General features: G+C 39.7%; 7 protein-coding genes and 1 non-coding gene across 13 annotated transcripts; 6 read left to right on the top strand and 2 right to left on the bottom strand.

Moving 5' to 3' along the window:
* Window positions 1–42,229: 42,229 nt before the first annotated feature.
* On the bottom strand, window positions 42,230–49,999 carry NiPp1 (nuclear inhibitor of protein phosphatase 1). The gene is made up of 9 exons (XM_028310350.1): window positions 49,846–49,999; window positions 49,371–49,585; window positions 48,962–49,070; window positions 48,118–48,220; window positions 47,304–47,387; window positions 46,414–46,624; window positions 44,393–44,495; window positions 43,854–43,945; window positions 42,230–42,661 (listed from the first exon to the last, which is right to left on the bottom strand). The coding sequence occupies exons 1-9, from the start codon at window positions 49,872–49,874 to the stop codon at window positions 42,564–42,566; spliced, it is 1,044 nt and encodes a 347-aa protein (XP_028166151.1). The 5' UTR covers window positions 49,875–49,999; the 3' UTR covers window positions 42,230–42,563.
* Window positions 50,000–50,198: 199 nt separating this feature from the next.
* MrgBP (MRG/MORF4L binding protein) lies at window positions 50,199–52,540 on the top strand. 2 transcript variants are annotated; one of them, XM_028310351.1, is made up of 5 exons: window positions 50,199–50,662; window positions 50,733–50,813; window positions 51,155–51,265; window positions 51,572–51,688; window positions 52,234–52,540. In XM_028310351.1, exons 1-5 carry the CDS (start codon window positions 50,311–50,313, stop codon window positions 52,341–52,343), a joined length of 771 nt encoding a protein of 256 aa, XP_028166152.1. In that variant the 5' UTR covers window positions 50,199–50,310; the 3' UTR covers window positions 52,344–52,540. The 2 variants fall into 2 exon arrangements, with proteins under 2 accessions (XP_028166152.1, XP_028166153.1); XM_028310352.1 differs by having other exon boundaries at window positions 50,199–50,629.
* A 700-nt stretch (window positions 52,541–53,240) lies between these two features.
* On the top strand, window positions 53,241–54,389 carry Pex10 (peroxisomal biogenesis factor 10). Its single transcript, XM_028310348.1, has one exon. It carries the CDS (start codon window positions 53,336–53,338, stop codon window positions 54,152–54,154), a length of 819 nt encoding a protein of 272 aa, XP_028166149.1. The 5' UTR covers window positions 53,241–53,335; the 3' UTR covers window positions 54,155–54,389.
* LOC114356949 (12 kDa FK506-binding protein) lies at window positions 54,330–55,829 on the bottom strand. The gene is made up of 3 exons (XM_028310349.1): window positions 55,678–55,829; window positions 55,436–55,596; window positions 54,330–55,038 (listed from the first exon to the last, which is right to left on the bottom strand). Exons 1-3 carry the CDS (start codon window positions 55,712–55,714, stop codon window positions 54,910–54,912), a joined length of 327 nt encoding a protein of 108 aa, XP_028166150.1. The 5' UTR covers window positions 55,715–55,829; the 3' UTR covers window positions 54,330–54,909.
* A 95-nt stretch (window positions 55,830–55,924) lies between these two features.
* On the top strand, window positions 55,925–71,600 carry LOC114356963 (uncharacterized). Its single transcript, XM_028310363.1, has 22 exons — window positions 55,925–56,360; window positions 56,448–56,629; window positions 56,762–56,840; window positions 56,962–57,192; window positions 58,155–58,294; window positions 59,132–59,258; window positions 59,686–59,794; window positions 60,215–60,331; window positions 61,155–61,258; window positions 61,454–61,570; window positions 62,287–62,412; window positions 62,945–63,052; window positions 64,015–64,205; window positions 64,295–64,406; window positions 64,552–64,854; window positions 65,480–65,575; window positions 65,963–66,069; window positions 66,896–67,043; window positions 67,563–67,664; window positions 69,191–69,322; window positions 70,508–70,672; window positions 71,325–71,600. Exons 1-21 carry the CDS (start codon window positions 56,217–56,219, stop codon window positions 70,649–70,651), a joined length of 2,919 nt encoding a protein of 972 aa, XP_028166164.1. The 5' UTR covers window positions 55,925–56,216; the 3' UTR covers window positions 70,652–70,672; window positions 71,325–71,600.
* TRNAG-GCC (transfer RNA glycine (anticodon GCC)) lies at window positions 66,212–66,282 on the top strand. The gene has a single exon. It is a non-coding gene; the product is annotated as a tRNA-Gly (tRNA).
* Window positions 71,601–73,260: 1,660 nt separating the features above from the next.
* Window positions 73,261–100,593, top strand: spn-E (tudor domain containing 9 protein spindle E). Its single transcript, XM_028310334.1, has 27 exons — window positions 73,261–73,467; window positions 74,367–74,588; window positions 74,682–74,757; window positions 74,897–75,189; window positions 76,493–76,710; window positions 77,896–78,074; window positions 79,137–79,300; window positions 80,082–80,249; window positions 80,573–80,735; window positions 81,213–81,340; window positions 81,703–81,912; window positions 82,334–82,444; window positions 83,335–83,453; window positions 84,263–84,323; window positions 84,415–84,506; window positions 85,186–85,309; window positions 86,276–86,491; window positions 87,928–88,143; window positions 89,376–89,501; window positions 90,313–90,470; window positions 90,861–90,980; window positions 91,815–91,937; window positions 94,690–94,837; window positions 97,357–97,478; window positions 98,062–98,209; window positions 99,043–99,119; window positions 99,336–100,593. The coding sequence occupies exons 1-27, from the start codon at window positions 73,387–73,389 to the stop codon at window positions 99,472–99,474; spliced, it is 4,002 nt and encodes a 1,333-aa protein (XP_028166135.1). The 5' UTR covers window positions 73,261–73,386; the 3' UTR covers window positions 99,475–100,593.
* A 743-nt stretch (window positions 100,594–101,336) lies between these two features.
* On the top strand, window positions 101,337–120,512 carry pug (pug C-1-tetrahydrofolate synthase, cytoplasmic). 5 transcript variants are annotated; one of them, XM_028310339.1, is made up of 16 exons: window positions 103,504–103,605; window positions 104,448–104,646; window positions 105,854–105,990; window positions 106,428–106,662; window positions 107,607–107,712; window positions 109,123–109,342; window positions 112,207–112,380; window positions 112,746–112,911; window positions 114,115–114,418; window positions 114,740–114,957; window positions 115,506–115,613; window positions 115,798–115,900; window positions 116,198–116,346; window positions 117,785–117,888; window positions 119,231–119,516; window positions 119,981–120,512. In XM_028310339.1, exons 1-16 carry the CDS (start codon window positions 103,568–103,570, stop codon window positions 120,221–120,223), a joined length of 2,790 nt encoding a protein of 929 aa, XP_028166140.1. In that variant the 5' UTR covers window positions 103,504–103,567; the 3' UTR covers window positions 120,224–120,512. The 5 variants fall into 5 exon arrangements, with proteins under 5 accessions (XP_028166138.1, XP_028166140.1, XP_028166137.1 ...); XM_028310336.1 differs by lacking the exon at window positions 115,798–115,900 and adding an exon at window positions 110,393–110,528 and having other exon boundaries at window positions 109,123–109,206; window positions 115,506–115,716; XM_028310337.1 differs by lacking the exons at window positions 103,504–103,605; window positions 115,798–115,900 and adding an exon at window positions 101,337–101,561 and having other exon boundaries at window positions 115,506–115,716.
* The last annotated feature ends 1,384 nt before the right edge of the window (window positions 120,513–121,896 follow it).

Here is a 121,896-nt window from a genome sequence, read left to right on the forward strand (position 1 = left end):
CTTTAATTAATCTATGAGCTAGAGTAAGTTCATTGTAAATTTGAATATTTTTGTTTCTTTCTCAGAAATATTTATTATTATTATAGAGTTATGTAGTGTANGATGTACAACAGTACACCTCACACAGTTACAGGAAAAACACCTGCGGAACTGTTCTTTAGACGACAATTTAGAGACAAGCTGCCTATGATTCAAGACATGACGCATTCCTCGGCGGACCTTGAAATGAGGGATAGAGATAAAGAACTAAAAGAAAAAGGGAAGGAATATGCGGACATGAAGAGGAGAGCTACTGGTTGTGAATTGGAAGTTGGAGATAAGGTATATGTCAAAAATATGACTAAACAAAACAAGTTGAGCTTGAACTACGAACCCGAGACACATACCGTCGAAGAGAACAAAGGAGGAGACGTAAGTCTCCGGAACGATGAAACTGGTCAGCGGATCAGACGAAACGTCGTACACCTAAAACGTGTGGAAGGACAATGGAAGGTGTTAGATGAGGAGAATAATGCCAGTGATGCTCAGACAAATGATAGTGGCGATGTAAATCAATCACAACTCGGGTGGATAAACTGAGGGATGATAATGAGGAATAATTGGAGATTAAATATAATTGGAATAAGGACTTTCTGATTGTACTTGGTAATGATGATGATGCATAGATACTTATGGAAAATGAAAATGTTCATCTAATGACAATACAGTTTGGTGATTATTATGAATGTATTTCATTTGTACGTTAACCTTATCCCTGGCCCTTAACTTGTCATTTTCATTAGGTATAATTATTTTATGAAAAACAATAACAAGGGAGGGATGTAGTGTANAGTCCAGCAGTTGTCAGGTAGGTACACAGCATTGCTTAATGTAAATCCAATCAACATATTTTTATTGCATAGAAGAACACTGTAGTGTATAGACATTTATAGTTGTGAATAAGTATGCTATGACCTTAACTCTGTCGTCTCGAGAAGCACGCGCGCGGGGTCGCGGGGCGGGAGGGAGCTGTCAGGCAGACCTACCGACCGCCGTAAGGGAAGACGCGTTGTTGCTTGCTGCGAGCCGATATCCGTGTTATCAGTGTTGCTTGGTGTTATTGGTTCGACTTACCAATTCAACATAACATACAATAGTGTACACTACATATGGCGACGAGGTAAACTGTGAGTTTTAAGGATTTTTTATACATTTAATAACAAAACAAAATGGAGGAAAAAGTTTTACAAATAAACAAATTTAACTAGGAACACGATTTTAATCGTTGGTAAAGCAAAGTTATTACTAAGTAAGTAACTAGGTACCCTTTGGGTTTCGTCACAAATCTTATTTCGTAGTTAAATACCGTGACCGGCGAGTAACCGGCGTAACCTACAAGTTAACTTGTGCCTACCTACTTGAGTTCGAGTCTCAGTAATTACTAAACATAAACATGAAATTTTGCGGATTTCTAGCTGCCTTGTTTTATGTGACCGGTTATTGGCAGTCTGCGGGGATTATTTGATCCCCAAATACCAATAAATAAAATACATAACCTATAACTGCAAAAGAAAGTTAATAAGTAAAACGAATCTCAAGAGATTCACGAATTACCTACCTAGGTAATTTAGATTCCTATAAAATTTTTACTCTGCTACTAGGAAGGTTAATTTCAGTGTAATGTAAATATGTGATGAAATATACAAAGTTAAAACTGTAACAAATTATTTAATTTGAATTTTAAATTTTTGTCTAAGCCTATAATAATAGTAATAATTTATTAGTCTTCAGTCAAAGAATGAAGTCACAAGAAGAAATATTTTTTATAATGGAATTATTGATGTTCAATTGCCGGATGTCAATAGAATCAGTTCAAATAGTAGGTATAGCCTGACCAGGAACATAAAAACCCTGACATAGAGGCGCGTCAATTGCATTTGATAGTGCAACACTGAGTACAGTCGTACCTGTGTTAAATTAATAGGCTAACTTTATGTATCAGGATTCAGCCCCCTTAGACAAAACGCACTTTTTGATCGAATCGAAAATCGAATCCGTCAAAACTCCATACAAAAAAGGGGCTTTTCGACCACTTTTCGACTGGTTTGCGATTGTAATTTGCACTTTGTCTAGACCCACAGGATTACGGGCTAATTTGATATTTTCTTAAATTAACGAAAAAATATTATTATAGGTAACCTGGTTTAAATAAATTAAATGAAACCATCAATCGAGCTAGTAGGATTTATTTTATTATTCATCTATAATCAAATTCAGAACTTGAATATTCAACTGCAATGTCTGCTCATGAACGCTTCAAACTCGGTACTTCTTTCCCAATTCCATAAAATTCAACACTTAGAAAGTGACAAAAAACTTTAAAATAGGTAGTTGAAACAAACCACAGCAAATTTTCATAGTGGACTGTACTATACGATAAACATGTCAGTCAATTTNGTACCTAATGTTATGTAAGTACGCTACTTTGAAAATCATGAGTCTTCAATTCTCTAAGGGAAACTGCAAGGTCTGATGATGAAGCTGGAATGTGGTCATAGGAATAGGCTAGTTTCTTTAAAAAAGACTTTTGGTCCTTCAATTTTACATTATCAAAAAATATTGGACACATGATATTTTTATTTGTCAATTAAACAAGTAATTACGAAGATATGATGCGATGAAATTCCGCGTGACGACACAAATCGCTACATTTTTAAGCATGCCTTGACGTCATGTGCCTCATCTTCTGAACTTTGGTGCGCTTCATCTCTTTAAAATTTCATAAGTTTAAAAAAGTGAAAAATACATTTAGAGTTTTTTTTTGGTACGTTCACCGACGGACTAATTCAAACTCTTGCTACTTTCTTGCTTTATCCACGAAACATCCCTATTCTTCGAAATTATTACGATCTACAAACGGAAAAGATTTTTTTTAAAACAAGCTCTTGTATGCTAATAATTTTGGTTTCATGACATGCTCCTAAAATTCATCACCTTATAAGAGGATTTCAGTTTTTATCTGCGAAACTTTTTAATAACNGACATTAGTGAAAACTTCCTATTTGTTTGCGATGGCATTTTGACTAGACCCACTTGTATGTATTTGAGACCACCATTCAATTGACAGAAAAGTGTCAATGTTATGAGCTGTCAAAACGCAATTCTTGTCATGAGACGTCACTGTCACTAGTTTGCCAACTCAACTACGAGTATGGTATTGGTGATTTCAAAGCAAGTTAAATCTCATTTTACAGTTAATTGAGAACTAATTGGGTTTGCAGAGCTAAGGAGTGTTGCTAGAGAACTAAATGATTGTACCCTGTAATTATTGGTTCATGGTATAAAGAACCTAATTTAATATAAGGATAATAAATAAGGTATACCTTCTTCTGATCTTCGATTTATAACATAGATTTAAGTTTTTCATGTAGTAATTGTTTTAGTACCTAATAAATAAAATAAATAATCTATCTTACTTTCCATTTTTAAGTAACTATTTGATAGAGCTTTTTAGAAAACATTTACTTGGGCTGGGTTACACCGTCTTACTTTGATTTTGACAAACGTCAAAAGTCTGTTAAGCTTCATACAAAGAAAACCGGTTGTCGTTATAGTTACGGTCAAAGTTAGGTGGTGCTACTCAGCCTAAGGTTCTTAAGCATGTATTTATTTAAATACCTTCAAAAATAAATATCTCGCACCATTTCAGTTATTCAGAATTTCAAATAAATTTTCCTTGTCCCGTTTTTGGAATGTCCTATCTCCGGTATTCTAAAAGATGGCTTCCTGGTGATAGGACCACATAAACTTTGCCATTTAAACTTTATTTATTAATTTCCAAGTTATTATGATTATCAGTTACATTTTGCGTAGAGGTAGGACACCAAGATGAACAATTTTCATCTTGCTTACTTATTGGTTTAAAGAAAAATATGCTTAATAATTATGTCGAGTATACATAGATTTTTTTACGCCTCACAAATCAGGTATTTGACTGGAAGAATACCTGATGTAAAGTCAGATATAGTCGACAAAGACAGCAGCAGACTGTGAAGTCCAGTCCCTAGCTAAGTACTTACCTATGTTCGTATTATAAAAGTTAGATCAGTATCTGTTTTGAATTTTGACAACGCTGCAGACAATGTAGGTATTTTATTTTAGCAAATATTGCTGTAATATTAATGAAACATTGTTTGTGCTGTCGACAGCACAATTTTTATTTTTTGGTCACAAAATAGCTCTTAGTACGACAGTAATAAGATGCCAGTCTTTATATTGATGTGCTGTCTGTACCTCAAAAAAGAAAAATCAAAACACCCCAGAGAGGCCTGTCCAAACACCTCCAATCATCAAACAAAGTGAGATGTTGATTTACCTAAAAATACTAAATGAAAATTTCGACCGTGAAGCCTTGATGAAGCAGGATTGTTAGCTCAATTTAGTATCACAAATTTTGAGCTAGGGAAAACTATTTTATATGACAATCGAGTAGGCAGAAAATCAAATAACTACCTAAATACAAATACTTCTTGCTTGTAGTTTAATTTTAATTTAATTACTTGGTACTAAATAAACATTTCTTCTTTCTTTATTTTAAATTTGTATCGAGCTAGGTTTTAATTAATTGAAAATTCGAGTAGGTAGGTAGAAAATCAAATACTTGTTGCTTGGTATTTAGAGTCTGTTTTATTTGAATCATAACGATTTGTGGAAAAGAATCATTAAATTAAACGTTTCTTTATTATTTTCTTTTGTTTGCTATTTAACTTAGCTCTAAGTCCTAAGCCAGTGAGCCATTATACATTTAATTTAATTATGAACTGTTTTATTTTCATAAAATATTGCAAAAAAGTCAAATTTCAACGGCTGCTAGGTTTCAATCCAGAATGTAATCAAATTAAATTTAAAATCTTTATTGAAAGCAAAATGTTGTGTAGAGCAAAAAACCAATTTCAAAAACAGATACGAAACAATACAAATAAACTGAAAATGATGTAGCTCTACGAATATTTTAATTGAGAATTCTTATAACTAGCTTCATAATATAGCAAAACAAAAGCCTTCCTACTAAGTTATTACTATTCCCTTACGAAGAATCGAGGTTCCATAACAGAAATGGTCGTACAGCCTTATTTATACTACCCACCGTTATAATGATCTGAAACGAGCCATCTCGCACAATATTACAAATTGGTGCCCCACAGCGAAAAACAACCGATCGATAGATAACACTCACAGATAATACACGTGTTCCAAAACCACATATTAAAACCATGATGATAATAGGATGTTCCATGCAAATTCTGTAGAACCAAACGCCTGCACAGCCAAAATATTAGCGCAACAGGTCTCCAAAACAATGGAGTTTTATTAAAAATTGACTTACCATGGATTATTATGTTAAACGCAACACTATAATCACTATAAAGGTGGTTATAAACAATGTTTTCACACAAGTATTTTTGTTGCACTGTCAGAGAGAGAGACACGACCGCCTCGCACGCGGGTCCCGGGGCGACTGAGCTTTCAGACGCTTTCAGGGAATTCAGTGGGAAATAGAATCCTTTCAGGTTGTGCTGTAACGGCCATTGCAGGCCGAGCTTTTGTGACTTTTGAGCTTAAGAGCCTGTCGATGGGTAAGTGCCACGCATAGAGATGGCAGTTTTATAGAGTTAGGCTTTTTATGATTAATATGATAGGTATTTTAATTTGATTAATAAGTAAGTCAAATCTTAAGTTTTTTCAGTATACGTTTTGGGAAATAACATTACGTTAGTTAGGTGAAATCTACGCTTAAAACGATAAGCGTATTAATTTGTGGGTTTTTGGCGTGAATTTTTTAATTTAACGCTTTGTAATTCTATGGCTGGTCGTTAAAAACAAAAAGATTAGGTAGGTACAATCTATTAATTACAAACTTATGATAAGTTAATATTATCGAAGTAGTAAAAACTTAAATTTTCAGTTCAGGCCAAACCCTTAAACTATTCTTGAGTAAAGAATAAACTAAGTATACCTTTCACAATAAGGCAGGTCAACCGTGGAAGCTAAAATGGAATTCAGATAAATAGGACGCGAATTGTGTGGAATTCCTACATTCCCCTACATACGGCACATTAAGCTATCCACTTTTGTTGCAAAATCGCCCTTATCACAACGACATAAGATACCAAAATGTCAAGCTTAATGTGCTCTACTTGTTTAATAGACGTCTGTTTTTGAACATCAAACGGGTTCGTAATGAATTAAAGCTAGTCGGGAACTAGACAATGAGACAAACGTATTAAGGTGGGTAGACGGGTATTTGAACGCTTTTTAGGGTTCCGTACATCAAAAAGAAAAGAATCCTTAGTGTTCCGTACTTCAAAAAGAAGTTCCTTTCTTTTTGAAGTACGAAACTCTAAGGATTCTTTCTTTTCTTTTTGGATTACTCAATTGTTCTTGAGAAATAATTATTTATTGCAGAATAAATTCAGGGTTCCGTACTTCAAAAAGAAGGGAACCTTTATTATGATCACTCTATTGTTCTTCCGACATTTACTTATTGCCGAATTTAGAAAATACATATTTTATTAACCAATTTTAATGTATAAATACTTTAGTAATATAATTAATTTGTTTGTTTTTTAGAAAAAAATTATCTACACTACATAAATTTTGTCGTAAATTTTAACCTCTCTAAGTAAACTAAAATAGAAGCTTGTAGCTATAAATATTTAAAAACCTTAAATTTAGGCCAGTTATTAATTTCGTTACTTCATAATTAATTTTATCTAGGTAATCTCGTTATAATTGGAGTGCCTAATTTATAAAAGACGATAATTAGAAATAGGTAATTAGGTAGGTATTAATGTTTGTGAATAATATTTTGTATTATACTGGCTGATAAATTTTCTCTCATTAAATAAAAATCATTAAATTAAAAATGTAGTCAAATAATTCTGTTCGATTTCCCTACCACGTGTAATTAATTGGTTTTAATCAAATCACAGTGTAATTAATACACCTAGTATACTAATTAAATTATTCGAATCGTATCAGATATTTAAAGCTTCTTATATTATTGAAACTCATAGGCCACTATTACAGACAGCTAACCATGATAAAGTGGACCGACGATCTAGTAAAGGTCGCGGGAAGAGCCTGGATGCGGGCAGGGCAGGACCGTTCATTGTGGAAAACCTTGGGGGAGGCCTTTGTCCAGCAGTGGACGTCATTTGGCTGAAACGAACGAACGAACGAACCATGGTAAGACTGGTACAACAATCATCATCATCATCATCTCAGCCACAGGACGTCCACTGCTGAACATAGGCCTCCCCCAATGACTTCCACATCGCACGATTGGTTGGTAGCGGCCTGTATCCAGCGCCTTCCTGCTACCTTTATCAGGTCGTCGGTCCACCTTGTAGGTGAACGTCCCACGCACAACAATAATCTTCATCAATGGATCCTGATGAATATATCTTCAACCTAGCTTTATGAAACAAAACATACGAGAAAAATTACGCATTCATATTTATTTATTAAAAACCAAAGGCTTGTATTAATTTAGTTTGTACTTCATAAAGTTAGGGCAGGTACTTTTGAAGACATTGAAGATTTTCTAACCGATCCTTTTTCTTTGCGGTCCAGGAGTAATAATAAGAACAATAATAAATTTCACATACAACTCGCGTATTATTAAACCATCTTCGAAATGAAATAAGAATTTGCATAATAATTTCCATTTCATGATAACCCTTTACAGCGAATACGCCAAGGTTGTACCTGAGAAAATTGTAAAATTAAGAGAAAATGCGTTACGGGAGTGTATTTCATACGTTTGCTATGCGTTTAGAAAGAATAATAGTTTATTTAATTCAAAATCATCAGAAAACCGATAGGTTTACACGACATTTTGGTTTAACACATAATTACTAGCTAAATGACGTCACGGTTAATATTTGGTGAATGACCAAGCAAAGACAACTAGTTTAAAAGGGGTATTGTAAATCGACAATGGCTATTAGCCATAAAAGCTCGTCGTAGGATTAACTTGTAATTTTCAAATTGGAAAAGCCTGTGGAAATTTGTCACACATCTATGTTTATTAGGTTTTAGGTTTTTTGATTAATTGAAGCTTATTTATGACCGATTTACTTTTTTCTACGAAACTCGCAAAAGTGTGACGAATTAACTTTTTAGCCCATCAAACCCTAATCAGATGCATGAGGCCGCGGTACTTCTACCAAAACACTAAATGCGTCGGAAACGCCCGCAACACCAGTCCGTGTGTTTCCAAGCCATTCCGTCTGGAGTAAATTAAATTTGCAAACTTATCTCGAGTCTCCTCGCGGACGCAGATTGACCGCTGATAAGCGTTATTGTAATTACGGAATTATTCATTAGTGACGTCACCTGCCGTGCTATTTAAAGAATACAGGGTGACATGGCCCAAATTAGGTAGACCGACGATCAACGTCGCGGGAAGTACCTGGATGAGGACAGCGCAGGACCGATCGTTCCTTATGGAAATCCTTGGAGGCCTTTGTCCAGCAGTGGACGTCATTTGGCTGAAACGAACGAAGGATGACAGAGAAACTCGACCTATTCCTTACAGGGGTTTAACTAGAGGTCATCAGCAACAAATTTAAGTCTCGTAAACTCGTTAGAGCTCAAAAATTTATAGTTACAAAGTTGTAACAGTTCTTAGATTTTTTAGAATTTAATTGGGAATAAACTTCTCTACTCTAAAAATTGAATTGATACTTTTCAAAGCTGAAAAGATTGTGATCATTTAAAAAAATGCGTTCCTAAAACTTACATAATCTCAGCAACAAAAGGTATTATTAGACAAAAAGTAATTTTAATTTTCTTTAAGTTTTTATTCGAAAGTTTTTCCTACTAGAGGTACAGATTTTAATGGAAACTATGACGATAAATTCGTATGGAGTTTGACAGATTTTTGAAGTTTGTCAAAGTAAAAGTAAGATGGTGCAATCCAGCCTTAGTTTCTCTCAGATTGTTAAAGGCATTGCATGTTTAAATAAAGGCACATTCACATTAATAAGTGCGGAATTTGTAAGCGAGAGCGACAAACGCGCCGGCTGAAAGCGTACTTACTGTTTCTAATTCTTGTCTTGGAATAATTCACTTTCAATTAAAATCTTCAAAAAAACAACACAAAAATGAAAATAAAAAAACAAAACAATATCAAACGCAACCTAAAACTAAATAAAAAAAATATTTGAGCGTGTCACTGAAATAGCATCCACTCAGCATCATGCCGAGGTGTCACACACAAGGGACTTTTTTCATAAACTTGATAGAGCTTTAATATAAGCATTGATATTATACTCTTAATTTCGTTTTTTGATACGCAAACTCAATTTTTGAACTAAAAATAAAAAATAAACCAGCAAAGAACCGTCACACAAAGGCGGGAGGTGAGTTAACCTCTTTGATGCCAAGCGGGCAGCGCGCGGCCCTGACGGGACCGTTGACGTGCTGGTGACACTTTTCAATTGTGTTTTTCGCTAGAAAATAAATAAAATACTGTTTATTAACTGTAGCACGGCGCAAACATGGTGGGTCGCTATTAAAGTCTACTTTTTAAAATTGTTCGTTCGAATCAGCCAAATGACGTCCACTGCTGGACAAAGGCCTCCCCCAAGCATTGAAGTAATATTACTACGTAGTACATTATAACTCAATGCCCCCAAGGTTTTCCACAATGAACGGTCCTGCGCTGCCCGCATCCAGGTTCTTCCCGCGACCTTTACCAGATCGTCGGTCCACCTAGCAGAAAGTCTGCCCACGCTACGTATTCCAGCCCATGATCGCCACTAGAGAACTTTTCTGCCCCAACGGCCATCGTCTCTACGAGCTATGTGCTCCGCCCACATTTTAAAATTGTACTTTATGAGATTCATTTTGATTGACCTTGCCTAAGATTGGCATTAATTACAAAAGAAAACTTTTATAAATCCTAAAATCTTAATCGCTAATCCATTATGTCGATTTTAAATGATTAATGAGACGCGCCACGCAAAACTTGGTAACATCAATCTAACTGTACTCTAGATTCACTATAAATTCTAAAGTAAGTTTTAAAAGACGGGTCTAACTTAGCAACCGTGCTTTATTAGCCGAGAATTTATTGAGAAAGGTCAATAATGTAGCACTGATTTAATAATAAATTGAATTATTAGCTATGATTGATTTAATGCAAAAGTGACTGACTCCATACAAAAATTAATCACGTGCGATTACACGAACATCTATCAGTGAAGGTATGATCGGGATTATATCACATTTGCATGCACGCGTAATGATAAATAAATAAAGGTGTATTCACACCACGAGACAGGGCGTGCGTGGGACTTCTCTTGCAAAGGTTTAAGTTTGTTTTCTTTGAAGAAGTGTATTATGGCACAGAAACTGCGTGCGTGTAAGGTCTGTTTAATGAAATTACCATCAAAAATCTAGGTTAAAAAATCCGTGCGATGCCCCGCGTATGCCCCGTCGTAGTACTGTGAATATACCTTTATTTACGGTAATAGGTCCGTGGGTGTTGCTGGATATTTCGCGCTGCTTACTCTCACGTCTGGATGACTTCTTCGGCGGTACTGCCACTACACGTGCAAACTTATTGGGTTTTAAATAATGAATTATGGGTTCTAGAAACTAAGGTCTGCAATGAAATGATAATCTTGATCTTAGAAATAGATTGAAGTATGAGATTCGTTTCATTCGGACTAAAAAGAGGCTTTGAAATGTGTAATTTTATAATACACTAGCTGACCCGACGAACTTTGTTCCGCCTTAATGGCAATAAATAAGAAGACTTTTTTTTATTTCGAACCGGATAAAAAGTATCCTATATCCTTCTCCTGGCTCTAAACTACCTCCCTGACAATTTTCAGCTAAATCGGTTCAGCCGTTCTTGAGTTATAGGTGGAGTAACTAACACGACTTTCTTTTATATATATAGATGTAAGTAGAATATTATTTCTTTCACGCATCATGCCCCGCGTATGCCCCGTCGTAGTACTGTGAACATACCTTTATTTACGGTAATAGGTCCGTGGGTGTTGGATGTTTAGCGTTGTTCACTCCCACGTGTGGATGACCTCTCCGACGGTGTTGGCATACACGTGCTGATACTTATTGGGTTTTTAATTAATGAATTATGGGTTCTAGAAACTAAGGCTGAGTTGCACCACCTAACTTTAACGGTAACTATGACAATAACCGGTGCTTTTTGTATGGAGTTTGACAGATTTTTAACGTTTGCCAAAGTTAAAGTAAGATGGTGCAACCCACCCTAAGAGTTGACAATCAAGTAATCTTTGAAATAGATTGGTTTCATTTAGACCAAGAAGGGGCTTGAGTGCAGGCGTGCAATTTTGTAAAAGGTGTAGAGCATTGTTTCCAAATACATATAGATTTAAAATATCAAGAACTATTTTCTATCTCGCTTTCGATACTCGTAATATTGTAACCAACCATGCATATTGCATAATGCATATGCATCCACACAGCTTATGACCGCAATCTGTGGAGGAACACTGTATCATCATATACTCACTCATCAATGAGGGGCCGAGGAAGAAGAAGAATGCATAGTACGTCGTCACATTATCTCGGTTATGACGTTAGAAAGAGCGCTTTCTATGACAAACTTCATGCTTACCTAATTATCATTTTTCAACTACTTAAATGGGCTTACAAAACACTGTGTCATTTTTGTCCGCGCCTATAATAACATTGGCAATCTTGCATACTAATAAACCGTACTTTCTGTGCGCCCAGAAACCCGTTGATTGCAAAATAATGTGACTCTGTTGAAAGAAAGAAAGATACATACATTACAATGGACATCACACAAATACAGGCAATTAAATAGACATGACAGTGACACATAATAATGGAAGAAGAAAATATAAAAAAGAGTAAACTGAGCAATGCCACCCATTCACCAACAAGATGCCCACTGCAACGGGACCCCACTCAGCATATGCTCTGGCCCACGGTGACGAAGGCCACGGCGCTAGTTTTCAGTGTACTCCATGCCGAGTGAGGGTCACGGACCATTGGTAAAATAAATAAAATAGTAAGCTGCATAAAATTGTCTTGATAAACATACCTACATACATGTTGATTAATTGATGTAGGTATATCTATCGCAGGTGTACAAAATTTCCAAACTCCGTGACGCGGTAAGCGCTAAAGATTGTAATTAGTTTTCGGATTTCCGAGTAACTTGTGAAGTGACTCGTAAAGTAAAACTTTTAAGGGAACTTAATTTACTTTTTTCCGTCGTTTGCCACAGGCCCGAAGTTGGCGACAAATAAAATACGACTTTCATTAGGAAAAATCGACCAATATGGAACTTGCAAAAGGCTGAGGTCACACTTCATCAACTTCTTTTTCAGATAGATAAATGCAAAATTGGATAGGTTTTAGACACCCTGCTGACTACAGAGTTTTTTCAGTTGATACTTTCGTGCTATGCACATTAAACCGATTTGGTATCGACCGATTCCTCATAATAATTGGGAGCCAAATAAACTATAGGCCGACTAAAAGTTTGTATAGTTTGAACTACGAGTAACTTTAACGTATGTGATACTCAATACGAAAAACACCGGTTGTTGTTAAAGTTACTGTTAGAGTAAGATGGTGGATTTAACATAAAAATAGAAGTGCTAAAATTAATGCATCAAGAACGTAATCCCAAAAAGTTTCGTTTGCTCTTAGAACTAAAGTAGAGTCTCAGATCTCTCAAGATGCATTTATTATTTAGCAAATGAGTAGACACGTATTGTGATGGCTCCCACTATTTTTACGCTTTAAGTCTTAAATAATAGAGGTATTTTCAAAATAAATAAAAACACGATAACTTACTTGTTTCCAGAGTATATTGTGTATCACACACTTACAGAACAATACACACACGGTAAGTATAACACTTTCTACTATATCACTCTGACCGCATCAAGAGCACTGCTAGGCACAACCGACCACTTCAACGACCAACAGAGAACTGAGCAACTGCCTACTTTTCGGTAAAATGACAACTGTCACCCCCACCAAAAGAGTGGTGGCGCCATCTAAAACGTCAGTTCGCTCTTAGTCAATTGAGATACTTTTAATTGTAAAATGAAGCGGAAATAACCAAAATAATAGGCGTTTGTATTATAAATTAGTGATAATAATTAATAATTATAACAAATTGATGACAGTCGGCCATCCTTAATGTCGTATGACCTCGTACGTTTACAAAAAGAAAACTAAACTAAATNGTATATTATACATACAAAGTAATAACAGCCACTCCATATTTGGGGGCCATTTGGTCCATAATGCTAAAAATACATTCAGAAAAAACATTGAAAATAACCTTCTATCTCATCAAATTGGTTAGGTATGGCTATCATCGACATTCAAGACATGAAATATAAACCAAAAAATAATATCTACATTATAGTAAGTAAAGTATTATGTGCAGGCACTAAACTACACGGTTCTATCAGTACTATTATAGTTGTTGCAATTATTCAAGAAGGCACGAAGGCGAGTGAGCTTCACATGACGTGTGGTGGCACGCTACTGTTCGTTTTTCAAAAGTTTTGATAGACATTACACTATCGTTATATGCATGTACACGTACACACACAAGTAAAGCTCACTCGCATTCATGAGTTACAAGAACATTTAACATTACACTATCGTTATGTGCATGTACACGTACACACACAAGTAACACGCCTTCGTGAGTTACAAGAACATAAACTTTCCATAGTCCACTATGAGTGTATAAGTAGGAAGATTACTTTGTTCTCATTCACCATAGATCTCCGCTTCTATGACGTTATCAGACGGCTGAAAAAGCAGCAACACAGTAGGTTGCCCTCACAATAACCTCAACTATAGCTACTGTACTGTAATGTAAATTCGATCCCAACCCCGACGTATGTAATCTACCTGCACAATCTGGGATAGGCATCACAGTATAAACATAGCAGTACCTACTGTAAACTAATTCTAAACTCGAAAAATTCAAGCCCGCCCGAACGGACGACGCCGCGAACCCCCAGTCTGCTTGTGACCACGGCTGCAGCATCGCAGCCGAAACGTCAAGCCGTGAGTACATAATGTAACTCATTAATAAACGTCGCGTTAAGACCCGTATCTTACTATTTTAATCGAAAAATTAAAGTCCTTCATACGGAAATTGCACTCATGAGCTTAACTGAGCGACGACTGAGCTAGAGATATTTTTAATTGTAGCTAATGTGTGTTTTACCTACGCTGTGAGCAATTTGTGGATTCAATTTTCACGTGCGCTCTACGCAGTCAATCTATTTATGTTTCTGAATTAGTTTTACCTTAAATTTAGCATTATGCTTAAATCTTAATGATTACCTGTAGAAGTATAGCAGAATTGCATTCTAAGTAAGTCATAAAGAACGGCTACGGCCTAAGTATAAGGTGCCATAGTCGTACAAAATTGTACTACTGTTTTACAACTTGTACTATGGTCACACCACAACCTTGCTATAATATGGAAGTCTAAAAGGTTGGGCAACAGGTCCCTACAGTCCGTCATTTGAAATCTTACTCAAAACCTTACACTGTAAAGTCCAAAATAACAAAAAGTTTAAGGATTAAGCAGTTTCTTACAGCTGGAAGTCTATTGAGTCGCAAGATATACTGTGTAAACGTTTGTTTTGCTAATTGTACGGGGAATTGAGGCTATTTTACCCAACATAGTTTTAACTGTAGTTTGTTTGTAGATCTGCAGTCAAATATAGAGCTTTTTGACAGCGAATTCGTAAGTACAGATGATTCATAAGATAAGCATTGTCGCATCATGTTGTGGGTGTTCATTTGCAACAAAAATATACAAGAGATGATAGATATAAGCAGTAAGTAAGCAGTTTTTGTGAATTGTATCATTTCAGCTATAAGACGTCCACTGCTGAACATTGGCATCTCCCAATGACTTCCATATTGCCCTGTAAGTAGCGACCTGCACACAGCGCCTTCCTGCTACTATTATCATTAATCTGTGACTGAAACATCTTAATTTAAGGATCAATACCAACATCAGCAATACCGTGCATAGTGTTTAGTTTCACTTGATGTGCTGGAGTAGGTACATTGTCCATGACCCCATTTTTCTTACCACGGTGAGAAAAATAAAGATAACACGTTAAATAAAGACTCTTATAACCTTCACGAAGAATAATAAAGTCACTCTAATAAAGCCTCGCATCGTTCATGGATTGACGTGTATTGTGAGAGGATTTGCATAACATTATGACGCCGCGTTGCTTGCTTATGACGGCACTGAGCTCGGTAGCAGAGTAAATACAAATGAGTAGGTTCGTTTCAGCCAAATGACGTCCACTGCTGGACAAAGGCCTCCCCCAAGGTTTTCCACAATGAACGGTCCTGCGCTGCCCGCATCCAGGCTCTTCCCGCGACCTTTACCAGATCGTCGGTCCACCTAGTAGGAGGCCTGCCCACGCTACGTCTTCCAGCCCGTGGTCGCCACTCGAGAACTTTCCTGCCCCAACGGCCATCGTCTCTACGAGCTATGTGTCCCGCCCACTGCCACTTGATTTTAGCAATTCTTCGGGAAGCTTCGCCATATACTCACGTCCAAAATACCGCAGTGTCTCAAGTCGAAAGTATTTGACCAATGCGTGTTGCCAGTGATGGTATACGGATCTGAGACGTGGTCGCTTACTATGGGCCTCATAAGAAGGCTCAAGGTCACCCAAATGAGTAGGTTATCTTCATAGAAACGCACCGAGCGCAGTTTGTATGTGACTGGCTTCCCGATAATAATCCACGATAAATTTTGTCAGTGTGTGCGTGCGCGCCGCATACGTATTGGCGCGCTCACATACCAACCGCGCTCGGTGTGTTTCTATGAAGATAACCTACTCATTTGTATTTACCCAGAGTAAATACAAATGAGAATAAGAATAAGGATGAGAATAAGGGCTGTGAGGGTGTGAGAAAACAAAGGTAGTCTGTCTGTACTAACGATGAAAGGTTAGAAGGTTCGCGAGACTTATGCCTGGTTTCCAGGAAAATAGAAAATAACTAAGAAAAGTTATTATGTATACAATGTATAGATTGCTGTACCCAACCGAGTGTGCACTGTGCATAGTACTAAGTTACTTGGACTAGTTTTTTTGTTTCTTAATGTATAATGTTTTTGATTGCAATAAATAAATAAATAAAACGAATACCTACTTAGTAAAGATGAGAGGAAAAGCTCCACTTTGGTGGAGACTTGAACTAACTCAAGAAATATCTGGTTAGTGCAACGGTGTGGTTTTACAGCTAACCAGAAGTTTTAATAAACAGTTTGTTCCGTATTAAAGTTTATTCTACTTTTTTAATATTAATTTTAAAAACAACCCGTTGCAGCAAGCTCACAAACCGAACTAAACTTTACAGTGGGGCTCTCGGTGCTCTCAAGTTTAGAACCTTATTCTCTACAAAGACCGGGTGTAACAGTTCGTATTGTGTATTTCAGTTCTGTTGTAATTTCTAAGTTGTTATATGACATAAGTACAAAAAATACTTTTATCAAATTATTAATATTCACACAATATTACGGGATAATCTTAGTTACGAGGCAACCTGTTCAGAATGATAATTGTGGGTACATACATTAGGTATGTACCTACATCGCGGACGTGTGTCGGTTGCAAATTAACTGAAATTCACGTTAGCAACAACAGCGAGGCGTACCTAATTGTTGACAGTTTTATTAATCTCATCAAACGATTTTTTTTAGATACATGAGCCTCTTCCTTGGGCCTCTCCTCTCACTCGGTCATGATTAAATCAACTAGGTACTTAATGAATTTTTTAAACATGTTCCAAATTAGTGAGCAATGTCACTATTCAGCACAGCAATTTAGTACATTACATAGAATCATTGATTTCAAACAGCTGAAACTGAAAACTCCATACCAGCTTTTCACACCGAGTTCCGCGCTTAATAAACAAGTTAGGGCGATCAAATAAAAAAATAAAACACATTCCTCATAATTTCGCAATAAAAGGTCTGACATTTAGAAATGATCGTGCCCTTTTTATCAGGCGAAAAGTTATTTTCGGTCCCATTGCCCACCTGCGACAAAATTATCAATTACCATAGGTCTGTCGAAAGGGCAGGACTATCATTCAATGGGATCGACACGGAGTCGTATTGTCGGAGAATCGAGACGCTCGTCTCGATCTATCGATATAATAACGAGTCAGGGTTGTCACAGGTTGGCTCAGACCAAGAATAACATGTTGGGGATTTTCAGTGATTTTTTTAATCGATTTAAAGTGAATTGTATTGTCACTTGAGAATCGAGACGATCTATCGATATGGACATTTAATTTTGTAATCTATACTGATATTATAATTGCGAAAGTAACTCTGTCTGTCTGTCTCACTTTCACGCCTAAACCACTGAACCGATTTTGATGAAATTTGGCATAGAGATAGTTTGAGTCCCGGGAAAGTACATAGGATAGTTTTTATCCCGGTTTTTGAAACAGGGACGCGCGCGATAAAGTTTTTCTGTGACAGACAAAATTCCACGCGGGTGAAGCCGCGGTCAAAAGCTAGTGACTCATAAAGCCCCATGGTTTTTCACACATACGAGTAGCTTATACTTACTTTATTTACTGACCGTCCGATACTTCCAGGGACGACTAGGGAAGGGACAAAGTCTCTCAAGCCTAACATAGTCATTTAGATTTCAGATTTTTTTATCCACTCTCGAAAATGGCAACCCTAGAGTTAGGTCTCTAGAGATGAAGGTATTTTTTACGATGGAGACAGACTTTAACGATAAAGACATAAACTAAGGCTTCGTTTAGATCGACGTATGAAAAAGAAAATTTTCACACGTTATTGGATGATTTTAGACATATTTATAATCTTAGTTTCTACAAGGTAAGGTTTTAACCGTTACTATTCCCATTTTCAGTCCACTAAAGAAGCTGGAGTGGAGGTTACATACCAGAAAGCGCAGCGTGGGACGTCCACCCACATGGTGGAAAAACGATCTCATAAAAGTAGCAGGAAGGCGTTGGATGCAGGCCGCTACCAATCGATCAATTTTTAAATCATTAGGGTAGCCCTATGTTCATTGTTCAACTGTGGACGTCCTGTGGATGAAATGATGGTGATGATGAAAAGAAATTTTCTTGTCATCGGATATGATAGCCTTAAATGTTTAATCGTAAACGTAACAAAGAAACTATCAGAAAAACACGCGAATTTATTTTTATAAGTAAGTACACGCGAATATCGAAGTACCTTTATGCTTAATGAAGGTAGGTACCTATTGAGGTACTTTTCGAACTTAGGTAACTAAAGAATCTTTAGCTAACTAGTCTGGACAAACTTCGTCGAATGCCTAACTTCTTTTTAGTTCTGATTCAATTTGTTGCGGTTTTCAGGATTTTAGTTCTCCCAAAGGACCTCGAGTCGAGTTTATTTGTCGCGTGACTTGGTACAGTCAACGGTAGATCAGACTATTTTTTTGTTGAAAAATAGAACCTCTTTTAACTACACAAGTTTTCAGCTTGAGTTTCATTGATAGGTACAATGTTTCTTTTTTCACGGGAACTATCTCGTTTGATTCCCAGTGTGGACAATATGACCAGTGGAGTTAATGACCACCCAATAGGGGCGTGAGATTATTTCATATCTCACTTTTCTTCGAAAACATCGATATAGAAGCTACAGTTTTCCCTTGAATAAGCTTGTACACGCCTAGGTACGTCTGATAAAATTCTAGACATCAGATAGACATTACAACACTCCATTTTGGTCCTTGTTTACCTCATAATAAGGAAAAACCTGGTTCCCAAAGCTATTGTTCCCGAACAACGGTTTGGTGAGCCATGGCTGCCATGATTTATCGCGTGTCAGCCGTTTTGTGGTGGCCCATAAATTAACTAATGTACCCACGCAATATCACAGAAATTGATGCAGTAGGTCTGAATCTGAGTCTGGTAGGAGAATACATGAGTTTAGCGTAGCGTTCTCATACAAAGTGACATACGCCAGTATTCACAAACATTACTATGAGGTCTCACAGTGCGCGTAGACGCATAAGGTCACACACGAACTAATCACAGAGCTCTATTCAACGCTGTTCGATTTGATGCTTCACTTAAGCAAGTATCATTGGGAATACGGTTTTAAGTAAGTATCATTGGGAATTTGAGGTGATCAAGCATCGGTATGTACCTTGTAAAGCTTGTATTCAAAACCTATTAAATGGAGTCAAAACGCTTGCATGAACAAGAAGCCGTAGCACCAACCAGTAAGCGCTGAAGCGGCAGTTCTATCGCAATAACACTCACAGCTCACTCACCATGGCGTAGTCGAGTACAATCATCATCATCATCATCATTTCAGCCACAGGACGTCCACTGCTGAACATAGGCCTCCCCCAATGACTTCCACATCGCACGGTTGGTAGCGAGTACAATACCCGGCGATAAATATTGCACATCGACCTTTAGAAAGAGACAATCGGCTAATTTCGGTTTCGTAGAGCGTTATCACTGTCGCACTTGAACAATGACTGACAATGACGTTTTGTCAAAGTGTAAACAAAATTTATTTTAAATGTGTGCAATTGATTTTGCGAATTAAATTGCTAAAAACTTTTGATAGTCGTGAAAGAAAAGTGGTTTACAATGTGTTAAAATATTTGTCGAAGAGAAATACTAAGAGTTCGGACAATATTTTCATTGAATAATGTTTTGTCAATGACGTTTTGTCAATCGCGTAGGTAGTGTGCGACAGAGATAACGCTCTACGAGCCGAAATTAATCGATTCTCTTTCCAAAGGGCGATGTGCAATATTTATTGCCGAGTACTGTACTAAATAAATAAATAGGCATCATTGGCTACACAGCCGGGTCTACTGTTTCCATCTCTGTTGTTGCACCCACCAATGAAAGGGAAGGGATCAAAGACATGCCCCAAATTATTATCGCCAAATACCTATGTAGGTATAGTTGGTCGATTAATACAGTGTTTGGTTGTGAACTTGAAAGCTTTACAGTTATGCTTCTGAAAGGCTTTTTGACGTGACGTGACGTACTCGTACCTCAGAGAGTTCGTTCATCTCAGCCAAATAACGTTCACTGCTGAACAAAGGCCTCCCCCAGGGATTTCTAACAATGACCGGTCCTCCGCTGCCTGCCAGGTTCTTCTCGTGACCTTCACCATATCGTCAGTTCACCTATTGGAACACACTTACACTACGTCTTCCGGCTCGTGGTCGCCGCTCGAGAAATTTTCTGCCCGGCGGCCATCAGCTCTACAAGCTATGTCCCCCGACTACTATGCACTGGGAGTAAAAACAATCAACGGAAACTCTCCTAGGTTTTGTTGGTTCACACTATCGCATACCAAAATACAAGCTTTTGGTTGTAAGTTCATTTCGTAATTAATACCCATAGGGTTACGCAGGCCGCTACCAATCGATCAACGTGGAAAGCATTAGGGGAGGCCTATGTTCAGCAGTAGACGTCCTATGGCTGAAATTATGATGATGACCCATAGGGTTGCAGAGAAGAAGAAGAATTTTCTTCTAGAAGAACTTTGACTATTAAGTGACAATAGAGCGTTATAGTTGTTGCAATTTACGAAGGCGAGTGATCTTTACATGTGTGGTGGCTCGCTACTGTTTGTTTTTCAAAAGTTTTGATAGACATTACACTATCGTTATGTGCATGTACACGTACACACACAAGTAAAGCTCACTCGCCTTCGTGAGTTGCAAGATCTTTTAAAGTTATAATAGTAATATAATAAGTTTATAAGGTACCTACTAAGGTTTGTTTTCTTATCTCAACATAAATAATGGCCACATATTGTCATGTCACACTATTGCCCTCTCACGGCCACTAACGAAACTAATACTGACTTGAGCACATCGTAAAGCGCTAAGAGGCTATCACCTGCTCCACCATCAATACAGGCTATTGTGGCTTGTAGGGTGACCGTAAACTGGTTGTTATTATATCTGTCATCATTGCACTGGAGGGAAGTCGAAACTTCGAACTCCTCCTATGTTCTTCTGTACAATTTCGTTGCGGGTCCAATGACAGTTTAACCTTCTCCGGGACAAACTTGATTTTCACTAGTTGGGTTGTTATTGGCGGTCAAGCTGTAGGTCCTGGCTACACAGGAGTTGCAGCGGTGGGAACGAGAGGTGGGAATAGTCCTGGGGTTATTTTATTACAAGACCCTCATTTCATGGAACAGGGATGATTCTTGGCTAAAGAAAAACAATAACTTTAATCATTTGATCAATTAGGTTATGATGATAAAGTACCTAGGTACCCAACACATACTATTTTTTGCTGAATCAAATTAATGAAAATTGACAGAGTGGGGCAGTGGAACTCAAATGTGGGAGCTAGTTTGGTCACTATTTAGTAAACAGGTTAGCACGGTTTGACGTCACGCGGATCTTCAACGTATATCTCCGTTATTTTTTTATTGATTGTCAATTCATTTTTCCATCAAAATAGGGCTCATTGATAATATGACAGCCATTGTACCGATCTACAATTTCCCTATAGGCTTTCTTGTCTGTCTCAAAACTCTCCCATATCCTCTCAAAGTACCTAATCCTTGTCAACCTCGCGTGGGCGTGTTATGGCTTCGTAAACAGGTGCACCCAACGAGATAAATCTGTATTCAATAAGCCCGTGAACCGCTAATATTTCCCTCCCATCATCCCTAAATTCCCTAATGTCATTTTTAGGCACGTGATTTGAAACATTTTGAGTTGAAACGATTTGGTTGACAACAGTTTATGAAAGTATATTTTTTTGTTGCAAAATCGCACGTAATACAATTTGAAAAGGTGCTATAATCATGGATTAATATACCCTATAAAATGTATTCACAGAAATAGCCCTTATAAAATGTATCCTAAAGGTAAAAAGGTGATCACCCCGAGTTTCATCGAGTCACGTTTTGAACTAATTGTTTTTTCATGAACTGAAAATTTTCAAATTAAATCAAATCAAAATAATGTCTTTGTCTATGTAGGCTTTATAAATTAGTACTTACAAATCGTCATTTTTTCTTCATTGTGTTTATTGAACGCCGCTAATATTTCTCTCTCATCATTCCCTAATGTCATTTTTAGGCACGTGATTTGAAATATTTTCAGTGGAATCGATTTGGTTGACAACAGCACATTAGAGATAGAAAATATTGTTGCAAAAATGCTCCTTTTACAATAAAATTGAAAGACAATAGCCCCTGCAATATTAGAAATATCTCCTAATAAAAAATATCTTTATAGCTAAAGCTCAAAATAACCCTCCTTTGGCGCAGTCGGGTAAAAAGGCGATGACGCCGAGTTTTGCTCGTATAGTGTTAGTAACAAATTGAATTCCATTTTGTTTCATACGCTGAACATTTTCAATCAAATCAAAATTTTCTTTGTGGATTTAATGAATGAGGGTTCTCGCGATTGAAAAATCCGCCAGATGGCAATACGTAGACGCGAGGTCCAAATGCTGCATGATTGATTATTTTTGACATGACATTGACAGATATGTCAAAATCCACCAATCACGCAGCATTTGGACCTCGCGTCTACGTATTGCCATCTGGCGGATTTTCCAATCGCGAAAACCCTCATTGGTACCTACTTACAAAATGACAAAGTTTTCATTGTTGTAAGTAAGTACTACGTTTTAGGAATGAAACAGCTTAGAGCCCAAGAGAAAAATGTATTAAAAAGTTTCCAAAAAAGCCGCTTGGTGTTTTTCTCAAGGTAAAAATGGCAAAGTCCAAAGTGAAAGTGCTGTCATAAGTATTCAGAATAACGAAACCATTCAACTTTATTAATAAGACCTTTCATTACAAAATGAATCTGACTTATTAAGGGAAGTGGAAATGAAAGATCAGGCCGTAGTTAGCTCTGTAATTCTCCCTGAATAATTCATACCGAATAATATTACAAGATGTTAGAGAAGTTTTACCTTATTCGTCGTATAAATCTAAAGAATCTGGACGCTTTTTAGGCAACTTTTTTTTGTGGGCTAAAATTGTAATTTTGCAGTAATATTTCTTTAGGTACTTACTTACCTACAGCTGTTAAAGAGTCTAATGCCCGTTTTCACCATCAATCTCTAATTTTTAGGTGACCCCTATGAAAACAAAATTCCTGATATGTGTTACCATCGTTCGTTTCAGCCGAAAGACATCCACTGCTGGACAAAGGCCTCCCACAAGGATTTCGCATCCAGACACCTCCCGCGACCTTCACCAGATCGTCAGTCCACCTAGTGGGAGGCCTGCCCACGCTACGTCTTCCGGCTCGTGGTCGCCACTCAAGAACTTTCCTGCCCCAGCGTATGTGTTACCATAAGGGTCACTTAAAAATTAGAGATTAAGGTAAGTGCCCCCTACTTCGGTATATTAAGGCTCTTACGACTTTAACATTTTATTTAAAAATAACCAAGCATGATATCAGTATGAAAGCTTNCACCGGTCGACAAAAAAAAATTTTTTTTTTGCGCATGGATTTTACTTATTATATTCTGATTATATAAGCAAATTTATATAAAAAAGTGCGATTACAAATCGAAAATATTTGCTTTTTAAGAAGTTATAGCGATTTGAATTTTCCATCTTCATAGTAGAATGTCTCTAAAGATGCACGTCCCATTCTCATTGAGATATATTTATAGATAATTATGGGGGCTTATTCGCAAGAACAAGGGGCACGCTTTCATCAAAATATAGTGGGATTTGAGAAACGACGTTACCAAGGCCAGTATACTGAAAGCATGATAGGGTTAGATTTTTATGAGAAAAATCTTCTATGGAACATGACAGGAAATTAGAACTTTTCATTTTTAATAAATATTTGGACTCTATTTTGAATTTTCTCTTGTGAGAATGAATCTTAAATGGATATTTGGTATGTTTTAATAAATAGAAAGAATGAAAGAAAGAAAGAAAAAAATATATTTGGCAACAAATTGAATCATCTCTATGTTCATGTTTCATACATTCATTGATATGAATTTTTCAATCTTTTACACATAAAAGCAAATTCAGAACATTTTTTTGTTGTTATTATTATTTCTAGGTTACAAAGCAATAAAAATAAGCTAAGCATAACCCGTGCGCAAAAATGCTGTAGACAGTTGTAATTCATAAAACCTCTCTAAAACAATTCGATATTCCTAATAATTGAGTTGGCTTTCAATTTCAATTGAAATTCAAATAAATAACTTACTTACCTCCCCGAATCAACTGGTAATTTAAAAAATGAAAATTCGGTATTTAATGATGAGTTTAAGCAACCAAATACCGAACAATTATAATACGACTTTTTCTGTTCACTCATTTTCGTCAATTTCGCAAAACAAAATAATATCACAGGCGGTTGACCGGCGCGTGACTNCAACGACACTACGTAGTTCGCACGGTTGTCAATAGATGGCGCTGTTCGTAGTTAGCTCGCGGTATCATTTGATTTTTTCCTGTCCTTAAGTAGTCAGGGCTAACCACAAATTCCTTTCCCCTTGCAAAATGGTATAAATAACATTGGTATGCACGCAAGATTATTTTGTGTTTATATCTGATCCTTATGAAATAACGCTAGCTTTGGCCACAAAATATAACAGAAGGTAAACTCATGTATGTACCTCGCTTTGCATACCTCTCTCGCTCGCACGCTCGGCCGTCTTGCTTCGTGCCGAATTTCAAGATTCTGAGTTCACAGGAAGTACCTTGTAGGTTTTGATTCCCTAGCGTGTGACGGAAATTCGTCTAAGGTGTCGGTATAAACTGCTGTATCTTTTGATCGCGTTAACTTAGAAGTTTGATTTTTTTACTTCTTAAAGGGACAATAGATCTAGGTATTTGGTATAAATTTCAATTTGATACCTTTATTCGTTCGTGAGAAATAAGGTAGTAAGTTTCATTTTATTAAAATATTTTTATTATATTATATAACTAAAAAAATTTAATTTTCGCAATTTTTCCTATATTTGCATTATATGACAATGCTTTATGCCAAATTTCAAGATTCTGAGTTTACGGGAAGTATCCTGTAGGTTTTGATTCCTTTGCGAGTGTCGAAAATTTGTTGAAAATATCGACATAATCGGCTGTATCTTTTGATTGGCTTGGCTTAGAAGTTTGATATTTTCACAGCTTAAAGGGACAATAGACCTGAGTATTTCATGTGAATTTCAGCTTGATACCTTCACGCGTTCTTGAGATAAAGGGTCTTGACAGAAGGACGGACGGACAACAAAGTGATCCTATAAGGGTTCCGTTTTTTCCTTTTGAGGTACGGAACCCTAAAAATATCGCATCTGTATTATCGCTACAAACGCGCGTCGAAGGCGCACGCTTAAAAACGCCGTGTGCAATGTGCATAGGCTAAATCAGAACGGCTAAGTATATTTGGCAAATTATTTCTACAAACATAAAACATAAATTAAAACTAAGACCTTGATATTTCCTCTTCTATTCTCTGAATAAGCCTGAAATATAAACGAAATTCCTTCTACCATTTTCCCATTGACCGATTAAATCTCGGGATTTATATTACAAGTTACAACGTGCTTATTAAATACATTTTGATGAAACTCTTTGCACGGACGGTTTGACACATTAATAATTACTTTCCTTGTTTGTAATATTGCGTTCCTTTCAAAGCAAGGTTTTGTATTAATCCTAGAGCTTTACACGTGGACGGCTAGCTTGAAATTAAAGAGCTCTATTCATAGGAAAAAGCTTGCTTGTAAATCCTTTGTTACGTAAAAGCAGTGGACTAGAAAAATGGTTTTTAGTACGTTTGTTTCTGAATTTAATCACGTATGGACTCGTACAGACAGATTTAGTTTAATACTAGCGGCCGCCCGTGACTTCGTACGCGTGGATCCCGTTTTACCCCCTTCATCTATCTTACGCGGTTTAGATTTTTTCATACAAATGTTTTTTCCCGCTAACTCCCGTTCCCGTTGGAATTTCGCAATATCCTGTTGTAACTAAGCTTTAAGTTTACTGAGGGACTTGCATGCCAAATTTCAAGCGTCTAACTTAAGCGGTTTAGATTTTTCATACAAAAGGATTTTCCCGNGCTGAGAACATATGCAAAGCCTGTAAAGGATGCATCTTGGTCTCTGCACCCAGCGCCCCAAATCCATTAAAAAGGAGAGACTTACCTTCCGAACCATGGGTTGACATAGCAATTGCCCCTTGCCTAGTGGAGACTATATCCTGGTTGTTGTGGATTATTACACCCGATATAAAGAGGTAAAAACATGCAGAACCATAACAAGCTCTGAAATAATCGGAATGCTTAAAGATATTTTTAGCAGGCTTGGCAATCCGGTCTCCCTTAGAAAATTGTCTCCCGTTGTCTGCACAACGGGAGACAATTTTCCAGCGAAGACTTTAAGAGGTTCTGTGCAGAGAGGAACATACGGCTTTATAATACCATTCCCTACTGGCCACAACAGAATATCCTGTTGTAACTAAGCTTTAAATTTACTAAGGTACCTGCATGCCAAATTTCAAGCGTCTATCTTAAGTGGCTTAGATTTTTTCATAAAAATGTTTTTTCTCGCTAATTCCCGTTCCCGTAGGAATTTTGCAATATCCTGTTATAACTAAGCTTTAAGTTTACTAAGGTACCTGCTTGCCTAATTTCAAGCGTCTAACTTAAGCGGTTTAGATTTTTCATACAAAAGGATTTTCCCGCTAATGCTCGTTCCCGTGGGAATTCCTAAGTATCCTATAACCTGCCCAGGAGTATGAAGAATAATTGTACCAAGTTTCGTTAAAATCCGTCGAGTAGTTTTTGTTTCTATAAGGAACATACATACAGACAGACAGACAGACAAAAATTTTACTGATTGCATTTTTGGCATCAGTATCGATCACTAATCAATCACCCCCTGATAGTTATTTTGAAAATACATATATTTCATGTACAGAATTGACCTCTCTAAACAGATTTATTATAAGTATAGATATAGATAGATGTTTCATTTGTTTTACTGTTTCATACATCCAAGCTATCAAATCTGGGAAAGGTACATTTTACTTTGATGAATGTAGAATAAAGATATGTAGTAATTTAGTGTAGGTAAGTAAATAGGCACCTACATGATGCTTGTTAAATTTAGGATGCTCGCATTTTGTTAAAGAACAATGGGACAAAACGTCCCCAGAACTGTAGCACTTTAATACCTACCTTATATGATATAACTTTTTTCTGAGACATATCAGACTTGAGCTGTCATATAATAAAATTATAGTATTAGCATGTACTATCATATAAGGTAGGTATTAAAGTGATACAGTTCTGGGGATGGAGTTCATACAAAATGTCCTATTGTTCTTTCAATAATTGAAACTGAAACCTTTCTTGACTGTAATTAGAATTCTGCTGTTTCAGGTTAATAATCTTAAAGTAATTTAAGTACATTATATTGTGAATATTGAAGCTCTCTATACAATGAAAATTACTCGCGTACGAAATTGATACAGTTAGTATTAGATGTAGGAACTCGTACCTAAATAATTGGTAATTGTGATGCGCTTGAGTCACAGCTGCTTTGCCAAGTTGGAAACTGCTTGCCCTATTAACAAACCTTACTTGAAGGTATAGCTTTGCCTCAGTTTAATTCTCTTCCTAAAGCTTTCGTAAACTTATGATAGAGATGTGTACCTACTTACACATTATGTGCTTGACACTAGGCCACGTTAAAGTTATTTTCTTGCCACAAGACAAGGTTGTACATGGGTCTAAGATAGGTACGAATTTACCAGTCTTTTTATGCGAAAAATTGGTCTCTATTAGGGCATGCAAACCGGTTAACCGGATAACCAAAAAACCGGATAACCGACACAATTTGGAACTCGGTTTTTGTCAGTTATAAAACCGGGTTTTTCGGTTATTTCGGTTTTTCTTCTACGATTTTAGATAATTTAATAACTCATACAAGAACATGCTTCTTTAGTCATATCAATAAAAACAATTATTGTAATGCAATGTGAATGAGTAGAGTATAGTCTATGACTATGGTATTGAACTAAAGTACCATGTATCTTCTAGCTAAAGCTACACTTGCGAGCAAAAGTATGGAATCACTTACATGAAGTTGTTTCCACGCGATCTTGTGTACTAACCAATTTGTTAGTAACAAAAAAAGTAGCACCATTTTAAAGATTAAACTTTTAACTTTAAATTGATACCAAATTCATTTAAATCACACCAGTATTTAAAAAGATATCCCGGCTGATGTGAAGAAATAAGGAAAAAGACATGTATCAACTGTTTGATTCGTCGCGAGTTGCGGCCTATTTACCCCCCATAAAAGCAAGTGTTATCGGATTTTTGCTTTCAAACGTTGATCCATACACATCTCCGCTTCTTTTGACACTTTACCTGGGATTCTACACCTTCAGAAGCAGCACAAATCGTTGCACTATTGCAAGAAGGGCTCAGCCAGCGGGCTGTCGCACGTCAGCTCCACATAAGCCAGTCCTGGGTTTCGAAAGTTTTAAGACGCTTTTGGGAGACTTGTGGCTTTATCCCGAGACCAAGTTCTGAACATTGCCGGTGCACATCGCAGAGGGAAAACCGTTTTTTCATGTCAACTTCTCTACGAAATCGTCATTTGCCTGGTATCGACGTCCAGCAAGAGCTCAGAAATGTTCGTAGGATAGCTGTTAGCAAGTGGACAGTTCGTCTAAGATATTATAAACAATAGAATTTGACTCCAAAAAGGCCTGCCAGAGGCTTGAAATTGACGGCAGGTCACCGATAAGCACACTTTCAATCAGCTCGCACTCGGAATTCTTGTAAGTGATTCCATACTTTTGCTCGCGAGTGTATAAGCGCGCGGGCGCAAAATGGAACGCGCTTTGTATTTGACCATTGCCGCCATTATTTTTGCTTTGCTAGTCTCTGTCAGTGTCAACTTACATATTATTTAATTAAGCATAACTATTACCAAATGTTCTTCTTCTTTTTTGATGATGTTGGCAATACACGTCGAGGTCGACTTGATTTGTGCCATTTTCCAGTATATAAGTGATACGAGTTACAAAATGAGATCAAGTAATGATATAATGAAGGATGATAGATGATACCCTTTCCCACCCTTTGAGTCTCAGTAAAGTTGTGGTGCTTTACTGAGACCTCCTATGGACAACTTGAGAGAACCAGAAGAATCACGATGCACTGTTTTGCTTCACTTGCCCACACCCATGGACGTTCACGAACACTCAATGGTTAATAATCCACCATTATTACACATAAATAGTCGCCCACACACGAATTTGAGAAAATAAAACAAAATCTTGTCAAACTAGAATATAAAAGAAATAAAATGATTTTTATTATAATTTGCAGCATTTTTATTTACTTACAAACAGTCGCCCCAAAAAACCCGAAAAACCCGAAAAAACCGGTTTAGTTCGGTTTTTAAAAATAAAAACCGAAAAAACCGGTTTTTCCAAACCGCTCGGTTTTTGCATGCCCTAGTCTCTATCTATAGCAAATTTTTCATTTTATTATTTCGTCTTGCTATAAAACAAGGCTCTGTATATATTAATAGGTAGGTACGTGTTTACCAGTCTCTTTCTGTATCGATGCGAAAAATTTATCTCCATCTGCAGCGAATTTTCCGTTTCATTTTCTCGTCTTGCTACATTTCATTTCCATTTATTTTTCTTGTCTTACTACAAGACAAGAGGTGGAATTGTGTAAATCAATCGTAATCGTTTGACGGTTCATATCGTACGATAAAGTCAGTTAAACAAAGCGTTTGACAGAACAATCGTACGATATGAACTGTCAAACGATTACGATTGCTTTACACAATTCCACCTAAGGTTTTGTTTAAGAGTACGAGATTACCAGTCTCTTTCTGTATTAAACAAACAATCGATTACAATCTATCTACAGTGAATCTTCTATGTCTTATTTAGCGAGAAAAATAAATCTGTTTAGATAAGTACCTACATTACAGTCATATTGGAGTAGGTACTGGTTTCGTAGGGGGGTAGGTATGAAACCTGTACTCCCACAAAAGTGATTTTTCTTTTTCTTTTTCTTGTCTTGCCACAAGACAAGGTTCTGTATATTAGTACGACTTTAAGTCAGTTAAATGCACCAACAGGTGTCCTCCCAGCCGGTGTCACTCCTCGGAGGGTGGCGGGTGTTGCTCTCTTTTTGTTGTCTGGCTTTTGACTGGGGAGAGAAGACGTTAATGTTAATGAGAAAATTTTACATTTACGACTGTTTCTTGTGGGTATCTGAAAGATATTGTAATTATAATAAAATCTGGTATTTAATTAAAATTACACGAACGAGCAAATCGAACGCACAGCGTTGAATAGAGCTTTGTGATTGGTTCGTGTGTCACCCTGTGCGTCCACGCGCACTGTGAGACCTCATAGTAATGTTTGTGAATACGGGCGTAAGCTTCCAACTCTCGTTCTCTAACAGCAGTAAAAGCTTGGCCACCTGACGATTTGATTATTTAATTTGTCGAATTGTAGGTTCTTTATAATTTCAATGTGAACTTTGAATAAACTATGTATAGGTAGGTACGTAGATAACTTTTTGGTTTTGATTTTCGATTTCGAAGCCATTGCACGCAAGATAAGTATGCTTTGGACAAAAATGCGGATGACACAGTAGTTAAATAAAAGTTTCACATACCTAAATGTATATTAAGTAGTAGTAACACTATTTAATAAAGAGTACCTATTACGAGTGAAATAAATTACCTAAGTAACGACCTATTTCAAAATTAGGTCTTAGAACAATATCCCACTAACGCAATGCTCGCAGTAAACAATTCTTTTGTGTTTTTATATATAGAAAAGAAAACTCAACTTAAAAACATTTCTCTTAAGAACTCCTCCTTATAATTATACCTACAGCATATCAGACTATACATTTTTATTGCAAATTCGCCTCTATTGCTTAGCACATAAGAGCCACTGTGTTTAGCTTGACGTGCCGGTCTGTAGAAGGCAAGCTTCTCGGAAATTAGTTTAGTTGCAGCCGCAAACGGAATGTTATAAAGCTCTAAATAATTACAGCGCTTCTGGCGAATATTAGAAATAGTGTTGTGAAGTCGGCGATAATTTCGATATCGATAACTATTTATAATACAGTGTTTTTCGCAGTGATCTTTCAAAAATATAAGTACACCAAAGATAATTTTAATTGTCATAGGGTTATTTTAGGACTCTACTATGTCTAGATTATTGCCCGTTGCCCGTTAACCTCTCCAAGTATTACTGTGTGTGTTGACTCTAGGATCTCGATTATATCTTGAAATATCCAAGTATATCAGTGTGTGTCCAATTCCATTGGTTGACGAGGATCGAACTCATAACTTCTCGCACCGCTGGGCTATTCTGCCTCTAGCGTTGACTTAAGTTTTGCTATATCCCCACATTAACTTCAAGCAAGTGTTATTACAACCCCAAAGGAATGAGAACTACATAGATACAAAAAAAATGAGTACTACCGACATATCGATATCGAAACGTGTGCTATTTAACCTCACTATTAAAGCTCACCGAGCTCATTTCGCCGGCCCACTAAATAAAACTAAATTATGACAGTATGAAATACAGTGGTCATACTCGTATTAAAGGTTCCTTAATATTTTGCAACCTAGGTTGTTAAATTCGTGTTGTCTACGCCTTATTGAAGTAAGTACTACCTAAACAAAATAGGTAAGTGATAATAAATGGGATTAAGGCAGTATCTAACGGCAAGGCACCGATTTTAAACCCAAGTGACATCGAAATTAACAGCCTGATGTTCTTCATATACGTACAGTCAGCGTCAAATAGTTCGTGACATTCAAAGTGACCATTAGGTTATTATAACACAACCTTAATCCAATAAAATTGTAACAAAGACGTATTGCGAACTTTTTAACTGCTTTGGGTGTGAAGTGTGAACTATTTGACGCTGACTATACCACATTACTGACTAAGCAAAAATGTGACCCTGTATTTCAACATTATAATATTGTTGAAGCGGCAGTTGGCTTAAATTCACATTCTTTAACATACTCAAAATAAATGTATTTCCGAAATATTATTAAGATCGTATTTCCGACATAAGTCGTCGTAATTTATCCTACATTTTATTATTTCCAAAAAATTAGGACTTATTACCTCCTAATCCTGCTTCAATAGAAAGTGTTTTCGTTTTGTAGAAATTGGAATTCGTTAGAAATTTATTGCTGTCGTTCTTCGAATATCCTCTTCAAGGTTTCGTAGCTACTAACGCCCGTATTCACAAACATCACTATGAGGTCTCACAGTGCGCGTAGACGCACAGAGTGACACACGAACCAATCACAGAGCTCTATTCAACGTTGTGCGTTCGATTTGCTGGCATCGTTTGTGAATAAGTACGGGCGTAAGTGATGTTTGAAAAATTGAGGGAATAAATAAGTTAGTGCAGAGTGCAGTATTGCTGGTGATATTGCAAATTCGCCCCTATTTAAAGTGCTTAAGATTAGTATCAAATCGATAGGGAAGATCTTGGGTTGGATGCGGGTAGATCATGACCGGTTGGAAATCTCTCAGGGCAAGTTGGACCGTAGACCAAAATACATCTTCCGTTTGAAAAGAAGATTGTATCATGTTACTGTACTACTCTACTTTACTGGTATGAAAAATGTGATTAATCAATGTGCTCAAACGTGTCTACGATACTATTCCCACCTAGGGTTGCCAGGCGTCCGGATAAAGCCGGACATAGTTAGGCTTTTTGATTGCGTGTCTGGCCAAAATAACTGGTGTCCGGCTTTTGTTAGGCTTTTTATTAGACTGCCGCGCCAGGCATGAAGCGCACGCATCAGGACCTTGGGCAACCGATGATGATACTTACTCGTGAGCTCACTAATAGGGATGTTTCCTGGGTCAAAAAGCAAGAGTTTTGATTAACTTATCAAAAAATACTCTACCTACACGTATTTTTCACTTTTTCAAACTAATGAAAATTTAAAGAGATAAAGCGCACCAAAGTTCATAAGAAGAGGCCCGTGACGTCAATGAGTGCTTAAAAGTGCCGCACTTTGTGACGTCGCGCGGAACTTCAACTCACCATAACTATGTAATTGTTTGTTAGATTCACAAATAATATATGTGTCCAATATTTTTTGATATCAAACATAACGGACTAAAAAAATTTTTTTAGGTAACTAGCCTATTATGGAGAAAGTCACGGGCAAAAGCTAATAGTTATGACGGCTCTGTTTACTTTGCTTTGCTTTGTAATTAAGATATTTCAATTAATCTAGAATCCATAATTATGAAGAAAATATAGGTATGAATTCAGCACGGAATTGTAATTCGCACTTGGGCAGTTTTTATTTCGCATTCGCCCGTTTCCATTACCAGCGATTACTAATCACTGTTAATGGCCGCCGCAAATCAGCGGCGTTTTACGTACTGTCACGTGACAGTCATATCACGAAGTAAAGCCTAGTACACACGGTCGTGAGTAGTTGAACGGAAAGCATGGATTTGATAATGGTCTTAATTTATTATTTATTGCACTTAAGAGTACAAATCTGGTGTTATTTTATATTTTAAAATGCAGTGAAGTGATAAATATATTATTATAAACATTAAAACACTTCGAATTTTAATGTTTATAATAATATATTATAAACATTAAAATTCGAACATAATAAAACATAATAAAACCCATCATTCCTCTTATAGCTCCTTCGGGAAAGACATCAGCAGGCAGCGAATTCCAGTCCCTAGCTGTTCGCATTATAAAAGAGTTATCGAAACGCTTAGTGCGAGCGGTGTGTAATGTCAACAGTATAGGGATGTACGCTAACCTATGCATCTTGAATCTCTATGAATAATATCATCATCAGGTCATTGTCGGCCGTTTGGTGTAGTGGTTCAGAACGGACTACTATGCCGAGAGGTCCCGGGTTCGATTCCCGGCCGGGCAGAAATTGAAATGATGAATTTTAATTTCTGTGACGGGTCTGGGTGTTTTCTATGTATAATATGTATGTATTTACAAAAAAAAAAGTATATAACTAAGTATGTTTATCCCGTCGTCTAGTACCCATAGTACAAGCTTTGCTTAGTTTGGGACTAGAGGCGCAGTGTAAAATGTCCAAGGATATTTATTTATTTATTTATTTATTTATTTATTTATTTAATCGTAGTCTCCAATGCAGGAGCACGACTCTCCTAGACTAAAACATCTGATGATTTACAAATGGATTCACGCTGACCAGACGGATTGGGAAGGGCTGATTTTCGCAAGATTTCTCCTTCAATCGTCTCTCATAATCCACGAGAAGAGTGTAGGTATTCTACTCTGCCATAATCTACCATCTATCAAAGAAAGGAAGAAAGATTTCTTACAATGGACCTCACACAGAAAGGTACACAAGAGTGAAGTACTCAGTCAGTTAACTGACTTCTTCGTGAACCTCAGTCCCCTCTTTCGCACTGGGCACTCTGGGCACGTGCCCAGGGCCCCACGATCGAGGACGCCCCCGTCTGTTGTCATAAAAGATCTTTTTCCAGATGAGAAGGGCCTCGCTTGATCCTTATCTGCCGAGGGCCCCTAGTAGGTTATTACTTACGGCCCTGGTGAACCTTCTCGCAAACGCGATTCCCACTGCAACGGAACGCCACTCAGCATAATATGCCGTGACGCACAGTGAAGAAGGCCACAGCGATGTTTTACAGTGTGCTCCGTGTAACACGAACAACATCACAAAATTATCTTAATCAATTTGATTTTGATACCACAAAAGAATTCCCCTAATTCGTCCTAACGAACCGTGTTCACCACCGCGCATTTTTCACATTAATACCTACAACCTACATGGCATAAATTTACGGAACCCTTTCGCTTTGAAGCCCTTTGGCACCCACCTCACGTCCGCACTCGCCGATCGGACCAAAGCACCTAATATTGGGCCATTCATTCGCTAAAAGCTTCAGCTAGAAAGCCCATAGTAACTTTTTAATGTTTACTGTAGGTCACTTTAACGGATTTTATTTAGGCCTTCCTTTGGTCGGTCGAAGGGATTTTTAAAGCATTATTATCGTAACTTTTATTAAAACGACAACCTGCCTATTTATGCCGTATCTAATGTAGAGGTGAACACGTATAGACGACCGGATACTATTTATATTAGTAAATCATTTCTTGACTATTTGAGTATTTCTAAAAAAAAGTGTACATTTTGAAAAAAAAAAGTGTGCTTTGAAACAGTTATAAAGTTTTATATTTATAAATCATCACACAAAAAAAACACACACACAATTTTGAAGGATGAATATTAATCTTTAAGATAACGAAGAATTATAGCTATAATCCTACTTATTACCAAATATTTAGATATTTTAAAAATAGTCCTTTTTTACCTTTCATACAAAAACCTGTTTGCCACCCTAGCTTTTTCATGTATTTTTGTTTCATAAAATGCGATACGTAACTTAATTATTGTAAATTTCTTTGTATTATCGTTCTACAGTAATCGCAGTTTCTGTATCAAATTGATTTTCTATGGGGTGTCATAATGAATTGGCAATTTAAAGCAAAAAAACAAAATGAGTCGCTCTCATTTACTATTTCGTTATTTACTCTTTAGTTACGATTTATTTCTACTTTCCCATGGTTTCTGAACAATTCCGTATTTATTTTACACGGACAACAATAGCTGCACTCTGAATGGCTGTTGGCCTGACGTCTCCGCCATAACATCTATCGCGAAAATTAGTGAAAACGTGTGTGTTTTGTGGGATTACTTTTTCGTAACAGGCAGTAAAATCAGCGATTTTATATAGAACGGTAAGTCTTCATTTAACCATTTTTTGTAATACGTGTGGTACGAACATTTAGTAAGCTTTTATATTTGCTGTAACAAATTTTATCAAAAAAATACTTGTTTCTGATCTCATTTTGTCTAATATTTCGTTACGTTTTTTACGAATTTCGTTACGTTACGAAAAAGTACAACATAATGCTGAGTGTATACTGTTATTACCTGACTAAGCATAGTAATATTCACTACTTAATTTATTTCAAAAAATATAGAGCGTTAATAACAAAAGGATTGGATACTATCTGCTTTACAGAAGTGCCACCAGCAAAAAATTATCAAATCATTTAGATTACGTTTTTATGTGATTACTTCTTTTGTTTTTTTAGGAATGCCGCCAAAAACCAATGCCGAAAGGCAAAAAGCTTACAGAGAACGACTCAAAATGGATAAACATGATGAAACAAAAATAATTTTATTAAAATAGTATGAATGATTACTAACTTATTTTATTTCTAACCCCTTAATATTACCCCGTATTTGGGTGCATACTTACAAATATTTCGAATTGAATAAATGAAGAGCATTCACAATATTTCGCCAATGTATAACAAGCCTTATGGCCTTACTATTTCGTTACTACCGTTTCGTTACGTACATTTTTTTTGAGAAATACTCATTTAACGTTGATTTTAATATTCAAAAGAAACTTTCGATTTGATTTCCAATTAAATATTGATTTCTACTAACATTCAGGTCAGTCGACTTTGAAGAAAACAAACCAGAAACAGAAGTAATTTCCATGCAAAGTGAAAGACTTCAAAGTTGCAAAATATAAGTAAAATAATTAAGTCAATCAGCAGTCATACACCCAATCCCTTGGACTATTTTCACCTTACAATAAACGTGACTTCTGTTGGTGTATCTTCAGTCTTCACTACATACTTAGTATAAAACAAAGTCGATTTCCGCTGTAAGTCCCTATGTAAGTAAGTATGCTTAGATCTTTAGAACTACGCAACGGATTTTGATGCTGTTTTTTATACATAGAGGGACTCAAGAGGAAGGTTTATGGGTATAAAACATGCATATTATATAGAAGAGAAAGCCGGGAAATTCCATTGCAACCGTGCGATGCCGGGGCGGGCCGTTATTTCTCAATAAATAAAAAGTAAATAAAAGCTTGTAAATATCAACAGATCGCTGGCACTGCCACCATGCCCCATGCTTCATTAATGCATGCTAACAGCAGTGTTGCGGGTCAACAGAGTGCCATCAATTTGCCATGAGAGCCGCCTGTTTGGGCCCCATCGAGTGTCCAGTAATTGAGCTGAGTGTACCGACATTTGGACATGGTTTTTGAATGGGTATGATAGATGCTCACAGATGCTGTTTAGTTTAGTGGAGTTCGATTCTCGAGGGGAGCTTTTTAAACATGATTTAGCTACATAGTAAAATCCGACTGATGGACCACGACCTCAGATCATAGAAAGAGATAATATGATCTGAGTGGACGACATACCCAAGTACTCTTATACCCAATTTACTAACTTTTAACGTAAATAAGTAGGTACTTATTAGTCCGAAAGGACAAGTTTAATAAGCTTTTTCTCAATGATCTGCGCCAATAAGTCTTCCAATTTAGGCAGTCATAATTTGGTAGTTCACTAGTAATAACATCTAACTTCTAACTAAGCAATAACAGCAATAACTAGGTCCCTAATCGTACTTACCTTATTATTAGGGGACAAAACTTCCCGATTTCCTACAAAAATCGGTATTCAGGTACCTACTTAGGTAGTTAAGTATTCCAAATTCCCACAAAAATCGGTCTTCAGGTAAAGAAGATTCCCGTTCCCTACCCATAAGATATGAGCCCTCAGGACTCTCAGAGCTCTCACACATAATGAGCCGTTTATGCACTTAACTAAACGCGAAAGTTAAATTAAGACGTCCCAACTTGTAGCCAATTTCCACCTGTATTTCTTAGGCGAGTGGGGCGGTTTTGGTACGCGGTTTCGGCGAAGAAGAAATATGGGCATTGTATGTACTGAGGCACAATAGAAATTAATTCAGTAGTCAGCTTTAGAAACAGTATATTTTAAAGGTACACAAAAGAGCGTAATAAAATGGATGCCAAAAACTTGCGTTCAAGACACACAGGTATGCAAGCTCCCTCCAATCCCTCCATCATAAATCGCATCTCATGCATTTTTCGTTAAGAATACCTACTTTGTCATAATTTTTCGATCTTTAAGTAAGTCTCTGTAGAAAACAACTTGTACAAAAATAGGATTTACAAGTTTTACAACATGAGTCGTCAAATAAACTTGTAACATTCACTTGCTTTCTGTTACAAATAAACCTTCTGTATAAAGTTCTGCTGTATCACAGAACACACGGAAGCCTTTTCGCGAACCGTCGCTCTGGGACACACGGTGTAACAAAGAGCTTAAGTAAATATTAATGCGCGTGTTCGCAAAATTAATGCGTGTAGGCAGGGTTGCCATCTCTTACACTTGGCAATCAGAATAAGACGCGTGAAAACCCCGTATTTTGAAGCCCAGAACCCGGATATGTCAACAGTTTTTAAAAAACTTAGTCACGTCACCCGGCATTGGCCTGAGACTTACCCCCTTACTAATAAAAAGTTACACGGTTGTTGATCACTGCTTGAAAATTACATTTCCATACTAAACGTCACTTTAAAACACTGATCAACGAGCGTGTAATTTTTATTAGTAAGGGGGTTAATTTTTTTAAACCTGGACAACAAAAACCCCGCCCGGACGCCTTCTCAACTAGGAAAATCCGGGGAAACCCGGACTGATGGCAGCCCTACGTGTAGCCAAGACTCGTTTGTTACTAGTGGGTTTATTGTTCTATAGGGCAGTTCATTTTGGGCTGGATTATTCGAATGTTAGTTAAAAACGCCTACGAATACCGTAATGAGGTAGGCGTAGAAATTAGATAGAATTAGTAGGGATTTATTAATTAAATTAACTAGCTTTTGCACGCGGCTTCACACAGAGAAATTTTGTTAGGTGACAAAATTTTTATGAAATGCGTCCTTCGTTCTTTTTCATTAAAAAAATAACACATTTCGATATTATCCCAAATTCCAAAAAAATAGGACGTCCACTGCTGGAAGTAGGCCTCCCCCAATGCTTCCCATGTTGATCGATTGGTAGCGGCCTGCGTCCAGCGCTTCCCTGCTACCTTTATGATTTTGTCGTCGGTCCACCTTGTAGGTGGACGTCCCACGCTGCGTTTTCCGGTACGCAGCGTCCATTCCAGTAGGTATATTAGTAAAAGGTGATATTTTCAAAGCTTTTTGCATCTCAAACTAAATTTTAAACAACTTGAAAAAATCGAATTACACCCTAAGAACCTGACTTTATTTCATCTTCATTTCAATACATTTCAGTAATATCCTAATCAAAGGATGCCAAATTAAAATTGAAACAGACAGTATCACGCATTCTCCATTATATCTGTAGCATATGGAAGGGATATTAAAATACGCGTAGACTTTGCTTAAATATATTACGCTTTTCATTTCACGAATTACAAAGCCCATATGTCTGGCTCCAACAAATCCAGTTTTAATCTATGTTATTCCTTCAAAAGAATACGGTGTATTTTGTTCGCAATCCTTTTATTAATCCATGCGTATGTGCTGGTATTATCTACTTATGATGTAATACGAGAACGAGTATTATCTACTTATGATGTAATACCTTACCTAATTCATACTAGCTTTTTCGTTTATTTTTGGCAGGGATGTTATGGATATCCGTAACCGTAACCGAAACTTTCGGATATTTATAGGCTAGTTTCCTAAAAAAATTTTTTTAGTACGTCATGTTTAATATCAAAAAATATTGGACACATATATTTTTATTTGTCAATCTAACAAATAATTACATAGTTATGGTGCGTTGAAGTTCCGCACGTCACAACGTGCGGCACTTTTATGCAAGCATTGACGTCACGGGCCTCTTCTTATGAACTTTGGCGCGCTTTATCTCTTTAAATTTTCATTAGTTTGAAAAAGTAAAAAATACGTGTAGAGTATTTTTTGATAAGTTAACTGACGGACTAATTAAAACTCTTGCTTTTTGACCCAGGAAACATCCCTATTATAAAATATCCGTAACCGTAACCGATTCAAAAGTTTCGGATAGTTTCGTTTCGTTTTCATATTTTTTGCATAGCATTATAAGGGTCATAATCGTTTGATTTACCTTTATAATGCCATCTAGTATATTTTTAATTGTTTTGTTACTTTTATCACTTTTATTCGATGTAAAGTGGCGGCCATGAATGAACCTACCGTAAGACCGCGGTTATAGTTACTTATTATTTTAGACTGTTGCCCCACCCTGTGCCCAAGCCTGGCTACGCCCACGAGTGAGAAAGTGTTTTTAGTTTAAGTATGTTTTTAAATAAAATCACTCATATAAATTCATAATCCATAGTTTATTTTACAAATATCTATTCACAGCTCGTGATATTGACCGCCCTAGAATATTCTTTACAAATGTACAAATATTCCATACTAGCCTTATACATAGTACGAGGCACATTTCATTAAGTATCACTACTTAACTATCGATGTACAGTCAAAATACGACTTAAACTTTAAACTAGTATAGTTTTTATTGATTTTGAACCTTATTTACATACGAATAAAGTTCAAAATGAGTTGTCCACAAATCAGCGAAAGAATTAAATTACAGACAGTGCCACAACATTACAATAAATAAATTGATTTTCATTCATACCAATTACCTAGTCCCTAACTAAGTTATCAGCCGGGCCAGACGCGCCGTGATAAAATCTTATCCATGATTTAGACGACAAACCTATGGGCTTATCGCGTAAAATCGATAAAGTGGCACAAATCCTACGCGCATTTTTGTTGCAGAATAGAATCTAATTACAACTGCATAAGACCACGGGATTTATCTTGATGTGCCGTCGTCTAAACTATGTATAAAGTCCGGTCGCCGAGCACATGGAATTTCGTCCAATGACCCCAAGCTACCCATCCTTATCAATATTATATTGCTGTCGCGCAATATAATTACGCGTGAGCGATAAGAATGGGTAGCCTGGGGTCATTGGACGAAATTCTATCTGCTCGGCGACCAGACTTTAGATATTGATAAACATACAAAATACTAATATACAAATAGTTCGTGTCATCTAATGTCGCCAAAAAGTTGATAACACAAACTTATTCTAAGTAATAAACACGTATTGCGGACTTATTGGCTGCTTTGGGTGACACGAACTATTTGACGCTGACTGTACAATAAACAGAATAGTAATTAACATAGCATTTCGGCTAATGTCTTAGTTTTTTCAAGAAGAGTTAGAAGAAATAGGTACATTAGAATTATTTAGAATGCTGTAAAAATCTTAGGTCCTTTTTAACTAGATCTATTAAAATACAAATACATAAATGTGTGGCACTGTACTTAGAACATAGTTTCCTAGTTTTATTATATGGATTACTAAATATATAGGAAGGGGAAGGAAATGGTCCAACAATACTTAATTATTTATTTACATTCAGCATTCGACACAACCTACAACAAGTAACGATTGTCTCATTAACAAATTTTTTCTAGTTTTTCAATAATGTATTTTACTATTATTCCCTAATTTTGTACTGTTCTGATTAACTATTATTTTACTATTATTATTTGTTTATTAATCAAATAAATCATCAATAACAAAATGATGGAATACCATGCAAATAAAAATTATTAGCCATAGGTCGTCATCTCATGCATACCACAAAATGTAAAACTTTGATGTCATAAGGATAGAGTTTAAATGCATTGAAGAAAAACATTTATTGGTAAGTTATTTATTAGCTAGTGATTGTATAAAAATAACTACAGAGCGTGCCAAAGAAATATAATACTAAATACATACAAACAGTAAAAAACATAACCCTCCTTCTAGCGCAGTCGGGTAAAAAGCAGAAACAAATCTTAATCTATGACTTCACGTAAGAAATAATATTGTATTAATTAATTATGTCAACATTTCAATATAGTACTGACGACTGCACTTCAAGCTAAATGCTATGATATCTTATTTAGTTGTCATAAGAGCTATTTTGCAGTAAAAATGTACAGTTTGGTGTGCTGTCGACTGTACAATGTAAATACTTTCAGAATAATAAGCAATAACTTAAAACGCTATTCCTACTACTACCGAGTAAATAATATAGGGAGGGTGTGTTCATACAGTTTAATATATGTACATTAAACTGTATAGTAACGCATTTAAAAAAATATTGTGCCATATTTGGCACGCGATACTTCAAAAACGAAAACTTGTGTTCAAATGTGTATATAATATTGCTACCGAGTGTATTGTAAATTGTAATGCACTTGAAAAAAATATTGTACCATAATTGGTACGCGATGTTGTTGTGTACACTAAAACTTGTGTTCACATGTGTACACTATATTGCTACCGTTGTATTTAAAAACGAAAACGTGTTCACTATATTGCAATAGCTTATATTGTAATGCACTTACACAAAAATTGTGCCATATTTGGCACGAGACGCTTGAAAAATTCCAAAACGTTGATATAACGTCCATTTCCGCTTGCAAAGCGGTGTAGGCTTAGCACAGGCGCCGTGGGCCCGGGGGCTAAGCCTGTGGGTGCCCTCAGACACCCTGTATGAGCCCGGGTTTCCGTCCCGGCCAGGCTTCTTTTGCGTATTTCTTCTTTTTCGGCTCGCTGGAGGCACTCGCTTCTTCGGGGGCTGGTGGGAAAAGAATAATCATCAACATCAGGTCATTCAGTCTCCAATGCAAGAAGACACAAACTAATTTACCAGAGGCAAATGGGGGATTTAGCCAACACTCGAAACAATACATAGTCATAGATGAGATCATGGAACTCACATTGGAATCGAACCCAAGACACCCGAAATCTACTTAGTAGAGCAGTTAACGAAAAAAAGTGTAAGCTTGTAAGGATGGATAGATGAAACTTCGAAAAGTTAATAATAAAACAGAGTAGACTGATAGACTATATTCAATTAATTAATTTTGATATTCAATTAATTAAAGGACAGTGCCAGGGTCTGGACCAAGTGCTGCCCAGAATGAAACCATAGTGCATTTTGTTCCTCAGGTCAATACTAATTTATAAACCGGAGCGCACTGAAATCTATCCCTGGAGTTAAGAGAAAAAAAGAGTTTTGTTTTGAATTATTTACATACAAAATATCATCGATGTATACGTACTACGCATAAGATTTCGCAATTTTGGCATTAAATAACACTCGCTTTGTTGAACTTAACCATACTGCATCCGTACACCTTACTTTAGTGCGATTTAGACATTCTTTATAAACGATCTAGCGCTGTTTTAATTGTTTGGTAAGTTGATAGAAATTCATTATTTCCAAAAAAGAAGCAAGAAGTTTTAGTTCTATATCATTGCAAAAATTCAATTTATTGGTGTATTACAATCGATTATTGGAGTTATTAAGCTAAAACTTCTTGCTCCATTTTGGAAATACATAATTAATTTCTGTCAAGTAACCAAACTACTGCAATAGCGCTTGATCGCTTATAGAGAATGTCGAAGTCGTACTAAAGTAAGGTTTACGGATGCAGTATGGTTAAGTTCAACATATCGCGTGTTATTTAATGCCACAATCGTGAAATCTTATGCGTAGTACGTATACATCGATGATATTTTGTATGTAAATAATTCAAAACAAAACTCTTTTTTTCTCTTAACTCCAGGGATAGATTTCAGTGCGCTCCGGTTTATAAATTAGTATTGGCCTGAGGAACAAAATGCACTATGGTTTCATACTGGGCAGCAGTTGGTCCAACTTCCATACATGGATTGGCACTGTCCTTTAGTTAGTAAACTATGTAATCGAAAACCACTCGTAAGAAGACGCGGGCGGAAGCTAGTTAAACAGTAAAATAGTTTACCCGAGTGCGGTAAAGGTGGCTGTATGTTGAGATGTGGCTCCGGACCCTCCAATTCCACGTCTGGTGCTGGATTCGGGAGTAACAAGCCGAGTCTGAAACAACACATACACATTATAATTTGATTTACAGACTTGACTTATGGTCCTAATGTCCCCTAGATGGGACAGAGGGCGACCACAACAGTCCTCCACCGCATTTGGTCTTAAGCTTCGCGTTTGATCTCGCTCCAATTCTTACAGTGCGCCGCCAAGTTTGCTTGGGGCGAATTTGGTATAGGTATCAGTGTATGTATAGGTAAAATCTGATAAAAGTTGCAAATAATCTATAATATAAAAATGAATCAAAATGTGATGGTAAGCGCATAAAAAAACATCACCTGGAACAATTTTACAATTTTTTTTTTAAATAAAGGATGGTTTTTTTACGGCAAGAAAAATTCGAATGATTTCCGAGCAAAATTCAACCCCAAGGGGATAAAACGGGGTCTATGCGTAAGAAGTCGCGGGCGGCCGCTAGTAATAAAATAACTATTATTATACCTGGCTCCAATGAGGCTGAGATGCGAGCTGGGCGCTGGCAGGTCTGAGTACAATGCATTCCCGCGCGATATCTCCTGCAGGCGCAGAGAATGGTGGTGTTGGCCTGGGACGATAACAAAATGTATGTTAAATGGGCTTGGATTTCCACTTTGTAAACCAATTATTGAAACAAATTCTTTGAAAAAATAAAAAATCTGTTTGGGTCATTCCACAAAAATATGTCAACTCTTAGTCCGCGCCACATTTCACATGAAATATTTGTTAATATTTTATTCCAAAATTGTTAAATAATAGCTCGCAATGTGCTTTATTCATCACCCATTTATATTTTTTGAAACTATTTTTAAAACATCTTAAATTCCTTTTGAATGACCCAAAACGTCATTCCCTAGGCATGTCCGTACTCCAAAAGTTTGTGTTTTGGGACCCACATTTATAAAAACATCAACTTTATCCTTTGTTTTAATTAACGAATAATCGATTTAAATGTATATTACACCAAATTCTATTAATATTTTGCGGTTTCAATAAACAATAATTTGATTTTCTTTAGTTGAAAAAGAGTCTACAGTTTTTAGCGTCATTCCCTCGCCACGCACTGATTTTATAATTTTGCGCTTTAATATGTATTTAGAGTGAATGACATTTAGTTGAGTTTAAAGTACGATACGAAGTTATCCTCAGACCATACTGGCTTTGCGGTAGCCGTTTTTTGAATAAGTGCAAACGTGCCAGTTGTTGCGGAAACATGTGTTAATCCAGTCACTTCGTCAGTCCCTAGTTGAGTAGCTTTATTGATTATAATAGGAAATTGTATATAATTTAATAGTATTTACGTGTGGTTTTTTGGCTATTTTCGGCACATCGTATTAAGCATCTTATAATTTAAAGTTAATCTGCATTTGTGTTAAGTTTTACTCCAAATCGTCAGTCCCTAGAGCGTCAGGCCCTAGCTTTAAACGGCACTTGGGACTAAATTACTAGTTAGGGAATGATGTTTTTTATATAGTGATAATAACAAAACAACTACATTATGTGTATTAACTTATCTATAATGTTAAGGTTATAAGTTTTATACTTTATTAGAAGTCATATTGGAGTAATGTAGTATGAAAAAATTGAAAATTATAATTTCTCCTAAAATAAAGCATAAAGTGACTGGCCCTTTTAGACATAACATAATTAATTAATAAACAATAATTTACACTAATAAAGTATTCAAAAGCATCTTAAAAAAGTTACGGACAAAATGACGTCGAAAATAATACAGATTTTTATGGAATGACCCGTTTAACCCCTATATTATTGGGGAAATAAGGCCGAGCCCGCACTACGGATAAACCGCCGCAGTTTTTAACCGCGTGATTTTATAACAAGTAAAATTAATGCAAGCGTCCGCAGTCCACATTGCGGCTTTTTCCCGCGGTTTGGCGGTTTAACGCTTGCGGGAAAAAACCGTAGTGCGGACTCAGCCTAAGAGTAGGCGCACACCGTTGATTTTTAGTTGGCCGATAGTTGTGCCCGATTTTAAATTGTATGAAGAATCGGCCAAATCGAATCGGCGTAATGTGCGCACTCCCATACATGCCCATACTGATCAACTGCCCGACTAAACTATCGGCGGACGAAAAATCAACGGTGTGCGCCTACTTTAATTTTATTATTGAAGGGAGTTTTCATGGGAGTGTTCCGTTTTGATATATCATAAAAAGTATGTCAATTTATTGGTGGTATCTACTACTCTATTCAAAAATACATCTATCTTTGCACGTTTCTGTACCCTCTAAATAAAATAGTCTGCTTTAAGATTTTTAAATACATCAGAGAAATACTTTGCTCTCAAAACCTTAACAAAAAAGTCGTAGTTATAAATCAACTAAACCTAAACCTTGCAGTTGAAAGACTTGCTCCCCAATTTAGACAGTGAATATTAGCATATTATACATTTATTTTAAGACCTTACTACAGTGCGTATGATAGATAATAAGAATACAATATAAGTCTACTGTTAAAAAACTTACTATCATCAGCACTCTGCAATTTCAGCTTCCTCGGAGGAGCATTAGCGTTCGGCACTATAGTAGACTTGACTAAGTTCCTGAACCGGCCGATGGTGGGGTCAATGTCCTCTGGGTTGATGATGTCCACCTCTTCGTTGAAGGAGACGTTTCGTTTCTGCTTCTTTGGGATCCCACCTGGCATGGTTGCGGAACGCTTCGTGCCTGTGGCTGGCTGTAAAGAAATAAACATAAGTGTAATACACGGCACCACAACCACACACAACACAACACAGCCACAAGACCACCACAAGACTGAAAAGATGGCAAATACTATAGTTGGACCAAAGATGCTAGTGGCTTGGACAGAATATTGAAAGGCTGGACTAGATTGCTACGTGAATGAGTGAAGACCGAGGGAGAGAATTTACTGAAATACCCCTCCTTAAGAAGACAAAAAAGAGCAAGACAAAACATCTGATTATGACCCAAGTCGATTGCAGATATAAAAAGGAAAAAAAAAGTGTAATGCAGGAAGCTCAAAAGTCATTCAATTTCAAGCGTAACAGGACTTTTGATTTGTTAAATATCAATTTTTGGTCCTCACAGAGCAGAGTGTATGATTGAATTGAATAGAGTTTATTTGTAATTGAATACTAACTAAATTGAGGATCATGAAGCGGGTTGCAGACCAAGAGATAGGTAGTTTAGTTATGTGCGGACTGCAAACCATGTAAACACTATGGAAAACTACATCAGCGATGTGAGGTAAGCTAAAGTAACATAGTTTAAATTTTAAATATCTCTTGCATTAGTCTTGATTTGTGGTGAAGTAGTCATACTAGGGCAAATGCCGATCGATGCAATTAAAATTACTACAGTCATCTATACTTAACTAAGATCATTTAACAAACCTTAATAACATCACTGCCATCATCAGTAGATATGCCCAGCATAGAAATTCTTCTGTTGTGTGCCGTGTTGAATTCAGTTAAATTCTGAAAAATACAAAGAATATTGTTTTTATAAAATATCTCTCTACAAAATTAGTATAGGAATAACAAAATGGTATTTTTTTTTACATTAGACAGTCTACAATCAGAAACCAACCCAATCAGTTATCAACTCAAATATCAAATGAATTGAATTGAATGAATTTATTACTTACTAGCTTGCCCGCGGCTTTACCCGCGTGAAATTTAGTGTGTCACAGATCGTCATAAAGTATAGCCTAAATGTTATTCTGGGTTATAAACAATAATATTGTAAAGTTTTAACAAAATCCGTTCAGTAGCTCTTACGTGAAAGAGTAACAAACATCCAGACAGCCAGACATCCAAACTTTCGCATTTATAATATTAGTAGGAAATAGGATCTAATAAAATATTTATTATTAAATACTATCAGAGTAAATACAAATGAGTAGTTCATCTTTGTCCAGCAGTGGACGTCATTTGGCTGAAAAGAAGAGAGAAGAAGAAGTTCATCTTCATAGAAACGCACAGGCGCGGTTTGTATGTGAGCGCGCCAACAGGTATGCGGCGCGCACGCACACACTGTGAAAATTTAGTGGGATTAGTGGGGAGCCAGTCGTGGTTGCGCCGAATCTGTCAGTGTGTGCGTGCGCGCCGCATACGTATATTGGCGCGCTCACATACAAACCGCGCTTGGTGCGTTTCTATGAAGATGACCTACTCATTTGTATTTACTCTGATACTATTAACTCACATCTAATTCTGTCTGTGTCTCAGGAAGCCCCAACAATGCACCCTCTTGTTCTGTGTTGGGCAAGTCCTCCATTATGCCCCGAGAATTACCCGTTGGTCGTTCTCTGTGTACAAAAGTATGCCATCATAAATTATTATGAAAATTTTAAAAGTAACTTTTCTTGTGTACATTATTAAAGCCTTAGGCCAAACCACCTAACCTTTAACCAGTTCAAATCGGTTTCGAACTAGTCGCGTCATGTGTGGTCTCTCAACGGACGCTATGGCAAAACTTAGATGCAACTCAAAAGTAACTAGAAGTTGCAGTTTCGTTGCAGTTGCGTTTCACTGTGTTCTGGGCCTTAGTAGTTTTTAAATTTAATGAAAGAGCTTTTATAAAGTGGAAGATGTATAAAATGTAACAGCCTGGCTCATAATGATTACTTTAAATATATTATGATATGAAAAAGAAACTGATAAAGTGAATTCATGTGCTGTTTCTTATCAGAACTGGCCTACATTATTATCCTGATGCAAGTATAGTTAATATTATATTGCAATTTGTATTGCTTTTATGTTAAAGATCTAGACTCTTTTGTGTCCCAAATGGGAATTGAACTTTCTACTCAAATGAAATATTTGAAATAAAGAAATGTTTCTACTCTTTGAAAGAATTGTATGAACTCAAGAATTAATTACAATTTGTACTTACATTTATTGAAATAATTTAGATTAAGCTTAACATTATGTATAATGGGCCTCACAGGGCTAGTTCTGGGACTGTTTTATTTTTATACCTTGTTTGTACCACATGAAGCAATAAAGATAATATTATGATCACAAGTTAAGAGTATCACACAACTTACCTTATAATATAATTTCTTGTGGAAGCACCAAAGTGGAAGGTAGAGTCAATAGGCAACTGCGTTGGCTTGTTTGACTCCAAACGCATTTTGCCAATGAAGGTCCCGTGTGCTGCAAAAATATTGAAAATGACAATAATAATCTAATGTATAAAAGTGAAAGGTCACTGAATCACTCACTCATCACGGAATCTCAGAAACTACAAGTGCTAGGAGTCTCAAATTTTGCATAGGGGTTCCTTTTAGAAGATAGGTGCTCACTAAGAAGAGAATTTGCAAAATTCAACCTCTAAGCGGGTAAAACGGGACCCACGCGTACAAAGTCGCGGGCGGCTGCTAGCAGTAAGTTTACTTTTGTTTTTCACTTCAAAATTACAGTATGAATAAAAATGTTTACAAAAATGATACTTACTGCTGCCCAAATCAACTAAAAATGCTCTATTCAAGTCTTTATGGTAAACGAAAGCGGCATGCACTCTGGAACAGCTGGCGTGATCTATGCAGAAGTCATTCATCTGGGGGTTCCGTCCGAACAGATAGCATTTCTTCTCGTCAATCATCAACTTTTGTATCAACTTGTCCCCTTTTAGGACGTCCAGGTGGAGGCCTGTCGGCGGCTTGCCAGCCCTAGAAATAAACAAGGCGTATTACCATACCAATTTGTAGAGAATGTCATACTAAAAACCAGTGTCGGAATTTTTCTAATCTGACTAGGGAATTACGAGTTTGGTGAATCAAATGGGTTCTATATTTGATAACAGTGTTCAGTTATGGATATTTTTGGTATATTATCTATAAGTTCAGCACAAATTAACAAATAAAACTGTAAGCCATGTCAACACATTGCGGGAGGCTTGTAATCAAACTTGCGAATGGCGATATCTTACCAACTAGGCACCTCGTAGTGATTAGCCATATTTTTATTTGACGAACACGAATATATCTGCAGATCACAATCACATTAAAGTGTTAATTTTAAATATTCATTTTAAAATTAAATTAAAAAGCCGTGAAATACAGATTCAGCGGCACCACACTGATTTTGACAGTTGTTTGACAGATAACCATAGACAAACTATTTTTTTTTTAATCACTCGTTATTTTTTATGAGCAATGGCATTAACCGGTTTTGTTATGACTCAACCGAACAAGCTATAATCGTATGTATAGCCATAACATTACGAACCTATTGAGGCGTTAAAATAAACCACTTCCAATAGTCGTCATTTGTTTTTTCTGCCTGTCACTTTATCTGTCAAAAAAAACCCAAAATGTTTGTTGTGGTGGTATTTTTGTTGTTGTGTGATTTTAATTAGTTTTCACTGTAGATTTACTAAAAAGACCACACCAAGATGGTTTCTAGTGAAGAGGAGTCTGATGTGAAACCTGGCGATACAGTGGAATGGGACGTCGACATGGAAATCCAATTATTTTACGCAATGGCGAACCACAAACCTGTTGGCATCAACAAGCATTTTCACATGGCTTGTATTTGGGAAAAACTGTCTAATTCAATCACAAAAGAGATTTCCACGCAAGATATATGGAAGCACTTGGAGTCTTTGTACGATTTATCCATGTTAGACGACACTGAACGCATTCCTTTCCCGAATCATGAAATGAATTTTAGCCTCCCGGATAGCGAGTTTGGTCCTTTGATAAAGCAGAAATGTAAGGATATTATATTACCTGACGAGAGTGAAGGTACTTGTTAGATTGTTCTAACATGTGTGCATGAGACTAGAGCTTGTATTTAATGTAGTTTTGCCTTTAGATCGCCGGAGCGCGTCGCCGATGCCATCTACGCCTAGGAGCGGTTCTAAGGGCCTTGCATCCAAAGATAGCACACCTAAAGGTAGCAATCTATTTATTAGCAAATTTCTTTAATTACAACTTTGACAGCACATTAGGCTACAATTTATGCTATAGCGTTTAGCTTTATGAACTAGATATTCTAAGCTCATTTTTTTATATTATTTTGAACACCATTTTTTTTTTAAATCTTCAATACTGGTGCTTTGCTATGTTCCAAGTTATCACGTCACCATAATTTTTTGTCATTAAAGGCACAGTGCTTGGCGCTCTTTGCCTTGTATTGTCTTGTCGACTAAGCATAAACATTATACTATCAAAAGTCGTACAAGCACCTAAAATTGTATTCTCAAATTCTGTCTTAACAATTTTAATTCCCAACAGGCTCCAGTCGGAAGGATAGTGTGAGCGCTCTCGCTACAAAGTCCCGTAAAGAAAGTGGTAGCTCACACGCATCAACTGACACGCCTAGCATCAAATCTGAGAAAGATTATGGTAACAATTTACGTATTAACTTGTATAGATTACTAGCTGTGCCCACAACTTCGTACGTGTGAAAACCCATTTTGGAATCATTTTTCATTTTTTCTCTGCACCTATTACTCGTAGCATGATGGTATATAGCCTATAGCCTTCCTCGATAAATGGGCTATCTAACACTGAAATAATTTTTCAAATCGGACCGGTAGTTCCTGAGATTAGCGCGTTCAAGTAAACAAACAAACAAACTCTTCAGCTTTATAATATTAGTATAGATTAGTATGATAAATAGCTAACACTAATGATATCATTATGGTTTAGATCGCAGAAGAGATTCGCGAGATTCCAACGCATCAGGCACAAGGGACAGTTCTACAAGTCGAAAATCAACGTCTCAGAGGGAAAAGGTGTCAAAATCTAAAGTCAGCACTTCTTCAGGTGAGCAATGAAAAATATTTTTACTAAACTTTTTACTTGTCACTTAATGCCGTGTGGCAAATGGCAATCTCTACCATCCATATTTTCTTTACCTGATGTAATTTAAATAAAGTGAACTACAGACATAGTACAGATCTGAAAATGTTCTGACTAGTGGAGTGATGCCTGAAGGTACATTTTGCTATGTCAAAAATCACTCCCTTTCCATTACCCACTGCAGGAATCTACTAAGCTACATTTTATGACTTTACAAGTCTACTGTCCAAAACGAACAATGTAGTAATTAATAGTGAAATAGTGATACTTCAGCATTCTTCGTTTTGAACAGCGGTATCACTTAAGGTTCGGCCAAACCAACGCGTTCACTCGCGATCAGCCGGCGTGCAGCGATGGCGATCAATGCATTGTCTGGTCGCACTCGCTGCACGCCGGCTGATCGCGTGTGATCGCGTTGGTTTGGCCGAACCTTTATTGCAATCCTTGTTTAGACGGCAGAAGTGTCACATTTCTAACTGCATTCTTTTTCATTAAACCAATCTCCACAGCCTGGGATTCCCCGCTCATCGACGAGGACGGTAGTTCCCGCCGCGGGCGCCGGCGAGCCAACACGTCTACGCCCCCGGCGACCACTCCAGCCAAGCGTCGGCGTACCTGACACACGCACGCGCACTCCTACCACCACTTCTTCTGACAACGTCAGCCTGGTGGGAGTGGGATTCGCGGCGCGAGCGCTAGAGATGCTAACACGCTGGAGCGAACTTATCCTAACTACTTTAAGGCGTATGTGAGACTTACTAAGATGGTTATGTGATTCGATATGGTGAATCTTTATTAAAGTATATTCTAGACTTATGTTTGGTGTTTTCTTGAAAACCTAGATAGAAGCAGTTTACGGTCGCCAGTTCTCTTGGTGAGCTATACATACGTAGTCCTACAAAATTTAGATAGGTAGGTACTAGTGGATGCGGGCGGTGAGGAACCGTTGTTGTGGAAATCCTTGGGGCCTAGGTTTTTGTCCAGCTGTGGGTGTGGACGCCATTTGGCTGAAACAAGAACTTTGCATGTACGATATGTAAACAACTACCTCATCAGAGCATAGTAAGTAACAAAGCACAAAAAGCAGTACGGTCATACGGTGCGGTGCCCGATGCAAAATGCATGCACAGCGCACAGTCACAGAAATTATTTTGGATCTGGATTAATGCATAGTTTCCCAGGGCCAAGCATAAAGTTAATATTCCTTCGGAAGAATATTAACTTTATGGGGCCAAGACAGAGTGCGTAATTGGCCATGTGGATCCATACGCAAAGCCTTAAAACTTCTATGAAAAAAAAATATTAAAAAGATAAATATAGATGACCCACGCTGAACTGTCCCGCCAAACTCAATGACAGGGGGGCGCTACCATCGTTCAACTATATGGTTTCCAACATGGCAAAAATCGGAACCAGCGATCCGGTATTGACGGTGGCGCCCCACTGTCAATGTCATCGACAGGACAGTCCAGTATTTTGGAACTATACTGTCAGTGAGTCAGTGTCAAAATAATGTCAAAAACAGCTGGTTGTGTTGTTGTGATAAATTTTTCAGGAAAAATAATTTTAATGCATTAAATAGTCGTATTATAACATTATCCTACTTCTAAAATGGCACTACCAGCAGCACAACCTGCCGAAGTACTCCGAGCATTCCAAAAGGACGACCTGTACGAGAAACAATTAGCCGAGCAACTTTCTAGGATTTTGCCTTCACGGCATGCTTCTAAGGCTATTCCAGTGTCCTCTATCTTGTATAAGTCATTCACGACTCTCAAGGACCTCCAGACGTTAGGAGAAGAGTACTCTGGCATAGTTCAAGTCGACGACAGCTATCACAAGTTACCTTCATTCTGCAGTCGGCTAACAAGCATTCTTTTATCGACTCTCGGTGAATCTTTGACAAGGAAACTTCTGAGACAAGCAGAGAAGGGTGTGGAACGAAATGCAGCTCTAAAACCTGCAGCACAGAACACTTTTATCATTATTTTGAGAGCTGTAAACTCTATGGTGCCACAGATTGAGAGCATTCACCGTGCGCTCAGTTACATAAATGGTGGTCCTTTGCAAATTGGAAAGACGGTGACGGGCATAGATTATGTACATGTGAGACCTGCAGCAGCTGCTTATTATGCCCATTTACGGTTATTAGGGATAGTGACACTACTGCACGCTTTTATATCATGTGGGCAAAGCTTATATCTAGCTAAAAAGCATATGGACCAATTAAATGACCTGCCGAATGAAGTGGACAACAGTAAATCGTGTGTAGCGTGCCTGGAGGAGATCCTCCAGCCTTGTGTGCTGCCCTGTGGCCATATTTTTTGCATGAACTGCTCATACGGAGCTTTAGAAACATGTGCTCTTTGTAGGTCACCTTTTACAAAGAATACTGTTGTTCCTCTTATGAATTACAGTCCTGGCAGTTGATATCATAGAAAAAAAACTATTTTATGTTATGGGTTGGTTACCAAAGAAGACATTATGGTGATGGTGCTATAGCTATAATGAAATAAATAAAACAATTTATACACAAAGCTTTTTTATTAAGATTAATATTTTGAGGTCAGAAAATTAAGTTTTTTTAACATAACTTTATGTTAGCTAGCCCAGCTGTAGCAGATAAAGATTTTCCACAACCTTATAAATAATTATGATAACATTTAAACAACACATTGAATTAAAAATAAGATGTCAAATGCAATAGAATTCAGACAGTATCCCAAAAGTAACAAATCTAGTTATATTATTTGTGTAATCACAACTATAAAATTTGTAGCATTAGCATAAATGCATGTATAATAATAGTAATATAATATTTCATCATCAGATAAATAACCAATATAAGATTTTTCTGAGAACACTTATTCTAGAAAAGGCAAGATTATTCTCCAAATGCATTTAACTTCGTACACCTATGTTTCATGTAAAAATACATAATAATGCATAAAGCACTCCAACTAAAATATTTTATCAGGAGGAGACAGCCTATAAGACACTTCAGTGTATTTTGTCAACAATTACCTTAAAATTTATAAATAAGCATTACCAATTAATCCAATTGTCTAAATTACAATAATACTAAATACTGATGTGAACAATACAATGTAAGTGCTCATACTCTATGAGAAAAATATGTAAACATAACAATGATATAAACATACAAATTATGGCAAGAGATTAAGTTATTCCACACGTAGAAGTTCAACGTCGAAGATTAGAGTAGAATTGGGAGGGATGACTCCGGGGTGGCCTCTCGAGCCGTAAGCGAAGTCAGGGGAGCATGTCAGTCTAGCCCTTTCTCCTACAGACATCTGAAATAAGATACCAGTAAATCTTTTGTTAAAAAAATTAGGTGAAATGTAGTTTTTTTAACTAATAAAAATAAAGCTCTTGTCATGGTTACAATTGTGCTGGATGTAAAGTTTGCAACAACTATAGTAACCAACACGGTGGCGACGCATTCTATTACTCATCTTGGAAAGTGGATAATAGTGACTGCGGTTCATTAGTTTCAGCCGAAAGACGTCACTGCTGGACAAAAGCCTCCCCCAAGGATTTCCACGAAGACCGGTCCTGCGCCGCGTCTGTGTATTTGACTATATTTGTTGCTCAAAGGACTATGGCCGCATTACAATGCAAAGTTGTGGATCCGCGTGTCAAGATGTGGAGTTGTATACTATTTTTATAATTACACTACATGTTATTTACCTTAGCGAGTCCTTGGTCCCAACCCTTGATAACATCACCCTTCCCAAGAGTGAATTTGAAGGGCTGTCCACGATCCCTTGAGGAGTCAAACTTCTTCCCATTCTGCAACGTGCCTGTGTAATGAACTACTACTGTCTGACCAGGTTTAGGGTACGTAGAACCTGGAAAGCGAACGAAAGCCTTGTAAAAAAATATTTTTAGGTTATGACAGCATTGAAGAGGATATCAAAAAAACAACGCACCATTGCCAGGAGAAAGGGTTTCTATATCAACTCCCATTGTTTAAAGTATAAATGCAATTATAATTAAAAGATAACAGGACTTTTTAGTTCCGTTTGGCGGAGCTGAGAAATCGTGTGAAAAATGGAATGGAAAATGAAAATGTCAAACATTTTTTTTTTAATGACATCTGTCAACTAATCATATTCATAGACAATTGTTTTTGTTTCACATTTTTTTAGTCGTACACATAACCGTGACCTTATGCCTACCACAGAGTTGCCTACTAGAAATTAGTTCTTTATCTGTAAACTTTGATGGACCAATAGGAATTGAGTATTTTATAAACAATAAAAATGGCCGCGCGTCAAATTCTTTGACAGAGAAAACAGTTGAAATTAAAACTTTGAAACGGGATTATTTTAATTTTTTGAGAATTTTTGTACATATTTGTGGCTTATTCAAATAACCTTTCACATCAATAATTTAGTATTCAGCTTTACAGTGGTATTATTTCAAGTTGCTAGAAGAAATTGAAGAAAATACGATACAACGCGTGACAATGGAAGTGGATAGTGTAGAAACCTGGAATAATCCTCCAGACGGAGGAAAATTTGCCAATTTGAAAGCGTTTGTGACTGCTGCTCGTGAGTTTGAGGCAACTCATAGTGAATCTGCTGTTAATATGATGAACCGGTACTTGGGTGTAAGTTTGCCGACTGTAACTTCCTTGAATGGAAAACCCTGGATTTTGAGCTCAGAAGGTGAAGTTAATGTGTTTTATTTGTTGTAGCTCATCGCCTCATCATGTGACCTGACAATATTCTCTCCTGGGCGGTCGGAAGTGTGTGCTTTCTTTAGTTCCTTGTGGCGAGTAATGTGCGATAGCAGATGCCCACATTGGGCTGGTGTGGCTGTGTTGTCTCGTGCTGCAATAGAGCCGAGCGCTAGACATGCGTTGACGCACACTTACAAGTAAGTTTTATAATTTAATATCTTTCTTACTTCAACTTCTTGAAATAGTTTGTGAAGCTTTTCTAGCACTCTGCTAGTAAGTAAATAATTTCTGAATGAATCTCTAGAATTTATCTTATTATTTTTTTACAGATTTATGCCAATTCTATCCAGACTGTTATCAGATACAATATCAAATGACAAGAAAATCAAACTTCTGTCAGTAATGCAGGTAAATGGCTTTTTCAAATTAATTAGGTATAATACATTTTTTGAGCTACTTTTCATAACACTTAGTAGGGTTACACACATGACTATGATATTCTTAATTTTTTTTGTCCTTTTTATTTCAGGAAATATCATATGGCATTAAAATAAGCTGGCAGGAGTCATACTTGTCAAGTTTGATGAAACAGCTGACGGACTGGATCACCCAGCCCATGACGGAGCCTCAGGAACGCACAATTGGGCACAAATCGCTCACTGTACTCGTAAATGTGTGCTACGGAAACTTGCCAGCGATATACGCTCTTATGAGGACTGTGGACACTAAGGATTTTGTTGTGCATCTTATTAGCTTGAAGGTATAAGCACAGAATAATAATAAGTACTACGTACAGAAGTTTTACTTCGCGAAGGTATTTAAAAAATGTATGCTCAATGTCATTAACAATATGGTGTAATTTAGCCTGTCTCAAGAGTCAAGCACCATTTTGTTGACAAACGTCACTGCGCCGAAGCTATAGGGCTGACTTCGGTAAAATGATGTGACGTGAGGTGCCAAACTACGGAAAATGGCGGAGGAAATACATGATTTAGCATGAATTATCATGAATAATATTAACTACTTATTTACCTCTCAGTGTCTTGAGGCAACTTAAAAAAGTACATTCTGTGTTTTTATTATTATTTAGGCAGTAAATACTGCACAGTATTTATTACACCATTTTCTTTATTTTCTTCCATCATACACAAGAATACGCGTGCGTGAGTCAATGTTCGCTCGTATGTGAGGCCTTGTCGAATAGTATCCTGTAGGTGGGCCATCGTGCGTGTTTTGTTTTCGATGTAAACTCGCGGAGATGAACAGGCTTACGGGCCTGGTATAAGCTAGAGCTAGTCTATTTTTATTATGATAGTCTATAGTGTAGGCAAATTGGGAAACCAAACTCAGAACAGGCCATAAGTTTTGCTAAATAAGAAATCTGATAGATATGATGTACTTATTGTGGTAGAAATTTAAAAAAAAGCTTGTTGTGCTGTCTTTTTCCTTATAGCTACATCCTTGTGGTCAAACTGATAGGAACTGAACTGACTGAACTGAACCTTACCAAACCAAATTTAACAAAAGAATGAACCTACACTACATTTTATAAGCTTGCAATAATGTTACTAAAAAGTCAAAAGGGAGAATGCTCCCTTCCAACTTTAATTTCTTTTAAACAACTGTTCTTTTCTAGGTTTTCTGTATATATTTTTAAACTGTCAGTCTTGTTAGTATTTGCATGGTGTCCTTATATCTACTATATTCTACTAATATCTTCAGGACGGTGGTTACGGCGGCGTAGAAGTATGCAGACTCCTGCTGTGCTTATCTGGAGCAACGCGTGGCGCGGCCGCGACTCGCCAGCCCGACGTGCATAGCTATCTGAACTGCACCATGCGGACCTTCAATAAGGCTATTGTGTAAGTTCATTCTTAGCTGAAGATGTCCACTGCTGGACTAAGATCTCCTTGAAGGGCTTGGTTTGATTACGACAGCCAGAAGTTCTAAATCTGGATCTGATTTCCACATCAATACTGCATCCAGGAGCTTCCCGCGACCTTCGCCAGGTCACCGGTCTATCAAGTGAATGCTTACAATGGGGATGTTGCCTGGGTCAAAAAGCAAGAGTTTTAATTAGTCCGTCAGTTAACTTATCAAAAAATACTCTACACGTATTTTTCACTTTTTCAAACTAATGAAAATTTAAAGAGATAAAGCGCCCCAAAGTTCATAAGAAGAGGCCCGTGACGTCAACGCTTGCTTAAAAATGCCGCACGTTGTGACGTCGTGCGCAACTTCAACGCATCATAACTATGTAATTATTTGTTAGATTGACAAATAAAAATATATGTGTCCAATATTTTTTGATATTAAACATTACGGACTAAAAAAATTTTTTTAGGCAACTAGCCTTCGCCACTCATCATATTATTATGCTGCAACAGTATTGTTCTTGATGTGTCATTGTCTATACTAGGTATACTTATTTGTAATAAAAAATGTATCTGTTGGCTTGACACGGTAACGCTTTTAGTATTTAGAATTGTAGACTAAAAAGCATTTTCTCAGTCATGCTCAATATTTTCAGTGTTTATTTTCACATCTGTCTCCTTATCAACATTGACTGTAAAACCTAGCTTTAGAAACTATAGGCCATGATGTGTAACCCACTTAATTTTAAGCTGCATGACGCATGTATCAAATAAGGATGTCTACACCAAATAACTACCTATATTACACTCGTTTCTATGTTCCAGCGAGCAAGACGCAACGCAGCTTCTGCACGCGTACACTTTCATCAACGATCTGTGCAGCGATAGCAACTTGCGCGGCTTCGTGCTTACCTACTCGCACTTCTCGCAAGCCTTGAACGATGGCGTGAAGGTATTAAGATGAATGAAATAATCGAGAAATTAGAATCATACCAAGAAAAACTTTATTTCATTATTGTACTGTTTCGACAGTTCTCAAGTAAGTTTGAATGCTAGCGCATTAAGCCGGATTTATGTATATTTAATTTTGTCGTGACACATGAAAACGGAATCGGCTTCAAACATTAAAGTGGAGTGTCGTTTAAGGTGTGAAAACACAACACAACAGGTCAGAAAAAAATAAATCCGGCTTCATGGGCAAAGAAGTTATCAACTTCATTAAAGTTTTGTGTGCTAAGGCGCATATTTTTGCGCCAATGCATAGTTGTAATCACGTGTTACTTAGCTCTTTAAAATGACCTCCATAATGCACCATAGATATTGCAGGTAATATATGAAACTACTATGGTTATTATTGACTTTGTATTCTTTTACTTCAGGATGTGGACAGCCTGTGCAAGATAAACCCAGACGATGCGCCGGAGCCGGAACAGTTGATCAACTGCGTCAGAAACGCGCTGAAATTCCTTACAGTTATTGTTAGTTTAGGTAATATTAATGTTTTTACTCACCTTTTATTACACTACTAGATTTTTACCAGACATGCCTTGTCGGTGATAATGATAAAATCTTATCAATGATTTTAGGCGACAAATATGCTTAAAATCGATTAAATGCATCGATTTATTATCATGGTTGACATGGTACGCATCCTAGGCCTACTAGCAACCATTTATATCTTACATAAAGCATGTATTTTTTATGAAAAAATAAGTTTCAAAAGACGTTAATTTTCTCAAATACAACTTTTTGTATAAAATTGGAAAAAATTACACCAGATTGGCCCCCTTTTGGATTGAACTGGGCTTTTTACACATTATACTTTTATAAGAGCAATTTCTAATGGTTCTTACAGGCTGATTCGTCGCGAAAACGGAGAAAAATATACAACTTTATTCTATTTTCTAGATTTATATTCGCTGCGGTGTCACCACAGCCAGCTGGTTTGCCTGTGTATGAAGGCGAGCCGCATTTGTTTGCCCGAGGCGTTGGAGCTCTTTGCCGCCATTATTTTACAATACAGAGGTAATCAATAATTTATAATAATAATTACTAATAAACGAAGATGTGCGGTTATCTTAGAAGAAGAAGCGAATAACTATTTTCAATTATTTCTCGCAAAAACGTACGGTGTAGATGTTGCCTGCCTGCTGCTGTCTTTCCCGAAAACTATAATCCGGGCCTCTTCAAGGCGAGAGTGAATAGGCACTTACAGGGCAGATATGTACCATCCTAGACTGCATCCCACTTAACATCAGGTGCGATTGTGGTCAAATACCTGCCTTGTGCATAAAAAAGAAAAAGAAAAAAGATTCCATGCACATAAATAAATACATAACCAAAAAGTTTATCGCGGCAAGCAAGAACTATCAAATACGTATGTATCATATTTGCTGATGCTACTTCATCGAGTGTGAGTTTATATCAAACGTATTCGATATGGATTGCGTAAAAAAATACATCAAATGTATGACGGATTGTACAGCGTCTCTAGCGAATACTTTCAAGAACTAAAATATTTTCATAGATTTTTTCGACACACTCGCTAGCGACGACGCACTAAGCCCACTGCCAACATTTATGTCAATGTATGCGGGCTAAGCTATAGTCTGGTCCGTGAGCACGTAGAATTTTGTCCAATGACCCCAAGCTACCCATCCTTATCGCTCGCGCGTAATTATGTTGCTGTCGCGCTCGCACACTCACTGCGGGCGCCCGTCGCACAGTCGCGACAGCAATATAATTACGCGCGAGCGATAAGGATGGGTAGCTTGGGGTCATTGGACAAAATTCTACGTGCTCACGGACCGGGCTTTAGTAATGTTTAAGGAAATGAAATATCTTTCAGACGAAGGCCGGGTTCCGCATGAGCTGATACTGGTCATAAGCGACGGGCTCCCAGGCTTGCTGGTGTCGCCGGCCTTGGAGCCTGGCAAAGCGGGCGTGCAGTGGGTACGTTGAACTCTCCGGTTTGTCTATGTTCCGAATATTAGAATAACTATAAAAAAAAGGAAAATTTATAAAAAAAGACAAACATTTGCCATAAAAAAATTCATGGGTTTTGAAATTTTTGTTGAATACCTTTATCTCCCCGTTGCGACGCCGAGGCGGCCCGCTAGTGTACTAAATAAAAACTTAATATTTCAGTTGCAAGTAGTGGGAGCGCTGTGCGAATCAACAGAAACGCAAGAGCGCGTGCTCCAAGAAGTCACTCCAGACAACTTCGAAGATATGTTGTATAGTGTGTTGCAGTATACGTCACAAGTTAGTATAATACAATATTATCTTAGTATAGTTATACAGTCTTCTTGGACAGTCCATATTTCCAACAGATGGGGATAAAATTAAAAAGTCCCATTTGGAAATCGAACTCAATAAGTTCTCCCGCATTTCTAGACTACTAAATTCATATCAACTCCCATGGCTAATAGTCTTATTATACCATTGCTTTGTTACCTTATTTTTTGTTTTTACAAAGTTCAAAATATTTTAGCAACAATAGGGGATCGGACACTTCACAAATAATTTGATGAAACTGATGAATAATTCAATTTTCAATTATTCATTAAAAAATTGTTATACTTTTGCTTATTTGAGATAATTGATAGTGCCGTTAACGGCTTGTAGTGCCTTACAAAAGTATGTCATTGATTAGGGAAAAACAGTAAAATTATTAGTTTGTGTTGTCCTACAAATTCTAGGGGTATATTTTTTCAGCTTTAACGTGGTGTGTTATGTATAGTCTGGTCCGGGAGCACGTAGAATTTTGTCCAATGACCCCAAGCTACCCATCCTTATCGCTCGCGCGTAATTATATTACTGTCGCGACTGTGGGACGGGCGCCCGCAGTGAGTGTGCGAGCATGACAGGAACATAATTAGGCGCGAGCGATAAGGATGGGTAGCTTGGGGTCATTGGACAAAATTCTACGTGCTCCCAGACCAGACTATACAATAGGTTTGCGCTTTTGTTCGTTCCAGAACGGCCAAGTAGGACAGGAGTCAGCCCAGCAATCGGTAGTGGTGGGCTGCAGAACAGCTTTAGCGCTCGCGCCTTTATCCAGGGATTGGGAGGCCGCGCTCAACAGGCTACTGGCCCATCATCAGGTAATAATACACTAAAGCCTTTTTCAATCGTCTGATAACATTTAATTTAAAAATAAACTTGTCATTTTGACATATCTAGATACGCAGCAGTGTGTCAAGCCAAGTTCAAGAAAAGAAACTGGGTAGCCAGCGCCGAGTGTAATATCACACGAACCATTTAGTGCCATTTATCATACTGAAACAATGTTAGCACGTCACACTGACACCGGGACTTGATGGGCCTATAAGACGCATCGAATAAGTGTAATTATGTCCATTTTAAAAATAACTAAAATTGGTCATATCTCAAAATTCGTGAAATTAGAGAAGTGTTTTTAATAACCAATCAGATTTCCTGGTTTCCTGAATAATGACAATGATGGTTATTGAAAACATTTTTGGAAACCGCGCCTTACGCCCAAGTCCGCCCAACTTTAAGACACCCTGTACATATCAACCATGTCCATAATAATTTATAGAAAAAAAGCTAACTTCAGTTCGTATTAATTTTTCTTGTCGCCTCGTATAAATCATGTTCTTGTAATTCAATCAGGTCCGCAAACTGCTATGCGCTGGGCTTACGAGCGGCAACGGCGCCAGGCGGAGACAGATCCTGCAACTAGTCAAGCATCACTACTTCCCTTCGGATCAAATGAATCAGGTTCGTTGAAGTCTGCGATAGCTATGTTTTATGTTATTTTAATTTTTTACTTTCGATTTACAGGTAGTGCTATATTTTCCTTGGACGCATGTTCGCTCAGAGTGCTTGCCTGCCGTCACTATTGCTTCGAATATAGTCAAACGATTCTGAAACGTTAAGTGACAAAAAACAAAAACTAATCCAGTATTGATAATAGCGCTCTCCTAAATGTCATAAATAAGATTGTCCAATGTGACAAAAATTGGAACTAATATTCCAGTATTTAAGTAGCGCCCTCTTGACAATGTCATAGCTGGGACGGTTCAGTGTTATATATTTATCATGTCGTTTCTCGGTGACGTCCCGTTAACGGCTGAAGCAAACAAGCGCTTTATTGCTGTAATATTTATCGCTACCATATCATTCTTATTGTCGTCTCGATAGCAGTTGCGTAGACAATGTCCTAATGAGGGCTATCGTTTTTATACTTAACAGTTGGCACCCCTGGCGATTGACAGGACCTTACTCTACAGTGGCGCCATCTCGATGAGTGTAAATGCGATAATCCTACCACTTTAGCACTCACCAGTTGGTGCCACTGTCTTCGCTACTACCAAGTGACAGGACCTTAGTCTACAGTGGCGCAAACTGGTGAGCGCTAAAACGATAGCCCTCATTCCGTTTCTGTGGGTCTAGACAAGACAATACTGTGGGTCTAGACAAATCTTTGGACAATTTCACACAGCGCCAGCTAGCCCCAAAGTAAGCAACTTAATGCTTGTGTTATGGGTGCTAGCTTAACGGATATACTACTTATATACTTTTTTTTAAATACATAAATATTATACATAGTCACACCCAGACCCGTCACAGAAATTAAAATTCATCATTTCAATTTCTGCCCGGCCGGGAATCGAACTCGGGACCTCTCGGCATAGTAGTCCGTTCTGAACCACTACACCAAACGGCCGACTTCTATCCAGGTGTTCGGCGAGAGCCTCCACTGCATGGGTGACGTCACTCCCTCCGAGGCGTCCCCGCGCCCTGACGGCGACGGCGAGGGAGCGTGGGCCCAGCGCGTGCCGCCCGCGCAGGAACACGCCATCTCGCAGCTGCTGCACCAGCTCACTGCTGCTCTACACGCGGGCCAGGTGTGTATACAGCAGCCTGCACGGTGACGTCACCCAGCGCGTGCCGCCCGCGCAGGAACACGCCATCTCGCAGCTGCTGCACCAGCTCACTGCTGCTCTACACGCGGGCCAGGTGTGTATACAGCAGCCTGCACGGTGACGTCACCCAGCGCGTGCCGCCCGCGCAGGAACACGCCATCTCGCAGCTGCTGCACCAGCTCACTGCTGCTCTACACGCGGGCCAGGTGTGTATACAGCAGCCTGCACGGTGACGTCACCCAGCGCGTGCCGCCCGCGCAGGAACACGCCATCTCGCAGCTGCTGCACCAGCTCACTGCTGCTCTACACGCGGGCCAGGTGTGTATACAGCAGCCTGCACGGTGACGTCACCCAGCGCGTGCCGCCCGCGCAGGAACACGCCATCTCGCAGCTGCTGCACCAGCTCACTGCTGCTCTACACGCGGGCCAGGTGTGTATACAGCAGCCTGCACGGTGACGTCACCCAGCGCGTGCCGCCCGCGCAGGAACACGCCATCTCGCAGCTGCTGCACCAGCTCACTGCTGCTCTACACGCGGGCCAGGTGTGTATACAGCAGCCTGCACGGTGACGTCACCCAGCGCGTGCCGCCCGCGCAGGAACACGCCATCTCGCAGCTGCTGCACCAGCTCACTGCTGCTCTACACGCGGGCCAGGTGTGTATACAGCAGCCTGCACGGTGACGTCACCCCTCCGAGGCGTCCCCGCGCCCTGACGGTGACGGCGATTGTCATTACTGCTCTACACAAAGGCCAAATGTGTAAAGCCCGGTCTGTGAGCACGTAGAATTTTGTCCAATGACCCCAAGCTACCCATCCTTATCACGCTTGCACACTCACTGCGGGCGCCCGTCGCACAGTCGCGACAGCAATATAATTACGCGCGAGCGATAATGATGGGTAGCTTGGGGTCATTGGACAAAATTCTACGTGCTCACAGAACAGACTATAGTTCTATCCCTCTCACACAAAGGGAGATGCCAGCGTAAGTGACAGATACACCCGAAACTAAACGCAACGACGTTTTGGAGTTGCCCTGGAGGAGCGGTCCTCATGCTCACTCTTTACCTCGCTGCACGCTGGCCAAGTGCATACACTTATGGGGCTCCTCGCATAAACGTAAACGTTCTAATGTTTCCATCCCTCTCATACCAAGCGAGATGCCAGCGTGAGCGACAGGGATAGTCTGTTCTTTTAGAACCGATTTTTCTTGATCCCATAATGTAACCAACTCAGCTGTTTAATGGCGTATTCATCATAATAACTATAATAATTGTTACAGATAAAAGACATCGCAACCTCGAGTGTAATGGAGCTGTATGGGTACAAAATGACCTGCCTGGAACAACGACTGCACTCTCACTCTGTAGCGTTGCAAGTAAGTTTCATAAACCATAGCTGAATTCATAAATACGACACATTTATAAAACCTCGGCTTCAAAAAACTCGGGCTTTCAAATAACACCAATATTGTTGGGGCACCATGATTGTGTTGTATGAAAATCTTTAAAGTTGTTGTCGCGGAAGGTGCAATTTATTTCACGCCGAGTGTATTAAGCACTACAGCTCTGCTTTAGTAAAATTATAATTTTAACTTAGAAAATTTTGGGAAATCTAAAATATTATCTACTAATAATGCAACCATCATTACGTTATGCCTAAAAATCACGACGAAAACATCATTGTTAATGAAAATATAAAATATCTGCCAGACATCCTGACTTCCTATATTTACTTTTTAATTGTTTATTTATTTATATTATAGGGAGCAAGTGAACACATGGCGTCTCTACAACACTCCCTAGCTATGCTACAAGCAACGAACTCATCACAACAAGACGTTCTATACACAACACAGATGCAAAACGAAAAGTAAGTGGCCATCTTGACTTTCATATGAACCGCGAATATACGACTTTCAACCTTATTACGTGTGACCAAGAACTGGTTTCGTCACGTTATAAATGCTTGCTGCTGTTATCTTTGGTACGGTAAATTCGTCCTTGTGAATGTAGCATCGGTGGTTCAGTGGTAGAATGCTCGCCTGCCACGCGGGCGGCCCGGGTTCGATTCCCGGCCGATGCATAAATCTTTTTGATTTTTTTTAACCATTTTATAGGTTTTGTTTTGCATTGTATTAAATTTTGCTAAGTAGGTAATTTAGAAGTTTTTTTTTATGTTTTAAGCTCAAAGATATGATTAAAAGTATTTATTTCTGTTTTCCATCACGTCATGTTTTTTTATGTATTCTTTGAATGAAAAATATTTTACACGATGTTTGTGTAATCAAAAAATATTATTTATAATTTTATACTCATCTATATATAAAAGAAAGTCGTGTTAGTTACTTCGCTTATAACTCAAGAACGGCTGAACCGATTTAGCTGAAAATTGTCAGGGAGGTAGTTTAGAGCCAGGAGAAGGACATAGGATACTTTTTATCCCGTTCGAAATTTAAAGAAAGTCTGCTTATTTATTGCCATTAAGGCGGAACAAAGTTCGCCGGGTCAGCTAGTTTTAAATAAAATAAATAAAAATAATGCATACTCATTTCTCATTTACATGGCATTGACGTTTTATCAACCTAGATGGCGTTGCAGGCTTACGAAGTTACAATATAGATGGCGTTGGCAGTCTTCATATTTAATGCGGCCAATCAGAAAATTCCACTTAAAAATTCTTTTTTCTCCATCCATAGACACAAAAAGACCATAGAGGACCTCCACAAACAGCTGGAAGATGCTGAAACCACATTGCGAGGGTTCCGCGCGAAGCTTGCAGCAGAGAGACTGGACAAGGACAATCAGAAGGAACATCTTCATAAAGAGTTCCGGGCCCAAATTGCTGTGAGTATTATAAGAATAAATAAATGTATTACTTTGTAAAAACTTGGCTTAGATATGTATAAGTTTGGTTTCAGTTAAAATCTTTATCAGGCATATTTATTTATTGTTAAAAATAAAGATTTACCAACAACATATCATTTTACATGCGTTGTTACATTACAAGAAAGAAAGCTAGAATCTAAAAGATATGCACATCGCAAATTATATCATCATCTTTGATGTAGGACCTAAAATTAATTTAGAAATTGGTACACATGGTAGGAAAATGTTGACCTTCGAAAATCTTAAATTTGAATCAGTTAAATCAAAACTGATGTTTTTTTATTGTTTTATGGACTTTAGTAGATTTAACCAAATTAAAAAAGGAGGAGATTCTCAATTCGTCTGTATGTTATTTTAATTAACTTCGTTTTATTGGTTGCGACTTTATATCAGGGGTATTTTCTCTTTATTTATGTTATGTATGTGTGTGTATAAATGTTAGTTCTTTATCAATGACGTATACTATTTATTTTCTAGACCATAGAAAATGAGATGAAGACACGCGAGCGGGAGGCCGAAGAGAGGCTAAAACAAGCTGAAACTGAAAACAAAGCGCTGCAGAAGAAGCTAGAACAGCAGGTACGTTTATTGTATTAATTTATTTTATAATAACAGGTTCAAATCGAGCGGGATATCTTTTTTTTTATCCACAACGAGGAAGCTCTTGGCCTGTATCTCACCTGATGGTAAGTGACGATCAGACCGAAGGTGGAATCGAGCTTCACCCGGAATCCTCAACCACGGAGGAACTGGCTATCTTACCTCTAACTGCCGGAACATTTGCTGTTCCGGCATCTGCATCTGTTTGCTGATAGGTAATTGAATTTAATAGTTTTGACTCTTAAACGGAGTGAAACAAAAGCAATAAAACTCTATTTTGTGTGGTTTGGGCTAGAGACTTCTTTAAAAAAAACACTTCGCTTAAAAGAAGTCTTAAATCAACTGTAAATTATGATTTCTTGCATTGAAATCGATAAAAAGTTGATCGATAATGACAGTCGATGAAGCACATAATGTCGTTCGTGCCCAAAAAACTGCTGCGGAAGATTTAATGAAAGCTACTGGCAACGCCACTCTTGTAGCGAAGTTTTGGGCTGTCACTATTTAAGTGAATAGGCGACAAGAAGAAGTGACATCGCTATCCCTATTTTCACACAAAAGGCTGAATTCTGATTAAATAATAATAAGTATATATCTGATTTGAGTATTAATCTTGTCAACTATAGTCTTTTTCACCTAAGATGATCCGTATGACACTTCAAGGTTATCCATATTACGCATACTGTATACTTATGCAGAATATTTTTGAAAAAATATTTGTATTGTATTAGCAATATAATAAAAAAAAATAACCACTTGTCTTGAAATATATAGTAAAATCTGAGTCTATTGATTATATTTTAATTAAATACGATGTAAAAATATTTTTTATTTAATGTACGCAATGTGTGAAACGGAATAGATTTAGTGCTGGGGTATTTGTTGTATAACAAAATCGATTACAAAATAGATTCATTAATCGATTGCAGTGAATACTTAATTATTAAAAACATCACAAAAGTCAACTATATTTTTCGATTGTTGACTTTAATAAAAGCATTGAAAATAAATTAATAGTTTTTAATTTAAAGAAATAGAGCCAGTACTTTTGAGGAAACGTTTTTTTGAACACGAAGTCCATGGAATTTGAATATTATCAATAAAAAAATATTACAAAAATATTTGTAATTAAAAAAAACATGTTTTTTGTTGAATGACACCTATACAAAATATTTCTCTAAAAGTAGGTTTTACTAACTCTTAGAAAACAATCGATAGATAAATCGCTATGGTTTAGTTATGTGACATCTCTATAACTTTCAAACTCGAAACGTCATACGGATCATCTTACGTGAAAAAGACTATACCCTATTTTCACTAAATGACTAATACACAAAACTTCATCATTATTGCCTATCATCAGCGCAACTCCCCGCTAATCCACTCTAAATTTTGTCAGTATGTGCGTGCGCGCCGCATACGTGTTGGCGCGCTCACATACTAACCGCGCTCGGTGCGTTTCTATGAAAATGACCTACTCATTTGTATTTACTCTGCTACCATAGACAACCAAAAACAGCGAGCTGGCTGGCGTGCTGATAAAGTTCGAGGAGCGCGTCAAACAGCGCGACAAGAAGTTAGAGGACGCTGCCGCCTCGGAGGCGGCTCTGAAAAGGGAGATAGACCACAAGGAGTCGGTAAGTCCAGTCGCAGTTACTATACAGGGTGGAAACGATAAGTGATCTCTTTCGACTATTTCTAAACTATACAAGATAACGAAAAACTGGTTACTGATCCTGAAAGTGCTTCACGAGCTCTATCCAACGATACCAATAATAGGTTACAAAATTAACTGGATCCATCCTAAAATTCAATGTTTCCAGCTTCCATACATTTAGTACAGCCACAGTCATGGCACTCATGTCTTGATAATATTATAGCAAGTAAAGCCTAAAACCAATGTTCTCCATGAATAATTTTAAATAAGAATGCAATTTACGAGTTCATTTTAAGTGTTTATTGTTTAATAAAAAAAAATAATACTTCTAATTTTGTTTGACTGGCATACATTTAGTATGGAGCCTGAAAACATTTAATTTTCGGATAGATCCAGTTTATTATGTAACCTATTATTGGTACCGTTTGAAAGACCTTGTGAAGTACTTTCAGAATCAGTCATCAGTTTTTCGATATCTTGTATAGTTTAGAAATAATCGAGTGAGATCACTTAACGTTTCCACCCTGTAGATAGATCGTTTCATCCACGAAGACGCGCCCCACCAATGTTTGGACGAGGGAAGCGCGGGATGCGATGAGTTTGATCCGAGCAATCCGAGCGTCATTATTGTAGTGTGCGTGTGCACTCATGGATAATTTAGCGTGTACCATTAACACTCAAACATTAGCGGAAGAATGGTAGGGCGCGTCTTCGTGGATAAAACAATCTACATATACTAGACTTGTATAATCAACATCATCAGGCCATTTTATCGACGATTTTAGATTACAAATGTTTAGACCAATCGTGTAAAATCTGTAAAATACCTCGATAAAAGTGTACCCTAGTCATACAGGTAATTTAGTCTCCTCTAAGTTACACCAACGTTTCATCGGCCTGATTAAATAAATCAGTTTATCCACTACAAAAATATCAAATATCAGTCCATAAAAATACAATACTTAATCGATCAATTATTTCCATTCAATGTTTCTTTATAAAAATTGATGCAATAATCTAGGCGTGTTAAAAAGTAACAGAGTGACAATAATTATTTTAGTTTATAGTAGTTTGCAAAAATTTTTATGTCAAAAATGTTCTCAATCTGAAAATTAATATTTACAATTTATTGATAGATGCTTCGTAATAACTAATTCTGCCACAGATGATAAAACAGCTGGAAAAGACAGTGGCAGAGCGCGAGAACCGATTGTACCAACTGACGTCACAGCTGGAGGAAATGAAGCGGGTGCAGGAAATGGTCGCCAAGCTTATGAGCAAGAGCAGTTCCTCTACGCCCGTCAGCTAGCGACACCTAGCGGTTGTCAAGGTATTTATCTAGGTTCAGTTTTCTTTCAGTCGTTTTAGGGCTCTTTTCCACAGATATTATGACGTTTTTCCAGGATCCCATTTTATAGTATACGTGTTTTAATATTAAAATTCTCACGAACATCCCGTTTGTAGTGTGTAAAAAAATAGGTCCGTTCTAATTCGAATTTCAAACACATAACTTGTGTGTTCACGCATTAATACTGGATTACCGTGGGAAAGAACCGTAGGAGAACCAAGTAACCTTATCAAGAACATACCTATACAAGTTGGTAAAACTTAAAAGGATGAGATCCTGATCCTGATCCAGATGAAAAGTTAGTAATAAGTGATTTGTGTCTATGAATAAAATATTTTGTATTTTTTTGTAAAAAAACAACCTAGGATGTAGGAATGGTCGCGGGAAGCACATGGCTAATCTTTAGTAGCATTTTAATGAGGGCTATCGTTTTAGCGCTCACCAGTTGGCGCCACTGTAGAGTAAGGTCTGGTCACTTGCTAGTAGCGAAGACAGTGGCGCCAACTGGTGAGCGCTAAAGTGGTAGGAGGACTATCGCATTTGCACTCATCAAGATGGCGCCACTGTAGAGTAAGGTTCTGTCAATCGCCAATCGTCAATTAGATAGATTCTGAAGTTATTTTTCTTATTTCAGGTTACTCCAATGAACTACCTTATTCGACGCTCCGAGATCTCACCGACTTTCCACATTTTTATACACTTTTTACTCGATTTTGTCCGCGTCGTACTATCATGAAAAGGGTTCAGTCCCAAAAATTGGAATGCATGTAGACTTTATATGTATAACTTTTAATATTGCGTACATGAATGTATCACTAAAATTATGTTGTAATGGAATATAGATACGAATTGATAATTGATATTGTATAGGATATTTTTATAGCTCGACGAAATAAAATATTTTAATGTATTTTCAAGCCGTTTTATTTCATCTGTAAACTACAAATTATGTATGTAAACAATATAGGTACGTTAAAATCTAAAACCAATTTTGTAGGTCTCAAAATATTCGACCATTCCGTAAATAAATTCATTGTTTGAAACACAATTTAAACAAATCCCGTTGTAATATGACGTCACTGACGAGAGGAACGGGGGAATATGAACCTAGCGAAATAAACATTGAATTTTCCCCAGTAATATAATATTAACAGATTATTTGAACTGTGGTTACGTTAATAATTCCACGGCTTCCACGTACACAGATTTGCGGTGCTGCGGCGTATATCGCAAACTTGGCACCGCAAACACACTTCTTGCCGCCTACCGCTTGTTAATTAGAAACGTGCCTTTGTTTGATTAAATAGAACGTTACAACTTCTTGCTAGGGTCAGTTGAAGCTTAGGGAGTTCGCAGACGAGCGACATTATGTCGGCGACTGCTTGCGATTAAAGTCGGCGAACGCCGACAGTTGTTTAGGCGTCGTATACTTAGTTGTTTGCAATTCACGAACGCGAGGTAGATACACGTACACAAGCTCACTCGCCTTCGTGAGTTGCAAGAACTATAAAAGGTGTTCAGTGTACGAGTGAAACAAATCAACCAAGCACTAATATTAATTAATTTATATCAACATACATAAAAAATAACTAACCTTGGTTTGCTCGAGCAGTAATTTCACCACTAAACACTCACAACACTTCACTAGCTCTCCTTAGACGTTCGTTCACAGCGGTCCGCGGTGGTTGGAAAGCGACTGACTGTCCGGTGCTTGTTGCAATAAATAAACGACCGAGTAATAGAACTTGAATGAGTCAGTGAACCGACGAAGCGAGTTGCCGGATCTGACGTCAGTCGGTATCCAATACTTATAAAATTTTAATAATTATTACTAAATACGAGCAATTTTATAAATTATCCTAACAAACAATCGCGACTTTCGAAGACGGACAGTCACGTACGTAGGTATAGTCACTACGTATAGTCAATGTCAACATTCATAACAGCGAAAGGCGCTAGTCGGACTCGGGAGAGTGTCGCCTACAGTCGCTGACCGTCGCCTACCACTATTACAAGCAATCGCCGACATGTCGCTCGTCTGTGAGCTACCTCAGTCACAGGCCACATATTACTAATAAGTTATAGAGTTGTGTACAGTAAGAAATTAATATTTGCGTACAGTTTGTATTTAATTACGTCTCTACGTGAAGGGATCACGAAATTGAATTTGGAAAGTTACTTAAGGCTNGTGCGACACTTAGAAAAATTTCGACGGCTTTAGTATGGAGTTTAGACTTAGCCGAATTTTTGATCGTGTTTTGTATGGAGCTGGGACTTGTAATATTTTTCGCTTTCACTTAGTGTAGCAAGGGGGGTCTGAGAACATAGCCGAATTTTCAAAGGCATTTTGTATGGAGCCGAGACTTGTAAAATTTTCGCAAATTTATGTCCGACTCACACTTGACCGTTTTTTGAGGTCGGAATATTATGGGCCTAGGTGCCGGACGGGGTTCTTGGGGGTTCAAAATTCCATTATTTTTTCGATCCGACGAGCAAATTCGCCCATTTTACAAGTTCACAGAGCCTACAATGTCAAGCTTGATGCGCCGTCATCTGTACATCATAATTTGTTTTGTTTCTAGAATGAAACTGAAGGGGTGAGGTGGGATAGTGTGTCCGGTGGCCTCGAGTCCTTGGAACAGCTGTCGTCATGGGGAGCGTCTACGCAGAACCTTGGAGAACTGACTGAGGAGGCGATGACGGAGGTTTACAACAAGTACTCCTTCCAAAGAAAAGAAGATACTAACAACTTGGCGATCAATGAATATAAACAAGAGGTGAGAGGCTATAAAGATTTAAATAAAACTTTTTTGTTTTGAGTTTAATTTTAATCTGAGGGCCTAGTGTGCTCGCACTCAGCCCACAGATCACTTTAGTGGACGATTGTTAATCAACAATTCCATAGTCAAAAGAATAAACAATTTCATTAGATAGCATTAATATGCTGAACAGAATACTTTCTGTTCAGGGAATTCCCTGAAGAGAACACAGCTTGTAACTTTATAATTTACTAGCTTTTGCCCGCGGCTTCACTCGCATGAAATTTTGTGTCACAGACAGATTGGTATAAATTATAGCCTATATGTTAATCTGGGTTGGTATAAATCAGGGGCGGCCAACTTGATTAGACATAAGATCAACTTTTTACTAACGAACGAAACCCTGGGCGATCTAACACTTACATACTTCTTGAAATCTTAAATGGAACAGCATAGTTTACTACACAATCATGTATAGTATTTTTTGCCTTGCCACGATAGACTGAACTAATATGGTGGACGCGATCGACCACCCCTGGTATAAATTATAGCCTATAGGTTAATAAGTACCACTTGTGGTCTAAATTGAATAAATATTTTTGACTTTTAATACTGTAAAGCTTTAATTATATCCATTCAGTAGTTTTTGCATGAAAGAGTAACAAACATCCAGACATCCATAAAAACTTATAGTAGGATTAGATAAAAAATATTATAAGGTGACCTCATATGCGAATTATTATTATTATTTTGCCAAATTAGTGGTGTTGCTTGAAATGATTATTTATCAAAACCACGTGACCTCCTTTGGGTCACACAATGGGTCTATTAAAAATAACTTGACATTTTGCGTTACATTTAATTTCCAGTATTTTTGAATTCTTCTTGGTCTGGGCTATAAATAAGCTTTATTCTAGATCCTGGACCGCATTCGTGGCTTTCCTGTAGTCATCATAGAGGGGCCGACCGGTTGTGGTAAAACAACTCAAGTGCCTCAATGGATCCTGGACGACAGTTACCAAAATCGCAAACCATGCAAGGTCATTGTGACTCAACCGAGGCGTATTGCAGCGATATCCATCGCGAAAAGAGTTGCACAAGAACGTGGTTGGGATGTGGGAGGACTAGTTGGTTATCAGGTGAGGATAGCAATAACTGTCATTGCTTTTAATTAGAATTGATATACCAGTCAGTTATAATTATAATGATTTTAAATTACCATTTTTTCTTAGGTTGGACTTGAAAACAGGACTTCAACAGATACGCGAATCCATTATGTGACCACTGGAGTTCTCTTGCAAAAATTGGGTAAGTTTTTATCACTTTGTTTATTTTGAATAACAAATTTAAAAACGGTTCCACATTAATTAACCTAGACCCAAACAGCAGATTCAAGTCTTCAGCACATAATCATGTACATAAAAATAGTTTAATTTCAACATTGCAGTTTCTGCGAAAACAATGAATGAATACACCCACATAATCTTGGACGAAGTGCATGAACGCGGACAAGAAATGGACTTCTTGCTGCTTATAGTGAAAAAACTACTTTACACAGTCTCTCCAACAGTCAAGATTGTGCTCATGTCTGCCACATTCAACCGCAAAGCGTTTGGTGACTATTTCCTTATACCAACACCAAAAGGATTGCAGATGTCCTCATGCATTAAAGTGACAAAGAAAGAACCCATGTTCACTGTGAAAACGTTTTATTTGAACCACCTGAACAAATTTGGAGCGGTAAGAATCTATGTATATTTATCCTTTTGCGACTTTCCAAGCATAATCGTTTTGTAATTTTTGTGCAGTCTACCAAGACCTTTCATTCACTTAGTAGAAATGTGTCCCATCAAATCCTACATACTCATTTTTAGAGTTTGTATTTTCAATTATGTATAAATATTATCTTGCATAAGTTTGGTCGGTAGCAATCATAGCATAGTTATTATGAGGGGTGATCCAAATACCAAAGAAAATGTTTAGGACTTAAAAACATTATTTATTCACACTATCTTAACTAAGCAAAACACATAAGCCATCTTTTCTCTAGACCACTATTCTCTATAAAAAATGATTTTCATTATTCTATAAAAGCCTTAAAGTCGACAATTTCGTCAAATAAATCAGGTCCCTCAACTATTTTTATGTTGGAAAAAGTGCTACAAATGTGTCAGCTCTAAATACATATATCATCAATTTGCGACGACAGTGGACATCTCCTATTAGATTAACGTAGGAGAAGTCACATCTTCGCAAGTAGACGATATGGGTTTTGAGCATTTTAGAAAACTCTTTTTCTTTTTTTCCAAAATGTCGCGGCTTAAGGATAAGGTATGTATGTCCCAGAAAACAAGAACCATAAGTCTGGCGTTTACCTCGCTTTTTTTGCTTTTTGGCATACCGTAATATTTTTATTTCGTCAGCATATTGCAGTTTGTTGTAGTAATTTTCTTTTCCATGTAAATTATATGGTTATCTTCGGCTTCTCAAAACACAGACGCCTTGACCATTCGTGCCGAACTTTCCTTTGAATTTTGTCGATATTAGTAAAGACGGTCTTTTCTAGATTATTAGCTCTCGGTTATTAGCTTTTGTGTGCTTTTGTTTTATAATTTTCTAGTGATAGATTCCTGATATCAATGGTCACTAATCAAGACAAAAAATTGTCTGCGTCGGCCCACATACTCTTAAAATGTTGACTCGTATTTTTAATTGCATATATGTAATATTTTTTCACATTTGCGGTGGTTTGTGTTTTTTGTGCATGTTCTTGCTTACTTTTACGTCTTGCACTACTGTGATATTGTGAGATAAGGAGGGCCGCATTTCCCTAATGTTATCTGCAAGTCAACCTGAATAGATTTGGTAGATTTTTTTTCCAGGCAGCTTTAACTTTGTGTTTTTCAATTTTTGCGTTTTACTTATTCAGGTGAATGTAATTCTAAACGTGATTGAGCACTTGAATGATTTTATGCTGTCTAGAAATATCCCATTATCATTACTTTTGGATCACCCCTCGTCATAAATTTGTATTTATTTTTAGATTGTCCAGAATTCAACACCCAAAACCCAGGAGGCTACCATCGCTCCAGAGATGTATCACCTCGTCATCAGGTTGATACACGCCTTTGAGCATATTGACTTGCAAGAAGAGAACTATGAAGATCATAACCAGGTGGAATTGTCCTCGGTGCTCATCTTTTTGCCTGGTATCAATGAGATTGAGGACTTGTACAACTGCTTGATGGACAACAAATTGAGGTAATGAAGATTCAAGTGAAAAGAAAGAGTACAGCATGTTGCACTCAGTATTATTATACTAAAAAAAAATAATTGTGTGCTAAATTGGGACGGCCTTAAATCTCTACATATTTGCCACTGGCGAAATTATGCTTTAACTAGCTTTCCGCCCGCGGCTTCGCCCGCGTGGATTTTTGTCTGTCACAGAAAAACTTTATCGCGCGCGTCCCTGTTTCAAAAACCGGGATAAAAACTATCCTATGTTCTTTCCCGGGACTCAAACTATCTCTATGCCAAATTTCATCAAAATCGATTGCGAGGTTTAAGCGGGAAAGCGTAACAGACAGACAGACAGACAGACAGAGTTACTTTCGCATTTATAATATTAGTTGGGATGGCGCGGCAGCGGGCTTTACTCGGTGCGTATGAACAGTGTAGGGGCTCGGCGACGGCGCGGCGGTGGCGCGGTGGCGGCGTCGTGTGCAGGAGCGCTTATCATCGTCGTTAAAAATACACTCGCGAGCAAAACTATGGAATCACTTACATGAAGTTGTTTCCACGCGATCTTGTGTACTAACGAATTTGTTAGTAACAAAAAAACCAGTCAAATGACGATTTCATAGAGAGGTTGACATGAAAAAACGGTCATCCTTCTGCGATGTGCACTGGCGCTGTTCAGAACTTGGTCTCGGGATAAAGCCACTAGTCTCCCGAAAGCGTCTTAAAACTTTCGAAACCCAGGACTGGCTTATGTGGAGCTGACATGCGACAGCCCGCTGGCTGAGCCCTTCTTGCAATAGTGCAAGGATTTGTGCTGCTTCTGAAGGTGTAGAATCCCAGGTAAAGTGTCAAAAGAAGCTGAGATGTGTATGGATCAACGTGTGAAAGCAAAAATCCGAAAACACGTCCTTTTATAGGGGGTAAATGGGCCGCAACTCGCGACGTATCAAACAGTTGATACATGTATTTTTCCTTACTTCTTCACATAAACCGGGATATCTTTTTAAATACTGGTGTGATTTAAATGAATTTGGTATCAATTGAAAGGTAAAAGTTTTAATCTTTAAAATGGTGCCACTTTTTTTGTTACTAACAAATTCGTTAGTACACAAGATCGCGTGGAAACAACTTTATGTAAGTGATTCCATAGTTTTGCTCGCGAGTGTAAATCTTAACACACTAAAAATACGCCTTGATTTTGTGCAGGGAGAATATATCCGGCGCCGAGTGTGCTCGGTACAAGTGGCAGGTGCTGCCACTTCACTCCACCATCACGGCCGACGAGCAGGCGCGCGTGTTCCTACGAGCGCCGCCCGGCACGCGCAAGATTATTCTCTCCACCAACATCGCTGAGAGCTCCATCACCGTGCCCGATATTAAGTACGGTGAGTGCCAGGAGCAGTCACTGAAACTCTTCTCAAGTCAGCGAGACATTTTCATCATCATCATCATCATCATTTCAGCCATAGGACGTCCACTGCTGAACATAGGCCTCCCCTAATGCTTTCCACGTTGATCGATTGGTAGCAGCCTGCATCCAGCGCTTCTCTGCTACCTTTACGATATCGTCAGTCCACCTTGTAGGTGGACGTCCCACGCTGCGTTTTCCGGTATGCGGCCTCCATTCCAGAACCTTGCTGCCCCATCGGCCGTCAGTTCTGCGTACCATATGCCCTGCCTATTGCCACTTCAGCTTGCTTGCAGCGAGACATTTTACTAAAAAATATAAATAAATATCCTTGGACATTTTACATTACGCTTCTAGTCCCAAACTAAGCAAAGCTTGTACTATAGGCACTAGACAACGAATATAAACATACTTAAATACTTTTTTTTATGTAAATACATACTTAATATACATAGTAACACCCAGACCCGTCACAGAAATTAAAATTCATCATTTCAATTTCTCCCCGGCCGGGAATTGAACCCGGCACCTCTCGGCATGGTAGTCCGTTCTGAACCACTACACCAAACGGCCGACACTTAGTTAGAATGTGTATTAGTCAAACGTGTACTTATTCATTTTCTTCCTTTAGATTCTTACGTAATAAATATTAAACAGGGGGGAGGGGTCGGCCTATCCTTTTTTTTTTTATTATAGGGGGTCAAAAACTACCGAAAATAGTAATAAATGAAAGGTCCAGTACCACAGGATCCGCAGTTATGCGCCATATTTATGTCGGGGCTCTGCGCTATTTTGTACTCGCAAATGGCGCCAACCGGTGAGGACAAATAATATACCTCATTGGTCTAAATGTCAACACGGCTAGTATCGCCGTATACAAAAATAAATAAGTGCGAACAAACCGTGCAGCAGCCAACCGTGCGATGTGGATGTCATTGGGGGAGGCCTATGTTCAGCAGTGGACGTCCTGTGGCTGAAATGATGATGATGAAACCGTGTAGAAGTCAATGTTTGCAAATGGCAAAATACTGGTCCGCAGTGATCGACTTCTGCCTGATGAAGATCCTAGTGGCAGACGAGCACACGAACTTCACGTCGCTGCAGATGCACTGGGCCTCCAAGACCAACTGCGAGCAGCGCGCCGGCCGCGCGGGACGAGTGCGCGACGGCCGCGTCTACAGGCTTGTTAAGGAGAAGTTATATGTGAGTCTAAAGTTTTCTTTTAGGCCCAGAACGCGTTTCAAACTGGTCGCGTCATGTGTGGTCTCACGGACGCTATGGCAGAAACTTAGATGCAACTCAAAAGTAACTAGCAGTTGCAGTTTCGTTGCAGTTGCGTTTCACCGTTTGTTCTGGGCCTTAATCAACTGCACGCAGGAGGATTTAGCCTAGGCGCAGACCACCGATTTTTACTTGGCCTATAGTTGGACCCGAATATAATTTGTATGAAGAATCGGCCGAACCAAATCGGTGTAATGTGCGCACTTTCACACATGCCCATACTGATTAACAGACCGACTAAACTATCGGCCGGCAAAAAATTTGTGGTCTGCGTCTAGGCGTAATGAATGCTGCTGACAACACCACTCTTGTAGCGTAGTTTTGGGCTGAAGCTGTGTAGGTTTGTTGTTGACACAAGAAGAAGAAGTTTTCTTTTAAATATGGCTTCGTGTCAAGTGAATAAAAATAGTCAAGAACATGAATATGACACACTATTTTCTAGATTGGACTTGCACTTTTCCTGTGCACCGCACGCCACCCGTTATTCCGGTTAGTTATGGTCAAAATGATACATAAAGGTGGCAGACCCGATGTATAATAAAGCGAGATTGTAACAAATAAAAAAAAACTTGTACATTTTGGAGTGGGTGAATTCGAGGCGCTCCAGGCATGAAGCCATGTAGCTATCAAAATTAAAAAATATTGCGCTAAAACGTTTTCTATCATTGTACAAACTTCAGACTCGTGTACTTTTCCCTTTCAGGAAAACCTGCCCCAAGAGTGCGCCCCAGAAATAGTCCGCTGTCCGCTGGAGCGTCTGGTCCTGCTTGCCAAGATGTTGGACATGGGCCCTCCGAGCGATATCCTGGCGCTGGCTATGGACCCGCCCGATATGTTGAATATTCACCGCACTGTGCTTGTGCTGAAAGAAGTAAGTTGTAAAGCCTGGTCCGTGAGCACGTAGAATCCCGATCCGCGATTGTGCGACGCGTGCCCGCAGTGAGTGTGCGAGCGCGACAGCAACATAATTACGTGCGAGCGACAAGGATGGGCAGCTTGGGGTCATTGGACGGGATTCTACGTGCTCACGGACCAGGCTATAGTTCCCCTGTCTTCCTGTTGGTCACACAGTTCTAAGATCTATCTGTTACACTACTTAAAAAGTTATTAAAAACACTTGTTTATATGATACATAAATAAAATAAAACCCCTCTAAATCTACTAGTGCTCTATTAATAAATAAATGATGTTCAGATTGGCGCCTTGAAGAAGACATTCAACGGCGAATGGAGCTCCTCCGACGGCGACATAACGTACCTGGGCCGCGTCATGGCCATGCTGCCCATCGACGTCAAGCTGTCCAAGCTCATCATGCTGGGCTACATGTTCGGCTGCATGGAGGAGAGCATCATCATGGGTAGGTGTCGCAGACGCTGGACTAGTGGAGCTCGTCCGTGACGTCACGCGCCCCGGCCGCGTCATGGCCATGCTGCCGATGACGTCAAGCTGTCCAAGCTCATCATGCTGGGCTACATGTTCGGATGCATGGAGGAGAGCATCATCATGGGTAGGTGTCGCCAGACGCTGGACTAGTGGAGCTCGTCCGTGACGTCACGCACCCCGGCCGCGTCATGGCCATGCTACCGATGGACGTCAAACTGCCCAAGCTCATATTTAAACTTTCACTTAGAGTGCTTTCACATTAGGACGTTAGAAACGCGACAGCAGCGCGGCAGCGGCGTTTTTATAATGTGAAGGCGTGCATCTGCTGTCACATAGTATTTAATTATCGACAGCGCGTCTGTCGCGCGTTTGTCGCGCTGCTAAAGTCATGTAAATGTGAAAGCGCTCTTAGCAACTTTCTCCTAGACTAAAATTGTCTATTTCTTTCCAGCCGCGGCCATGAGCGTGAAGAACTTGTTTAACAGTCCGTTCCGCGAGCGGCTCAATGCGTACAACTCCAAGCTCACGTGGGCTGACGGATCCACCAGCGACTGCATCGCTTTCCTGAACGTCTACAAGGTAATGGCATCGTAAAACACGATGTGCTCCTTTATACGGGTGTTAGAATTATATTACCTTCGGTGGGCCACAAAAAGTGTAAAATTTAATTTATAATGGTTGTATGTCTAACACTGAAGAAACCTTCATTTCACCTATCTTTAACTGCACCGGTTATACGTGGAGATAAATAACTAATTTCTTGGGTATATTGTTGTCATCACGAGTGTATTTCGTAGATGCAGCCAAATACTCATGTAGCAGAGGAATCGCCCTTCTTGTCTACTTAATTAAGGATCACCCTTCTTTACTTATAATCGCCCTTCTCCTTTATACACTTAATCAAGAATCACCCCATTTACGTAATGTCTTCAAACCATCAGGTGTGGAACCACCTACGCCAGCAGCAGTACTTCCGTCAGCAAGGCAACAACGAGGCGCAGTGGGCGCGCCGCTTCTACGTGCAATTACGCGCGTTGCGAGACCTAGACGACCTCGTGCGCGAACTCCGTCTGCGCCTGTCCCGCGCCGGCATCGAGCCCTTCAAGGGACACTCGCCCTGGGACAAGCACGAGCTGCCCGTGGTGCTCAAGGTACGCACAGTGTCCGCGCGAGCTGCGTCTGCTCTATGGTGCAATGCAACCTAATAGGAAATTCCCTATAACTATGCAAATAAACTGGATAAAAATCATGCTAGTAAATTGGTTGTACCTGGGTTCAATTTACATTTCCACTATTCCTTAGTATTGCCCAATATTTGTAGGTTTACTCGTATGAGTCAGCGAAAATACGGCCAATGTTATCCGCCTGCATCTCTATTTTCTAATGCTATTCGCTGATCGAGATTAGAAGTAATTTGAATTTTTTGTAGCGGTCCTTCCGAATAGTTTTCAGTTGGATTGAAACCCACTCTGCTTCAATATCACTTAAGAAACTCTGATTTGAACCTTAAGATGAAGAGGTTCAAATTCTGATATCTACTGCCACTGCATTAATGTTGAATATCGTTTGCAGGTACTTCTGGCGGGCGCGTTTTACCCGCAGTACTTCGTGCAGGTGTCGCAGGACGAGGCGCGCGAGCGCGAGGCCGTGCGCATTCTCAACGGGCTCGATCCCAGGAACACGGTGCGTTCTTTTTTTCTTCATTTTTTTATGAATATTACAGGTCCCGCGCATAATGATGGCTATCGTTTTAGCGCTCACCAGTTAGCGCCACTGTAGAGTAAGGTCCTGTCACTTGCTAGTAGCGAAGACAGTGGCACCAACTGGTGAGCGCGAAAGTGGTAGGAGGACTATCGTATTTGCACTCATCAAGATGGCGCCACTGTAGAGTAAGGTCCTGTCAATCGCCAAGGGTGCCAACTGTTAAGTATAAAAACGATAGCCCTCATTGACTCAGTGCCCGAACAGAAGGGTTGACATTGACATATTGAGACGTGACAGAGCATACAAATCTAAAGCACATTTGAAGTCACGCTAACATTTGACGTCACTAAAACACCCGCCGTACCTTATGCACTGACTTATTTCGAGCAGGTCTAGCGGCTAGACCTGTAGTAATTTGTATTGTACAAATTGCTAATAGTCTCACTAGTGGTTAGGCACTCAGTTGTGGATTGCTTAGGGCAGGGTTTCTCAAACTTTCGGCTCCACGAACCCCTGTTAAAGTTTGCAGGTGACAGCAAACACCTTAACTAGCTAATTAATCCCTCCCACTAAAGAAAATAGTAAAATGGTCTCTCGAAGAAAATAAGGTTTTAATTTCAAAATATTAATGTAATGGGTATGCTTGTTTCTTGTCGCAAATGGAGTCAATTTTAGGAGTAATTTTGAACAATTTCAATTCTGCCACCATTACGTAAATGTTGTCGCGAACCCCCTCTGCCTCTCTCTCTCTCTCTGGGATACGCGGACTCCTAGGGCCTAGGAGTTCGCATATCCCACTTTGAAAATCCCTGGCTTAGGGCATCAAGTAGTCTCCGGCACTGGTTTATAACAATGTAATATTGGTGCAGGTTTACCTTCGGGACTTCCCCGACCAGCAGCCGGGCCCGGTGTACGCGGCAGCCATCAAGAACATCGTGCGCAAACACATCGGCGACGAGCCGCGCGTCACCTTCGACAAGAACAGCAGGTAAACTACTTATTACGTCAGACCGTATGTTAGGGTGGGTGCACCAGTCCCACACCAGGAACCAGTAGTACACCATTTCTAATTTCACATCAAAATATTAACAATCTGTCGAATTTCCCGCCACTTTTGTTACGTTTGGTAGCACTGCCGTACTTCTACCAATCATAAGTCATAAATAAAAGCGACTAACAAGACTTGTACGATCTGGTCAACCTTAGGCACATTGCGACTTTCCACATTGATTGTTAAATAAAAATAAACCTTACAGCTATTAAGAAGCTACTTGATTCTATGATAGACAAGGAGTAGTTAATTCTTTTTTTTGCAATGATTGTTGTAATAATTGAGTCACAATATCAAAATTACTTTTAAAATGTCGCTTATTCGGTTTGTTACTGGTACACCCACCCTATTTGTTGGAAAATAGCACATACTAAAGTCCGGTCGCCGAGCACTATGGCGACTGTGCGACGGGCGGCCGCAGTAAGTGTGCGACCGCGACAGCAACATAATTACGCGCGAGCGATAAGGATGGGTAGCTTGGGGTCATTGGACGAAATTCTATGTGCTCGGTGACCGGATTTACTACATTAGGTGTCACAGTGTTTGTCTTGGTGTACCGTCGTAAAACACGAACAAACACACATGGCTTTGTAGGCGTTAACGTGCACGTATTCGTGTATGTAATACGTCACTCAAGAAGTTGGTTTTATGTAATCAATCAGTTAAGAATATGTGAACTAGTGAGTGAAAAAGAAATTATTTGATTCTTGAAATCCATTTTACTCACAATGTTACTTTTGTTTCAGGAAAGTATTTTTGACTTTCTGCGACAACCAATACGCGAAACGTGACAAGAATAACAGCGGTGTAAGTTTCTTCTATGTTTAAATCACTATTAACGGAATATATATTTTTTCGTGACCATACGGTTATAACGAGTGATCAATATTGTTTTTAGGACCCCACAATCCCTGGCCAAGTGGTGTTGCCAGTGTACAAAGCGATCAAAGCACGCCAGCTGAGAATGGACATCAGGATTCCATTGCTGCCGTATGTATTTTCTTAATCATTAAAAATCGTGTTAAGATATGAAATAAAATATGAATGTGTTCTTTTTTTTACAAAAGTTCTTGTTTTGTGTAATGATGTGTGTTGTATGAACCCAAGTGTAATTTGATAAAAATACAGTGGACCCTGTGGCCGGTCAAGTTGTCTCGTACTATCGCAAAGAATTACTATTTGATGAAAGCGAAAGAAAAATCGGAAATGGATAGCTAGAATTGTGATCTACTTTACTATATCTTTCCATTTGCTAGCATTAATTAATCCTACTAATATTATAAATGCGAAAGTTTGGATGTCTGGGTGGATGTTTGTTACTATTTCACTCAAACACTACTGAACGGATTTTAATGAAACTTTACAGTGTTATTCTTTATAACCTAGAATAACATATAGGCTATAATTTATGACAGTCTGTGACAAACTTGCCGTGAAGCCGCGGGCAAAAGCTAGTTTTACCTAAATGAGGGTTTTCGCGATTGAAAAATCCGCCAGATGGCAATACGTAGACGCGAGGTCCAAATGATGCATGATTGGTTATTTTTGACATGACATTGACAGATATGTCAAAATCCACCAATCACGCAGCATTTGGACCTCGCGTCTACGTATTGCCATCTGGCAGATTTTTCAATCGCCAAAACCCTCATTGTTGCTATGTTACCAGGTTGGAGAAAGCCAATGCGCTTGCGGCGATGCTTGAGGCTAGTAACAGCAACCCTGACATGGTCAAGATGGTGCCGCGACTGCCAGAAGTTGACGACACGCATTTTCCATTGAAGATCACTTATGTAAGTGTAATGTGATTGTTGGTTAAAACGTCTTTCACAGCATGAACTCTCATGGCATAGTTTAGATTTCAGTTGAAAAGTCTCGCAATTTCGCAAATCTTATATTCGCTTTATTATTTAAAATTGTAACTCCACATTATAAACTGAGCGCTATGTAACATTGATACAATAGTCGTTATAAACACGCTTACTTGTTACATCATCCATATTTAACGTGGCTTGCGATATTTGTATGAGAAAGCGGAGAGGCATGCATCATACTATCTCTACAATAACATTAATAGCCCTATAATTATACCCTTACGGTGGATGTACATTATGCGGCAAATTGTCCAAGTCGAAGCGCTAGTCCACAAACCGAAGTATGGGTGACGCACGCGAGAAAAGCAGAAAGTAACCGAGATGGTGTTCACACTATTACGTCTTGGCCTATTTCCTGCATAGTGTACATCCGCCATTACGATATTAGGAGAGGCCTTTGCACAGCAGTAGACGACATTTGGCTGAAACGAACGGACGATATATCTATTCTCTTCTCAGTACCAGCCCATTTGTTGTACCGAAGTGGTGATAGGGCAAGCTATTTTTGGGACGTGTATAAGTGCCCTGGAAAGGGCATAAGCCCTTACTAAATAACTATTTCAGAGAATAAACTATTTCAGTACATAAGTACTATTAGAGGCCGTTCGATCTATTTTCATAAATAAAACACTGAATACTCAACTTTCGCATTATTTTGCCTTATTTTATATACTATACATAACTTAGCACAAAAGCGCGGGGTCGTCAAAGTCGTCTCCGCGCGTCCCTTTATTCTAACGTTTGCTCGTGTGACATTGACATTACGTCAATGTCACTATGACAGCAGCTCATTGGCTATAACGATACCGTTATTTTAACGTTTTATATTTTTCACAATTAACAGTACTGAATAAACTATTTTACTTCATATTTTATATTCCACAGAAATTCAGCATCAGCAGATTCTTCGTTCAATACGACGACGACTCCACAGCGGCCGAGTTGCGTGAGATCCACAACTCCCTGAACGGGCCCCACTTGTTGGTGTACACGGGGCCCGTACAAGTGGGGGACGTGTACGCGGGGCCCCGTTCCGACAACAAGGGGACTTCCTACTGCCGCGTGCAAGTCAAGAAAGTGCTGCCGAGGGACATGGTCGAGGTGAGAGTGATGTTATGAAAAAAAAATAATAATATTAAAGCCTGGTCCGTGAGCACATAGAATTTTGTCCAATGACCCGTCGCGCTCGCACACTCACTGCGGGCGCGCGTCGCACAGTCGCGACAGCAATACAATTACGCGCGAGCGATAAGGATGGGTAGCTTAGGGTCATTGGACAAAATTCTACGTGCTCACGGACCAGGCTTTAGTAGGATATGAAATAATGTTTTAGTTGTGAGTTGAACAATATGACAATGTGTGAAACATTGATAACAACATAGAATTAGCTTGAGTGTGACATAAGGAAAATGATGTGAAAACTGCCTAGTAAGATTCTAGTTTTGCTGCATCTTACATCACTTACGACAACATCGCGTTAACAGCGTGTTCCATTATTGTGTAAAACGAGTCGATGGCGTGAACCCTCAAGAAAAAATTTGTGTTGTTCCTTAGGTGTCGTTTAGGGCCTACGCTAAAACCGCATGGAAATCCCTCGCACGCGTCCGCGCCACACTATCATACTTTTTTCGATACAGAAACGTGTATATGCGCCCGTGCAAGTTTTATGCCCGTATTCACAAACGATGTTTGCTAAGTGAAGCAGCAAATTGAACGCACGGCGTTGAATAGAGCTCTGTGATTGGTTCCTGTGTCACCCTGTACGTCCACGCGTACTGTGATACTTCATAACCGCCTCTGTGGTCTAATGGTAAGACCACCTGCTTCAGATGCAGAGGTCCCGGGTTCGGTTTCCCGTGGGGGAGATTTTTCTGTTTAATTTCCTTGTTCTAAGTCCGCCTGGCTAGCTACCACCATCTTACCTAAGCCTGTTGCCATAACAACAATGTTAACGACATTGTTGTGTTCTGGCAGTTAGGTAAGATAGTCAGTTCCTCTGTGGTTGAGGATTCCGGGTGAAGCTAGCTTCCACCTTCGGCTTGATCATCTCTTACCATCAGGTGACATACAGGTCAAGAGCTTCCCGAGAGAGGATTAAAAAAAGTAATGTTTGTGAACCTACGAGCTGATAAAGGTAGCAGGAAGGCGCTGGATGCTGGCCGTTAGCAACCGTGCGATGTGGAGGTCATTGGGGGAGGCCTATGTTCAGCAGTGGACGTCATATGGCTGAAATGATGAATGTTTGTGAATACGGGTGTTAGTATACGCCCTTAGCATTGTCTAAGCGTTTACGCGTCGCTCGTTCGTTTCAACCGAAAGACTTCCACTGCTGGACAAAGGCCTCCCCCAAGGATTTCCACGAAGACCGATCCTGCGCCGCTCGCATCCAGGCACCTCCCGCGACCTTCACCAGATCGTCGGTCCACCTAGTGGGAGGCCTGCCCACGCTACGTCTTCCGGCTCGTGGTCGCCACTGAAGAACTCGGCGTCTCACGGCGAATCACGCGTCGCTCATGTTATCTCATCTCTTCAACCAGGTGCTGTACATCGACTTCGGCGGCTACGGTCGGCTGAACACGTGCAACCTGATGATGCTGCCCGCGGGCGTGTGCCAGCGCACGCCGCCGCTGGCCATGCAGTGCGCGCTGTGCGAGCTGGGGCCCGCGCCGCTGCTGGAGCCGCACGCGCAGTGGACGCGCGCCGCCGACGCCTGCTTCGCCGAGCTCACCGCGCGCACCCGCCTGCTGGCCAAGGTACACGCAGCAACTGACGCTGAAGCGACGCGTGCGTGCCAGCTGACGCCGCCATCGCTGCTGGAGCCGCACGCGCAGTGGACGCGCGCCGCCGACGCCTGCTTCGCCGAGCTCACCGCGCGCACCCGCCTGCTGGCCAAGGTACACGCACAGAATAATAATAAATACTACGTACAGAAGTTTTACTTCGAGAAGGTATTTAAAAAAATGCATGCTCAATGTCATTAACAATATGGTGTAATTTAGCCTGTCTCAAGAGTCAAGCACCATTTTGTTGACAAACGTCAGTGATCGGCACTGCGCCGAAGCTATAGGGCTGACTTCGGTAAAATGATGTGACGTGAGGTGCCAAACTGCGGAAAATGGTGGAGGAAATACATGATTTAGCATGAATTATCATGAATAATATTAACTACTTATTTACCTCTGTGTTTTGAGGCAACTTAAAAAAGTACATTCTGTGTTTTTATTATTATTTAGGCAGTTAAATACTGCACAGTATTTAGTACACCATTTTCTTCCATCATACACAAGAATACGCGTGCGTGAGTCGAATGTTCGTGACGTATCGCGCCATTTCAACTCGATGTAACACTGTTATTATTTAATTATGAAAGAAAATAAAAAATATGAGTCTAATATTTTCTAATTATCTGTCTGACGGACAAATAATTGAAATTTAGTCATCTAGCCTATTATTATTCCTAATTTATTCTTGGTATTTAAAAACATGACATCAACATTTTCGCCCTCCCTCCACCTTCCCATAGCCATGCCAACGTTTCGATTTATACTGGTCGAATCGCGGGAGATATGCACGGAAATGCATCTGCCTAGGGTTCACGTGCAGTGATCCCCGCGCGCTCTCGCCATGGCAGTCAGTTCCTTCAGTCGTACGTTTCAGCCAAATGACGTCTACTGCTGGACAAATGCCTCCCCAAGGATTTCCACAATGACTGGTCCTGCGCTGCCCGCATCCAGGTGCTTCCCGCCACATTCAACAAATCGTCGTTCCATGTAGTCTAGTGGGACCCACGTCTTCCGGACCGTGGTCGCCACTCGAGAACTGTTCTGTTGCAACGAATGGTTATCAGCTCTAAGAGCCATATGCCCCGTCCGCCGGGCAATTCTTTGGCTGATTTTGCAGCAGTCAGTAACGGGACTAATCCCACCTCTCTTTCTTACCTCTGCAACTCCTGCATAGGATGATATTAATGTGTCCTCATTTTCAGGTGTACAGCGTGACGCACGGCACGGTAGCCATCGAACTGCTGGCAGACGGCGGGCGCGTGAACGTCAATCGCGAGCTAGTATCGCGCGGCTACGCGGTTCCCGTCGAAGAAAGTTACGACTCCAAGGTGATTGTGATACTTTGGACTTTATTGCTTTGGTTTTAGGTTCGAAAATGACAAGATACAAGCGGCCTCTAATACACGCTTGAAATTTTATTATTCTCTTCCAACCGCTACCTGTTAACGATGAATCTCTCTACAACCCTTCGAATTAACTGCGCACCAGGCGATCGTGACGTCAAATCGACGCTCTGTTATGGACATGACGAACGCGAGGAGGTATAAAGGGAAGGGAGAGTCGCATTTCAGCGAGGTGCGCAGCTAACTCAATCAGGTTGTAAAAGAAATCCTAAACTGCACTTGCCTATACAAACTCGTGGACCCCAATACCAAATTTATTTATTTATTTATTTATATTAGGGAAACAAACAATTTTGATATACAGACAAATAATCACACAAAAAAATAGGACAGAAATCAGCAAAGTTTCCACAGTTAAAATTAATACAGAGTGCAGACTAAAAATTAATTAAATAGTAATAAATTATACATTAATTTCTAAATGTCAATTTTATAAAATGTCAAACAGTTAAATTTAATAAAAACTAGCTGACCCGGCGAACTTTGTTCCGCCTTAATGGCAATAAATAAGCAGATTTTTTTTTATTTCGAACGGGATAAAAAGTATCCTATGTCCTTCTCCTGGCTCTAAACTACCTCCCTGACAATTTTCAGCTATATCGGTTCAGCCGTTCTTGAGTTATAAGCGAAGTAACTAACACGACTTTCTTTTATATATATAAGATTATAAAATGTCAAAAAGTTAAATATTAACATGCAACAAATGCATGACTAATGCTAAACATTCGTCACACAGATGAACCACGACCTCCGTCAGATGGCGTCAGATTTAAACATGGCTCAGAAGCGGGCGTATAACAAAGAGCAGTCCCAAATATACAAGGACCTTCGTGAACTGGAGCCGCCAAATAGCAAGGACTGCGTGGCCGACGTTTGCCTCAAAGGGCCTACCAGGTAAGCCAAGGGACTCATTGATTCGTACATTTTGATAGGACTTCTGTTTTATCTTGAAAGTGAATATGAGACCTAAGGGTCTGGGCATACCACGTTTTTTGAGACCTAAGGGCCTGAGCGTACCATTTTTTTTTTGAACGTGTGACGACGGCGTATTTGGACCCAATCTATGGATGTTTGTAGGAAAAGAAAGCGCGCCGTCGACACGCGTTTCATAAACGTGTATCGTCGGTGCTTTAAAAAAAATTGGTGGGCCGTGCCCTTAAGCCTAACAGGTAATGCTGGACCCTCATTCACTCGGTTCAATTTGATGAATTTCAGTTGAATTTTTAAAATGTCAGTTTCCCGACTTAAAAAACGAATCTTTTACTGATTACGTAATCTCCCCAGCCCGTTGGAGACGACGATTCACAACTTGATGTACGCAAGCCGCGACCAGCAGGTCACCATCGAGTGGCACTCCGTCAACTCGGTGATGCTCGACACCGAGCCACAAGAAGTTTACGAAAGGTATGCTTTACTTTCACCTTTATTTTGTTACAAATAAGACTGTAAGTTTTGAATTACTAATGTGTCACACTAAAGTACTCGTCAACCGCAGTAAATATGCCGCTTAGAATCTTCGGCAAAGTAAGGTTGCACCTTCTTCAATAAACCACAATATGTTCATCATTATAGCTGTGTCCTGAAAATTAATTGATATCTAATGTAATACGATTTTTAAAATAAATTCTAAAAGTACGTTCTCGATAAAAATAGCAAAAGTAGGTAGTTTAGCAGATACACGCACAGTTTTATTCATTTTTAATTCCCAAATGTTTTTTTCTGCGGCTTGAAAACTGTTTTCTAGGCCTCCATCCGGCTCGAAGGACCACAAATCTATGGTGTGGCGTGTAAATAGTAGGGTTTCCACTCAAATGAACCACAATATCCTTTTAATAATAGTCATGTGAGTGATTGAAAATAAAGATTGTTTAACACTGAGTTTAATATCTTTTTCTTAATAATCCCATCCCAACTAATATTATAAATGCGAAAGTAACTCTGTCTGTCTGTCTGTCTGTTACGCTTTCCCGCTTAAACCTCGCAACCGATTTTGATGAAATTTGGCATAGAGATAGTTTGAGTCCCGGGAAAGAACATAGGATAGTTTTTATCCTGGTTTTTGAAACAGGGACGCGCGCGATAAAGTTTTTCTGTGACAGACAAAATTCCACGCGGGCGAAGCCGCGGGCGGAAAGATTGACATATTTGTGGTACATAGTATAGGGCTATAAAAAAGGTATATATGTATGTAAGATGGTCGTAACAAGTCGTGTCTTGAAAAAAAAATTTATTGTACAGATTGGTGGTGGCAGCTGACGTGGGTCAGAACCAGGCGCAGAGCAAGCTGACGCTGCGGCACACCACGCTCATGCCCAACATCCCCGGTCTGCCCGGCATCATGGCGCTGCTGTTCTGCCCCGTGTAAGTAATAATAATCTTAATCTAGTGTTAGTAATAAGCTAATAACAAGTAGGTAAATATTTATGTAATATGGCTTCCAGTGTGACTCCTGCGCTATAGGTATTCATAGCGAGTAAGTGATTCATTTGCTTATTTTTGTTTGCATCAACACTGTTTTTGCTCTCGCATGTTTGGTGGAAAACACGTACACAAAATTACCCCTGCGCTCTGTGCGGGTCGAGGAGCGGGGTACTGCCACATCGTTCATTTTGTGGTCAAATATACAGGGTGTTAGGTAAATGGGTATATGAGCCGAGACCAGCCCATGTTAACATACTCATATAAATACTATAGTGGTGTCAGAAAGTCTGGGAAAGATACCATTATTGAGTAATCAGCTGATTCAGTTTTTGTCGCCAGATTGCGTCGTGATACCCCTGAAAATTAATAGTACGACAAACTTGCGTAGATAAAACAAATAACAGAATTCATTATTATTTTCTGCCTAACAATTTTTCTCTGAGAGGCAAAAACCTTAAGCAGTTCCCCAGGAAAATCAGTCCATCTAAAAAGATTTAGAATAAGTCAAATACTCCCTTACCTTATTTGATTCGATTTGGATAAGTAAAAGTAAACAAAGTGGTCAAGAATTAATTTTACTTCATTGCCTGTAACTTACTTATTAAAATTAATTGAATAATCATTAAACTTGATAACTGATTAAGGAAAATGAGACATTGTAGGTAATCATCTAAATTTTATCATCGTAAATCACGATTATTGAAAAAAAACCTTAGGCATTAAAGAAACGTGTCCAACGCACTGTTTAATCTTTGAAGGACAACGAAAGGTCCTATTGTTCTCGAACAATGGGACGGCACGTGTAGCGAGAGTGAGACGCAAGACGTATCGCACGGCGGCTTTCACTTGCAAGAAAGAGTTGGAAGATCATCGCGGCGCAGGAGTAGGGAAGTGACATTGAAGGCAAAAAATCGATTAAGATTTTTCTCTTGTTCAATAATAAATCGTTGAAGGATTTTTTTTTCTACAAATAATAAATTCAGGTGCCATTAATTAATTTCCAATCATTAATGGAGACGACATGTGGTTGGGGTTAAGTTTTCATTTCATGATTGACTAATGAAGGTCGAGTCGTCTCTGGGGTTAAAGTGTCGTAATTACAATCCAGTTGGTCAGTAATCTTGCTGATTGTCTATCAATAGCCTATCGAAGGGCCACCCAATCACTCATACTATCGTTAATAAAATATCATATTAATTATTTTCTAAGAAAAATAACAGCGTTTATCGCAAATTAAATTTAGCTAAAACATTTCCAAAAGCATGGCAGATTACGGTTTTCTTAATTTACCAAATAAAACTGTGTTGTTAGTTTTTTTTTTCAATATCTTCTATCTGATTTAGACCAATCGATAGTATGAGCGATTTCGGGTAGGTAGGTTCTATCAATTAATCGATAATTGATTTTAAGACATTCCTATTGATTACTCAGATGGTTTTCAAAAAATTTGATATTTTAATCGATTTTTTGTAATATCAATATCGATTACCGATTTTATGGAAAAAATAATGACCTCGCACTAGTTGCACAGCGCATGCGCCATGCGGCCATGTTTATTTGTTTACATTATTTTGTCAGTAAATAATTTGCGTTCGTTGCGATGTTTTGTTGTTGTCTGGATAATTAGATATTCAAATAGCTAAGTAATACAGTGAAACTAAGGTGATGTGTGTTGAGTGGTGTTGGTGCAATAGGACTTTGTGTCTTCTTTAGTGTGATGAACGATTTATGTCCGGGAGACCTTCCGTTCCACGATGCCTTGTATCTTAATGTTTTCGAGGGTGGGTGAATCGACACCACCATACCACCGAAGGGAGACCCGGAGATCCCGTTCTTGAAAAAAAATAGGATTTCACTACAAGAACCTACCCGGTCACTTGAAAGCGTGGGAAGGTGAATAAGTGAGTGGATGGATGTGATAGATGTGTTGCGATTCGTTTTGTGAATTAGAGTGAAGTGTTACCCCCTGAATACCTTGGATTGCTTGCAGAGTCAATAAAAAGAGGTAAGTGAAGAATTGGTTCAAAAGTAATAATAAAAGTGGGCGGTGCCGACTCGCGTCAAAATTTGTGAATGAAATACCGTTTGACCACGTTTGACCTAGGAGGGAGTTGCGCGATCGTAGGGCTGTCCAAAAATTAAAATAATAATAATTTATTTAGTTTTGTATGGGAAAATATTTTTTATTAAATATTACGATATCCACTTTCTGACACCACTATAGTATTTATATGAGTATGTTAACATGGGCTAGTCTCGGCTCATATACCCATTTACCTAACACCCTGTATTTATTTCTCAAAAAGATTTACAATGCAATCACTTACATAGGAACATTAATTTGTCTTATTCATAAATATTACAAAACTATTAGCGCAGCAGTTGTATTAGAAGTGACTTCTTTTTATTTATTTATTTTTATAAAGCAAATAAAATACAAGCTATTCAGTAAGTCACTGCTGTCACATTTAAAATTTGAGCGAGTGGCTTGTTTTTACGTCTTCTTCGACCGAACTATTTTATTTGCTGGAAAAACTATTTTTGTCTATACAAGCCACGAGAGTTATTGACGGCGCTTGTAAAAAAACATGTTTTAGAAACAAAGTTATGTATATGTTTTTGTTGAATGTTTCCAAAAAAAAAATCGCTGTAGACCCGGCTTAATATTTAAGTATTAACCCGTTGTGTTCAGTGCGGAGCTTCGTCGCGACCCGGACGGCACGCGTTACGTCAGCGCGCTGTGCGGGCTGGGCAGCAACGCCGACGCGCGGCCCTACTTCCCCGAGCACGACTTGCTCGTCAACATCGACGCAGACCTCTCCGTCGAGGACATCGGACACGTGAGTGCCTGCCTTTAAGGCTTTCACAGACCAAACGCGGGGTAGTAGCAGCGCAGTTTGAATGCGGGCCCGTGCAAGTTGTAATACAAGAAACTCTTTGAAGTGTGTCACACCAAATTTGAACGCGGGCCCGCGCTCCAACCGCTCCGCACTGCAACTGCCGAACGACAAACGAGGCGGCGCGGGTGCGGGACAGACGCGGCGCGAACGCGGGCCCGCGCTGTTGTATTACTATGGCGGTCATATTATTAGCATGACACACCGGACGCAGGGCGGTAGCAGCGCGTTGAAAGCGGTTTTCGAATATTTAAAGTTTTGACAACCGCCCGCGTTGCAACTGCGCTGCTTTCAGTGTGCCTCAGCCGCGCTGCAACTGACCCGCACTGCTTCTGACCCGCGTTTGGTCTGTGGAAGCCTTTAGAGATTACGTCAGCGCGCTGTGCGGGCTGGGCACCAACGCCGACGCGCGGCCCTACTTCCCCGAGCACGACCTGCTCGTCAACATCGATGCAGACCTCTCCGTCGAGGACATCGGACACGTGAGTGCCTGCCTTTACAGGACCCCCTTCACTTAGATGGTTGGCAGTCCACAACAGGACGTTTCTCTAGAAACTTCCTGCCCGTACAACCAAACTGTGGAATGGACTGTCGTCTGCGGTGTTTCCGGACCGATACGACCTGCAAGCTTTCAAGAAGAGAGCGTATTTTCACCTTAAAGGCCGGCAACGCACCGGTAACACCCCTGGGACTGCGGGTGTCTATGGGCGACGCTAATCACTTACCATCTGGTGATCCCTCTGCTCGTTTGCCTCCTGTCACATAAAAAAGTAGCTGGTTAAAATGCTGTTGCGCATCTCCATAGCAGCAAGATAGTGGCCCTATGGTCAGGGATCATTCCACGGAGGGAGGGTTACTGAATCGCGTTTACATCGCGACAGAAGCGCGTTTATGTGGGAGGAGGGCACACAGCTAGCGACCGCATTGCGTATCGATGCGAACGCTCTACTGCTTCGCTAAAAAAGTCGCCGTGGGCGAGGGGCCTTAGAGGAGCTGGTTGAAATGCTGTTGCGCATTTCCATAGTCGCGACATTGAGTGGCCCCAGGGCTAGGGATGGATTTAGTTAATCTACCATCCACTTCGTATTAAAACACTGCCACACTGGCCGTCTCGTTATCGGCCGAAGAGTAGGTACGAGACAATTCGGAAAATTTTACCCGCTAAACCTATTAGTCTACGTACTAAAACACTGCGTTATGCTGACCATCATGACAGGATAAGGCTTAATTTCCTGCTATACTGTGGCGTCAACCGTCAACCGACCGTAACAAACGTATGAATTAGCGGCAATAAACGCGCCTCTGACGTCGATGTCATAATGCACTGCCTCATGTAACATTATGTGATAATGTCTATTACGTAATGTTACTCTTGTCTGTCGTATGTACTTCTGCCGACCGACTTCAGCATAAGAGGAAGTCAAACCATATGATGTCTATGAAGCATTAAAATTACGCCAAACATTACGCAGTCAAATCATATCGAGTCCCAGTTTAGACAGTCAGTGCAATACTTAATAACAAATTACTCACACTGACGCGAATCAGTATGAAACTAAAACCGACCTACAGTTGAGTCATTTTAATAGTTTGATATCATGTCTGCACAAGTTCCATCAATGCAACAAGATATCAAACTATTTTGGAAGAAAGTCTATTGTCCTCCATTCCGTTACTCAAACATCAAGATTCTTGCATTTTTCAATAAAACGGTGCTTCCTGACATACTGCAACGACAACAAAGACATGGCTGCTGTCAAAGAGCATCCCAACCATCGAAGGGCCATCTAACAGCCCGGACTTATCGCCAATTAAGACCTTATGGTGGAAACCTATGTGGGGACCTATAAGTGGTTATCAAGTGTTATTTTAACTGTAAAATAATCAATTATGTAAACCCTGGTCTTCCTAATATAAATAAATAAATAAATAAAATGAAGAAAGTCTTTCGCAAAAATCCATCAAAATCAAAGACCGACTTGAAGGCTAAACTCTTGGCTGTGTGGGAGTCAATTACGACCGACGAGTGTGCAGCGTTGGTTGCCTCTTTGCATTAAAGCTGTAATTGAAAGCAAAGGCGACATAACTAAGTGGTAGACGAACTATTTTGCGTGAGAGGCAATGGTAGACGAACATTTTTGCGTCATGTGTTTCAGTATATTTTATTTATTTATTTATTTATGTTATGTAAGGTCATGAAATATTTTGAGATACGTTAAAATAAACTTGGAATGTTACTCAAATTATGGTTTACTTTCTTCTTAACTTTCTTAAATTACTTTACCCAAATTCACTTTACATTATTACATAATTATCTTATTTTTCATACTAGACGAACTATTTTGCATCGGGGCTCGTATTGTTTTTACTTATATTTTCATGTTTCATTAATAGAAAAACATTGGAAACCTCTCCATTGGGAATTCACGTGGACTAGTTGAGCAACAGGCTTGTTGTTGCAGATCAACCACATCCGCCACCTGATGGACTACATGATGTACTGCGAGGACGGGCAGGTCGCGCCGCCGGCCGACTGCGAGCACCGCCCGCAGGTGCCAGGACACATCCGCAGGAACCTCATGAAGTGAGCGCTTTGATTCCGTAGTTCGTTTCAGCCAATGACGTATACTGCTAGACAAAGAACTGCATTTCCACAACGACTGGCCTTGCGCTGCCTGCATCCAGGTGATTCACTAGATCATCGGTTCACCTAATAGCAGGATTTGATTGTTTTATCAATGATCGCCGTTTTTCGATGAAATTGAGTGTACTAAGAATATTTCAATTTTTGCGCCATATTATGTTAATGTTCCGCGGACTGGGTCAAAAGCCAGGTCTTGCCCAGACTGAGTCTGTCACGGTTATGGGTCTATGCTAAAACTCGAATACCATCGCGCGAGTTTTAGCGGAGGTCTTATATCAGGGATGGCGACCTTTGACCTTTAAATATCAACTGCCACTTTTCTAAAAAAACGTGTAACGGCTAAACTGCCGCGGTTTTTAACCGCGTGATTTTATAACTAAGTAAAACTAATGCAAGCGTCCGCACTACGGCTTTTTCCCGCGTATACATTTCGGGCGGTCTCGCTGTTTGGCGGTTTACCGCTTGCGGGAAAAAACCGTAGTGCGGACTCAGCCTTAGACTTTATAATACTGTGTGCATACAGCCTGCTGATGGTGCGTCGCAAGCACCGCGAGCCGGTGTCGGTGGTGAACGCGTGGGAGTGGCGTTCTGTGCCCGACGACGAGCTACTGGAGATTACGGACCCCGACATGGTGAAGCGTACCGTCATGTACCCGCTGCACGCGCCGCTGGTAACTATAAATTAACTAGCGGCCGCCCGCGACTTCGTGCGCGTGGACCCCGTTTTACCCCTTTAGAGGTGGGGCACTTTACATGTCTCCTTATCTTTTGGGCCCTACCAGCGCTTCGAGACAAACATGGCAAGTGCTGAGAAGAAATAGTAGTTTTTCACAGATAGCTATTAGATTCTATGTTCGGTGAGCCACATTTCCTGTCATGTCGTCTCGTTCTATCGCAAGAAAAAAACCCCCATGCAAAATTTTAGGCTCCTAGCACTTGTAGTTTCTTAGATTTCGTGATGAGTGAGTGAGTCAGTGAGCTTTCGCTTTTATATAGATATAACCTTCAAGTTGTTACCGCGGTTTCATACCACCACATCAATATATGACAGTTCAACTTTCCCCGGGGCAAACTTGACCTTGAATTGATGTTTATATTGGCGGTCAAACTGTAGATCCTGGCTACACAGGAGTTGCAGATGCAGCGGTGGAAGCGAGAGGTATAGTCTCGTATAGATCAGCCCCCCATAGGACGCCATACACTGTGATACATAGGCCGCTTCATTATAGTCTATTACTGAACAACTTAAAAGTGCCCGAGGAAAATCAGTGTATGGACACGCATTTAGCTGACTTGACCTTTTTGCCACAAGAAAACGGAGGCCCCGTTTTCTTGTGGCAAAAAGGTCAAGTCAGCTAAATGCGTAATATAATCGTTTCTTTTTTGTTATTTTGTGTTAAATAAAGATTAATTCTTATTCTTAAATAGAACGAGACCATTGTTTTTAATGCCATATGCTCTAGTTTATCAGTTATTCTAATATAATTTAATTTTTCCACAACAGGAGCTTCGTCCAATGCCACGTGAACAAATGCTTGAGCTCAAACGGGAGAACGATCAACTCAAAATGCAAGTCAGCAGGTCAGTATCAGGATTTATAAAAAAGAAACGCTTGAACTTCTAAAAATAGTTTGTGTTTGCTTTTGATATAACTATATTATTATTTTAGAATCCATTTTTAAAAGACCCTGACAACTTTGTCCTTATCTACTAAATTTTTTTGTCTCTATTTGCTAATATTATATGACTATTGACTATAAATCTCAAACCTCCGCTAACCATTGAACATTGTGGCAGGACGTCGATCTCTTCGCATACGGAGCTGGTGTGCAAGCTGTGCGGAACAGGCCCGCTACCGGTACACGCTATGAGGATCCACCTTTATTCCAATGCGCATCGCGGGAAGGAGGAAGATTTCCGCGCCTTCCAGTCTTAAGTTACGTAACTTTGTCACTTTGTCTAGGACTTACGCGCCTACCAGTTTTAAGTTACGTTACCTTGTCACTTTGTCTAAGACTTACGCGCCTACCAGTTTTAAATTACGTTACCTTGTCACTTTGTCTAGGACTTACGCGCCTACCAGTTTTAAGTTACGTAACCTTGTCACTTTGTCTAGGACTTACGCGCCTACCAGTTTTAAGTTACATTACCTTGTCACTTTGTCTAGGACTTTCGCGCCTACAGGTCTTAAGCTACGTTATACTGTCACTTTATTTAGGACTTCCGCGACTGCCAGTTTTAAGTTAATTATACTCGCTTGATTTAGATTTAAACAAACTTTAGTATTACACTGAGACTATGAGTATTGCCAACTGAGCCCGTAAACTTAAGTTCATACAGTTATTTTTCAGACTTTAAAAATGTAAGTAAGTACTTAACAGTACTTTACATCCAACTTGACAACTTTATTTAAAAATCGTTGATTTGTGCATTTAACTACATATTTCCTTTAAGTACAATAGTTAATTTTGTGCTGTTTTTTCAATCACTTGATAACTTTATTTCCTAAATAAGTTTAACATATTGACAGCTTCTTCTTTTCCTTTAGGGAAATGTATAAAATTGTTAATTTAATTCTTGATACGAGGATAAACGTTATCCGACTTTGGAATAGCAGCCCCAGTATAAGTATAAATGTAGAAGCTGACAAAAGCGATCTCAATTTTGAAATATTTGATTACAAAAATCACATAGTGCGTTTTTTAGTTTCCTGAAGTTTATAGGTTAGATTGGTGTTATTAAAATAAGTAAGATATTTGATGTACTTTACGCAACGGCGTATTTGGAATTTTCTCTGTGTGCCATTCCATTTCTAGTGATGATATTAAGCCAAGTTTCGTAGTACTACTTTTCACATCGACGAATTGATTAAACTAATTGTTTATTGTTTATTATACTTTGTCGTTATTTTTTTTACTTTGCTAGGGTAATAAACCCTAAGTAGTTGATAAATATTTAGGTGCTTTCTCTGTATTTTTTTTCTATAGATCTATAGATATTAAAATCTGTAAGACTGTTGATTAATGTTAAGTTGTTTAACATTTCGCATTCATAGGAGAAACATTGTAATTTGAATATCTACATTTCATCCTATTTTTGTCGAATATAATTGTGATCTGACTAAAGATGAATAAATGTTAATAAAGATACATTATTTATTTTATTTCCCTGTGATCGGATGATGTTAAAATTGAACGTTTAATTGAAATCATTAAAAGTTTATATTTCAATAGAAATAATTATTCAAAATGCGTTATAAGTAATAACCACAGGTTATTACAATGGTCACGGATTTACATAACTTCAATCTACAAGGCCTCTAAAACAGATGTTCATTAATATTTATCGCAAATACGTAGTCGAAGTAATTTAACACCTCGTTGCGGTGTGCGTTTCGCTTACTTGGGATTTTTTCCAATCATAAATAGCTTGGTTAATGTCGTCTGAAGTAGTTAAAGTAGATTGATAAAAAATATACTTACGAGCAAATGTATGGAATCACACCGTTTGTGTTTTGTACCGAGCGATCATAAGAACTGAATGACTATGTATCTATGGTTTCAATTTAAATATGTAATATTACCTTTAAAATGGTACCATTTTTATTATTCTTGTTTCAGTATTTAGTTCTTACGATCGCTCGGTACGAATAGGGTGATTCCATATTTTTGCGAGTGTAGTTTGTGTTCCATCACTAATGTATCGACTAAATCCCAAACTATAATTATTGATCACAACTCAAGTTACCCTATCAAAATAACATTGCTCCCAGCCGGATTCAAACTTGCGACTACAGGGTTGTGGTCCGGTACGCGTCAAAAATAAACATAAGGAACCGGTTTGACGAGTCTGGCGAGTGGTTTGCGGTACATATCATATCTAAATGAGTTAAAATCTCTCTCGGGTCAGAAGGGCTCTGTCCCTGCGTCGCTTGAGATACCTGCGTTGTGGTTAACACAAAATGTGCTAGTGTAACTTGAGAACTATGTGGAAACCAGGCGGCAACACCGATTCTGTTTATGAGTAAGTAAAATTATTATTTTATTGTAAGTTAGATATTTTCGAATTTCATTGATTCCTTAGCCAATTTCGTAATGTTATTTTTATATCATGTCATATTAAAATTATCTTGTTATTTTAAGAAACCATTATGTGCCGGTTTATTTATAGATTTGCGTAAGTTTATAAAATTACCAGTTTGAACAGCTTTAACGCTGAAATTGTTTTTTAAAATAACTAGTTTGAACAGCAACCGAACTGGTAGTCGTCTACTCTAATGTAAACACTGAATAAAATTACATTTATCAGTGACGATTGTGGTAGGTTACCTACTTACTTGTTTTCTTTTAATTTTCCAGCACAATTTCGTACATGTTACACATTGTTATAAAATTGTTAATAGCTACCTCAATATTAGTCCAAAGTGAATGCGTAGGTCGCAATTTACGGCTTGTAAATCAGTAAACTCTCACTTATTTAATAAAAATACATACTATTTAGTAGTTCCAATAAATGTATAAGAGAACATCTGTCGCCTTATCTCCCCCTATAATAACGTGTTAGGTCACTAAACCCCAAAAGTAAATAACATACTTATGTATAAGTAATAACAAGGTAAATAACAAAACGATCTTGTAATATTTGGAGCATAATTATTGTGTAAAATACGACTACAGTAGAAAAACTGTAGGTATTTTATAGGTAGGTACCTACATATAATATAATAAGTTGGTATGACGAAGTTCATCATGTATTCTATTTTTAGTAGATATTGACTGAGTTGTAGATAATATTGCCTATCACAAGCATATGCTAAAATTATGATACCTATCTAGTCATTATTGATTTACACCAGTAAATAAAACAAATACATTAATTAAGTAAGTAGGTACGCGTTTACTAAAACTTAATTAACTTCTGAGTTTCTTATCTATAATGTATTGTTCGGTGCCGGGACCTTTAGCGTTCATTCTTCTGTAAACATACTGTAATTAAAAACAATGTTTTCCTGTTTTCTAAAAAGAAATCGATCGTTCATTATCTGTCCAATACTTCACAGTTTTAGATCCCAATTCGGCGAAATTAGGCTCCTGTAATGTTTAGTCGAATTATTTCTATCACCCGGTTTGTATTCGTGCGGAAATTATGTGTGGATTCTGTAATAAGGTATACTTTTTATTGTTACCATTATCAAATTGCTATAAATAGATATATTCTATAGTTCAATAAGACAAGCGAAATCTTATTTATTTCTTGACTTCTCAAGTAATTGTTTCATATTGCTTATGAAGGATTAAGTAGATAAACTTTCTCACTCACTGTAAATAATAGATAATAATATTTAATTTTGTATTATGCATTACATGAACGATTGGTAACTTTATAGAGATGTCTGTCTAACCAATGGTTGGCTGGTAGAAATCGTGTATTGGCAATTTGGCATTAAGTCGTGTGTAGGTACTTTTATATTACCTAGTGTCTAATGAAATGTAAATCTAGTGCTAAGCATGCGCTCAACTTTAAAGGTGTTCCTTAGAAGTTGAGTGTTTGATTCAGATAATTTAGAGGTAGAATTGTTTGGTATAAATATGCTTACGGCGCATATGACCAGAGTATCTTCTTCAAATTTGCATAATTAGCCGGGCTAGGGTCTTGACTTAAGGTCATATGTCCCCTAGATGGGGCAGAGGGCGTTCACAACAGTCCTCCATCGCGTAGCCGGACTAAGATGCGACATTATAAAATCTTATTGATGAGTTTAGACGACAAATGTATAGGCTTATCATATAATCGATAAAATGCCTCGATAAACATTTATCATGGCGCGTATCCTAGGCCTAGGTACAGGTTTCTATTTACTCGTAAGTATACCTAGCTTCAATTCACAAAAGAGCCCCAAATCCAGTTGTCTCTGATATCAAGTGAGTATCGTTCCTCGGCCTCCGGGGTTATCGGGGGTCGCGTGCATCTACTCATATGCCGGGCGGGTCTGGAGGCCGGGACAGTCGGCGGAGGACCTTCTAGCCGAGATGGTTGCGACACCCATATCTGGAACTGCTGTGGCTGGGTAAACTTTTTGAAGTTTATTTCGTTGAGTGATAGTTTAAACGGACCGATTGTTATCATAGTAACTTACCTGTCTTCGAAGCCATCGTAATGAATTTTACTACGTCTTTGTTATCATTTATTACTATAGTTTTTTGTATTCAACTGACCTTATAAGTTTAGCTGAATAGACCAAATCATCGAAATATTAGCCTAGATATCGCTTACCGAAAACAAAACAAAAGAAGATATGAAACTACCTCCAAATTACATTAATGATTTGTCTTTTTAATAAACGCGCCCTTTACTACACCACTATATGATAGGTATGAATGCAATATACGACGTTGTACCTTTTTTCATGATCAAGGCAGGCTTTTAATTTGGTAGACAGTAATATAGGCGAAGGTTTAGATAAGCATTTTAACCCTTCAAACCCCGCGAATCTAGATGATGGGATAATACCTAACGAAAATTACGTACCTATTTGATTTTTGTCCAATTGACAATGGGGATGTTGCCTGGGTCAAAAAGCAAGAGTTTTAATTAGTCCGTCAGTTAACTTATCAAAAAATACTTTACACGTATTTTTCACTTTTTCAAACTAATGAAAATTTAAAGAGATATAGCGCCCCAAAGTTCAGAAGAAGAGGCCCGTGACGTCACCGCTTGCTTAAAAATGCCGCACGTTGTGACGTCGTGCGCAACTTCAACGCACCATAACTATGTAATTATTTGTTAGATTGACAAATAAAATTATATGTGTCCAATATTTTTTGATATTAAACATTACGGACTAAAAAAAATTTTTTAGGCAACTAGCCTATTCTATCAACTTTAATTTAATAACCTGTTGTCTTCCAGATCAATCCGAGATGACCTCCGCAGTCAAGTGGCGGAGCTTCGAAAGCTCTCGGCATCGTTCCAGCCGCGACTGGCCATCGTGCAGGTGGGCGGCCGCGAAGACTCCAACGTCTACATCAGGATGAAGCTCAAGGCTGCCGAGGACATCGGCATGAATGCTGAACATATTCGTTTGCCGAAGACCATCACTGAGACTGAGGTAGGTCTTATAATATAAATAAGTGAAGTAAGTAAGGTTGAAACTTTCAACTCCAGCCTATTCGGTCGTGGCCCACCTTAGTTCACCTGTGTGGACTACGGGCTCTTTTTCTTGCTTATGGTTTACCTCAGTCTATCTACTGTTCAACCATTCAGACTTTTGTCGGCCGATATAATATTTTTTTTACTTATTTTTTTTATTCAAACTGTTATAAGTATGAACAATTGAACATGTATGAAAGTGCGCACATTGCACTGACTTGGTATCGGCACAGAATAAGTATGGTATCGGCCAATTCCTCTTAGTAATAAGAAGTGACTAAAAGTCTGCGGGGAGTCCTAAAGAAACTTTTTTTTACTATTGAAAGAGGTAGGTATGTGTTCTTATATTTTTTAAGGAATTAATTATAATATGAATGTATTAAATATTTATTGGTAGGTTCAGTATAATTTAAAGAAAGACGTTTATAGGTAGGTAGGTAGGTACTTATTCATAAAAATAGTATAAAAATAATTATACGATAAAAACCCAGTCATTGTCCCACCATTTACCTAACAAAAGTTTTTTAATTATACATAAATATGCGTATCATCATAAGTAAAATATTATATCACAATTCGTTACGTTATCAAACCCTGAACTTACGACATTGGAGATAACAGTGGTTTATTTGCGTGTTTGCGTATACGGCAACTTTATTATTGTTATGATGTAAGAAAATACATTTCTTGAATAAACATCACATGATTTTTGATAACATTCTCTGATTTAATCATGGCATTGTAGTTAACTGCAATAGAATTTCTTGATAAAAAAGAAGTCAGTTAAACAAGAACAATGAAAAAATAATGAACAGATACTATGGAGTATAGTGTTCACGGTGTAGGTACTTAGTGAAATTATTTGACATTACGAAATCTACTTTATCATTTTCATTCGCAAAAATAATGCAAGCACTAGGATTTCCTTGGCACTCCATTTAAAAATTCTATCATCTTTAGGACTGCTTGATCTGTGATCCTGTAATAGGTATAGTCTGATTGGTTGAAGAATAGGACACAACTAGACAAAAGCTTCTCTCAAGGATTTCCACAACGATTAGTCCTGCGCCACCCATATTTAGCTGTTACCCGCGACCCTCACCAAAACATCTAGCTACCAAATAGGCTTTACGGAACAAATAAATATTTTATCTTATCACCAACAGCTCCTGCACGAGATCAGAGAACTGAACGAATCCCCGCACGTGCACGGAATCATCGTGCAAATGCCCTTGGACGCGGAGACCAACATCGATGCTCATCGCATCACCGACGCTGTCTCACCTGACAAGGATGTTGATGGGTAAATTATACTTGCCTTATGCCCTTTTTCACCGTCAATCCCTAATTTTTGAGTGACCTCTATGAAAACAAAATTCCTGTTATGTGTTACCGTAGGGGTCACTTAAAAATTAGGGATTGATGGTGAAAACGAGCATTAGCTTCTTAATGAAATAAGATAAGAACTTCAGCGGTACCATTAAGGATGTCCATGACAGACAGCTATCCCCCGGGTCGGGACTGCTCCCTTCACTGGTTGGGTTTCATCATTGGAGGCCAAGCTGCAGATCCTGGCTACCTACCAATTATTTAACATATTATTGCCTTATCCAAAAAATATTTTTTTTACAACTAGTACTGTTCCTCCAAAGATTCTTGTGACTGGCGCCTGTTATGACTAGTCCCTATGGAATACATAGATTTTGTATCAAATACTAAACATCAACATCATCATTTCAGCCTGAACACAGTGAACGAAGGTCGCGTAGCCGTCGGCGACCTCTCCGGCTTCATTCCCTGCACCCCGGCTGGCTGCGTGGAGCTGATCAAGCGCACCGGCGTGCCCATCGCTGGGAAGAACGTCGTCGTCATCGGCCGCAGCCGCATCGTGGGAACGCCAGTGTCAGAGCTGCTGAAGTGGGAACACGCCACTGTTACAGTCTGCCACTCGAAGACCAAGAATTTGAGTGAAATCGTAAGTTTTCTCCAGATCAGATTCTAAACGGCTTTATTAGTGTTATCGCTGGGAAGAACGTCGTCGTCATCGGCCGCAGCTGCATCGTGGGAACGCCAGTGTCAGAGCTGCTCAAGTGGGAACACGCCACTGTTACAGTCTGCCACTCGAAGACCAAGAATTTGAGTGAAATCGTAAGTTTTCTCCAGATCAGATTCTAAACGGCTTTAATAGTGTTATCGCTGGGAAGAACGTCGTTGTCATCGGCCGCAGCCGCATCGTGGGAACGCCAGTGTCAGAGCTGCTCAAGTGGGAACACGCCACTGTTACAGTCTGTCACTCGAAGACAAAAATCTGAGTGAAATCGTAAGTTTTATTCAGTAACTAGCTGACCCGGCGAACTTTGTTCCGCCTTAATGGCAATAAATAACGGGAAAAAAAGTATCCTATGTCCTTCTCCTGGCTCTAAACTACCTCCCTGACAATTTTCAGCTAAATCAGTTCAGCCGTTCTTGAGTTATAAGCGAAGTAACTAACACGACTTTCTTTTATATATATAGATAGACTAGCTGACCCGGCGAACTTTGTTCCGCCTTAATGGCAATAAATAACGGGATAAAAAGTATCCTATGTCCTTCTCCTGGCTCTAAACTACCTCCCTGACAATTTTCAGCTAAATCAGTTCAGCCGTTCTTGAGTTATAAGTGGAGTAACTAACACGACTTTCTTTTATATAATAGATTTATCTTGAATGAAATCCCAAATTTTCTCCAGAAGTCATTGGCCATAGACGTATCGTGGGCACACCCCGTAAAATCATAAGTTTACTCTTTGGGTGCTAATTGTTTTTTGCGGATAAGTATATTATTATGTCCTTTTGTCATTACAGCGGCATGGTACGAGTATCCCTAAAATTCTTCTTACTGATTAAATTATTATTCTTTACAAGGAAATAATTGTTGCAGGCCAAAACCGCCGATATCCTGGTGGTTGCTATCGGACGCGCTGAGATGGTACGAGGTTCGTGGATCAAGCCGGGCGCTGTAGTCATTGATTGCGGCATCAACCCAGGTAAATACAATTTAGCTAATTCAACATACAGTAGTTTACACCAGGCAGAGAATCGTAGCTGATACTTAGTGACTCTCTTGACTCTTAAATTATGTTTTAAGCAAATAAATTTATTTGATTTGATTTGATTTGATTTAAGAGTAAGCGCACACCGTTGATTTTTAGTTGGCCGATAGTTGTGCCCGATTTTAATTTGTATGAAGAATCGGCCAAATCAAATCGGCGTAGTGTGCGCACTCCCATACATGCCCGAGATCAACTGCCCGACTAAACTATCGGCCGACGAAAAATCAACGGTGTGCGCCTACTCTAACTAATAATGTTAGACGTCATACGAGTCTCCGGTGATTAAAAAATAGATTTTCTATTTGCATTATTTTTTCCGGCGCCTGAGAAAAAGCTACTTCGTATCTACCTATCAACTCTACTTTTTCATTTCTCCAGTTTACTATAATTTCCGCTTGCAACCGGTACACTCGTGATTCAGTTTGATATACTTCTTCCGACCACCGTAAACTAGTGTCAATTAGTAATGTGTTTGTTGCATTTCGTCGACAATCGACGGAACTGCTTGCGGCAGTCGTATTGACAAAACAAACGAATGTCGAGGCCGCATCGAGACAGTTCGGCGACTCCTCGCGTTGCAACTACACGCAGCATGTTGACTATAAAATTTTATCGTTCTTTACGAGCCATCAGAATCGACTTAAAGGTTTAGAAGAATCGGTAAGAAAATATTGCGTTAATCAATGAGCAATTTTAATAATAATTTTCATAGAATTTAAAAAACAAATCAAATTAAACATTTTTGTTCAATTTTGACCTGAATTTTGGCACTTATGAATGTCCAAAATAACTAAAAAGGTAGCGCTTTAGATCTGTCTCCTTTTCTTTTGGGCCCTGCCAGCGCTTCGAGACAAATAATATGGCAAGTGCTGAAAAGAAACTCCGGAACAGGACAAATGATTCCGATTTTTCAAAATGATTTTATCAAATCGTATTAAATTATCCCATATGGTTATGACATAGTCTCACTAACGCATAACGTTACGCTAGTTTTAAGTAGTAACGTAGGTATGCCCGTATCGGGTACCCGATCCCCAATTGAAATAAATTACTGCCTTGGATTTTTATTAAACTGATCGACTGTTACTTGTCGAACGAAATTGAAACTTATATTCCTAGAGTTAGAGTGGCAATAGGTATTAATTATAAGCAATGATAGATAGGTATATTCTTTTCAAATTGTTATAGAAACAAGTATAAGGCTGGTCAGATAATCAGATTTTGAAAACTCATCGAAATAAGAGGTGGTGTGACGATTTGGACCTAAACTTTTGAATCTCGCAGACTCGTGGATTTTTATTTTGTATTTCAACACATCGAAATAAATTAACAAAAACATTCCAGACCCTGAAAAGAGCAAGAAGTTGCTCGGCGACGTCGCGTACGCAGAAGCGAGCGCGGTCGCGTCGCACGTGACGCCGGTGCCAGGCGGCGTGGGCCCGATGACCGTGGCGATGCTCATGAGAAACACCGTGCAGGCCGCGCGCAGGCAGATCGAGCGTCTGCTGGCGCCCGCCTGGCCGCTCAAGCCGTTGAGATTGAACCCTGTGTCGCCGCCGCCGAGGTATTTAACTCGAATCTTTATTAATTAGGCACTAGGTTCAAAACATGACTTACTGCAGGGCGGCATGAGTATCTGCAGCTCAATTTTCCGTCGCTGCCACCAACTCTTTAACAGTTAGGCACTAAGGTTCAAATCGTGACGCCAATGCCAGGCGGCGTGAGTCAGAGTCTGCTCGCGCCCGCCTGGCCGCTCAAGCCGTTGAGATTGAACCCTGTGTCGCCGCCGCCAAAGTATTTAACTCTTTAACAGAAGGCACTAAAGTCCAAACTGTGCAGCGTAGGCGTCTCCGGGTGCGGCTGAATCTTCCATTACTGCCATCAAGGTATTTCAGTTTTTAACAGTAAGGCACTAAGGCTCAGAACGTGACGCCGGTACCGGGCGACGTGGGCCCGATGACCGTGGCGATGCTCATGAGAAACACCGTGCAGGCCGCGCGCAGGCAGATCGAGCGTCTGCTGGCGCCCGCCTGGCCGCTCAAGCCGTTGAGATTGAACCCTGTGTCGCCGCCGCCGAGGTAAAAAGCTCTTTAACAGAAGGCATTAAGGTTCAAAACCGTGCAGCGAAGGTGTCTGCGGCTGAATCTTCAGTCACCGCTGCCAAGGTATTTCAGTTTTTAACAAGTAAGGCACTAAGGTCTCAAATCGTGACACCGGTGCGGTGCTGCTCAGCGTGGGCGTCTGTGGCTGAATCTTCCATTACTGCCATCAAGGTATTTCAGTCTTTAACAGTAAGGCACTAAGGTTCAGAACTTGACGCCGGTGACGGGTGGCGTGGGCCCGATGACCGTGGCGATGCTCATGCGGAACACCGTGCAGGCCGCGCGCAGGCAGATCGAGCGTCTTCTGGCGCCCGCCTGGCCGCTCAAGCCGTTGAGATTGAACCCTGTGTCGCCGCCGCCAAGGTATGTAACTCTTTAACAGAAAGCACTAAGGTTCAAAACCGTGCAGCGTGGGCGTCTGCGGCTGAATCTTCCACTACTGCCACCAAGGTATTTCAGTCTTCAACAGTAAGGCACTAAGGTCTTAATCTTAATTGTGACGCCGGTGCCAGGCGGCGTGGGCCCGATGACCGTGGCGATGCTCATGAGAAACACCGTGCAGGCCGCGCGCAGGCAGATCGAGCGTCTGCTGGCGCCCGCCTGGCCGCTCAAGCCGTTGAGATTGAACCCTGTGTCCCCGCCACCAAGGTATATAATTCTTTAAAGGTTAAGAACTAAGGTTCAAAACGTGACGCCGGTGTTAGGCCATGCTCATGAGAAACACCGTGCAGGCCGCGCGCAGGCAGATCGAGCGTCTTCTGGCGCCCGCCTGGCCGCTCAAGCTGTTGAGATTGAACCCTGTGTCCCCGCCACTAAGGTATATAATTCTTTAAAGGTTAAGAACAAATGTTCATAACGTGACGCCGGTGTTGGGCCATGCTCATGAGAAACACCGTGCAGGCCGCGCGCAGGCAGATCGAGCGTCTGCTCACGCCCGCCTGGCCTCTCAAGCCGTTGAGATTGAACCCTGTGTCGCCGCCGCCGAGGTAAAAAACTCTTTAACAGAAGGCACTAAGGTTCAAAACTGTGCAGCGTAGGCGTCTGCGGGTGTGGCTGAATCTTCCGTTACTGCCACCAAGGTATTTCAGTCTTTAACAGTAAGGCACTAAGGTTCAGAACGTGACGCCGGTGCCGGGTAGAGTGGGCCCCATGACCGTGGCGATGCTCATGAGAAACACCGTGCAGGCCGCGCGCAGGCAGATCGAGCGTCTGCTCGCGCCCGCCTGGCCGCTCAAGCCGTTGAGATTGAACCCTGTGTCGCCGCCGCCAAGGTATATAACTCTTTAACAGTAGGCACTAAGGTCCAAAACCGTGCAACGTTGATATCAGCGGCTGAATCTTCAATCATAGCTGCCAAGGTATTTCAGCCTTTAACAGTAAGGCACTAAGGTCTAAAATCGTTGCGATGCTCATTAGAAACACCATGCAGGCCGCGCGCAGGCAGATCGAGCGTCTGCTCGCGCCCGCCTGGCCTCTCAAGCCGTTGAGATTGAACCCTGTGTCGCCGCCGCCGAGGTAAAAAAAACTCTTTAACAGAAGGCAGTAAGGTTCAAAACCGTGTAGCGAAGGTGTCTGCGGCTGAATCTTCAGTCACCGCTGCCAAGGTATTTCAGTCTTTAACAGTAAGGCACTAAGGTCTAAAATCGTGGCGATGCTCATTAGAAACACCGTGCAGGCCGCGCACAGGCAGATCGAGCGTCTGCTCGCGCCCGCCTGGCCTCTCAAGCCGTTGAGATTGAACCCTGTGTCGCCGCCGCCGAGGTAAAAAACTCTTTAAAAGAAGNTTCAAAACCGTGTAGCGAAGGTGTCTGCGGCTGAATCTTCAGTCACCGCTGCCAAGGTATTTCAGTCTTTAACAGTAAGGCACTAAGGTCTAAAATCGTGGCGATGCTCATTAGAAACACCGTGCAGGCCGCGCACAGGCAGATCGAGCGTCTGCTCGCGCCCGCCTGGCCTCTCAAGCCGTTGAGATTGAACCCTGTGTCGCCGCCGCCGAGGTAAAAAACTCTTTAAAAGAAGGCATTAAGGTTCAAAACCGTGCAGCAAAGGTGTCTGCGGCTGAATCTTCAGTCACCGCTGCCAAGGTATTTAGCTCTTTAACAGTAAGCGCTAAGGTTCAAAACGTGACGCCGGTGCCGGGTGGAGTTGGCATCTGCAGCTGAATCTTAAGTCGCCGCTACCAAGGTATTTAACTCTTTAACGGTTAGGCACTAGGTTCCAAAACGCGACACCGGTTCAAGGCGATTTATGCCCAATGACTTTTTTACTGTTGCCAAAACTCTCCATGCCTTAAATACTCCCTATTAAAAGTCTTATTCCTCCCCAGTGACATCGTAATCGCGAGGTCGCAGAAGCCCAAAGACATCGCCGAACTGGCTGATGAGATCGGGCTGTTCCCTAACGAGGTGTCGCAGTACGGGCGCACTAAGGCCAAGATATCGCTGTCGGTGTTGGACCGCTTGAAGGGACAAAAGGAGGGGAAATACATCGTGGTCGCTGGGTAAGTTAAGTTATAGAAAGCATAAGGGATTAATCAACTTAAGCAATTGGTTTACGTCAGTAAAGATGTATTATCTGATTTATTTATTCGATACTGATTCTCACCATTTGATAAATGCGGCGAAAAGTAAGCGTCACACTCGTCTTATAAACATTTTGAAACTATCATAACTGAAGCCTTCAACAGCCTGCAACAATACAAAATCCATTGTGTGATCGGATTCCCGACAAAATGTATTGACAGGCAACTCTTATTTTTTCGTGCAAAATATCATTCATTTCATCTATTTTGAGCAACTGTGTTGATATAAATTGTAGGTATTTGGTACTGGCTAAATGTGATATATTCCAAACATTTCTCGCCAGCATCACTCCAACTCCTCTGGGCGAAGGCAAGAGCACCACTCTACTAGGGCTGGTACAGGCACTGGGCGCGCGGCGCGGGCGCAACTCCTTCGCCTGCATGCGGCAGCCCTCGCAGGGACCCACCTTCGGCGTCAAGGGCGGCGCGGCCGGCGGCGGTTACTCACAGGTGAGAATAAACGTCTTTTTATAAGCACCTCTCGGTAGCACAATGCCGACTCCCCAAGGAGAGGTCAAGAGCACCACTCTACTAGGGCTGGTACAAGCACTAGGCGCGCGGCGCGGGCGCAACTCCTTCGCCTGCATGCGGCAGCCCTCGCAGGGACCCACCTTCGGCGTCAAGGGCGGCGCGGCCGGCGGCGGTTACTCACAGGTGAGAATAAACGTCTTTTTATAAGCACCTCTCGGTAGCACAATGCCGACTCCCCAAGGAGAGGTCAAGAGCACCACTCTACTAGGGCTGGTACAAGCACTAGGCGCGCGGCGCGGGCGCAACTCCTTCGCCTGCATGCGGCAGCCCTCGCAGGGACCCACCTTCGGCGTCAAGGGCGGCGCGGCCGGCGGCGGTTACTCACAGGTGAGAATAAACGTCTTTTTATAAGCACCTCTCGGTAGCACAATGCCGACTCCCCAAGGAGAGGTCAAGAGCACCACTCTACTAGGGCTGGTACAAGCACTAGGCGCGCGGCGCGGGCGCAACTCCTTCGCCTGCATGCGGCAGCCCTCGCAGGGACCCACCTTCGGCGTCAAGGGCGGCGCGGCCGGCGGCGGTTACTCACAGGTACGAACAAATGTAACCTTGGGCACCTCTGGGTGACATAATACCGACTCTCAGTCGGCAAGAGTACGAAGTTCTAAAAATAAAGGATCTCACTTTACCTGTCAACCCTGCCGTTGTTGTGAAAATTATAATCGGTCACGTGTTGAATTTCTATTCTCTTTTATATTAATATTTAAACCCGATGCAACGATTCTATAAAACACGGGACATGGGACAACACATTATGTTCAGAGAAAAATATTTGGTGATTAAAATGGAACCTAAATCTGTTCAGGTAGAGCCTATCTCTTGTGAGCAGTGACTGACAGACACGACTCGCGCGTTTAAAGATTCATTGAAAAAACACTATGGTTTATAACAAAACTAACTTTTGCCCGCGGCTTCACGCGCGTGAAATTTCGTTTGTCGCAGATCGTCATAAATTATAGCCTATATATTATTCTGGGTTATAAACAATAATACTGTAAAGTTTCATCAAAATCCGTTTAGTAGTTTTTGCGCGAAAGAGTAACAAACATCCAGACATCCAAACTTTCGTATTTATAATACGAGTATTAGTGGGATCTAAAGACTCCAAAACAATTATTCCAGGTCATCCCAATGGAAGAGTTCAATCTGCATTTAACCGGCGACATCCACGCAGTAACCGCAGCCAACAACCTGCTTGCTGCCCAAATGGACGCGCGTATCTTTCACGAGCTCACCCAAAAAGATGGACCTCTATATGACCGCTTAGTGCCAAGGATCAAGGGAGTGAGAAAGTTCTCTCCCATCCAGCTCAGGAGATTGCAAAGATTGGGCATCAACAAGACCGACCCGGACTCTTTGACAGACGAGGAAAAGACCAAATTCGCTAGATTGGACATCGACCCTTCGAAGATTATGTGGAACAGAGGTAAGAACCGTGTTAAGATCAGTAAAAATATCTATTACGATAGTCTAGTTTTTAATCCCAGTCAAAAAGTCTGAGTCCAAGTAGAGCCGGCTGTTATTTTCTGCGACGCCTATTAGATAAATGTTACCCTAAGCTAAAGGCAGTTTTCCCAAAGATTAGTTGTATAGGCGAAAGTAAATGTCGATTAAAATTGACATGCAAGTTTTTATAAGTTCACCAACTCCTGCGCAGGTCTCTCTGCGGCCTGTTTGCATACACGTCGCTCGTGGTAAAGTAAATTCATAAACCTATCCTAAAACATATTATTTCCTTTGCCTCCAGTTGTGGACCTCAACGACCGCTACCTCCGCAAGGTGACAATCGGACAGTCGCCCACAGAGAAGGGCTACACTCGCGAGACAGCCTTCGACATCTCCGTGGCTTCTGAGATCATGGCCATCCTGGCGTTGGGCAATGATGTGGACGACATCAAGCAGAAGCTGGCCAGTATGGTCGTAGCTCTTGACAAGAAGGGCAACCCCGTCACGGCTGATGACTTGGTGAGTTAAACTTTACATACTACTCGATATAGTTAATTGCGCACCTGGCAGCTGTCGTGACGTCACAATATCGACACTGGTACGGACGGGGCAAACGGGGTGTGCGGGTGATTGCAAAGGAGAGTCGCATTCCAGCGAGGTTAGCTCGATCGGGTTGTAAGAATTTATTCCTGTAACTTTATGACTTTTCTTTCAACGACTTAGAGCCAATAACGCAGTTTTGTTTTCGATAGCTAATATTGAAGGGGATCGATGACCTGAAGAAGGCCAATGGAAGTATAAATACTTAGGGAGATCTTTGTCCAAAATTAGTCGCTCGGCTCGGGAGAAGTGCGGTTCAAATCCTCCATTCACTTCTAGTAAATTTACGTAATAAGGGAGTCGTCTGCGAGACGAGAGCGAAACTAATGACCTGTAGGCCTAAGATGCGCGCCGCGATAAGCGGTTATCACGCCATTTTATCGATTTTGCCCATACATTTTGTCGTCGATAAAAGTTATCACGGCGCGCATCTTAGGCCTACTGATGATGATTATGGTTATTTCCAGGGCATGACAGGAGCGCTGCTAGTGCTGCTAAAGGACGCGTTTGAGCCGACGCTGATGCAGTCTTTAGAAGGCACGCCGGTGCTCGTCCACACCGGGCCCTTCGCCAACATCGCTCATGGCTGCTCCTCCATCCTGGCCGATAGGATCGCGCTTAAGCTGGCTGGCGAGCGCGGTTACGTCGCCACTGAAGCCGGATTCGGCTCTGATATTGGTGAGTGCTGGTGCCAATATTCGGGAATGCCTAATAATAAATAAATAAATAAATGCTGGTCACACCGGGCCTTTCGCCAACATCGCTCATGGCTGCTCCTCCATCCTGGCCGATAGGATCGCGCTCAAGCTGGCCGGAGAGCGCGGTTATGTCGCCACTGAAGCCGGATTCGGCTCTGATATTGGTGAGTGCTGGTGCCAATATTAGAGTATGTTGGTCACACAGGCCCAACATCGCCACAGCGGCACCGTGGCGCAAACTCTGAACACAGCGGGGTGAGGGGTGGCGTTACTTATCCGAAAAATCGTTGCGTTGGCGCCACGCAGATGCGACACTAAAACGACGATGCTCGAAAGATTCTAGTGTTTTAAGAGACTGCAGAGAAGTTTGGACAGGACCAGTGTCTCTAAGTAAAATATTTTATAATATTCCATTGTATTTTTATTTTTATTCTATAAAGAAAATTGTATCTCCTCGGCAGGTATGGAGAAGTTCTTCGACATCAAGTGTCGCGCGAGCGGTGCGAGCCCGCACTGCGCCGTGCTCGTCAGCACCGTGCGCGCGCTCAAGATGCACGGCGGCGGCCCGCCCGTCACGCCCGGCGCGCCGCTCCACGACGTCTACGTCAAGGTACCTTACTGCTAACAGAATAGAGTTCACTTTGGCGTGCTAGTTTGTATATACAATGCGCGCCCACACTGCGCCATACTGGTTTCCCGCCCGTCACGACGCACTGCACGACGCTGCACGACGTCTACGTCAAGGTACCTTACCGCCTATAGAATAGGATCCACATTGGTACGGCGCGCGCCGGCTCGTCAGCACCGTGCGCGCGCTCAAGATGCACGGCGGCGGCCCGCCCGTCACGCCCGGTGCGCCGCTGCACGACGTCTACGTCAAGGTACCTTACTACTAACAGAATAGAGTTCACTTTGGCACGGCGCGCCATGCTGCTGCTGCCCGACGTCTAGTTTGAGGTACCTTACCGCCTATGGAATAGGATCCACATTGGTACGGCGCGCGCCGGCTTGTCAGCACCGTGCACGTGCTCTAGATGTATACGTCAAGGAACCTTACCATTAACAGAATAGAGTTCACTTTGGCACGGCGGCGGCTCGCCCGTCTCGCCCGGCGCGCCGCTGCACGACGTCTACGTCAAGGTACCTTACTGCTAACAGAATAGAGTTCACTTTGGCACGGCGCGCCATGCTGCTGCTGCCCGACGTCTATGTCAAGGTACCTTACCGCCTATGGAATAGGATCCACATTGGTACGGCGCGCGCCGGCTCATCAGCACCTTTCACGCGCTCAAGATGTATTCGTCAAGGTACCTTACTACTAACAGAATAGAGTTCACTTTGGTACGGCGCGCCATGCTGCTGCTGCCCGACGTCTACGTCAAGGTACCTTACCGCTAACAGAATAGAGTTTACTTTGGCACGGCGGCGGCCCGCCCGTCACGCCCGGCGCGCCGCTCCACGACGTCTACGTCAAGGTACCTTACTGCTAACAGAATAGAGTTTACATTGGCACGGCGCGCCATGCTGCTGCTGCCCGACGTCTACGTCAAGGCACCTTATCGCCTATCTAATAGGATCCACATTGGTACGGTGCGCGCCGGCTCAAGATGCATACGTCAAGGTTCCTTACCACTAACAGAATAGAGTTTACTTTGGTGTGCGAGAACGGAGCCCGGACTGCGCCATGCTGGTTGCTCCTCACGTGCAGCGCGCCGTTGCAAGACGTCTACGTCGAAGTACCTTGCCACTCACGGAATAGGGTCCACATTAAGGCCCTTGCCACACTGGCGGATTGCAAGCGTTTTCTGGGCGGAGCAGGGGCGTGGCGCGGTACACCGCGTGTCCGTGTACATATTGCAAGCATTTTGGCGCTGCTGCTCTACTTGCAATCCGCCAGTGTGACAAGGCCCTAAGAATGACGACCGCTGACTTTACTACTTACAGATTATGGTTCACATTTCTACGTAACGGCGTAGACTTTTACAAAACCACTGCTGACTCACCACTTACCTTAACTTATAGTGTTTAATAAATGAATTTTATTACAGGAAAACCTAGAATTACTGAGCAAAGGTTTATGCAATTTGGGCAAACACATCAGCAATGGCAACAAATTCGGCGTCCCAGTCGTGGTCGCGGTCAACAGACACGGGTGAGTTCATATCAATAAAGAATCAATGAACCGATAATACATAGGTATATTATTATGTGTGTTCATTCGTTTCGGTCATGGTATTTTGAACAATAAAGCTATTGATGTCAAAGTAAACTGCAGTCCTATTGATTGAAGCCGGATACGAGTGTCTAGTGCCATTACTTTGTATAACAAAGATAAAATGATGCATTTGGGTTTCTTTAAGTATCTACTTAACTATGTCCACAAAATATAACAGAAGGTAAACTCATGTATGTACCTCGCTTTGCATACCTCGCTCGCTCGCACGCTCGGCCGTCGCGCTAGGGTTGTCTTGTCATGTGTTGCGTTTATTTCGTTATGATAGAAAAATGTTACTCTTAATACTATGGAAGAAAGGCAATAACAGATATCCACGTATACTTATGTAGTTATGTTTAGTACGTTATTATAGTAATAGTTTGCAAACAAATACACGAGAAGGAAGTAGTATGTAGTTGAGTGGTTGACACTATTATCCAATAATTCCTAAAACCTCTCTAAAACAATTCGATATTCCTAATAATTGAGTTGGCTTCCAATTTGTCAACGTTAAACGAACTATTGAAATACAAATAAATACCTTACTTCCCTTCCGGAATCAACTGTTAGTTTCAAAAACGAAAATTTAGTTTTTAATGTTGAGTGTAAGCAACCGTCTACTTAACAAATGTTATATACCCCTTTTTTGTTGTTCACTAATTTTCGCACAAAAAAAATAATTTTACGAACGCGTGAGCAGCGTCACTCAAGAGAACGCAGTCGCGCCTCGCATTCGTCCGAGACAGTCTTGATAACGCGTACGTGAGCGGTGTCTATGTGTGCGTGGCTCGAGCGCGCTTAGTATGGAGTTTACCTTCTGTTATATTTTGTGCTATGTCGTTAGCGCAACAAAAACAATAGACATGTTGACACCACAGTCAATTGACGTACTTTTTAAAACTGTCAAAACGAAACTCTCCCATAGATTTTGTATGGCACTACAAGCAAGTGACGTCACTATTTTGTCAACTCAATTAAACTACTTTTTCAATTACAATGCGACCAAAAATCGTAATTTACAGGTAATTTAAAATAAATTAAGTTTTTAAGACCAGAATGAAGGGTCTTTTTAAAACAGTTGTGGTTTCGAATTATTGGGGTTTGGTGTCAAACTGCCTCTTTTTTTCCGTGTTACGGAACTATTACATTATGTGGTAAATTCGCAATACTGTATTACGCTTCGGCTACTTACTATGTGATAAACAAATTCGCAATTCAACCACAGAAACGACACCCAAGGGTACTACTGCTTAAGTTTAATAAACAAATTTTATTTCAGAAACGATACACAAGCAGAACTGAATCTGGTGAAAGACTACGCCGAGAAGAACGGTGCTTTCCGCGCGGTCATATGCGACCATTGGGCCAAGGGTGGCGAGGGAGCCCTAGACTTAGCAGACGCTGTCATCGCGGCCTGCGAGGCGCCTTCCAAGTTCCAGTACCTCTACCCGCTGGAAATGCCCATCCTGGACAAGATTAAGAAGATTGCCACCGAGATGTATGGCGCAGGGACTGTGGAGTACACCGATGAAGTCCTAGAGAAGATCAAGCTGTTCACTGAGAAGGTATTGCGCATAAACCACTTTTCCTTATACATAGATAGATAGGTAGATCGCTTTAATGTACGCGTATAGTGCTTTTAAATGCAGTCTACTTTTATTTTGGGGAGTGATTCTTACGCCCGTATTCACAAACATTACTATGAGGTCTCACAGTGCGCGTGGACGCACAGGGTGACACACGAACCAATCACAGAGCTCTATTCAACGCTGTACGTTCTATTTGCTGCTTCACTTAAGCAAGCATCATTTGTGAATACGGACGATAGAATCTTAAGTTTGTATGTGCTTCTTAAACATCGTAAAAATTGGTGGACATTTTACCTAATGATTTATCATTCTGATGTTTCGGCAGTAAAAATAAAAACGATGTCGTATCTCCTTAAAAAAAAGTGGACAAATAATTGGCATCGCATTTAAACCATTACAATATTTGGTTCAAGTTTAAAACGTTGTTTATTCTCTTGCAGGGATACGACAAGTTCCCGATCTGCATGGCCAAGACGTCCAACTCTTTGACCGGCGACCCGGCCATCAAAGGAGCACCCGTGGGCTTCCCGCTCAAGGTCAACGGGATCTTTGTATCCGTGGGCGCACGGTTCGTGGTCCCAATGGTGGGCGAAATCACGAAAATGCCCGGCCTGCCCACTCGGCCTAGCATCTACGATATAGATCTGAACACCACCACTGGAGAGATCGAGGGACTGTTCTAAATAAATCAAATTAAGTCGATCAGCAATAACTATAAGAAAAACTCTTGTTTTGGAACAATTCTTTATATCAGGTAAAATTGATAAAGTGCAAATCGATGTCCATTTATTACCATGCAGTTTTAACATGTCTAAAATACTCCAAGAATCTATTTCTTTTTTTTAATCGTATTTTAGTCGATGGATTTTGTTATTGTTGAACGAAGCTTTAAATTGGGGACCAAAATGTATATTATATTATAATCGCAATTATGCTGCTATATTTATAATGCAATAAAGATTTTACTGTTTATTCATGGTTTTAATAATGATTTATGTAAGGCTTAGGGCCAGTTTCATTGGTAATGAGGCGACAATAACCCAATGGTTCACCATTCGTGCCATTGGTGTCCGACTGGCCAACTTGAGATCCGATTAATTTCGATTAATCAGCGTCAGGACGATTTTGGTTTTATGAACCCACTAGTAACAAGCACTTAGCTAGTTTACCACAAGGGGTTAACGGGAATACTCTTAAAAAATACTTTTTAGAAGCTGCCAAAACGTTATTTGATACAGCGATGCCAATATAATTATAGAAACTGAAGATCTGGCCAGTAAAAAGATGATTGCATTACGTTCATATGGTTTTTCCCAATGCGTCTTAAGTGATCTAAATTGATGGGTTATTTCCAGCGAAAATTTGCACGTTACTGTTTATTGACTTCTGTACCAGAATAGACTGATATACCTAGTAAACATATTTCAAACGAGACTCGCCCAATTCATCTAATTTCACCTTTCGGCGAATAGGCAGAACTCCAGAAGCGAAAACGTTAATTGAGGCAAATAGCAGTCAATTGCAACTATTTTCGCAGTGTACCTAGTTATATTTCCCAAGAATATTAATATTAAGTAATATATTATTTATTCATTCAAGTCTTAAAAAGAACGAGGTTTCAAAATATCAAATAGAGAAACCTCAGAGCTTACACCATGCGCGTTCTGAAAGTACTCGTAGGTAGGGTTTTGAGTAGACTTTTCTTGCAAAACGCCGAACTTTCATGATAATTTTTAAAAGATACCAGCTTAATCTTGCTTTGAAAATTTGCAGTTCTTGACTGCTACATATTTAGATATTATTAATGTATTTATTAATTTACTCGTACATAATTGAGTTATTTGCGTTCAACACAATACTGATCATTAGGTAGGTATATTAGGTATCAAAGCATCTTAGTGTACCTACCTACACTCGCGAGCAAAACTATGGAATCACTTACATGAAGTTGTTTCCACGCGATCTTGTGTACTAACGAATTTGTTAGTAACAAAAAAAGTGGCACCACTTTAAAGATTAAACTTTTACCTTTAAATTGATACCAAATTCATTTAAATCACACCAGTATTTAAAAAGATATCGCGGCTGATATGAAGAAGTAAGGAAAAAGACATGTATCAACTGTTTGATACGTCGCGAGTTGCGGCCCATTTACCCCCTATAAAAGCACGTGTTTTCGGATTTTTGCTTTCACACGTTGATCCATACACATCTCAGCTTCTTTTGACACTTTACCTGGGGTTCTACACCTTCAGAAGCAGCACAAATCCTTGCACTATTGCAAGCAGGGCTCAGCCAGCGGGCTGTCGCATGTCAGCTCCACATAAGCCAGTCCTGGGTTTCGAAAGTTTTAAGA

Source organism: Ostrinia furnacalis, unplaced genomic scaffold, assembly GCF_004193835.3.
Source record: "Ostrinia furnacalis isolate ACB-3 unplaced genomic scaffold, ASM419383v2 OfSCF3012, whole genome shotgun sequence".
Classification (NCBI taxonomy): Eukaryota; Metazoa; Arthropoda; class Insecta; order Lepidoptera; family Crambidae; genus Ostrinia; species Ostrinia furnacalis.

Bases quoted from the DNA above. Each gene is read 5' to 3' on its own strand.
- NiPp1 (XM_028310350.1), bottom strand. From the start codon at position 49,874: ATGGCTAATCACTACGAGGTGCCTAGTTG. The intron at 49,586-49,845 runs GTAAGATATCGC...GTTTATTTCTAG, and splicing joins CACTACGAGGTGCCTAGTTG to GGCTGGCAAGCCGCCGACAG. The intron at 43,946-44,392 runs GTATAATAATAG...GTGTTGTTTCAG, and splicing joins CTCAGCCTCATTGGAGCCAG to ACTCGGCTTGTTACTCCCGA.
- MrgBP (XM_028310351.1), top strand. From the start codon at position 50,311: ATGGTTTCTAGTGAAGAGGAGTCTGATGTGAAACCTGGCGATACAGTG. The intron at 50,663-50,732 runs GTACTTGTTAGA...TTTTGCCTTTAG, and splicing joins ATTACCTGACGAGAGTGAAG to ATCGCCGGAGCGCGTCGCCG. The intron at 50,814-51,154 runs GTAGCAATCTAT...AATTCCCAACAG, and splicing joins CAAAGATAGCACACCTAAAG to GCTCCAGTCGGAAGGATAGT.
- Pex10 (XM_028310348.1), top strand. From the start codon at position 53,336: ATGGCACTACCAGCAGCACAACCTGCCGAAGTACTCCGAGCATTCCAA.
- LOC114356949 (XM_028310349.1), bottom strand. From the start codon at position 55,714: ATGGGAGTTGATATAGAAACCCTTTCTCCTGGCAATG. The intron at 55,597-55,677 runs GTGCGTTGTTTT...TTCGCTTTCCAG, and splicing joins AACCCTTTCTCCTGGCAATG to GTTCTACGTACCCTAAACCT. The intron at 55,039-55,435 runs GTAAATAACATG...ATCTTATTTCAG, and splicing joins GGGACCAAGGACTCGCTAAG to ATGTCTGTAGGAGAAAGGGC.
- LOC114356963 (XM_028310363.1), top strand. From the start codon at position 56,217: ATGGAAGTGGATAGTGTAGAAACCTGGAATAATCCTCCAGACGGAGGA. The intron at 64,206-64,294 runs GTGACGTCACCC...CACGCGGGCCAG, and splicing joins TGTATACAGCAGCCTGCACG to GTGTGTATACAGCAGCCTGC. The intron at 65,576-65,962 runs GTAAGTTTCATA...TTTATATTATAG, and splicing joins CTCACTCTGTAGCGTTGCAA to GGAGCAAGTGAACACATGGC.
- spn-E (XM_028310334.1), top strand. From the start codon at position 73,387: ATGACGGAGGTTTACAACAAGTACTCCTTCCAAAGAAAAGAAGATACT. The intron at 82,445-83,334 runs GTGCGTTCTTTT...ATATTGGTGCAG, and splicing joins GGCTCGATCCCAGGAACACG to GTTTACCTTCGGGACTTCCC. The intron at 86,492-87,927 runs GTGAGAGTGATG...CTCTTCAACCAG, and splicing joins TGCCGAGGGACATGGTCGAG to GTGCTGTACATCGACTTCGG.
- pug (XM_028310337.1), top strand. From the start codon at position 101,524: ATGTGGAAACCAGGCGGCAACACCGATTCTGTTTATGA. The intron at 112,912-114,114 runs GTGAGAATAAAC...CAATTATTCCAG, and splicing joins CCGGCGGCGGTTACTCACAG to GTCATCCCAATGGAAGAGTT. The intron at 119,517-119,980 runs GTATTGCGCATA...ATTCTCTTGCAG, and splicing joins TCAAGCTGTTCACTGAGAAG to GGATACGACAAGTTCCCGAT.